The sequence below is a fragment of the Hydra vulgaris genome, chromosome 07 (assembly GCF_038396675.1).
Source record: "Hydra vulgaris chromosome 07, alternate assembly HydraT2T_AEP".
In the NCBI taxonomy this organism is placed as follows: Eukaryota; Metazoa; Cnidaria; class Hydrozoa; order Anthoathecata; family Hydridae; genus Hydra; species Hydra vulgaris.
The window spans coordinates 32,238,134-32,382,312 of record NC_088926.1 but is presented as its reverse complement, the minus strand read 5'-3'; the positions used below and the strand labels follow the sequence as shown (position 1 = coordinate 32,382,312).

The 144,179-nt window shown below is 28.5% G+C and overlaps 2 protein-coding genes and 4 long non-coding RNA genes across 11 annotated transcripts; 2 read left to right on the top strand and 4 right to left on the bottom strand.

Annotated features, from left to right (window-relative positions):
• Positions 1-48,533: 48,533 nt before the first annotated feature.
• Positions 48,534-73,933, bottom strand: LOC136082418 (uncharacterized). Its single transcript, XR_010639675.1, has 3 exons — positions 73,854-73,933; positions 49,506-49,694; positions 48,534-48,859 (listed from the first exon to the last, which is right to left on the bottom strand). It is a non-coding gene; the product is annotated as an uncharacterized LOC136082418 (long non-coding RNA).
• A 4,345-nt stretch (positions 73,934-78,278) lies between these two features.
• LOC136082416 (uncharacterized) lies at positions 78,279-83,183 on the bottom strand. Of its 2 annotated transcripts, XR_010639673.1 has the most exons (4): positions 80,742-83,183; positions 80,373-80,469; positions 79,291-79,456; positions 78,279-78,446 (listed from the first exon to the last, which is right to left on the bottom strand). It is a non-coding gene; the product is annotated as an uncharacterized LOC136082416 (long non-coding RNA). The 2 variants fall into 2 exon arrangements; XR_010639672.1 differs by lacking the exon at positions 79,291-79,456 and having other exon boundaries at positions 78,282-78,446.
• A 28-nt stretch (positions 83,184-83,211) lies between these two features.
• LOC136082415 (uncharacterized) lies at positions 83,212-86,530 on the top strand. 3 transcript variants are annotated; one of them, XR_010639671.1, is made up of 4 exons: positions 83,212-83,866; positions 84,211-84,306; positions 85,621-85,786; positions 86,333-86,530. It is a non-coding gene; the product is annotated as an uncharacterized LOC136082415 (long non-coding RNA). The 3 variants fall into 3 exon arrangements; XR_010639670.1 differs by having other exon boundaries at positions 84,159-84,306; XR_010639669.1 differs by lacking the exon at positions 83,212-83,866 and having other exon boundaries at positions 84,069-84,306.
• Positions 86,531-87,779: 1,249 nt separating this feature from the next.
• LOC136082417 (uncharacterized) lies at positions 87,780-90,319 on the bottom strand. Its single transcript, XR_010639674.1, has 3 exons — positions 89,691-90,319; positions 89,398-89,494; positions 87,780-87,976 (listed from the first exon to the last, which is right to left on the bottom strand). It is a non-coding gene; the product is annotated as an uncharacterized LOC136082417 (long non-coding RNA).
• A 3,382-nt stretch (positions 90,320-93,701) lies between these two features.
• Positions 93,702-94,265, top strand: LOC136082701 (uncharacterized). The gene has a single exon (XM_065802121.1). The coding sequence runs from the start codon at positions 93,702-93,704 to the stop codon at positions 94,263-94,265; it is 564 nt and encodes a 187-aa protein (XP_065658193.1).
• Positions 94,266-105,253: 10,988 nt separating this feature from the next.
• Positions 105,254-140,194, bottom strand: LOC100215216 (ciliary microtubule-associated protein 2). 3 transcript variants are annotated; one of them, XM_065801652.1, is made up of 12 exons: positions 140,176-140,194; positions 120,510-120,597; positions 112,044-112,128; positions 111,796-111,881; positions 111,595-111,717; positions 108,425-108,562; positions 108,039-108,182; positions 107,891-107,945; positions 107,556-107,662; positions 106,028-106,156; positions 105,487-105,605; positions 105,254-105,405 (listed from the first exon to the last, which is right to left on the bottom strand). In XM_065801652.1, coding segments are annotated over exons 1-12 (1,137 nt in total). In that variant the 5' UTR covers positions 140,178-140,194; the 3' UTR covers positions 105,254-105,344. The 3 variants fall into 3 exon arrangements, with proteins under 3 accessions (XP_065657724.1, XP_065657723.1, XP_065657722.1); XM_065801651.1 differs by lacking the exon at positions 140,176-140,194 and adding an exon at positions 127,564-127,639; XM_065801650.1 differs by lacking the exon at positions 140,176-140,194 and adding an exon at positions 126,680-126,912.
• Between the last annotated feature and the right edge of the window lie 3,985 nt (positions 140,195-144,179).

Below are 144,179 nucleotides of genomic sequence, written 5' to 3'. Positions count from 1 at the left end.
CAAGTTTGGGCAAATGATTTATTTTTTTTCTGCTTTCATATGTACCTATTAATGGGAAAATATTAAAACTACCATGGAATCTAGTGGAATCATTTAGTTTTTAAACTAAACTCATAATTAAACTAATTTAAAAAAATCAATTTATGACACATTTTTGAGATCTCAGTAATGAAAAACTAAAAACAAAATTTAAACGAGTTTTCCGATAAATAAAATAAAATAAATAAGTCTCGAAAAAAGGCGTATAAATTGTCAAAAATATTGTTAGTAGTTGCCAAACATCTTAAACATATGACTTCAAATTAAATTTTAAACTGTTTTTACCCATGTCAAACTTAAAAGAGTGACACAAAAGCTAGATTTTTTTGAACGAGTTTTCCGATAAATAAAATAAAATAATTAAATCTCAAAAAAAGGCGTATAAATTGGTAAAATCTTGAAAATTGTTCACAAAAAAGTTAATTATTGACTTTTAGTGGTATTTAGTAACATTATAATTAAATTAATTAATTTCCAGCAATACTTTTTTTATGGGGGGTTTTTTGCCGTTTTTTATGGATTTTGACTCACTGTGCGACGTTTGCATTTCTCCATTCCCAAGTGACCTTCATCCAATTTTGAAAGAATTTCTTTTTGCATACTAACTGGGATTATTATTCTATTTTGATATAAAAAGAGTCCATCAATTTTAACTATTTCATCTTTAAAATCCCAATAAGGTTGGAGATTCGCCGGACAGTATTTTTTGGAATTTGTCTATCCAGAAATGCAATCTTGCAATTGGTTTAAAAGTTCATCTTTTGCAGTTTTTTTGCTTAATTTCTTCTAAACGACTCTCTGTAGCAGGCATACTTTTTATTATTGAATTAACATACACATTAAGATCATTTTCTGCAATCTCATCTTCTTTTGTAGGATTAGATAAAGGTGCACGAGACATTGCATCTGCATAAGTAATAGATTTTCCCGTAACATGTTCTGCAGTAAATGAAAATCTCAATAACTTCATTCTTAAACGTTGAAGTCTTGGAGATAATTTAATATTGGAATTAATGGTTTGTGATCTGTTTCTAATTTAAATTTTTGCAAACCATACAAATATTTTGACATGCGTGTGCCCTCCCCCCCCCCCCCCATATTACTGCTAACATTTCCATTTCGATTGGATAATAATTTTTTTCAGTTGTTGTAAGAAATCTAGATGCGCAATCAATTGGTTTGTATATACCATTATGATTCTGGTAAACTATTACGTTAAGTCCATTTAATAAACTTCCATCTGTTCTTACTTTTACAGGTTTTTTAACATCGTAGTGTGCCAAAAGGGGTGGATTGGTTAAACTATTTTTTACCTTATTGAATGCTCTAGTATGATTTTCAGTCCAAAACTATGCTGATCTTGAACTCAAAAGATCTCGCAAGGGTTCAGCTGTTTTAGCAAGTGATGGATTGAATTTTGCTAATTTCTGGGCCATGCCAAGAAAACTACGTCAAGACGTGATATTTGTTGGTTTTGGAAAAATTTTTTATTGCCTTAACTTTTTTGGTCAATGGTTTTACTCCTTCTGCTGAAATTTGTGACCTAAAAACTCTACTTCTGTTTGATCAAATAAACATTTCTCTACATTAAGGGTAACTCCATTCTCAACAAATCTATTTAGCAATGCTACAAGGTTTTCGTTATACACCATTTCTGTATTTCCAAAAACTAAAAAATCATCCATACTTTTAACCACTCCTTTTAGACCATCAATAACTTTATCCATTTGTTTACTAAAAATTTCAGGGAGTGACGTTAATCCAAATGGACCCCTCGTTGGGCAGAATCTCCCAAAAGGTGTCGTAAATATACATTTTAACTGACTTTCAATGTTTATTGGTAACTGCCAATATCCTGAGTTAGCATCTAATTTTGCCATATATTTACATCTATTTCCAAGTTGGGCCAATGAATCGTCTACACTTGGCAGTTCATAGAATTCACGCTTGGTGTCTTTGTTTAATTGTATTAAATTAATACAGATACGAAGTAGTCCATTTGTTTTTTCACAATTACTATTGGATGACACCAGTCTGTAGGTTGATCTATTATTTTGATAACACCCATCTCTTTCATACGCTCTAGCTATAGCTTCAACGGTTCTAGTAGTGGGAGGGAACGCTACTCGTCGTGGCGCTCCAATGTGGTATGGTGTTGTATTTTCTTGTGTTGTTGCATGTACATGGTCACCTTTAATAGTTCCTAACCCTTTGAATACTGAAGGAAACTGTTCTAAAATGTTACTTTTTGATTTTAAAATCAAAGCACGCATGAATCGTTCAGGAATATCTACTTTAACTAGGTTAAACTTTTATAAAGCAGGTCTTCCTAATAAAGCAGTTTGCACATTATCACAAACATATATAGTAATTAATTCACTGTTGTGACCGTTTATAGAGAATAATTTTTGAACGTATCCAAGACAATTGAGTTGCTTATAATCAGGACCAATTAGTTGTTTAGTAGTAGTGTATAAATGTTCAATTTTAATTCAAAACTTTTATAAATGTTTAGTTCCTATAACTGTGACTTCAGCGCCTATGTAAATTTTAAATGTTATTTTTCCACATTTTACTTTTAATTGAATTTCACAAGGTCTGTTTACACAATCTGCTCGAACTCTTCCTAAAAACAACGCACCTAGATGCTGCATACTTGAGGAATTTTTACTATCGTTATGTTGATCATATAAGGTATATTTGGTTTTGCTTTTAGGCAAACTGAACTATTTGAGAAGTGATTCATAATGCTACAGTCTCTGCACTTTTTACCCCATGCTGGACATGATCCCCGAATAAAAGGATGCTTTTTTAAACAGAATTTACATACCAATGAATTAAATTCAAAATCTCTAATATTACTGTTCTGTGTCGGTGAATTAAATTTATTTGTAGTGTACAATTGTTTTCGAATACGATCTTTACTTTCACTTTTATCATTTCGCAACTCAGATAAACTATCTTGTACTTTTTCTGAAGAACGACAAATTTCAACTGCTTTATCGAGTGTCAAAGTCTTTTCAGAAAGTAATTTCTCACGTACTTTATCACAACGTATTCCATATACAATTTTATCTCTTAATAAACTGCCAAAACAATCTTCAGTATTACAAAAATTGCAATTTTTACTTAATAATTTAACTTCGGTTAAGAAATCATCAAAGCATTCACCATCTTCTTGAAAACGTTTAAAATACTTTTGCCTTTCAAAATTCTCATTAATAATACCTTTAGCAAACACTTCCATTTTCTCCAAAAAAATAGCTGGATCTATTTTTTATTTTTGGTTAGGTTTAATGGTTCGTAAATGTTTCGAGTTTCTGAAGAGAACGTATACCTTAACATAGCAGCTTGATATGCAAGTGGTTTTTTTCTAAATCCGACAACAAAACATAATCATGCCATTTCTCAATACAGGAGCAAAACGCAGCATACCTATCTACAACTAAATCTAACATTGGAGGAGAAACACCAACTTTACTACTTTCTGCCATTTTTTTATAAATAGATCCTCAAGATTAAACAAGATAATTAGAAAATACTATAAAACTTTATTTTCGCACGTTTATTTACGTACTCGTAGCGCCATGTTGTGTTCATTATATATATTCTCCTTAAGACCGGCACCGATATATAAGATAGGGCCGTATATATATATACATGTATAATAATATGACACAATCAGTATAATGTGTATCGAGCGAAAATTGTGTTTTTTTCGCTTGAAACTTAATTTTAATTTCTATTAAAAAGAATTCCATAATTTTGATTTTTAAGACTTATTGACAATTTTGTATAATTTTTTAATTTCCTTGGTTGTTTGAGGAAACTTGATTGATTTGTACTAAATTTTTATATTAAATATATATATTTCAAATATGTAGACTCTTAGCACTCCACATTTGTTATGATTTCCTCGTGACTGGCTAATTACTTTGTAATTTGGCAATCTATGACTAGAGTTAGATTCAATCTGTTTCATGCCAAGTATCTGACGTAACTATGACGTCGAAGAAGTAATTTTTAATATCTAAAGATTGTTTAAATTTTTCTAAATTTTGACGCATGATACTTATGTTTAAATGTAATATAGAAAAGGAATTAAATTTTTTAATTTTAAAATAATGAGGATCAAAATATGATGTTTTCATTAAATTTATTAAGTCAGAAAGTTAGAAAGTTCTTTAAAGTATCAAAGTTTAAAGTTTTAAACTCTTCGTTTGCAAAATAAGTTTAAGCCATTTCAAAAATAAATAATAAAAGATAAAAAAAAAGTTTAATCTAGAACTCATAAAAAAAAAAAAAGATTACTATTTACTAAAAAGTTGGCAAGTTTTCAACTGCTTTTACATTATTAGTCTAATTTCGCATACTATCAATTTATTATATAGAACTTCTGCAAAATAGCCACTTTGTCTTTGACTTTTTGCTTAAACAAATAGTTGTTTATTAGTTCTCTTAGTTGTGTCACTAAAATCCTTAATAATGTATGTATATATCAGTTCCTTTGGTTTTTTTATTATTAACGCTTTATCTTCGGAGTCATGCAACTTTAGCACATTTTTCGCTCTCGTTTAGAATCACTATTACCAGCTTTATGAGCACGTTCAATCCTAACACCATTTAAAATTCCAAGTTTCATTCTTGATATTTAAACTACTTGCAGTTTGACACAAAAAAAGCCATAATTGTTTCATTTTGTATGTGCATTATTTCTTTCATCATTGTTATAGATACATACATGTTTAGCCATTTTTATTTTGATAAAATATTTAGAAATAGATATGATAAAGGTAGTTATTTTGTAAATTTGCAAAACGCTTATATACAAGAATAACATTCCATTACGTCCGTGTTTAAATCCAGCTTTTGAATTGTGTTTAGTTTATGTATAGTATTTAACTAAGGTTTTGAAATCGAAACTGTATTTACATCTTGTGTTTTAAAGCCTCTATTGAATTTTTTAAATATTATTTACGCAATTTTATACGCACAAGTTCACTTTTTGCGCTTAAAAAAAAAGTATATACATATTTTTAACCAAATGCAAGGTATATACCTTGTTTTCGGTTATTCATAATGAATGGTGTTCTTTGAGGGTAACCTTTTTAGGAATATTTTTGTACAAAGCGTGTTTATTTTGTGTTTATTTAGTCAGATTAGTTGATAGTTTTTTTAATTTTTATAAAATTGGAGTCAGAAATTGCATAATTAGTTATCTTGCCCAGGTCACGTGATCAGACAACATATTTATGAACTTTCCATTTTAATTAATAACTTAGGGCTTTCAAAACATTTGCCATCTTTCCGTGCCTTCCCCTAATTTGTTTTTGTAACGCTTAATAAGCCATAGACTAATCGCTTTCCTTTATTTGAACTTCATGTCTTCATAAAATTGTTTAGTACTATTGTTGAAAAATAAAGTTTTCTATTTTTAGATTTCTATTTTATAGGTTTTGTAGTTCTGCAAACATAATTGGGTTTAAGTTTACTTAAGTCATTTTTGTTAACTAAGTATAAAAGAGGTCCAAATATTGATCCTTGTGGTACACCGCACTGGATTTTAAGCATTCCTTCCTTAGAACATATTGTTTTCTATTAGTGAGGTAGCTTTAAATCTTATAGTAGACCTTATTAAGTTCTCATAAGGCTTCAACTTTCTTAACAAAATGCAATAATCAAAGCTGTCAAAGCTTTTGATAAATGTACCCCCTGTTTAAAATAACCATATATATACGTAACCATAGCAAACTTATTTTTGTTAAAGCAATGAGCTGTCCCCCCTGTTAAAAACACATTATTAATGAAATCATATGAAACAGTTTAACTAAGTATACGCAAATTTTTTAGTCTCTATTATCTATAAATAGTTTCTTAGTAAAGTTTTACTAAATTATTAGTCAAAAAAAATGTAGGCAAAGTTTAAATAAAAATCAACTCAAATATAACTACTGTTTACTATAACTTTTTGTATGTTGCGATAGACTTAGAAAAATTTACTTTTTTTTTATGGAGAATAAAACCTAACTACGTTAATCATTGTTATTATTTTTAATAACTATTTAGTAATTTTTTTTAAAAAGTAATAACTCTTTTTTTCAAAAGAGGCCAATTATTTTTGTAGAGCTCTTCAAATATTTACAATTTATTAAATGCTAAAAAGTTGTAAAGAAACTTAATAGAAGATTTTAGACATCTGATTGTACTCACTTGCGCTATGGCCCAGTGACTAACTTATTTAGTCAACTAAATTACTAAAAGTAATTAAGTTTTTGATAAGAAAATTTCTTCTCTCTCTTACATCTTTATTAAAACTAAACAACAAACATCAAAGAATAAGCCTAACTTATCAACTTATCTGTCAAACACGAATCGCAGTTTACCGTAGCTCTCAAAGATTTTTTTTTATTTTTTGGAAGTTAAAGAACTTCAAAAAGACTTAGTGGTCTTCCATTTGAGCACCACAGAGAAGCATTTAACTAGGATGATTACGCTTCCTTAAGAGTGGTAAGTTTACCAACCCTTATTACTCCTATAAAGGGTTAAAAAATGAGACACTTTTGCGTGGAAAATACGGATTTAGAAATATAATTGAATAATACTATTACATTAATAAATTCCAACTATTTTGGGCGTATGTCGATATAGATTTTGACATTTTATCATATTATAGGCTTTTTGTCATTGATTTCACAAGGGATGATTATATTACAGAAAAAAGTTTAAAATTCAAACTTGATAAAGCAAAATGGGTGTGTGTGTGAAAAATGTGTCATAAAATTTCCAAAATACTAATTTTTGTTATTTATTATTTTATGTTACCTATATATCAAATTTTTCTTAGTGATTTATAATCTATGGAAATAACACTTAATAGTAAATAGGTTTTGGTTCAAACAATAATAAAATAATAAAATAAAAAATAAAAAACTAATAATAGCAATAAAAATTTAAATAAAAAACCTTCCAGTAGTGTATAACATTTTTAATGAACAATATGCTATTCATTATTCTTATCATAATATATCATATATTTCTTATTATTTTTTTATATTTTTCTTTAACAAAATGTTTTAAATAAATAATTTGTTAAATTGAAAAATAGTTTTAAATTCATAATGTAGATTCCCAGTAACCACCTAAGGTATTTAACACGTCTAAAAATTATGCTAATACGTTTAATATATTTCAGACATGTAAACACATCTATCTTGTGCTTACTAAAGTAATATAAAACAAAGCTTGTATTTTCAATGTATAAAATTCGTTAGAGGTTCTATGAAAAAAAAAACATTAAAGTTATATGATTTAAGTTTTTAGGAGGCAAACGTGGTTTTACCCTTCTAAATATTGATTCTGATGAAAGCAACAGGTCAAGGTAGAATAAACTTTTTATATTTGTTTAAGCGCCCATAAAATGCTTGATCCAAATATATAGGCTTATTCGGTTACTTTTAGTATTTCTAATAACTTATTTTTTATTGTTTTATAACTAAATTATAAAAATTATATAATAATATATTAACAAATATGAACATAAATTAATAAATTATATTATTTTATTTCAAATGTCAATTTAGGCCCTTGTAGGCGATAGTGACAAATTTACAATCAACACTATTTGTCAAGTTCTGTCTGTAATACTATAAGTATATAACTCTAATAATAGTGCTTATATTATAAAGTTAAACAGCTTTCTTGCATTTTAATTGTTAAAATTAAACTTTAGTTCAAATAAACAACTGATAGGCTTAGCTATTCCTGATTTAAAATTTTTACGTTCATCTTTTAGCATTTGTTCAAATATTATTTAAATATTTCGTTCATTTTAATAATATCAAATTTGTTTTTGCTGATACCATTGTTTTAATATATATTGCATATGTTTCGGTGATGATATTGGACGATTTTTCATTTATACTTTTTTTCATTTTCATGTTATGACTTATTTCAATTAAAAAAATTTTTGTTATATCATTCTTTGAAAATATACGCTTTGAAAAAAAAAAGTTATTTTGTAATTTAAATTTTTCTGTTTGCTCCTTCTATTTTACTGTTGATACCAAGAAAACCTTTAGAAGAATTTCAAAATTTCAATTTTTTGTAGATTTTTTATTTCTTTTTTATACAAAGTTAAAAATTCAGTTCAAGTTTAAAACAAAATCAATTAAAACTCCTAATTTGCTTAGTAAAGTTACTATTCCAAAATATATTGTAGAAGTAATACTCGTAAACTCTATGAACAAAAATAAATGTAAACAAGTAAAAAAAGAAATCTTATATTTAGAGGAGGAAAAAGATTGCAATAAGCATATAAATGCGCGCATGTACGTTTTAAAGACCAGAGAAATAGTAGTAGCTTACGAACATATAATTAAAATAAATTTCAACTTATACTAACTAAAAGGATTCTTGTAGACCAAGGGGATGTTTATTTAATTTTAATACCATTTATATCTGTATAAAATCATTTGTACAGTTAAAACTATATATTTTTTATTTATTAATGTTAGCAATATTTACAAAAACATATATATATATATATATATATATATATATATATATATATATATATATATATATATATATATATATATATATATATATATATATATATATATATATATTATACATAACAATATTTATAAAAACATATTTATTCATAGATTTTTAATATATCTTATATTGTAAACACTCTATATTTTATATTTTTTTTGTATTTTTGTAATTCATTTGTATTTTATATATTTTATTTATTTTATATTTTTAAATTCACTTTGTATTTTTATTTGTATTTAAAAAAATCAATATTGTAAATTCATTCCTTTTTTCTGCTTTTTCTTTTTACTTTGATGCTACCATTTAAATCGTATTTCACATATTCCTTTATAAAAGTTTATAAAAGGCTATTTAAAATTGTCTCAAAATTCATAAATCTGCCTCCTCTCTTTGTTTCTATGAATATTAATGTTGTCCCTTAAAAGCTTGACAGTTCTTTCAGAGCGATCAAAAAACAGCATCCGGAAAGTTTTGGTAGAATTCATTGAAAGTGTATTATTCGAAGGGAAGGAAGTTCATCCATTGGCAGTAACCTTTACTTCAACTTATCATAAGAAACACAAGCGACAAACTTTCTGTGAAAGCCAAAGCATTGAGGACCCTAATGTTAGCACTCATTTGAGCTGAATAATATTCTTTATTCACAATTTTTATCACCTAGAGCTATAGCACAATATTGTACATTTTCAAAATAAGACAAGGGTCAAGAAACCATGTGTGAACAGCAAAGAATAATCTTGATTTAAACAAGAATGAAATATTCTTGATGAAGAGAACCATGTAGTGAAACATAGATGTCCTTAAATCTTTTGATTTCTGTGGACGAAACCGTAAAGCTTAGTTCAGTTGGCTATAGAAAACTTGTGGCTCTTGCTCCTTATGATAGGCCAGAGTAAAAATGGCTGTCAATGGTTGAACCTCTTCGCTATGCCTTCAAATACTGCATGTCCAGGATTTCTACTTATAATTTCAGGATGCTGTTTATCATCTTGCGGTTGTTACTCATTGCTCTAAAAGAACTTTAGTCGTGGCAAAGTAGTAGCGCGCTAGCTTCAGATGCAAGAGATCCGTGTTTTGAAGCCAGCTTTAAGCACTTAAAGAAAAAGGTTTATTTAAAAAAAAACTGTCAAGTTTATAAATGACTGCATTGATATTGTTATAAATGAAGAAAAGAGACAGATTTGCTTTTATTCTAGAACAACTACAAAAACAAGTATAAAGGAAAAAGCAAGACCACCTAGAAAAACAATGAATAAATATTTTTTTTTTTTAATAATAATTTAATAAGAACTTTTTTTTATAAGTTTGCATGACGTTTCATTGTTTAATGCAACTTATATGTGGTACTTCTTTCAAAAATTTAATAAATTTCTGAAAACTTACCGTAATACACTTTAATTAGAAAAAATCATTTAAATTTGCAATTTTGTAGACAGATTTACATGTAATATTTCCGTAAATAAAATTACCATTTATATTTTGTTCTTCTAACTATGAAGAAACAATGGAATTAAAAATTAATTTTTTTGAGCTATAGCGCTTTCTCAAAGGTGCCCAAAATGGACTAAAAAAATGTGTTATGTGATCAAAAGTAAGATAAAACGCTATCAAGTTTTTCACTAAAACTTTCTATGAACTTGCTTATTGTTGATGTGTAACTTTGAAGCTCTGCTCTATCTGTTGTACTCCACTGTTTGTATTCAATTATTTCATCTTCATCCACTTTGTCATTCTCTTCAAATAATTCCTTATTTTAAGAGAAAGACAAAATATTATAAATTATATAACTGCAATAGACTTGCATTTATATAATTTATAATATTTTGAATTCCAGGACAACAATTACATTTATGGACCATGCATTCCCTTGACTCTCTGCTACAAACAATCTTCTCAAAAAGTTCGTGGTAATTCTTCACCAGTTTAACTGCACTAAGCATAAGCTTTAGGTTTTGGTGTATTGCACATACACAAACAGCATGGGTTCCTTTTTGACCAGCATAATTACACCATTTTGGCTTTAACTGAGCAAATTTAGAAAATCCTTTTGTGGATTGAGAGTGCTCTAGTTTGAATTCAACAAATAATTCCTTTAAATTGCGAAGAAGTAATCGCTTTGATACATGTTTATTTTTGGATACACTTACAAAATCTTTTATACCTGGCAACTAAACTGATCATTACAATAGAAGCTTTCCACCTTACCAATAATATCTAATTCAATTCTAACAATGCTTGTTTTTTCTGGAAGTGATAATATTCCTTTTTCAATTTTAAGTTTACTTGGTTTAGTTATGTTTGACTTTGATATATTAAATCCTTCAGCTTCTTTCCTTAATGACCATAAATCTGGAACCAATGTTAAAATCTAAATCTTTTCTTTTCTGTTCGCTGTTTTCAGTTTTTATTGCATTGAAAATATCAATTTAGCTAGATCTTTAGCTTTCTCCTGATGTTCAAACTTTGGGCTCCCCAGTAACATAATTTTTCAGGTCTGTTGCGTTAACATTGAGGATAACTGATAGCTTTTTTGACTAAACATAAGTAGCATGCATAAATTTTCTTTTCCCTAGAGAAATTTTAGCATGTAGTGGAACCACATGAAATTTTACTGGTGATACATCTAATTTATCAGAAAATCTTTTTCTTGTGCAGTTTCTATATCTTCATCAAAAAAATGTTTATTCCGGAAAATCATTTTCACCATTGTGGTCCTGTAAAGTAGACCAATCATCTATTTTTTTTACCACTTCTTTTCGATATGAAGGACGCATTTTAAAACCAGGTGTTGTTTCAATACCAACTGAACACATATCTTTTGCCAGGTAAATGTCTATTTCTCGCAAATCACCTATAAATATATTATAAATGAATAAAATTCGCAAAAATTAGGAAATAATAGGTAAGATAATATAAAAATGTTGGAAATAAAATAAAAAAATTAAAATTTTTTAAACTAATTGAAAGTGTACTAGATGTACTTTTTGTAAAAAGACAGCACAATAAGTCAAAAACATTTAAATTTACCTTTTACATTAGTTTTATGCTTTTTAAATGGGTTGATGCAAATTTTTTTGGGAGTTAGCAGACTGATTAAGTAAAGTTTGCTCATGATGAAAACAGATTTTAACATTAACGATTTATATTGATAGCCCAGATGTCCGTAATAATAAAATTCTACCTCTCTCTGAATAGCTTGATAAATCTTTTAATCCAATTGATTTAATGTACAGCATTTTATGACATTGATCATTTGATAAAATACCAACTGTACACAAAAAATCTTGTTCATTTTATTTTTTTTAATTGTTAATTTAGCTATAAACAAACACAAAATACACTGACATATACACATTTATTAAAAAAGGAAAAAACTTTTATCATTAGTATTTTTACATATGATATAATGTATTTTTTTTTTTTTTAACTTTGATTTCATAAATTTTTTTATAATTTAATGATTAGCTACAGAGAACAAACAACAATTGGTAAAATATCAGACTAATACTAAGTCTAAGCGTTTTAATATTGAGTGTTTCGTCTGTTTTAGTGAAAGATGGCATAATATGTCATTAATTAGAAAGCATAAGTTTATTTAAAAAAGAAATATTTATTTAAAAATTAAAGTTTCTTAAAATAATAGGTTAAAGTAATAGGTTAAAAGGTTTTCTTTTATATACTATTTGATGGCTAATGAAAATTGTCAATTAATTTTTTTTGAAAATCAGGAACATAACACTCCTCTATTTTTACAAAATATTTCAAAAAAACAACCTCTCAATTTTGTACCAAAACACTCTTTAATATATCTATTTTATTAAAAACAAAAAAAAATTCTCAAAAAATCTATGCCTCCTTTTTGCCATTGTTAAAATTTCAAAATTATCTTTAGGTGAAGTACAATCCCAATATTGATATAGTTTTAAACATTTTCATTGAAAACAAATATCATATTCTGATTCCACGTCCTAAAAACCATACTGGTGCTAATTTTCAGCTAAATCACATGTTTAGTTGAACAGCATCTTGTAAAACAAAAACTATAGTAAAATCAAAATGACAGCCGAACATAAAAAATTGCTAAAAATGGCTGATTTTAAAGTAACAATATCTCCAAAGCATATTTGATATCAGTGCTAAAATTTTGCAAGGTAGTCTATGTTATATAAGTTAGTATTTCTACAAAGTATGAAGAAAATCTGAGATGGTGGGTTACATGCCTTTCCCACTTTCTCATGGAATACCTCGATAGTAAAGGAGTTTTGTCAGTAGTTATCCCCCTTGAAAAAACCTGTTATTACCAGGAGAACAATTTGAAATTAAGTTTTGTTTTAATAATTTATTATACAGTAATTAAAAACTTTATTAGCTGAATTTAAAAAAAAAAGTTTTACATTAGGGGAAAGGAGAGTGGGCGTAACACACCCCTTCCATAAATCAATTTAAAAACCTTTTATATATGTAAAAACTAGAGTAACATAATTTTTTTTTGTGTTCTAACTTTACTTATAATAGTAATGATAAAAATATGTGTATAATATGTGTAAAAACAAAGAATTTTTGATACTAGGGTGTGTTAAGTCATCACCACCATACCCACGTCTAACTTTAACATACACCTCTCATATAGATTAATAGTCTGGTATAAAATTATAATCACTATTTGTATTAGTTTCTCTTCAGAAACACTTTTTTCAGAAAAAAGTGGTGATTTAGTGCCCTATCAGTTCCCTCTTACGCTCGGTGGTTAGATTTTAAAATAAATTTGTAGCCCACTCCTACACCAATCTTCGATACCAATATATTTGTATTTTAACAATAATTGATAAAGATGTGACATATAAATTGAATAAAATTTTGACCACATTTTTTTTAACAAATTCTTATTTCAAAAAATCTATTCTTAAGCTGCCCTAACTTTTGAACGAATGGTTCGATTTTAATAATTTTTTCACCTTTAAATGACTGTATTGATTTTCTTTCAAATGATATAACAGAATAGTATTCAAGCAGTTTAAGTTCTTTATTCACGTACCTAACAAAATGGTTTATAAAGACAATCTTGAAGTTTACTTGTTGTTGCATTTACTAAATTCAACAACTAGTAAACTTTAGGATCATCTAAGTTAAAGTTAAACTTTAGGATCATCTTGAGCTAAGTTAAATAGCCACTTGAAATTAATGTCAAATTAATTTGTTTATTTCGCTGTTTAATAACTTTTATAATTTAAAAGTTTATACATAAAAGCACAGGCAGGGCAAGTAGAAAACGTTACTTTATCTTATCGTCGAGCCCCAATCGTACGAATTTACAATAACCGTATAATATATTTATACTTTACAAACTATTGAAAATTATAATTGTAAAAATAAATAACAATTAGTTTAAGAAGCACTTCAAGAACAATATTCATGTTAAGAGTAATAATCAAGTACACAAGAAAAACTGAAAAAAAGTAAAAAAGAAAAGCAAAAAGTAAATTAATTAAAGAGCACGTATTTACAAGAGCCAGACTTTATACGTATATTATACAAAGCATTTATTGAAAAATATGAAAATAAAATATATACCAATTTGTAATGAATGAATGAATGAAATGAATGAATATGCAAATTGTAAACGGAAAAATAAAAATAAAAGAGTACTCAATTTACAAAAACTGTACTTAATTTATGTTATTATAATTAAGTAAATTATGTTATTATAATTAAGTAAATTAAGTATTTATGTATATTTTATAACCAATTGAATAAAAGTAAAATAAGTAACAACTAATTAAAATTAAAAAAAAAAAATATATTCGAGAACTCAGATTAGATTTCAACAATAGCTTTTAAGATTAGAGGAAACACCATAAATGAATTATTAAAAAAAAAAGAAAGTTGATAAATTCTGAGACATATTTTATATAATTAAATTTTAGTTTAAAAGAAGCATTTAAAATCGGATATAACTATAAAAATAATATTCTGCACGCATGTTTTTGTTGACTGTACAATTTTTTTAAATTTGCATGATTTGTATTTGCCCATGCAATATTACAATAAACCAAATAACAATGAAATAAAGAAAAATATAAACTTTATAAAGATTAATTATTTAGAAATGGTATAGCCTTATATATCATGGCAATATTTTTTGATAATTTTTTCTCAGTGCTTTTTATATGATCACTCCAACGTAAATGTTCATCTAATATTATGTTCAAAAAGTTATATGAAGTTTATCTTTTAATATTAGCGTTATTGATTATTAGATTTGGCAGTTTATTGGGAATATTTTCTGATTTATTTACTTTATGAAATAAAATAAATTTGGTTTCATCTACATTTTGAGACATTTTATTACTTATAAACCATTCATTAACTTTACCCAATTCTTCGTTTGCTGTTTAAAAATTGCTTTAATATCTCTGTGGGAATAAAAAAGATTAGAGTCATCTGCAAAAATAATACAATTTAAGAATGGCGTTGCTAAATTTAAATCATTTATATAAACTAAGAATAATAAGGGCCCTAAATTAGAGCCCTGGGGGACACCACAAGTTACAGCATATGGAATTGTTTGTTTTTTCTCATATTGAATGAATTGCTTTCTATTGGTCAAATAACATTTGAAACAAAGTAAGTTATTATTTTTTACTCCATAATATTCAAGTTTTTTTATTAGTATGTTATGGTTTACAGTATCAAAATCTTTAGACAGCTCAATGAAAAATCCTAATGTAAAGTAGTCAGTACATAATGCGCTTGTTATTTGATTGACTATTTCAACCACTGCATGTTCAGTGGAACATTTTTTTGAAACCAAACTGTTTTGAATACAACTTATTGTTTTCTGATGAATAATTAAATAGCATGTTGTACATTATTTATTGAAGCAATTTTGAGAAACACGGTAATATAGATATATAATACCGCGTTTCTCAAAACACGGTAATATATATCTATAATTAGAAATAATAAAGTCAGGTCTATAATTAGAAATAATAAAGTCTTAAAAACCGATGTGATTCGTGCAATTATAATTTTTCCGGGACAATACCTGTTTTAAAAGAAAGATTAAAGATGTGAAACAAAAAAGGTTCATATGATATATTATATGATAAAAGAGGTTTATATGATATATTATATGATAAACTATTATATGATAAAAAGATTTTACAACATTAACGTTAATTTTATCAAATCCAGCACTTTTGTTAGCTTTAAACTTTCAAAAGGCGGTTCGCAATTCAATTAATTTAAGATTAGGTTCATCCATAACTTTATCGTAATTTTTTGAATAAGACTCAAATGAAGTTGAATTCAGAGGAATTTTTAATGCCAAATTTGGACCAGAATTAATAATAAAAACTGTTTTTTTTTTCAGCAATAATTGATTTATCATAAATAATTTTTTCACCAACTGTTTTTTTTTGGCAGAGTGTTTTCCGCATAATTATTTTTGCAAATTACTTCTTTAATTTTATTCCAAGTTTTTTTGGTGTTTCCACTTGCTGTGTCTAATAGCTTAGCATAATAAAGCTTTTTAGAGTTTCTTTTTGTTTTTTCAAATATATTTTTGTAGTTTTTTATGTCATTTCGTTTTTTTAAGTTTTTTTTAAGTATTTATCATATAGTTTTTGTTTTCTTTTTGAGGATTTTAGTAAGCCATTAGACATTCATGGAGTCATAACTGCTTTTGTGTTCACAATAACTTTTTTTTCAGGGAACGCTGTTTCATATTGCTTGGAGAATTGACTTTTCAAACAAATCATAGGAGTTGTTAGCATCATTTGATTGCAATACCAGATTCTAATCAACGTTGTTTCTTAAAAGGTTTTGAAATTGTTCTACAGAGTTTTCATTGATCTGTCGCCTAAATACGGTTGTTTTAGAAGGAATGTTCTTATTTATTTTCTTATTAGTAACTTAGAATGTTGGGAAATAATCTGATAAGCAAGTTTTTATTATACCAGTGTTAAAACGGTTATAATGAAAGTTATTAGGAATCGAGAAGATTAAATTATTAAGAATTGTAAAAGACTTGTTCGTCACTCTAGTTGGCTTGTTTATTGTTGGAATTCAGTTATTTTGAAGAAGGGCGTTTATAAATATTTTTACATAATTATTTGAAGCATGTTTTTTTAGGTCAATGTTTAGATTCCCAGCCTAAAACACATGATCTCGGGTTTTATTTATAGTTGTTATGAATGATTTATAATGAGTTTTAAACTTTTTTAAATTACCTGATGGTGGTCTATATGTCACGTTTACAATTATTTTTTTTGTGTTTTTATTTTTTAATTCAATGCATACTGACTCACTCGAATGCACAATGCATAATGACGCGCTTGAAATAAATGTCAAATTAATTTCAAGTGCCTATAGGCACTTGAAATTATATTCGAAGATATATATATATATATATATATATATATATATATATAACATTACGTGCAAAAAACTTCTCTAAGATGATATCAAAAGTATTATTAAAATTTTGAAATGGTATCAAAATTTGTAGCTTTTATTATTATTTTTTTGAATGTTTCGTTTTTTACTTTTTACAAACTTTTATTCTTTCCGTTTCTTAAAATTATTAAGTTTTTGCTACATAGATTTTTTACAATACATTTTTTGCAATACTATTTTCTTACAATACTAATTTTTTGCAATTTCTTTTTTTTTCAAAAGTTTTTGCACCTTGTCTAAAAAAGATAGGGCATCATTAGAAGGTCCACCCCAGATATGGTAACAGTATTCCATACAAGGCCGGATTTGAGATTTATGAAGATAGAGAATGAAATCCGAAGTAAGAAAGTGTCGAGCTCGATAAAGAGATGTAACCTTAGCAGATGCTAATTTTGCAACTGATTTGATATATGGTTTCCAAGACAGATTGAAAGTAAGAGTTAATCCTGGAAGACAAAGAGTAGATGACTCATCGATTACATCATTGTTCATAAATGTATGAATATCTAAATTATTGCGATAACAATTAACTGAAAAAAATTGAGTTTTATCTAAATTGAAGTTCACCAGCCACTGTGAGCCCCATGCTGTAGCAGTAGTGAGATCCTTTTCAAGCTCAAATGCCCCCTCAAAGAGAATCAGAGAGAGTTGGTTTTTTATCACGACAAGAATAAATGGTAGTATCATCAGCAAACAATGCCACCTGAGATGTGAGAATATCTGGAAGATCCTTTATGTAAATTAAAAAGAGTGTAGGGCCAAGGATAGAACCTTGAGGAACCCCTGAAGTTACAGAATAAGAAGAAGAGTGCTGTCTATTGAGGACAATTTCTATGCTACGATTGGACAGGAAGAAATCAATAATCTTAAAGATGTTGCCAGTGACAGCATAAGAATAAAGCTTATGGAGAAGACCAGCATGTCAAACTTTATCAAAAACTTTTGAAATGTCAAGAGCGATAGCCTTAACCTCTCCACCTTTATCTAATGCACGATAAAAGCTATCGGTTATTACAAGAAGATCAAAATCCATATTGATGCTCAGAAAATAAGTTATTAGATTCATGATGAGAAATTAAGTGCTTGTTAATTGAGGATTCAAAAACCTCGTTTATGATAGAAAGAAGACTTATGGGACGGTATTCGGACGAATCAGACTGCTCTCAAGAATTTTTGAAGATATGGATAACAGATGCCGCTTTCCACTAGGCTGAAAAACAAGACACTAATAACCACTTGTTGAATAGTTTTGAAAGTATAGATGACAGCTCCGGAGAACACTTCTGCAAGACTATTACAGGTATGTTGTCTGGGCCACAAGCTGTAGAAGAGTCCAAGCCGCAAATCACTTTAGATACAGAAGCTGGAGTGATACGAATATCAAGTAATGGATCAACCTGTTTGTTGGTAATATCAGGTAGAACGCAGCAAGTAAAATCAAGAGATGATATTGATTATCCCTCTTGTGATATTGACATCCCTCTTGTATGGTTCAGACAAAGTCTGAACCATACAAGAGGGATGGAATTAAAGATTTGCCCTTATTATATATACTATTAAAGATTCTCCAGAAGTCACGAGAGCCTAATTTTTGAGATGAGGTACGATATTTCATGACCTGAGAATAGCTGGCTTCGGCGTATAACAAAACCTTTTTGTTAAACGCCAAAGCCAGTGCCCAAGATGAGTGTTTTTATTGAGACACCATCTCAAGCCTTTACTCAACCTTTAGCCCCAAGGCAGGGGGTGTTTTAAGTTGGAGCTGGCATCTCCTAGCCTTTGCCTAAAAAGGCATATCCTACAGGGCAGCAGGACATGAAGTAGATTGTACTGGATTACATGTTACCAGTAGCAGGATAACCTGACCTGACCTAAATATATATATATATATATATATATATATATATATATATATATATATATATATATATATATATATATATATATATATATATACATATTTATATATGTATATATATATATATATATATATAAATATATATATATATGTATATATATATATACACACATACACACACATATATTTATATATATGTTCACATACATATATATATATATATATATATATATATATATATATAAATATACATATATATATATATATATATATATATATATATATATATATATATATATATATATATATATATATATATATATATATATATATATATGTATATATTTATATATATATGAGCCACCAAAAAACAAATCATAATTAAATTTTATTTCATCGAATATACTTTTCGGGTAAAAAAATGATAATAATAAATTTTAGAAAACGACAAACAAAATAAAAAATAATAATATTGACAAAAACTTTTAAACAATTAAAAATAATATATTTAAAGTGTTATTGGTAACTTTTATTTAAAAAAGTTCTGAAAATGTTAAGAACCGCAGTACAAAAAACGGTAATTTTTACCTAATACCACGTAATTCTACTATGAATTCTACTTACTCATTAAACGATTTGGCATTGAGTCTGTTCTCTAAAATATGTTTGGGAACATTTCCAAGAATTGTTGGTAAAGTATTGCACAACTCCTCAAGTTTCCTTGGTGCTTTCTGGGCAATCTCTGTATAAAGCCATTTCCAATGATTTTTAATTCAATTTAGATCTAGGCTATTTGGTGGCCACGTTAGATGCTAAAAATTTTTGCTTTCGAACCATTCAGATACAATTTTAGCCCTGTGACATGCTGCATTGTCTTGCTGAAAAACGAACGGAACGCTTTGCTCAAGTGCATTGATTGATGGTAACAAGTTGTTATTTAAAAAATCGACTTAATAAATAGAGTTGAGTCGACCATCAAATAAAATAAATATACCGAGACCATAATATGTCATTTATTATTATCAGCACTATATTTCAACCAGCCCGCTAATTTTTTTGTTCTTTGAACGATACAATCGAGATTATATTTTTCTGAAGGCTGCCTGCGAATCATAATTCAGTTTTTTTGGTTTTCAACCTCGAAATTCATCTCACCACTGAACATTACTGTCCTCCATTTTTTGTTGGACTATTCTTTGACGCTTTGGAATAAATTCTTTTTGCTTATTTATATGTTGTTTGGTAAGTCGCGGGTTTAGAATTGCTTTTTTCTATAACATATTGATAGCTATTAGTCTCCTTCGCACAAGTGATTCCGATGCTTGACGATCATTTGAAACTTCCATTCCCTTCGTATTTCATGCGACGACACGGTTCGATTTTTCTTTGCTGCCCTGATTAAAAGGCGATCATTATTGCGTATCCTCAAACGCATTCTTCCAGAGCGATGACGTTCTATTTAAGACTTTGTGATCTTTGAATCTTTTGATGGTTGTTAGGACCAAACTATGTGATCGCTTAATAATTTTTCCAATTTCACGAGCGGTTTTACATTCCTAGTGAAAATGCACCACTTTTACACGATCTTTATAGGTAAAAGAGGTGTGGCCTTAGTGGGCACGGTACGTTTTTAAAACGTTTTTAAAACGTTTTTTAGGCGTTTTTATAAGGTTTAAACCTAATAAAAACGTCCAAAGAACGTTTTAAAAACGTACTGTGCCCACTGGGGCGGAATAGTGTCGCAAAATTTTAATTGTCGCAAACATTTATTGTCGCAAATTTGCATGTCGAAAATGTGAAAAAGGAATTTATTTACCTGTTAACATCTCAATGGATAAATAATTGCTTTTTAAATTAACAGTAAAAATATTATAATATTTATCTATTCAGTAAAAATATTGAAATTAAAAAATTGCTTCAAAAACAAACAACTGTTTTGCAATTAAATAGTTTTAAACTTTAGACCCTATTTTTGCTAATTCTCTCCGACTTCAATTCCGTTTTTCCTATTTGCGACACAATTCTGCTTTCACTATTTGCGACACTATTCTTTTTTTTGTTTTCGACGCTATTCATTAAATTCTTTTGCGACACTATTCCTTATTTTTATTTTCGACACTGTTCATTAAGTTGCTATGCGAAACTATTTCTTTTTTTTGCAACGTTAGGCCTTGTAAATATATTTGACACTATTCCGAAACTCATTTTTTGACATTATTCCTGTCACCCGTAATAGCTTTTCTGCTCACTTCAATCTTTTTCTTAATTTTCATCATTCAAAGAAATACTTTTTTTTTTTGAAATTAAATACTTTTTTTTTAATATTTTTATTTGATTTTTTGATAACGACACTGGTCATTTTTCGAAAATTTAAACAAAAAAGGCGACAATAAATTAAAAAAAGACGTTTCCGCCGCATTAAGTACAAAAAATTCTTTGAATTTTCACAATAATTTTCACATAATATTTAAACCTTATATTTATAGGCTCTATTAATTACTTTTCCAAAAAAAAAAAATATCTCTTTTTTCTCATGTGCTATTTTTAATATGTTTGAATAAAAGACTCTTTATAAAAAAATTAAGTTTATATAAAAAAATATTTTTTTTTATTTAGTGGTTCCTAACTCTTTCACAATATATATTTATATATATATATATATATATATATATATATATATATATATATATATATATATATATATATATATATATATATACATATATATATTTGTGTGTATAAATATATAAATATATAAATACATATATATATATATATATATATATATATATATATATATATATATATATATATATATATATATATATATATATAAATATATGTATATATATATATATATATATATATATATATATATATATATATATATATATATATATATATATATATATATATATATGTATATGAATTTCCTTGTTGAATACTGTTGCGCGTTGCTTAGTAAAAAGACCGTATACATGTTTACTGTAAGAACTTTAGTTGCATTAAGAGATATAGAAAAAGTTGATTTTTTTTGAATAATAAAACTTAAGCAAAACAAAAATAATTTTCTCAGAATGATACTTTCTCTTATACATATTAGATGTATTAAGAGAGAATTTGATAAGGCATGAAAAAAAAAGTTGTGCAGCTCAATTTCTAAAATTCATTATAAAACTCTCTAATGTTGCATCATCATATTTCAAGATCAGGAACTTTGTTTTAAAAAAACATCATTAGTAAGATTTTAAATTTAGATTTTTCTTAGGTCAGATTTAATTGAATAAGAATTTTTTGAATAGATTAAAATATTTTTAAAACTTATATTTCCAAAATATTTTAGTTTTAACATAAAACTAAAATATTTTAGTTTTAACATTAAAATAAAATAATTATACAAAACAATTTTAAACAAATTTTTAAATTATTTTTTATAGAGTAAGATGGGTAATTTCGACACAAATTCTTTTAATTTTAATAACTCAAGAACTAAAAATAAAATTGGAATTTTTTTTTTATTGTTAGTAATATTTTTATAAACTTTACATACTTTGATTTTTTTTTTTTTTTTTAAATAATTAGAGCAGAATAAATGGGATGGCAAAGTTACCCAAATATAATCTAATTTGGGGAAAATATGTTACCTATGTTATTTACAACATAATTTTTTTATTTTAAATTGTAAATATTAAAAATACATTTGCAATCAGTTAAATAAAAGAAATCTAACAATATTCAATAAGTGGGGGCATGACCATCGATACCGAGAGGTATTAAGCCAAGCCCCCCCCCCCCATCCTCCCTTCTCTTTAATTTTTTTATCTATTTTTTTCTTTTTATTTTAGAAATGTAGGATATTTCAAGAGATTTGGTAATGTACCTGCCCAAGCTATCCTTTTTGTATATTAAATTATTTTCCTTGTGTCCTTCGAGATATAGTTTAATTCTGCAACTGGCTTGCAACTTGGGTTGAAAGAGAGAAACTAATTACCAAAACAAGAGGAAGGGCAAAAATATAAATTATCTAAACAAAGCACATGTCTATTTAACATAAATAGGTGGCGAATTTCCCCCATTAAGTATTTTTGTAATAACTCTGGAACCGATCAAAGTTAGAAAGAAAAAAATAATGCAAAGGTTCTTTGAAAAATTTCCAATATTTTAGTCTTAAATTTTGAATCGATTAATATAATTTGATTTTTATGAGAACTTTAAATTTCCTGTTTTTTTTTATATATTTTTTTTGTCAATTATTTTTCTTATTAGGATTTTACAAAAAGAACAATTTTTTTTACATTATTTGATAAGAAAATTGATTTTCTTCTAATAGAAATTTGAATTATAAAAGAATATTTTTCCTGAGTAAAGTTATAGTTATAAAAGTAGATATACACTAATTAGTAACGAAATTTCCAAATTACTCCATTTTACTCTAATTATTTATGATATTTTACAAATTTTTTATTTGGTTATTTTTATCAAATTATAAAAAGAGGAAGTAAAAATTAAAGACTTATTATTTAAACCGAAAATTAAAAAAAAAAAAATGAGGCAAAATAAAAATCTCTTCACAGCATGTATTGAAAGTATTCTAATAAAAAGTATTTACTTAAAAATCTTAAAAAATTAATATTAAAAACATTTATCATTTTAATGACAAGGTAATGAAAAATGAAAATGACTATGTTAAACAAGTAACTTGTAAAAGTATTATTTTAAAATTAGTTATAAATATTCAATTTTTGATATAAGTTTTAAATATTTTTCCTCCTATTGGTCTCTTTGAGTTATATAACAAAGCAATAAGTAAGCCTCTCTGAAAAGTTTAAAACTTGATCGATTAGCTACTTACTATTAATATATCAAAGCAAATAATATGTAAATCTTTGATGGTTCATAGTTATTGCATCATTATTATTTGACAAGATCAACAATTCTTTATTTAATCCTGTTGATACTTAGTTAATAAAATAGTTCATATTTCTTAATAATCTTAGTTAATATAACATTTCTTAACGTATGTAAAAAAGATGATTAATTTTTTAAGGAAGATGACTGCTTGTGCCAGTTGTAATCAGAGGGTACATTCAATTTTTTGTTTTGTTTTAATCTCCTAAAGCTTTAAAAAATATAATCTGGTGTGTAGTTAAACATTTTTTTTTTGGCTTTTGAATTAAGCTTTATAACAATTAAAGATATTTAATCGAGGTTTTATAAAAATTTGAAAATAAAATTTTCCTAATATGAGGTTGTTGTTTTTAAATTGAAACAAGCTGCTTGACTGGCATTTTATTGGTTTTTGATCAACATATTTGTAAATGAAAGTGTGTTAACTTGTTTGCACAGCCGTGCCTAGGCTTCCCCACGCTCCAATTGGGGAAGGGGGAGGATGGCATCAGTTTTAGGGAGTTCATTTGGAAGTTTAGGTTTTTGAAACACTTATGGCAGATATTTTAGGCGGGGGGCCTCTGACCCACTTTTAACGACACTCCTGGTTTGTATATTCATTGTATTTATATACTGTTTATGCATTCCTTTATTATTCATTTTTCCTCAACTAAAATTGGCGCAAATAATCTAGAGGACAATTGGAAAAAGATCGTCTGTATATATGGTGGCCATCTTGAAATTTGTTTTCCAAAATATTTATTTTAATTTTATCTGGAAATATTGTTAAAGTTTTACAATATTAATAAGAGTTATAAAGAGGTTTTTTATTTTTCTGATATGTTGAAAAAATTTTTTATTTGCCATTTAATTAAGATCTTTTATATATTAGGAGTAGGAAGTTCTGTAAAATGTTGTCCAAGTACAATCGATTTGCAGTTCCCTAAGACATGTAAAATACAACTGCATAACAATACAGACTGCATGGGTAGAGAAATTAGAGGGTTTAAATTTTGAGGGTTAAATACTTCCTCATATTCTTGCTAGTAACTTTGTATATGTTGAAATTGTTTTTCCTTGCCCTTGGTACACTGCGCGACATAATGATAAAACATCCCAAAATGATTTATAAAACTCTACTATACATATATGTTTAAAAACTTAATTTTATTGTAAATAAAATCAAAGTGTTTACAACACTAAACAACATTTTAGCAAACTTATTTTTAACGGGACACGCATTTTATAAAAAAAAAATGTTTTTTCAGTGCGACAAAATTATAAGACAATTTTACAAAAAGTGTTTTATTTGCAAACGGTAGTTGTGGGCAATTAAGAATATTTATTTGATGTAAACACCACAGACAATTATTTATCTGTAAACTTTTGTGATCTGTCAAAAATTTAGTTTAGGTTTTATATTATTAAGTATAAAATAACAAATTAATTAATAATGGGTTGTGCTGCACCGTTGAGTCCAGATGAGAAAAAAGTGCTCTTTAACTTAACGAAAATGGGTCACTTCGTTATTTACCTAGAATGGCTAGAACTATTGGGCGCAGCCAAACTGTGATTAAAAACTACGTTAATAGTCTTCATAGGTATGGAATAAAAAAAAGTTCCGGACGTCCATCAACATTTAGTGACCGTGATAGGCGAAGATTCAAATTTTTTATTAACTGCACGTCAAATTGTTGCAGAAGCAGGTGTGATTGCTAATTTACGTACAGTTCAGCGAGTTATTCATAATGCTTTTCACCTTTCGCGCAAAAAACTTCAGCAAAAACTACCTTTGACAACAAATCACATAAATAATCGAATAACTTTTGCAAAGGACCACAGAACATGGAAAGAAGAGTGACAACATGTAGTATTTTCTGACGAAAAACGATTTTGTCTTGATGGGCCGGAAAGATGGAATTATTATTTTCGCAATTTGCGTAAAGAAACAGTAAAACAGCAACGACGTCAAATGGGTTGTTGTGGTGTAATGATTTGGTGTGTGATTGGGTAAATCAAAAACTCATTTTATCGACGGAAAAATGAAAGCTAAGGATTATCTTTTAATTGTTTATCTTTAAACGTGACGCCTCTGTCATTAGTGGTGAAAATTTTGTTTTTCAGCAAGATTATCCTAGCAATCATATTGCTAAGATAGTAAAGGAATATTTCAACAGCAGTAAAATTGAAACATTGAAGTGGCCAGCCAGATCTCCAGATCTGAATATTATTGAGAATGTTTGGGCACAACTGTCACATATAGTGCTATAAGGTGGTAAACAATATAATTCGCTAGCTGACTTGAAGTCATCCATCGCATCTGCATGCAATGCAATTGAAATTTCGTACATAAAAAAATGTATGATTCTTTTCCTTCTAGAATGATTGATTTGATTCAAAAAAATGGTAGAAGTACCCACTATCGATTGTTTAAAATTAAGACGTCTTTTTATATAAATGACAATTTATATGAGTTTTTTCCAAAAGTGTCTTATAATTTTGTCGCACTAAAACAAACAGTTTTTTTTTAATAAAATGCGAATTAGGTTTAGAATAAATTTTCTTAAATGTTGTTTAGTCTTGTTAACCTTTTGCTCTCATTGACTGTAAAAGTTAGTTTTTAAATAAAGGTGTAGAGTAAAGTTTCATAAATATTTTTGGGGTGTCTTATCATTATGTCGCGCGGTGTAACAGCTACATTTGTTTCGAACCAATAAGTTTTTGTCTCGTTTTTTTTGAACTTTTATGTAACCTTAAGCATAAATTTAATTTTTTTGCTTTTATAAATAGGGTAGAGTTGATGAACTTATGTTTAAAATCATCAACTTATATTTCGTACTTCAGAAAATATGAGTTAGTCAGTAGTGGTTTGACGAGAATTATAACGTTTTTTTGATTCAACACTGTTTATAAAATAACTTCATTGATAAGAATTTTTTTTTAACTTTAGTATTGCTAACTGAATACTAGGAAATTGCGATTCAAGAGTTTATCTGAAATACGTGAAAAATAAATTCAATTTGAACGTCTAATTTAAATATTTTTTGAAAGTTAACTTCGAAGGTTTTTTTTCAAAATTTGAACGACTTCTTAACGTTCACTTTGGACGTTTATTGAACGTTGTTTAAGATTAATTTTGCTAATTTCATTTAGACACTTGAAAGTACAGCGTGTAAACGTTCTGAGCACATTTCTTTTAATTTTGAAAATGCCGACAGTGTTGTGGATTTGTTATATAAAAAATATAAATATATAAAAATGATCATTAGGCTAGTCTATTTTGTTTTAACTAATAAATCTAGCTTAAAAGATTTAATGGTTTAAAAAACTTATAAATTTTGAAAAAAACTTTTTATGGTGGTTGTGTGTGTGTGTTTGTGTGTGTGTGTTTGTGTGTGTGTGTTTGTGCGTGTGTGCGTGTGTGCGTGTGTGCGTGTGTGCGTGTGTGCGTGTGTGCGTGTGTGCGTGTGTGCGTGTGTGTGTGTGTGTGTGTGTGTGTGTGTGTGTGTGTGTGTGTGTGTGTGTGTGTGTGTGTGTGTGTGTGTGTACTAACATATTAAATTAAAAGTTAAAAGTGTTTAATTACGGCTTTTATTTTTTATTTTATATCGTTGTTATTGTTATGATCAGATAAATATGTCGTTATTCTATTTAGTGTTGTTACAACTTTTAAATTATTCGACTGTCAACAGAACCGACTAATTTATTTTCTAAAGTCGACTAAATTTGACTCATATATTTTTGAAATCGACTAAGTTGACTAAAAGTCGATTTAGTCAAAAAAAGGGAATAATATTTTTTCAAAATTAGGATTAAAGTAATATGGCATTTTTTATTTTGCTTTTGTTTTTTATTTTTTTTTTTCCAAATAAATGGAACCAAATAATATGAGAGCAGGGCCACTCCAACAACGGAATAATTTGTTTCCAAGCCCCAATGGTCCGTCTTAAATACTAGCTAAATATCAAAAAGTCTATGCAATCATATTTGCAACGGAACTGCATAAACAACTTTAGATTTTAGAGCTGCACAATTTAATTTTGGCCTAGGGCCCCTAGAGTCAGTTTGGAACGGCCCTGTATGAAAGTATTTTCCAAAATCACAATCATTTAATAAAATAAAATAAATTAAAATAAATTGATGAAACCTTAATCGAAAGTTTAAATAGGTATAAATATTGCTATCACGTAATTAATTACATATAACAACATATTAAACAAAAACTAGATAACATGTAAAGTCTTTAAGAGTACATGGTATCGATATTAATTGAACAAACAAAAATTAAAGATTGAATAATTAAAATCAAAGATTGAATAATTGAATCGAATAAATAGATATAAGGACGTTAAGATTATTAATCACCTATATCGATTTTTAGTAGAAAATCTGTAGGCTTTTAAATCGACAACTTGATTTTTCAAAATTGACTATTATCAACTTTCGACTAGTCGAACTTTATCCGATTTAGTCGAAATCTGCAACAACACTAACTATTGTGTCAGTCTTTTATAATCCGCAAAGCTTCTATTGTAACAAAATGAAAAGGTTTACATATATTATTTTTATGTTACCTGAAACAGAGGCAAAAATATGTCTCATCATTTAACATTTTAAAAAGTAATTAAAAAATTATTTAGTAGAATTGCGTCACTTCTATTATTTCTAAATTTTGTCTTTCTCACGTCTTTAAGATGTCGTATGCTTAAAAGAATATTTTAGGCAGGTAATTAATAATTATCTGGTCAAAATTAGTTGTTTCAATTTAGTAAAATTAGTTGTTTTAATTTAGTAAAATTAGTTGTTTTAATTTAGTAATTATTAAAGTATTTAATTATAAAAATATCTAACATTCGTTTGCAATAATTATATTCTAATTGATTATACAGATTATTACTAAAGAAAAACTTTTATTTGCTAAGCATAAAATGCTTCACAGGTTTCATATAATTAAGCAACTTATAGAGAATTTAGTTTTTGAAGGGCGAATTTGTGATTGCGCCGTTCTAAACTATATGACTTGAAAAGACATCACATCGGTTCAGGTTAAAATAGATTCAAGCAAAGTTTCTTTTTTGTTTCGAAGACTAATAAATGCTTGGTTCGGCTGTATAAGTTTGCCTATCTATCTAACTATCAATCCTCTTACACACTCTTGATTATACTTTAAGTTAAAAAAGTAATAAAATTAATTAAAATGGAAAAAAGAATAAAGCAAATTTTTATTTACGATTAATTAATATATTCCGCAGTTTTACACTTTAAAATTTTCCATTTGTAATGCAGTTTCGCTACAATTACGTAATTACCATATTGCTTTGTAACAGCTTTTTTATAAAACCTGTAATGCATTTCAAGAATGGAAAGCAAAAGTTTCATCGAAAAGTCTATATAATAAATCTAAATACATTCGTTAATTACTTCGATAAGTCGTCGATTATGGTCGTTTTGGTATTTTAGTAATTAAGTTCTAGCAATTTTGCAAGTATTACCTGAATAAAATCTAATCTGCTTTACAACAAAATTAAAAGAATTAACATATTAATATTTTTATTAAATAAGTTATATCATTATATTGAAAATGCTATTGACATTTCTATTTGCCATGCTACTGGTAGGTTGCTTATTACACTTTTATCATTTATTAATCTTATTTCGAAATGTTTAAGTTAAATTTCAAGTAAATGTTAAACTCAACTATTATGTTAATAAACTTTGTAACAAATTAATAGTTATAAACTAATAGCTATTTATAAATAATACAAAAAAAGTTATCATAATCTTTTATACTATTTTAAAATACAACTTTATGTTTATAGTTTATTTTTATTCTTAGGTAGGAATGCTTGAAGCAATACCACTAATCTCTCAACCATGCCGCATCCGCGAACATAAAGATCCTAAGCGTGTATTAAAAGTAATACTTGAAAACTACTTTGTTTTTAATTCAACAATAGAACATATTCCTAAAACTAATCATTACCACGAAACGCATACGTTTACAAAAAAAATGCCCGTCTGTGAAACAGATTTTGGTGAAGTACCCGATCTAATTGGAAAAGTAACTATTCCCAAAAAAGTTATGGAAGTAACACTAGCAGACTCTTCGTACTCAGATAAATGCAAAAAAGTAAAAAGAGAAATTTTATATATGGAGGAAGAAAAAACTTGCGATCAACATTTAGACGTACGCTTTTACGTTTTAAAGGTTCGAGAAGTTGTAGTAGCCTACCAACATATGAAGTAAATAAATTTAGATAAATATCTACTAAAAGCTCTTTTTGTTGAGCGAAAAGATGTTTTTATAAAGTTAGTATAATATTCCTAAAAGTTTTATTTATAATAATATATTTATACTAGTAAAACTATATTTTTTTATTCAAGAATTTGAACAGTATTTATAAAAATATACATACATATTACTTTTTATAAATTTTATAATGCACTTACTTTCTGTTTTGAATATTTATGTATTTTATTTAAATTTAGAAAACAAATTTTGTAAATTTGAGGATTATTTCCATTCCTTTAAGCAATCGAATTGAATTTTACTCAATTGTGAATAGAATACCATTCAAAAATTTTTTTAAGAAAAATTTTTTTAAGTGAAATCAATTGCATAGATAAATAATTTTAATTTGGTTATGATTTAATGTAAGGCCGACGACACAGGTTTCGAAGTGAAGGAGCACAATCGTCAATTTCATGGCCAACGACACGGGTTTTGAAGTGAACGGGATAAGTGAAGGAGCACAATTGTCAATTTCAAAAAATACTCCTCAATATTCTGAATTTTTTAAGAACTTTTTTTAGAAAAAAAGGTTTCATTTATGTTCGAAAGATTTCATAACTATTTAATGTTAAGCATTATGCTGTACAATAAACAGTTTAGTTTTAAGAAAGACATTTCAATTAATCATGCTCTAGTCAAACTGGTTAATCATGTATCAAATGCATTCAGTGAGTATTTTACTGATCTGTCGAAAGCCTTTGACACAAAAAAATACTGATGAACCAACAGATACTTATAAAAAAACTATAAATACGAGTAAAAAATAAAAACTTACTTTGGATTGAATATTACCTGGCGAACAGGTCATAATGCATTGTTTATAAAAAAAAACGAAAAAGAAAACCACATTACATGTGGTGTGCCATCTTTGGTCCATTATTATTTTTATTGTATATAAATTATTTATACTTAGCATCAAATATTTTAAATGTTACATGTCTACAGACAACTCCTGTCTTTTTTATTCTAACAGCGACATTTCTCTTTAATTTATCTAACAACGACAGTTCTCTCTAATTTATCTAACAACGACAGTTCTCTCTAATTTATCTAACAACGACAGTTCTCTTTAATTTATCTAACAACTACAGTTTTCTTTAACTTATCTAATAAAGAACTATTTAAAACAAACGAGTAGTTTTAAAGTAACTCTCATTGAATGTAAAAAATATATACTTATTTTATTCTACAAATCTGGTAAAGGTGACAATGTTCAACTAAAGTAACCCAATCTTTTGATCAATAAAACATTTATTAAGAGGGGAACCAATCGTCAATATCTAGGAGTAATACTACATGAAAATTTGTCATGGAAACTACCTATAAAAATGTATTGAAATAAAATCTCAAGAAATATTTCCATATTAAATAAAACTAAACCATTTATCAGCATTGCATCCTTGAAATACACTTTTCGTTTATTTATATTTTTATCCCCGACTGCAATACTTTATGGGGTAGTACGAAATATGGTAAATTAAAAAAGCTATATAGTAAATAAAAACACATCCAGGACTTTTTGTGCGCACAGAACTTTTCATTGCGAATCTCTTTTACAGAAACTTTGTGCCTTAAGCGTTTTTAAACATAATATACACCAAGTTCTACAATTCATGGTAAAAACAAAACATGGGGGAAAATTTCCACATATGAGGTGCGCGGTGTTGGACTGATTATGAATTTAGCTTTAATATAAACTTTAGGATGACAAAGTTGTTATATGAGAATCTAGTAGGGTAATTATGAATCATTTCGCTGATATAAGTTTAAAGTATCAGTGGAATCCATATTTTATTTTTTACATCAACTTTAAAACAAGATGTACGTTAATTGTTTATGCATATAATTTGCTCCAGGGCAGCATATTTTGAAACCTTATACAGGCTCAGAATAGGCAGAAAAATGAGCAATCCGATTCGCTGATTTTGAAAGAGAGGCAAGTGCGATTTTGTTGAAAAATATAATTAAAATCAAAACAAACAGATTTTTGAAATAAATTTCAAAATAATGATATACTAAGTTTATCAATAAAAGTAATGTGGTCACATCAACACAGGAAATTTATTTTATTTTAGTACTCTTCAGAGTATTTAAAATGTATCAAAATCTATTTGTACAAGAGAATTTTCACTCGTAAAAATTTCAATAAAGTTTATCTTGGTGATGAAGATTTTATCTATTGTTAGTTTTAAGAAACGAGAAAAAAAAATGTGTTGAAGTAAATTTGAAAAAATCTACAAATATGTTTCTCTTAAAATATGCTCTTGCCCTTAAAGCATTCTCAAATACATAGTTTATATAACTATTTTGTACGAGACTAATAGTGAAGCACTTTTGCATACAAAGTTTATGTTCAGTTTACGTGACTACTGGTGAAGAACTTTATTTATAAACTGATTTACATGTTTATTATAAAGAGTTGAAAATTAGAGTTTTTTAAAAAAGAAAATTTGTACTAATTGCAAAACTAGTTTACCTGTTCCATGTCAATATATGGGCTAAAAATATTTGAAAATTTAACAAAAGAAGTGATATTTATGTTTGTCTACAGAACAGTAATTTTTGTACAGTTACATATAAACACTGACATTAAAAGCAAGAAAAAGTATTGAAGTCAAATAAGTTAACCAAATAAAAGTGGATTATGGCGTAAATAAAAGCGGATTATGGCAATTGATTGTGGCATTTTTTGTATTGTATTAATTGAAAAAAAAAAGATTTAAAAAACTAAACTAAGTGGTTATAATCAAACGTTTTAATGAAAAAAGAGTAATAAAAAAAAGAAAATAAAATTATCAAAAAAAAGAACAAAATAAGTTGTCGTGCTATGAACATTTTTGCTATTATAAAATGTGTTTTGTATGTATAAACTCTTGAAATATTTCACTTGAATTTGCATGTGTGCAATTTCTAAATGTGTTTCTCATCAAATATAATGTCCGTGTTCTATAAAGCATGCTCGATACAAAGTTTATATGCAGTTGCACCAGACTGCACTTACTGTTCAACCTAAATTTTGAGAAGGCTGATAAGGCGTTCATCAATATTTTTCTTTATATATATTATATAGGATAAAAATTGGATATTATTCTAATGGAAATAACTTGAATAATAAATTGGATAATTTAATAATCTATTAGAAAATTTAAAAAAAAAAGTGATATTTATTTTTTTACTGAACATTAAAACTTTACTGAGTATTAAAGTCAAAAAATTTAACAAAATAAAGGTGAATTATGGCATTTTTTGTAATAAAAATAACTTCATCAAAATTAGCTTTAACATTTGATGAAGCAAATTTTCAAAAAAATTATTAATATTACATCAAAATAAAACATGATGCATCTCTTGTTTATATTAATAAACAAGAGATATTCACAGAAATTTGAAAAAAGAACACTTGTATTTATTGGTTATACCAAAAATTATATAATGAAACTATTCATAAAATTTGTAAATATGGAGTACATTTTATTTAAGGTTTTTTTTTCTAATTTTTTTAGAGCAGACATATTTTCTTTTTCTTCTGGAGTATATAATGTAAAATAAATTATTAGCATTATAAATATTTAAAATTTATCAAAGTTTGCTGCTTTATTTAATATTATTTACCATCAGTTGATATTAAAGGATACACATTTTATATTAATTATAGAATACAATAACGAGTATTTTGTTCAGGTTAAAAGCTGTATATCAACAAACATGTATTGAGTTTTGAAAATGAAATAAACAACTACATGAACTTGCATGTTTGCAATCTTTCTTGTTTCTACCTTTTTACACTTAGTTTTTCATAGAGGTGTGGTAAGCTGAGAGTTATTGCTTTTGGTAATCAGTTTACTATTTTAAAACACACTTGTGTTATCAAATAAAACACATCAGGTTATAGATTTTTTCAAATAGCTTATTATGCTACAATGCTTTGTGATCTATTATTACTATACATTATCAAAGGATATCTAAATTTGCTCTTGCTTGCAATTGCTTTTAATTTAAGAGTGTTGCAAATCATCGGGACTAGCTATAACAACCAATAAGCAATATTCTCAAACTTTTTTAGTGTTGTATATAATTTATATATAGGAGTAATAAGTGTAAAGTTCTAAAAAGAAATTAGGCTTTTTTTTCAAAATACTTTTCTTGCTAAATGACTGGATAAATAGGAACTTAATTTGAAAAAAATTATACCAAGTTAATAATAGTCTATTGATATTAGTAGGTAAATTTTAAAGCTGTTTTAAAAAATCTGTCGTATGAGAATCATAGCGTAGTCAAGTTTTACCATCTGGTTTATAGTTTGTTACAATGGTTGTCTTTTTTATATCTTAAAAACATAAAAACAATTAGAAAAACAAACTAATTTTTTTAAATCTTTATTTTTAAGAAAAAAATTCTAAAATTCACGGATGTTTTGAGTTGTGAGGGTTTGCATAAGTATTTGTACTATATATTGCACAAAATTGGATCGAAAAATCATAATTTTTTTTTGCCATTATTATTTGGTTTTATATGAAATTACTCAAATTCACTTTTTTTATTCAATACGTTTTTTGACATTTGTTTTGATTTAAACATACGCGCAAAAGCCTCTCTTGTAAAATCAGCGAATCAGATTGCTCATTATTATTATTATTATTATTATTATGTATTTCGCCGATAAGAAAAGTTTACAAGTTTATGCAATACAAATATATAAATACATGGCTGGGGCAAGAAGAAGACAAGTTCTGCCTTATCACCAAGCCCCTTAAAGCCTCATATCTCTGCCTATTCTGAGTCTGTATAGGGTTTCAAAATATGCTCCAGGGCAACCCGACTTTCCCCTATATCACCTAAAACAGAGGCTAAAACATTTCACTTTATTTAATATTCTAAAAAATAATTGTAAAATCATTTACGCTATTGTATTTGTGTTTTTTCGAGAGCAACGAACCCAGTAAACACTCAACTTTTAAAAGACGTTTAAACATCTTTTAAAAGTCTTTAAAACGTCTTTTAGACGTCGTATATTAACTAAGAACATTTTGACCAGGTAATTAATAAAGTTGTTAAAACTTATTCGGTAAAATATCAAAACATTTATCTACAATAGTTAAATTTAATTTGTTCATACCTGTTATTACTGAACGTAACCTTTACTTTCTCTGTTTAAAACTCTTTAGAGGTTTCATACAACAAAAGCAACTTTAGAGAATTAAATTTCTGAGAAACAAACTTGTGGTTTTGGTGCTCTAAACTTTATGACTTTAAAAAGACAACACGTTAAGGCAGGTTGAAGCAGACTCAAGAAAAGTTTCCCCATTTGTTTCGGAGACCGATAAATGCTTGTTTCCGCCATATAAGTTTACCCAAGTTACCCCTCTTCTTTTGATTATATTTTAAGTCAAAAATAAAACAAATTAGAAGGAATAAAGGAGACATAAAATGTTTTTATTCATGGCTAGTGATATTAGTATTTTACACTTTAAAATTTTCTTTATGTAATGCATTTGTGTTGCAACTAGGCATAACGATTTTGGATTTTGTTTTGCAGCAGCTTTTTATATAAAACCTTTAATGCATTTCATAAATTGAAAGCACAAATTCGATCGAAAAGTATTGACTTCCGGTAATAAATCTAAACATGTTCGGTAATTATTTCAATATATCGTTGACTATGATCGTTATGATATTTTAGAAATTAAGATCTAGCAATTTTACAAATATTACCTGCTCAGGTAAAAATAATATTACAAAAAGATAAAGAAACTAATAATATTATTAATTAATAAATATCTCGAACTCTCTGGGGACCAGGGAAAAAAATCGAGATATTGAGAGTTCGAGATATCGAGAGGATTTTGGCTCAAACGAGTGCGCAAGGGACCGCAAATAAATTTTGAGATATCGAGTAGTCGATATATTGACAGTTAACTGTACATTGAAAATGCTTTTGACATTTCTAACTTACATGGTTACTATGGCTACTGGTAGATTGCTTCTTTTAACTTTAGCATACTTAAAATTTATTTTAAAATATTTTAATTAAATTTTAAATTAATGTAAAACTTAGCAAATTAAAATGCGATGAACATTTTAAGGCTCGGTTGTACATTATATTTAATTTCAAAGAGTATAAGCATTTTATACAAAATAAGAAACTTTCTAAATAAACATACCTTAATTCAGTTATATTATTTGCTAATTCATTGCCATATTAATTATGCAAACATTGCTTGGGGTAGCACTTATAAAAGTAAACTTAAACCTCTCTATCGGCAACAGAAACATGTAGCCCACCTTATAAATTTCAAGAACCGCTTTGCTCACGCCAAGCCTCTTTTATATGATATGAAAGCACTCAATATATATGAGTTAAATGTTTTTAATATTCTTTGTTTTATGTATAAATGCAAGACCCACCTATCATCCGTTTCTTTTCGTAACTTGTATTTACAAAGAGATAGAAATAAATATATTTTTAGGAACAATAATTTAATTCGACAACCATTTTCTCAAACTAATTTTGAAAAATTTTTTATTTCCTTTCGCGGACCATTTTTATGGAATAGTATAGTACTAAATACTTCTAAAGTTTTTTCTCAAGAATGTAATTTTGATTCTTTTAAACAAAATCTTTAAAAACTCATTTTTTTAACTGAAAATATACTAATATACTTTTAGATTTTAAAATTTTTTGAAAAGCCTTATCTATATTAGTATATGTATATATTTAATGTATATTCTTTTCTATTTATTTTTTGTTTGTTTTTTTATCCACAAGCAAATAGCGGTTTCTCAGTGACAAGGCCTGATGGTCTTTTTTGAGTATCCGCGTTCTTTATATTTATTTTTATTATTTATTTCTTAACGATATCTTGACTATTTAACTTTTATTATTGTAATAAAGTTTTGTTTATTTAAATTGTAATAAATATTGTAATAAAGAACAACAACAACAAAAAAATATAGAGACCAGAAAAATCATAGTAGCTTATACGAACATATGACTTAAACAAAATTATTACGAAGATATGACTTAAACAAATTCTAAAAAATGTCAACTAAAAGCTCTTTTGTTAACCATCGAGATATTTATATAAAGTTGATATAGCTGTCTTATAATTTGTGTCTATTAGAAAATATTAATACTAATAAAACTATACTTTTTCAGAATCCAACAGCAAAATTTTACTTAAGACCATCAAAAAGTGTTTTCCGGATATAACTTGCCGTTGCAACGTTCTATGAGAACCAAAATTTAAAAATATAAAACTTTATAACTAATCACATGACTGAAAAACTTTTTGTAAGTTATTTCAAATACATCTCAATTATTTGAAAGGTCAAAATTATTTGGAAGGTCATATATATCTCAATTATTTGAAATGTCATAATAAAAGGGTCATAATTGAGGTGGCCCTAGGTACAAAGAGGCCCCAGGTACATAAACTTCTCTGCATCTTTTTTATAAGTTTGATATTACCCATACTTTCTGTTTAAATATTTGCTTGGTATTTTTATATGATTTTTGAAAAACATATTTTGTGAGACCCATTTTTACAAAGTATTTATATTACCCAAAATGGCACCTTTTAGATTTTTTTCAAGTCCTTAGAGTAATCGAATAAAATTATATCTTTTATACTCATAACAACCAATTGTTCATTCAGAATTGAATTTATATCAACATAATTTGATACTGAATAAGTTATTTACTTGAGAGCTTCTTCACTCTTTGTGTTTACAAATAAAGTACCTCGGTTTCGGTTATTAATAATGGATCCTTCGGGTGTATCGAAGAATAGGTTTTTGTGACGCATGTTTATTTTGTTTTCCTTTAGTTTATTTATTCAGAATCTAAATTATATTAACATAATTTGCTACAGAATAAATTAATTACTTGAGAGGTAAAGCTACAGTTAACTGACCTAAAAGAATTTTTTTTTTTTGCTTATTCCGCTCTCACCAATGGATACTGTTTCGGTTATTCATAATAAATCCTTCGGGTGTAACTAAGAATAGTTTTTTGCGACGCGTGTTTATTTTGTGTTACTTCAGTAAGAGTAGTTGGTAGTTTATAAAATTTTATGAAGTTGGAGTCTCAGAAATTGCGTAACAAGTCATCATGTGCGGCCGTGGCGAAATGGTAAGAGCGCTTGCATTATAAGCAAGAGATCCAGGTTCGAAACGAGCCTTGGACATATTTTCGCGTCACGGTAAGGAAGGAGGCGTGAACTTTCTAGTTAAATGCACATCCGCGGTGCTCTGTGACAAGACCGTTAGGTCTTCTTAGGGCACCTAAATAAAAGTATTAAAAAAAAAAAAAAAATTCTTGCCCGGTCACGTGACCAGTTGAAAAATTAATGAACTTTTTATTTTTATTTAAAAATTTTTTTACTTGCAAACTCACAATTTATGCAGGTAATGAACCATAATGGTAAAATAAACAAACTGACAAAGTCAGTTTTATTGCTACATTAGTGATAGTTTTATAATAACTCAGGGTTTTCAAAACGTTCGCCGTCTTGCCCCGTCTTCTCCTATCTCTTAAACTTTTCTGTACGATATGTACTGTAACTGAATGAAACTCAGAACAATGCTTAAAAATAATCTCTGTCAAGCGTCAAAATTCAAACATAATTGTCGATATCTGCTATAGAATTATTAAACGCACATAAACCGTTTTAATTTAGTCGCATTAAACGTCTGTAAAGCGTTTAGATTAGTCTTGTTGTTTATCCTTCCCCAGCTGTTTTCTAAAATCTGCAGAAGAAAGGCTCAACGCATCAATAAGCATCATTATTTACTTCCACGGACCAAGAGTAAGAATGTTCTAAAAGAAACGAAAATACTATACGAATAGTCAGACAAAATCTAGTTAGAAAGATAGCATAGAAAAAAGCATGCATACTGCACAAAAACAGCAACTAAGAAACTCTCTTATCTATTTTCGATCACAAATTTTCAGTATTAGATTATTTTTAAGGGCGTTTTGATTGCTTTTTATTGTTTGCAACGAGAGCTAATAACTACTATTTGAAACACATCAAACAGAAATAAATATTTCATAAAAAAGTATTTTAAGAATGTTTATTAAAAATACGCGCAGTGGAGTGTTTCTTAAAAGAATAGGTTTATATTATAAATAACAGTATAATATAAATACTATGTACTCTAAATTACATAGATTTATATTCTTAAGTAATGTTAAATGTGACATGCTTAACAAAAGTATGAACATCTGAAACACCCTTCAAAGTCTTATCCTTAATTTCAGCATGAAAATACCCACTTCTACGTCAATCTATGTTATTTTATCACATTTAAAAAAAATAGACGTTTCTATGTGAAGGTTAATACCCAGACGTAGATACCAAAAATAATAGAGAATCGAAAAATTGTTTTGATAATTTAATGAATTTAGTCAAAGTAGATAATTTAGTGAAGGCGGGAGGGTGGATAATTTAGTGTGGTTGGAAAAATAGGAGATCAATGAATGGAGATTGTATTGAGCGTAAAAATGTAAGTGGAGACAACGTTTAAAGACAAACCGGTAATTGGTTTAACCGGTACGTCTCCAATTTATTGTTTCTTAGGTGGCAGGTTTTTATTACTGACACCCCACATAAAGACCAAACTGGAAGAACAACAGTAGTTACTACATTAGACTAAATATTCTTAGAAATATTCTTAGATAGTGAAAATGCTAGAAGAAGAGATATAAGTGATCAATAAAAATTGACTGGTGTATAAATAACTATATAGAATGCTAATCTATTTTAATCAACGCTTCAGTACTTATAACCATTTATTATACACCGAAAAACTTAGATATCAAACAGACGTCGTTGTTTTCGTATCAAAATTCTGCATTTTAATTTCAATTTCATTTTAATGGTATTCATTGTGGGTGGATTTAACGTTTGTGGATGTCGCTTTTTCAAGTAGTCGGTTGTTAACTGATCCGGTTACCCTCACTAGTTGCGCTCCAGTTCACAAGACTGATTTCTTTCCATCCTTGTATGTGTTTTTGTATACTCTTAGCCGTTTTTGACGGTCTCGTTTTGTCAAGGTATTAGCAAAGAAGTTTTGAAGTTAAAAAGTTAGCATATTAATGAGATCAGTTTCACAAATAACCTGTCGTTAGCTGATAAAGTAAACCTTTCGTATTGTTAGTACCTACAATTTACTATTATGTTTAGTATATATTATTTATGCTCCACTAAATCCTCTAAAAGGCTATTCCATGAAATAGATAATACGTCAAAATATTGTTAACAGGATGAGTAACTAAAAACTTATACAACTGTAAAACAATTTATAAAAATTTAGTAAACAAAATAACTTCCGTTTTGTATATATTTCTTTAATTAAAATTTTGCTCAGTTGTTTTTTATTAATTGAAATGATCATAATGAGGCTGATCAGGGATAAAACTTTGCCACCGATAGATCAAAGTATTTTGTATATTATATATTATATATGTATAAGGTTGGGTTATATGGTTATAAGCAGGGGCAGATCTAAGGGGTATCCTATGTTGCCCAGGACTCACCCATAATATTCTAAGAAATTGTAAAAAATTCCGTTTCATAATATAAACAATACTAAACTTAAATATTCAGTATACTAATATGTATATATGAGTTCTTTAAAAAAATAAATATTACTTTTATAGAAAAACATACACGGCTATAACAATCTTTCAAAGACTTGACTCTCCTCCTTCATGTTTCAAAACGCTGCTGTTAATTAGGATTCTTTTTTTAAAGTAAACGGAACCGATTGAACCCTTTTAATGAATCGTTATTGAAAAGAATTTATTTTGGTTGCCGTAATTAAGGTCAAAATGTATTTATTTTAAATAGGCCATTTTAGGCGTTATTAAGGCGTAATTAAGGCCAAATTATATATAATAGGCATATTAAGGCGTAATTATAGCCAAAATGTATTTATTTTGGTTGCCGTAATAAGGTCCTTCGTTTCAGGATTCATTTGACCCGAATTTCCGGTAGATAACAAAAAAAAGTTGCAAGAACGTTTGATCAAATGGGTTCTCTCGGTTCCGTTTATACATAAAAATGAATCTTTAATTAATCTAATAAAGTCTTTGGTATTCGAATAAACTGAAGTTTATCAAAAATTAGCTAAAAGTAATTTTTAATACAAATTTAATTTTTGTTTACAGTTATGGATTTGTTGCTATCCAATGCTATTAAGTCCAAGCATTTGCCTGATATTTACAAAGCTTAAGATTCATAATAATCTCAAAGAATCAAATTCAAAGTTTTCTGTTGTTAACAAAGATAGTATTTGTTTAAGAAGTTCTGAAATAGAAGCTTTTATTTCTATGTAAAAAGAAAATGAAGGCTATATTGTTTTAAAGTAGGAGTTTAAACACGTTTTTTTAATATTTTATTTTGTTTATAAAATAATAACTGTTGACAAATAATCTTTAGTTAAATACGGTTGTATAGTTATATTTAGTTTATATATGTTATGACTTTACTGGTAAATGGAAAATGGTAACTGTCTTTACAACTTTGCTGCCTTATCAATAAATTCATCAGATAAAACATCTTCGACTATTAACTTCTGTTGAATGTTTGAGAAAGCAACCTTTTATTCATGATACCCAATAATCTTAAACCAAGTGAAATCTAAAAGTTTTTCTTTACACTTTAGTGTTTTCATGGCATGTGTTTCATTTGAGTCTTCTGATTCTTTTACAGAATTAAATGATATAAATATTTCTGATCTTATGAAAAAAGAAACCTATAACGATTGCAGAAACAATAAATTTGCTTCTTTTCTTTGTTTAATTGCATTATCTACAGTGTTAAATAAAAAAATTCGGTCCATTTATCCTGAGTTTGGACTTGAAAAATATAAAAAGTTATTTAATGTAAGTATATATCCACGTGGTGATCATAAAACAAATAAAGAAGTTCTGAATATTTTATTTTAACACAGACTGTCGTTCTATTTCCAAAGATAAAGATATGTGGTAACCAATTCATTTTGTTCCTATTGTGAAAAAGAAGTTTTATGCTTAAAGAAGTTTGTCAAATGTGATATAAAAAGAGATCGAGTTCAGTTTTGCCAAGCGTTCTATCGCATATTTCTGTGACCATGTTAATTTAAATTTTCGACCTCTTTAAAATCTATTTTCAAAAAAAAAATCATTAGTTCAATCTCACATAAGATTTTGCATAGATGATAAAACTAAAATTATAGTTGTAAATATTGATATTACTCCTAATCCAATCCAATTAATTGTATTTCTTGTACGTTAGATCAGTCTTCAAGCCTTCCTTTTTATAATCTTTTTACTTACTATGAGCGCGCTAGACATCTATCTGCTGGCAAAGATGATTCAATGTTATTAGATCTAGTTAATAAAATATTTATTCCTAACTTGTCTTTTGCTTTTCCTGTTTCTGGTGAAAAAAAGAAACAATCATTTTTGCATAATTGGCTACTTGAATATTCCTGGTTAGCTTACTCACATATTGAAGATGGAGCATACTGTCTTCCATGTACACTGTTGGGTAACAATATTACAAGCATAAACTAATTCCAATTATAAAGACCATTATTGTTCTTGGCCGCAACAATATTGCTTTTTGAGGTCATCGGGATGACAGTAATTATCATCCAGAGATGGGAGAAACATGTAAAGACAACATTAGTATAGGTAAATTTGTAAAGCTTTTAAATTTTCGTTTTGAAGCAGGTAATGAAGTTGTTGAGCACCATATTTGTTCTGCTCCTAAAATTGTAACCTATACAGTGCGTTTCATAATTATAGCCGCACACATAATTTCTTGAGATCTATATATAATACAATAATTAAATAAATATTACTCATATTATTTTAAATATGTAGGTAAAAGAAATTAAATTATAGGTGCAATAATTATTTTTGTTTTAGTTAGTGGACGCAATAGCGCAAAATCAATTTTGCGGGCATTTCATAATTATAACCGCACTTGTGATTACTTTTATTTAAAATGTAAGTTTAAATAAAAGTAAATTTTAACTTTAAATATGTGTGTTATTAATGCTGTAATGACTTTTTTATTATATATTACTATTCCTAACCTAATTCATTTATTTATTTGCTCATTTCATCAATTGTAGCAATATGCTTCGCGGGAAAACATTAACTGAAGCTGAAAAAGCCCAAATACAAATTCTACATACAAAGGGAGAACTCAAACGTGAAATTGCTCGACTAATTGGACGTTCAGATCGCATAGTACGAAATTACTTGGCTAGTCCAGCTACTTACTGCCAAAAGGAGCATACTGGACGTCTAAAAAGACTCAGTGACCGTACCCAGCGCAAAATTATTCAACCTGTTTCGAATTCTAACAAGAGTTGTCTCGAGGTTAAACGAGAATTAGACCTGAATGTGTCAAAATGTACGATTTGGAGGACCATACAACATGCTCCACACATTGTTCGAGAAAAAATGCTACCTGTGCCACGTCTGCTGCCACGCCATAAAGAGGCGAGATTGGATTTTGGTCGGAACAATATGTCTCTTGACTGGACCAAGGTAGTGAATTTTTAAATTCGGTAGTAATAATTATATTTAAAGAATTAAGGTGTTTTTATTTTCACTTTTCTACATCAGGTCATCTTTAGTGATGAAAAAAAGTTCAATCTGAATGGACCAGATGGAACAACTCACTAGTGGAGAGACCTCCGTAAAGAGCCACATTTTTTCTCGAAATGGAATTTTGGTGGTGCTAGTCTAATGGTATGGGGGGGCTTTCTGTGTTCACTCTAAACTGCAACTGGCGTTTCCTTCGACAAAAATGAACAGTGAAGAATACCAACTGGTACTTCAGAACAATCTTCTACCTTTCATCCAACGTTTTCCACGCCGTCGTTTGACTTTTCAACAAGACAATGCAAGTGTTCATGCCAGCAAAAGCACTACAGCGTGGTTGATTGAGAAAAATATTCCACTTTTAAAGTGGCCCGCATGTTCACCCGACTTAAGTCCTATTGAGAATTTATGGGGAGTGCTTGTACGACGTGTGTATGCGAATAATCGTCAGTTTCAGATCGTGCCCGAACTAAAAATAGCGATTCTGAAAGCTTGGGATGAAATTGAAGTCCAGTTGCTTGAGAATCTGATCAGAAGCATGCCGAATCGCATTTTTGAGGTTATTAAGAACAGCAGTGGCTATATCGGTTATTAGAAAAAAAACCTGCGCCTTAGTTTTCCTTCTTCATGGTTATAGGTCGTACTGCGGTTATAATTATGAAACGCACGTAAAATCGATTTTAGGCCATAGCTGGCTGTAAGTAAAACAAAAATGATTATAGCACATGTACTTTTTCTACTCTTACTTATCCATAAGAAGTAGCATTAATACTATTTGTTTATTCGTTGTGGAAAACATGGACTAAGAGAAATGGGGGATGCGGCTATAATTATGAAACGCACTGGATCTAAAACTGCACAAAACGAACTTATTGAATGCTGTGGAAAAACAATCGAAGAAGTCCTAATTAAGAAAGTTAAAAAGTCAAGTTATTTTTCTATTTTCTGAGATGTAGCCTCTGATTGTTTTATTGTTGAACAGCTATCTCTAGATAAAAGATACATTGACTGTGATAATGTTACTTGGGAAGACTTTCTACGGTTTACTGAATGTAAATTTGGTACAACTGGTCTTAGTCTTGCGCAAAACATAATTTCTGCAAGTGATGATCCTGGTCTTGATATCCAAAATGTAGAGGTCAAGGATATGATGGTGCTGGGGTAATGTATGGTAAATTAAAAAATCATGCAATGCTCAGAGTGTTCGAAATGTTCTTCATTAAATCAAAGATTTATCATGTTTTTTTAACTTATCACCTAAACGTGTCAGCTGTCTCAATAAACTCATTTTTCCTGGTCAAACAAAATTAATTGATACATGTTGAACTAGATGGGTTCGGAAACTTAAAGGTTTGGATGTTTTTTTTGATAACTAGATATCTGTTTTTCATTCAATGAAAGAAATCATTGCCAATACCAATATTACAACTCTTACCTTCATTGCATACAATGAAGGTAAGAGTTGTAATATTGGTAATTCTTCAAAAGCTTCATGTTTTTTAAATTTTATGACAAATTTTTCTTTTATTGTATGTTTAGTTTTAACAAAACAAATAATGGACTATTTCTATCCCATCACTATTATATATCACTCTGTGGCAAACAAATTTATAGAGATAATTATCCCTCTGACACAGTTTCAGATTATTTCAGATATTCCATCACATTTCATCTTCCAGATTATTTAGTTAATTATTTATAAGATAGATTTGATGATTTTAATATGGTTGTTTACAAAGGTTTATCTTGTATTCCTGCAACTGTTGCAAAAAAATTAAAAATAAATCTTTTTGGAAGTTAGATTTTATGGAATTTTTGCATTTTTATATATCCGATATGCATTATCCTACATCAGTTTATGCTGAGTTAGATTTGTGGGATACATTTTGGAACAATCAATCTGTGATACCACCCACTATTACAGAGACTTTAAAGTCTATTGAAATGAGGGGTTTCCCAAACATTAGGGAAGGTTTTTTTATAATGGGAACAATTCCAATTACTACATGTGAATGCGAGAGGAACATTTCTGTTATACACAAACTGAAAACTTAAATGCAGAGCTACATGACAGAGTCAAGGTTGATTCTTTAGCTTTGATGTCAATTCATCAGAATTGTTAGTCCGTGGTCTTGGCTATGAAGATTTTGGCCTCGGCCTTTTCTTATTGATTTTGTTGAAATTTGCGCATAACCTTGGTCTATTTTCATAAAATGTGGTTTTATTGTCACAGCATTTTCTACTTCAAGTTTCGTTAATTTTTGGCCTTAACGTAAGGCAAAAATTGAAGTCTTTGGTCTTGAAAATGTTTGTGCTGGCCTTGGCGTTGAAACTCCTAATCTTAACCTTGACCTTAGAAGTCTTGGCTTTGGCCTTATCCTTGGCCTTATAACTCTTAGCCTTGTTCTTGTCCTTGTAACGTGTGGATTTGGCCTTGGCTTTGCTACTTTTGGCCTTGTTAATAACCCTGCTATTCATTAAGAAATAATTCCTGATGTAGAAAGAGTTTTAAATATTTTTTCTGTTTTAGGGGATCGACGCCTAGAGTTGGAATTTAACTAATATTAATTTATTAGTTTCTTTTTTGTTTATTAACTATATTCGTGTATTTTATTTTACTTAATATTTAAGTTTATCTTATATTTAGTGAAAATTAGAAAAACTAAAATAAAGTTTAAAAAAAAGCTAATACAAAAAATTTGGCATAACTGCCTATTAAGAAAAGGAAACAATCCTGAAATGGAGGGCTAACCTAAGGTAAAAATATTATTACTTTACATTAACTGCCTATCGAAAAAAGAAAAGAATCCAAAATTAGAGGGCTAACCTTAGAACACCTGACAGTTTACAGATGGAGTGCAAAGTCATATGGCTTACCTTTTCGTTGGTGCACTTCGTTAAATAAGTTAGACAAGTAAAAAATGTCTAAAGCCACGACAACCATTTTATTAATTTTGTTTTATATGGGTAATTGAGAACAATGCCAAGTAAGTAATAATAAAGTACTGATGCCGCTTTGATGACGAGTAGCCAAAATATAGTCGGCGATATATTTTAGCAACCTTCCCCCCCCCCTCCCTTCCTCCTTCGCTGGCCCAGGGAAGGGGTTTACAAAAAAATATCGCTGACTATGTTTTGGTAACTCGAAAAAAAAAACACGCAACACCCACAAAAAATCCTGCATTTGCGCCTGATAAAGGTTATAAGGGATATAAGGATCAAAGTATTTTATACATTATATTATTATATATAGGGGAGGCCAGGGCTAATTGGCTCGGTTTTTACTCTATGAGCTCTGTAGCCCAAACAGCACATTTTTTTGAAAATATTGAAGTTTAGTCTCAAAGAGTATGAATTTGGGTAACTGATAAAATTTGCATTCATTTACAAAAAGAAATTCTTGGTACCTTCCAGGATCCTCAAAAAAAAAAAAAAAAAAATTGCGTTAACTTACCCCACCACGGGGTAAGTTGGCGCAAAAATATAAAAATGATTAATAATGTATTATTAAGTGCAAAATTATTAAAAAAATTTTTACTAATAATTTTAGCAACAAATTTAAGCCAAAAATTTGGTATTTGTTTTAGCTGGTACCAAATATTAGTACGTATAACAGCCAAAACAGTATCCCGCTTTTTATCTGTGAAAAAAAAACTGAAAAAAATCTTTTTTTAATTTTTTTGTAAGAATAAGTTTTTTTAATATTGTTAAAAATTAAAAATAAAAAATTAGTTTTATAAAAATATGTATTTTTTTCTATAGTAAGTGCTATGACCCAACTTACCAATTGAAAATTTTGTCAACTTAGCCCGAAAGCCTTTTTTTCAATAAATAGTCTATATATCTCGAAAATGGGCAACTTTGAAAAAAAGTCTGACTGGATATAGTAAACCAACTATGACTGGAACTTTTATAATAATTTTTTTTTTGTACAATCAACCATTTTCTTTTAAAGTAAAAAGGAAGCGATGTTCCAAAAGTTACGTTTTTGTCCAAAAAACACATAAATTTTAATATCTCCCATGCACATGCGCGAATCCTGGCAATACTATAGTGAATGATGAAATGGTCAATAAGGAAGGTTCTCTGTCATTTTTATCAATTTCTGATGGAAGGCTCTGAAGATAAACGCAATTCGTCAACTTGCCCCTGTGGCCAACAAGCCTCGGTCTCCCCTATATAAAGTTGGGTTTCAGACTGGTCAGTTATTAGCTGACACTGTAGACCTCTTAAGTTGCTCTTCGCCTCACTAGACTCTAAGTGTTGTCTTTTTATCCGTTTTAACTATCTTTTTTTTAGAATAAGTGCATTAGAGCCTAAGTAAAATAACATGTGATGATATAATAAAACCAATAAAAACATGCCCTTAATTTACTTATATTGTATGTTGTTATTGATAAAATTAATAGCATTGTCAGAACGTTTTTTATTATAATATAAAAATATATATACAATAAGATAATATAGATATAAATAAGTTAAATCTAGCATATATCACACCTTAGTTTAGATTGGTTTAGATACTAGTTGATAAAATTTAGAATAATCAGAAAATTTTAATATCTTGATTACCAAAATATCATTTCGGTAATCAAGATATTAAAAACACCTTGATTAGTAAACATTCAAGATCTTTTTAATATCTTCTTTGTATTTAGTAGTTTAAAAGCAAAGTAGATTCTTTTTTTATCTTTTGTTATTAGAGCATATATTATGCGTCCTAAAAAATTATACGTTTTTCTAGACATTGGGCCTTCAAACTATTTTTGTCAAAACAATCAATCAAAAATTTGGCTATGAAAAAATTTATTATTAGATATTTCTAGACATCGAGGCAAGTTTTAGTTGAGCAAAGAAATTGAACTTTAAAAAAGATCATTAATTGCATGGATAAGAGACACTGAAACATCTAAATAGAGTTTGGGACTACTCATTGGGAAATGAATACTACTGACCACAAAACAAAATTGGCCAGGACCTTTATAGTGCTGTGTTTGGTTAGAAATCTACCTAGACTACCTACCTAGCCTACCTAGAATGACATAAACCACTAACGACATCATCTTCATTAAATTCTTATGTAATTTCAATAAAAATTATTAACGAAACTTTTGCGGAAGTTATAGAATGCTTGTTGGAATGTGTAAAAAAACTCTTGAACCTAGACAAAAAAAAATACAAAAGTTCATATAAAATTTAAGAACAAGGAAAAATGTTCTTTATTTAAAAAAAAAAAAAAGAAACAAAATTATGTCATACCAAAAAACTAAAGCAACAGCTAAGTTAAAAAATAATAACAAAGATACAGAATTAGATAAACTTCGATAAGATTTCCTAATAGCGTTAAAACAAACAAGTATCAATGAAAAGCAATCAAAGATTTTAAATTGTATTTTAACTTACTATTTTGTTCTTTTTATAAAGGCTCAGCGTGTTCAAATTAAAATTGCAGATTCCTACTCATATTGTTGTTTACTCATTATATATATATATATATATATATATATATATATATATATATATATATATATATATATATATATATATATATATATATATATATATATATATATATATATATATATATATATATATATATATATATATATATATACATATATATACATATATGTGGCAGTTTATTTTGACCGCCTACAATTTTTTACATGTTTAAGTTTTAAAGTCTATTATTTTAATATTTTTTTGTGATTAATGTTCTAAAAAGTAATTTTTATTAAAGAAATGGGTATTTGACAAATAAAAAGTATTCAGCAAATTGATAATAAATTTTATTATTTAAAACTTACTTCAAATATATTCAAAATCAATTTTTGGTCAAGTTCTCCATATTAGCCATTTTTGTGTGCAATTTCTGTACAGAAATTCGCTAAATACCACATCTTTTGGCAATTTCTTGTTGAGAAAGACTAGCACTTATTATATGTGCTCTTATTTTGGCAATTTTCTGTGGTAACAATCTTTTTTTTGCCCAATATCTAAAACAAAATTTCAAATTTCAGTACCACAGTTAAGAATTTGCTTAGGTTTCATAGCTTTAGAACATCATATCAAATACAATTATTTTTACTTAAAAATGATGAGGAATATTCAAGAAACAATATTTTTACTGATTTATATAAATACTTTGAAGATAAATTTAAAAAAATGAATTCAAAACTCTGGTAATAGAAAATAGAAGTCTGGTCATAGACTCAACAAGTGCACAACAAAAAGATTATTATTCAATTTTTATTTCATAAGAAAAAAATGAGATGATGATTTTAAAATGATCAAAATTAATAGGTGGCCATTATAAATTGTCATACGACTGTATATGTGTATGTATATATATTTATATATACATATACGTATATATATATATATATATATATATATATATATATATATATATATAAATATATACATATACTGTTACTATTATTACAGTAACTATATAATAAATGTAACTATATAAATAAAATTTTATTTATATTAATTCATTTTAATTATATTAATAAAATTTTAAATCTTTTATTTATATAATTAAATAAAATATATAGCAGTTTGACTTCTAAGAGCCGAGTGTCTAACGACACCCAGCTAGAGTAGAACAACCCAGATGTAAACAAGTTCATTTTTCATATTTGTTTTTAAACTCGTTGACCGATTTAGCAGCATCTACGCAGGCAAGTACTATAAGAAGAAAGCAGGGCCCTTTTTAAGGGGTGGTTCAGAGGGGCAATAGCCCCCCCTGGAATATCTCAATGGGGCGCCAAAAATTTTACGGAGACTATAAAAAGTTTTCGGAAAAATTATAAATTATATTAATATTAAAATATAATATTATGATACAAAATACTAAATATTAGGTAATTGACAATTGTACAATATTGTAAATTGTTATTTGTTTCCCAATCTGCGGAATATTATTTGGCCTCCGTCATAGATGAGTATAGCGGCGAGCACGGTCACGGTAAAATATATTATACTTATATAGTTATAATTAATATATTTATTATTGATATATAATGAATCAAAAAAAAAACCTAGCGGAGCTGCAAACAAAAAAAGAAAATTGAAAATTGAAAATAATATTTCAAAACTTGCAAAAATATTTGATTTTTTTTCAAAACAAGAAATAAAAGGTAAGTGTTTTTAGCAACTGTCGGTTATTAGTTTTATGTTTTATAACCTAGCTCTCTAGTTACATTTAATACATTTTAAAAATAGTTAATATTAATTTAGTTAAAATTACATTAATACAATAACTTCATTATACACTTTGTTGGTTTAAAAAAAAATTAAGAAAATGAAGGATTACCAATTGGTCTGCTCGAGATGATGCTTGCCATAGTTTGAAAACAAATTGGGGTGGCGTGAAAAAAGCATTACTAGATTTGAAACATGATAAACTACAAAAACCACTTGCAAGGTCAGAAGCTGAGGGACTACTTCGACAACTTAATAGACTAGAAACATCATTTATGACCGAGTTTTGGAATGATGTACTTCATACATTTAATAAAACTAGTAAACTATTACAGTCTGTTCAAATAGATTTGAGTACTGTTGTAGAGTTATATAATTCATTAGTGGCTTATGTTAAATCTGTACGAGAAATGCCTCAAACCTATGAAGACGCAGCAAAAGAAAAATTTATAGATTGTAATAAATTCCGGAATTTGAAAATAAACAAAGAAACAAACAATTTTAAAATTAATACATTTTATGTCATATGTGCCAATTTAACAGTCGAACTCAACAAAAGAAAATCTGCTTATGACAGCATAATATCTAAATACAGCTTTATTTTAAAAATATATGAACTAGACCCTTCAAAAATACGTGATGACGCAAAAAAATTGAAAACTATCTGCAAACAAGATCTAGATGAATCCTTTGAAAATGAATGTGTTCATTTTCAAAGTGTATTAAAATTACCCACCAACCCTCCTAAAACCCTATTAGATATGAGTAAATTTATAAAAGAAAAACAATTAGTTACAATTTTTCCTTATGTTGATGTAGCTTTAAGAATGTTCCTTTGTAATTTGGCCTCCAACTGTTCAACCGAAAGGTCTTTTTCTACACTTCGTAGAATAAAAAATTATTTAAGATCATCTATGTTTATTCAGAAAGACTTAATAGTCTTGCAGTTCTTAACATAGAAGCTACTCTTACAAAGAGCTTAAATTACTCAGATGTGATAAAAACATTTGCGGCAAAACAAGGAAGAAAAAAAAAATGAAGTAATGATTTTTTATATTATAATGTATTTGATAGGATGTTATATATTTTATGTTTATTTTATATTTTATTAGTATATTACCTAACGGTTCCGCCATCTAACTTTTTTTTTTTCACATAGTGCTTATTTCGTGAATGGTAACACTTAGCTCATGTCTGATTTGACAGATAATTAGTTTTATCCTTCCGCTGAACGAATATGGTTGTGTATACACTTGAACAACGCTGGGAAATATTGCGACATTACTTTGAAAATCATGGTAATGTTGCAGAATGTGTGCAAAAATTGCGTACGGATTTTGGAAGAAGAGAAGCACCGTCAGCTCCGTATGTTCGTTATCTTGTGAAAAGAGTGAAAGAAACTGGCATCCTCATCGATAAACCAAAGCGTGAAAAGCCAAAAACAGTGCGAATACCCGAGAATATTGCTGCTGTGGCAGAAAGTGTGCGTGAAGCGCCATCAACATCAATTTACCGTCGTTCTCAACAATTGAACATTTCAGAGACATCATTTAGACGAATTTTGCATAAAGACCTTGGTATGACGCCATACAAAGTCCAATTGGTTCAGGAGTTGAAGCCAACTGACCATCCAATGCGTTTTCGCTTCGATAAGTGGGCCTGCGATCTACTTACAGAAGATGCCGATTTTGCCAAAAAAATCATCTTTTCAGATGAAGCTCATTTTGATCTTTGCGGGTATGTAAACAAGCAAAATTGTCGCATTTGGGGCACAGAAAACCCGCACGCATACATTGAAAAGCCGATGCACCCAAAACGAGTCACTGTTTGGTGCGGATTTTGGTCCAGAGGCATAATTGGGCCAATTTTCTTCGAAAATGAGCAAGGGGTGGCCGTTACAGTCAATGGCGATCGTTATCGGGCCATGTTGACCGAATTTTTGTTCACAAAAATTGAAGAGGAGGATATTGGCAACATTTGGTTTCAACAGGACGGCGCTACGAGCCACACAGCTGAAACTACACTCGATGTTTTGCGCCCTGTTTTTGAAGATCGCATTATCAGCCGCAGAGCTGATGTCATTTGGCCACCTCGGAGCTGCGATTTGACACCATTGGACTATTATTTGTGGGGTGCTCTCAAAGATAAGTGTTACGCCGACAAGCCAGAGACAATTGACGCTTTAAAGGACAATATTCGTGTAGCCATTGGTGAAATTCAGCTGCACACAATCAATAATGTGCTTAAAAATTGGACCGATCGTGTAGGCTACTGCATGGCCAGCCGAGGCAGCCATTTGAATGAAATTATTTTCCATTATTAACCGGAAGGATTGTACTTTCAAATAAAAAAAGACATTTGAAAAAATATTCAGTAGTTTTTTTTATAGCATTTTCAAAAAAAAAAAGTTATTTGGCGGACCCGTTATATTATTCTGTAATTTTTACCTAGCAAGAAAAAAAACTGAAGTAATTATTTTATATATTATAATGTATTTAAAAATATGTTATATATTTTATGTTTATTTTATATTTTATTAGTATCTTACCTATATTATTCTATTATTTTTTACATTTTTAAATATATTAATAATATTTACCAGGCCACTGCATTAGCTTTTTTTTTTTATTTTATTTAAATACTAAATACAGATACCACAAATCCCTATAATTAGTATTGGTAGTATTACTTACCAACTAGTTTTAAATTTAATTATAAGCAAAGTGGTGGAGGGGCGCTAAAATTTTTGTTGCCCACGGGCGCCAAAATCTTAAATACGGCCCTGGAAGCAAGCAAAGAACTACATGTTAGCGCAACTCAATTTTAAAAAAAAGTTTTGTCTTTGACTTTTTCCTGTAGCTTCTAATTTAATTTTATGCTTTGCACTACGACAACTTACACAACCATCACATGCGAAAGAGCTCGCTTATTTAATTTTGATTCCAGTTGACAACGTTAACTTTTTATACATTTAAAAAAATTAAATTAGATCATCTCTTGATCATCGTTCAGCTAATAAGCTGAGACCAAGGTTTACTAGACATGTATTGTAGTTCATATAGCGCAATTTCGAAACAAGTTTGGTTGTACTGATCCTAACTTTTTAATTCCCATTTATCAGTAAGGGCTCCAAACTGCTCCACAGTACTCCAATATTGGGCGCACATGCGCTGAATAAAGCTTCAAAAACATACTTGGATTCCATTTTTTGAAAGTTCTTTTGAGTATCTAAGTACAGCGTTCGGATTAGTTGTTGCACTAATCTGTTCTAACTATTTGAGTTTATTATTAATTAGGTTACACAACATTCTCCTGACAAATGCAGCTTTAAAAGGAATGCGAACTGTTTGTGTCCAATATTTTCAAGAAGATGTCAAGTTCTGAGGAACTACCGTAAAACTTTAGAACTTTGCATTTATTTATGCTAAGTTTCATGAACCAAAGTCTTGATGAATAATATACATAAGATATAAATGTTCTCCTAAACATTCGCTAAGTTTATAACAAATATAAATTTTGGCAATTTGGAATCAGCAAAAAAGTTTGCAAGTATTCTTAACTAATGCTGGCATATTATTAATAAAGCTCAAAAGTAGTAGAGATCCCATAACCAAATCTTGACGTAACACCACTTCAGACATATAAACATTCAGAGAAGAAATTCACTAAAATAAAACACTGTTTTCTACAGTCAAGAAAGTTTTTTAGCAAATAGAGAATTTTGTTGCCAAAACTTGCAAATGCTCATAGACACTGGAATTAATTAACTATAGAAACTAAACTATTATTAATTAAATAAGAATATTGCAGAGCAATGAATCAATTTTAAAGGTCCTAATGACAATTTAAAGGCACGAAGACCTTAAGATGAACATTTGGTTGTAGTCCACCAAAAAGAAGGGTCCTAAATACACAAAAACAATCAAGCATAGTGGCAAAAGGGTGCAAAGGTTTGGGGTACTTTTTTGGATTTAGTGGATTTGGACGTATTTATTGAATATATGGTATTTTGGATCAGTGTTTTTTATCATGATATTCTTGATAAAAATATAGTTTCTCATGCTGATAATAATATGTCTTTTTTATAAACATTTCAACAAGACTACGAAAAAAAAAGGTTTGATATTAATCAAATTGAAGTAAAGAATTGGGCAACTTAATCACGTGATCTCAATTCAATTAAAAATATATTGCATCACGTTCTTTAAAACACAAAAATCCCTTCCTTGTAAAACGTGCTAACAATGACATTTTTCAAAACATAGTGGTTATCACTATATTTTTATATTTAAAATGTTTGTGACATTTGTCTAAATAGTTATTCCAAGATCAAGAATGATAAAAAAAAGGAGGTTTTTAAGATTGCCTTTTTACAAGATCCCACTTTTGCTGGGAGTCCGATTTTTTTATATCAAAATAAGAATACACTTTTTTTTTATTCATTAACTTGCATTAATGAAGTTTTCGAGCTTTTTATTTATTTTAATTTTGAGGAAACGAAAGTGAAAGTTCTTGTACAAAATTAATACGAATATAATGTCACCAAGGAAACTTTGTTAAATATTTAAATATAAGTTTTATTGTTAAATATAAGTCAAAGGCGCCTCAGGGAAGCAATATTTTTGAGATTAACAGCGTTAAGAATAACATTGAACCAGGGCTGATTGCGCGTACTGACTATGATTTTTATTATTATATATAGTGAAATTACCTGCAACATTAATTTAACAAAGATAATAAAAACGTTTGCAGAAGCCAAAGCACAAAGAGTTTTTTTTTCAGTATGTGAATGTATAATACAATATGTTTCTGATTTGATTGTGAAAAAAAACCTTATTATTACATTTTAATTCCTCTAAAAAACACATGTATCACACATGTATCATCATTGTGTATATTTGTTTGTTTTTTTCTTGTTTTTTTTTTGGTTTTTTTTTCTGTTATGCTGTTCGTGTTTATTAAATGCTGATGATTAAAGTTACACTGTTAATTATAAAAGTGTCAAATAAAAAATAAGTCCGGGTATGTTTCATATTATTACATGGCTTCAAACTTTGGCGGCAACGAATTTCCTGATCTCTAGAGCCACCTCTGTTTGATATTTTTGAGCATGTTTTGTGAGTGTCATTGAAATGGGAGCTCTTTTCTTTTTGCATTTAAAATAATTTTCGTGTGAAAAATTTGAAAGCTGCATCGGAAAAATTGTAATTTATTTAGCACTAGTACTTTTTAAAATGATATTTTTGAAGAAAATAAATGGCAAGATTTTCGACAGTTTTTCTAAAACCACGCTAGCTAAAGCCATTTTATTAATAAAGCAAGTTGTCCAGATTTGTCGTGGTGGTTCATAATTATCTTTTTTATATTATTTGAACCAAGACTAAAAATTTATTTTTAAAGAAGTAAAAAACGCAATAAAACAACAATGCCTAATGAAAAATATCTCACTTAAGTTAATAATTGCAATAAACTAACGATCCTAAGTTTTACTATTGAAATTAAAATCTTTACTACTGCATTATATTTAAGGTTTTGCTTTTAATGTTTCGAAACCACAAAAATCCATTAAACAATAAAATCGAAACATCTATTTGAATCGTATCGAAACTGCAAAAACATAACGAGTAAGTTATCACTAATAACAATTGCCGCTTAAAAATGATAATACAATCGCAACTACAAAGTGTAAAAAAACTTTTTATTTTTTTATTTTTAAAATTAAAGAAAAAAGAAAGAAAATAAGCAGTAAAAATAATCTCGGTCAATAACACCGGAAGGTTAAGACCTTGATTCCGCCCCGCCCCCATCCCTCTCCCCGTCATCTCACCCCCACACACACTTTTTTTTTAAAGACCTTTTTTTCTCTCCCAGAAACTTCTAGATATAGAGGGCTTTTTTTAGAAATTTACGATTGTGCCCCTCCACTTCGAAACTCGTGTCAATGGCCCTGATGATGTCAAACATCAAAGTAATAAAAAAAAAAAGTGTTGTATATTTGGATTATGCTTAAACCTTTATTTTTTAATAGTATTTTTAACTTATAATTCTTTTTCTTAAAGCTATTTACAAGGTTCTATATAAAAATATGAAGCTCTGCTCTTTCCATCTCATCATCAATGTTTTGAAGAACACATTTCACACTCTCAATACAAACTTCATACCCAACTCTTTTTCAAACTAGCGGCCCTTCTTTTTGGTGGACTACAAGCTATACGTAACAAATATAAACTCGTAAATAATCTACAATTGTTCAGCAATGAAAATACTACTCCTGATAATTTAATAATAAACTCAGAAAGATCTTTTGACGAATTCTAACGATAACTTATATTGCGTTACAACACTCAAAACTAAACAATAAAATTATATAGACATATTAATATTTATTATTAATTAAATACCTATTTAAACCACGAACCACTAAATTGCCATGAGATTTTCACTATAGAATTTGACTTATAATTATACAACCTGTAATCAGAGTATTTTTGAGAAATACACCACTTTGCGAAGACATTTCTGTTTTTTAAAGTCTATTCTCAGCTTTGATGTTTAGTTCGTTTGTGCTGCAAAAACAACATTAATTTTATTTTGATGTGGTATAGAGTGCGACAGAAATAACCCCTTCACCTCATTTAGGGGGTTGAAGAAGGAGCAGGGAGGGGATTGAAAACAACGGTGAATCAGAACATTTTATTTCTTAAATGATTTTGAAAAGATTTGAAAACTTTTTAAATTATTGAAAAATATTTTAAAAAGTATGAAACTATTCAAAATTTTTGAAACTTATGACAGCATTCTTTCACAGCAAAAATTTACTCCGAGGCCATGTGGTTTTGGTTAAACGTATTTTCACATTGAGAAAAAATTACCTTCTTTGATCGGTTGTAGAAATCAGTAGGAGCAGATTTAGTGCAGGTTCTCATGCTTTTTCCAGTGGGCACGGGATGTAAAAAGACGTCTTTTTTGAGCGATTTGGACGTCTTTTGAACGTTTTGGACAACTTTTAAACGTTCAAAAAGCGTCTTTTTTAAAAAATTTCACCAGCACGAACCTTGCATGGCAAAGAGACCAACAATTTAAAACATTATTGTTATTTAATTGTGATTTACCGCGTCATAGACTCATTTCTTTGATTCCTTCAAGATCTGATGTTAAGGTAGATTGACTAAAAAGTTCTCAACTAAAACCCAAAATAATATAAGAGAACCTAATATAATAGAAAATATAAACTATTCATTATTACAGGCAAAATAAATGAACTTAGACTCATCTGTAGCAACACCTAAACTGAAACCTTTACATAAACTTTCACTTTTACACTACTCCATAGACTTTTTTGTTTAGCTGATTTTTAACTTTCTTTTCAAGCATTTTGGTTTTCACTACTCCATAGACACCTTTTTTGTTAATTTGTTTGGCTGATTTCTAACTTTCTTTTCAAGCATTTTGGTTTTCGCTTTTTATTTCTATACGGAACGTAATAAAGGTGTAATAGTAAAACTATAATATTTAAAATTTATTTTAGAATTGTTTAAATTGATATTTATTTCGTAAAATCAATCACCACAATTCTTGTTATGATTATTGAGAAATGTGAATTGCGTTTGCTACCTTTTTGTATATCTACACTTATTAATTTGGTCCTACAATTTAAAAATATAGTAAATTAAAAAATTGTTAATGATTTTTCATTACGTAATTATACTACCTTATTAGTATTTTTGATACGTAATTTAGTTTTGCAGCTGCATTTTCTTCACGAAACCTCTAAGCATGGAATAAAGGTTTCGCTCAATATTGCATATTTTACAAAGTAACATAACTTAATAAATCAGTTTTTGTTTCGGATTTTACTAAATCTCTTTAAATTAAAATGAACTTCTAATTTTGCACAAATCAGCCGATTAGCAGCTATAAAAAAAAAAGTATAAAAACAGTTAAAATAAATAAAAAAAATAAGTTATATATAATTTATTCATTACAACTTTCATTTAAGATGCTGATGCAAATTATATTTTCCATGATGCTGGTGGGTTTCTTATTAGTTTTACATTTAACACTTTCTAATTTATTTTAAATTTAATCGAACTTAATCGAATATAAATTACACAAGTAAACACAAGACGTGTTTGAGACGTCTAAACAACGTGTTAAACTTAGACATTTAAAAAACCTAAAAGGTTTTTTAGACGCGTTAAACACGTCTTATGTTTACTGGGATGTTTATTGTAGACTTAAGATAGAAGAAAGAATATTTTATTAAAATAAAAAAGCATTAATAGTAATGAGTTTGTTTGTTAATAATATACTTTTTAAAACTGTATATTTATTTTCATTTTTAGATAACGACGTTTGAAGCGACCCCACTTAATTATCCACCATGCCCCGTTAGCGAACAAGTAGATCCTTTGAGATTCTTAAAAATATTACAGGATAAATATTACATCATATCATATCCAAATCAAGACGATGTTTCTACGAAAATTAGAATTAACAAAGCTCACAATAATTTCTTCAGACATATATTTAAAAATAGAAAACCATTTTGCAAAACTGTGTCTGTAGAAATTCCTGATCTTATTGACAAGGTTACTATTCCAAATAAGATCATGGAAGTGACGCTTGTAAACGAATCGGGTAAACTATTCTGTAAAGAAGTCAAAAAAGAAATTGTATATTTAGAGGAAGAAAAAAATTGCAGCGATCATATAAATGCACGCATGCACGTTATAAAACGCAGAGAAATTGTAGTAGCGTACGAATACATGACTTTATGAAAGAAATATCAACTTAAAGTTTTTTTTACAGCCTTTTTTTACAGTCTCTCTCCCTAAAGATTAACAAAAAAAAAAATTTGGTGCCATTAACAAAAACAATGATTGTCGGTGTTGTATACTTCAAGAACAGTTATTTTCGCTTTATTATTTTAAACACAAATCTCAATGATTTTTTCCAACAATATGTTGGCGATGATGATGAAGTTGTTCTTACCTAAAAGGTTTCATTTGTTAAGAATCTACATAACTTGTTATTTATAGAGACGTTGAAAAGAAAAAAAAAGGTTTTTTACTATTAAAGTAGCTTTTTTATTTACCAACATTTTTTTGTATCATATTTATATTTGTTTGTAAATTATTTTTCAATTTTAGTATTTATACAAACTTTTATACAGTTATTTATCAGATTTTTAAAAACATATTTATTTTACGCTATATATGTATTAATTTTTTATCTATAAACTTCAGGTGTACGTACCAATAGTAATTTGCTTTAAGTGGAAGACAAATATTGCAAAAACTTAAAAAGACTCAAGATAATTCAAGATAATAAGATATATAATATTTTTTTAATTCTGCAAAGGTCGCTTATATTTATAACATGAGATGTCTTAAAGAATGTGCATTATTAAATAACAGAACATGACAAAAGACTATGTATTTATGCCTTTAGCAAGATTTAAACTCTTAACTAAAGCCGCCGCGGCGCAGTGTTTGTAGTGGCGAATTATTTAGAGTTTAAGCTTGTTATCAAGAGATTTGAGATCCTACGCTCTTGCCTGATAACGGAGGTAACGGAGGAGGCAATATATAAGATGCTCTTCTGCGATACTCTGTAATAAGACCGCAAGGACTTCTGAGAGCACCTATATAACTAATAAACAAAAAAAAGTTTTCCCGAACTGTTCAGCTTTCCGGAAGATGCGCGACTTACTGCAGAGTATGGTCTAGAATACTTAGAAGACCACAAACTGCCTTTTTTACCCTCAGTCTAATTCACCTGAACCATATTTAGATAACAATTTTATTTTCCGACAAACTAATTATGAAATGTTGGATAAATATCTGCATTATGCAGTAAGTAACTATTTCTCATTGTTTGACATTGGTCATCTGATAAATCACATTGCACCTTAAGACTGAGGGCAGGCTTGAAATCTAATGTACTTATTTTTATGGTTTTTGTTGGATTTATTGAGTAAGCTTCATTTTACTGTAACAGTTTTTTGTTCATCTGTATTAGTATATTAATATGATTAAGAAATCGTTACAGTAAAAGAAATCTTACTCAATAAATACGAAAATTATAACTTTTTGGGCCTTAAATTTCTGATCAGTGCTACTGGATACTATTGAGCTAATACCGCTACTCTGCTTCTCTCCTTTCTCCTAGTTATTCTATGGCTTAACAGGCCTCTCATCACCAGAAATAGTTCTTTTCTTGCCACATTTCCTAAATTCAAGTTAACATTCTAGGCATACATTCTGGCATAGGTTCTGTTAGAATTTTCGAATTTAGTCTTCAATTTTGAAACAACTTTATTTGCAGTTAGTTTAAAATCTTCAATTTCAATGTCCAGAATATTTTCTGTTGATAAAAAAGTATCCACAGTTTGCTTTGTAAGATTAGGACACGTAAACCCGCCAATACTTTGAATTTGATCTATAATGTCTTCTATGATCTATAATTTATTCTATAGTTAGTCTTTTTTGCAGGATGCTTGAAAGACTAACTATTTATATATAATTTGTTTCAGCAATAACTTTTAGTCATGGCTGAAATATAAACATATAAAACCAACTGTTTTTATTTCCTGAACATTTAACAAGTGTTTTTATTTTCTTATTATTTATTCTAAAAAGTATAAAATAGTTGGTAAATACTCAGGAAACAATTAAATGTTATAAATAAAGTCATTGATATAAAATGTCAAGCATCCTGTATAACCCTAAAATGCATTTAATTTTAATTTTTTATTATTTTTTCAACTATCAGTTGAAATTTTGAAAGCAAATTAGAATCGTGCAATTTGTGCAGCTGCATTTTTCTATACTGTAATTTATCGATGTAAAGAGCAAAATAAAGTTGAAAACACTGTGGGATCATGAAGGTTTTTTTTATAGGTAACTTTAAAAGCAGAAGTTGTTTTAAAAATTTTGAGATTTTACTTGTTTTTATTTATAGTTATAAATATACAAATAAAGATATTTTTTACATGTTTTCAAAAGGTTTTTCTTTTATTAGATTCTCAATATAACAACAGTTTTAGGAAAAAATTTTCTTTTTGTATTAACACCATTTTGAAACGTTAATTAAAATGCCGCGAAATTCACATAATTTTACCTTTCTATAATTATGCTCACTGATAGCTTTACTTAACCCTTAGTTCTATAAAATAACAATCTCAATACCCTAATATTACTAATGTATATGTCTGAGAGTATAAAAAAAATAAGTTTTTAGAAAGGTAACTTAAAGTTAAAAATTAGGAAACTTTGCCACTTTTTCACCTGTCTGAGGCATAGTGCGACGCCAAGGCATGTATAAACTCAGAAAAGCTAAGTAAAAACCAAACTCAAAAGCCAAATACAAAAGCCAAATACAAAAGTCAAATACAAAAGCCAAATACAAAAGCCAAATACAAAAATCAAACACAAAAACCAAACACAAAAGCCAAACACAAAAGCTAAATAAACAAAACACAAAAGCCAAACACAAAAGCCCAACACAAAAACCAAGCACAAAAGCCAAACACAAAAATTAGGCACAAAAGCCAAACACAAAAGCCAAACACACAAGCCAAATGAACAAAGTAAAATAATTAAAAGTTTACATTTTAAAAAAAACTTTTAAAAATTATTTCTGATCAAAGTTTTTAAAAACTGCAGTTATCTAGTTATGCAGTTAAATACTTATCTGGTTAATACACTACCTAGTTTTTACTAGATAAATACATCTAGTTATGCAGGTAAATACTTATCTGGTTAGTACACTACCTAGTTTTTACTAGATAAATACATCTAGTTATGCAGGTAAATACAGTTATCAAGATAAAAGTTTAGTTATTATTTTTATTTAACAACCTGTAAAAGAATTATAGAACAATATGCTTAACAATAAAAAAGTTTGTGGTATTTTTATTATTTCAAACAAATAATAATTTATAAAATAACAAACAATACAAAATATACATAAAGTTAAATGTGACAATACATAGTATATCTAAATTTAATTATTTACTTATTTTTTTCATCAATAATAGTTTATACAATTAGTAATAATAGTTTATACAATTAGTCTGAACCCAGTGGGCATTGGACGTCCTAAGATGTCCGATAAATGTCGAAGGGGACCTTCAGACGTCCCCTCAATGTCCGAGGTAGACAAGTCACCAAGTTTAAAGAAGGAATATACATAATTTTTGCTGCACTTTGATATACTGCGGAGGAATTTTTTTTGGAATACATTCTTCTGTCAAGTTTTTAAATGTGGTTCTTAGTTCTCTGATATTCCAGAATTCAAAGGACTGGTTTAAACTTTGCCGCTATGTTATCTTCTACGTCAGCATTAGGACGTTTTATATTTATTTCTTTACCCTCTAACAAACGCTGGACGAAGGCCTTATTTTCATCTAAACTACAGATATATGCTGAAGAGTTATTATTATTGTAGTGTTTCATTGTTTTATTCAAATGGAATTCTTCATGAAGAGTAGAGCTACTTTGCTTAAAACCAAAGCGGCGGATACTTGATATTTGCGGACATACTTCCATGATAGTATATTCAAAGAACTTTGTCAAAGTAAGTATGATACTAATTCCACGAGAGTTGGAATTATTAAGAGATGGATTAGAGATTTTTTATAAGATTTGACTAATGGAACACTTATGGAGGGTAATAAGTACTCTAGAACCGCTCCATTGTTAAAGTGTGACGGTGTTTGCAATTTTTGTTAGTAATTGTGAGAGTGTTCAGAGTCGTATTAAAGTTTTGCCGAAATTCTTCTTCAGATTCTATTCTTTCTTGTTTTTTATTAATAGTGAAAACACGAGTGTTCAAAGTTGATTTGATTCTTCGGATTTTGTTCCAAAATTTTTAAGGATTAGTTTTTTGAAGGAATTCAATGTTTTTGGTTACTTTATTCATTTTTAAGTTATGAGCTGCTTTTAGACTTTGAGCTTGATACGATTCTTATATTTTATATAGAATTGTGCTTCATCTATTCACACGCATTTGCACGATTGAGTAACATGTAATGAATTCTATAGATATTTAAATAAAAGTATAAATAATAAAAACTAAATAAAACTAAAATTTACCACTTGCTACGACAAACTCAGTGCCGGTTTAAATAACGGACACTCTGGACACGTACCGGGTGGCCACGTAGTTCGAGGGGCCAGAGCATCTAGGTGAATTTTGAAGAGATGTATAATTTGAAAGAAAAATTATTATCGGCCTTTACCTGTGACTTTCTCTCATATCCCAGAGATTTATAACCTTTGCGATAACAGCGTGTACAGCGTATCCCAAACTAGACGTTTTATTTTTTTAACAACTTGAAAGAACTTCCAAGTTCGAACATAATGGTGAAAAAAAGAAATTTAAAATAATAATTTATTTATTGTTCATTCTCAGAGGATTATTATTCCGCGGATCAGACAAAAAACTAGGATCGATGAGCAGCGAAACTTTATTGAATGTATTGAGCTATTCGTAAAATTTGATCCTTTTCTCACCAAATACTTGATAACTTATGGAAACAAAGGAATGGGTTGTAACTCGTACTTATCTAAAGACATTTAACTCATATACTTAATAGCCGCCGGGGTTATGGAACTTATAGGTAATATAATCATACTTAAGTATTATGTTATAGTATAATTTTTTTATTTACTTTTGACAATTTCTTAGTGTGCGAAATCAAATTTGCAAAATATATCTCAATCATTGTTGATTCTACTCCTGATGTGTACAAAACGGAAAACCAGTTAAACGGAAAACCAGTTGAACGGAAAACCAGTTGAACGGAAAACCAGTTGAGCGGTTCTTAGTAGTGAATCCAAATCCGGATTTCGGAATTTCGGAATTCCGAAATTCCGTCATATTTTGAATTTTTAAAAATCCGGAATTCAAAAACGCAAATTCCGGATTTTTCGAATTTAGAATTTTGATTATTTAATTCTTATTTTATTTTTAAAGTTATTTAGAACTGTTTTTATAAAAATTTCAAAAAAAACTTTTGTTTTGTTTTTATATTATGTATTTCTTCCGTTTTTTTATTACTAAAAACGTTTTTCAACAACAAAGTTGTCATCCTCAGTAGTATAATACAACAGTTTTTAGTAATAAAAATTAGAATTTTTAAAACGGAATAAATACATAATATAAAAACAAAACAAAAGTTTTTTTTTGAAATTTTTAGAATTTCGAATTTAGAAGAACTTTTACTATAGATGGCAGCATTGTGTACTTTCATTGTTATAAATTCAAAAAATTTAAATTTTAGTAGGCTTAGGCTACTGCAAATTCATTAAAAAAAATTTTTTTAATGAAATATCAACATTAAGAAATTAAATTGAATGCAGAGCAGACAAAGTAAGTCATTATATTAATTTTATGTTTCAAAAATTTTGTAGACTTACATTGTTATTGTTTTAAATCCCAACCCAAGTATGGTAGATAAATCTGAAGAAACTTTTACGGACATTTCAAAAGAAAGCTCATCAAATTCAGTGTGGAAATATTTTCTACGAGGGAAAACAAATCAGGTGGCGAAATGCATGCAATGCAAGCAAGTTTTAAAGATATTAGGTGGATGTACAACTCCCATGCACACACATCTTCGTTCTAAACACAACACAGTTTTGAACAAGCGAAAGTTTGATGAATTATACTAAAATGGATTATACTAAAAAAATTAAACAATTGATGGATGATACTAAAAAAACAAATGATGGATTATACTAAAAAAATTAAACAATTGCAAATTGCTGAAATTAATCAATTAAAAAAGAATTTATGCTTTAGTCTAACATTGGACGAGTGGACGTCCTCTCGAAATAGACGTTATATGAATGTTAACGTTCATTGGTCGAAAAATATCTGAAATTCGGGTCTTTCTCGAATTAATGGTCGATTTGCGGCTGAAAATTGTGTAAAATTGTTAGAAGACAAGTAAGAATCATTTCAGTTAAATATAAGGAACGATATTTCGTGTATTGTAATTGATGGTGCTTCTATGATGCAAAAAGTGGGTAGATTATTACCCTGTGAACAAATTTTGTGTTTTGCTCATGCAATTCAGATTGCAATTGTAAATGTGATCTATAAACAAACAGAGAAAGAGGTAGATGAAGACGATTATGAGAGTGTCCTAGATCTGGACTCTGATGAAGAAGATTTAAGTGATGATGAAGGAATGCAAGTGGGGACGAGAAATGAATGTGATGTAGAAAATACTGAAAAGTTTACATTGCGAAATGTAATCATGAAAGTTCGGGTAATTGTTCGAATGTTTCGACGTTCCTATTTAAAAAATGAAGTGTTGCAAAAACATGTGAAGGAAGATCATGGAAAGGAATTGCAGCTATTGCTTGATTCGAAGACTAGATGGAGTAGCCTGATGTCCATGTTAGAACGTTTTAATCTTTTGGAAGTTCAATAAAAAAGGAAATAATTGATATCAAAGCGGATACATTTTTGAATGATTTAGAATGGAATATAATATCTACAGTTTCTAGAAATTTGAAGCCTATAAAATTAGCCGTAGACGCGTTATGCCGTGCTGATGCAAATTTACTTTCTGTGGATGCAACATTTACGTTTGTGTTAGAAAATTTTGATGAGAATGAAGAAATTGGCCGTGAAATGAAAAAAGAGTTTGAAGTTCAAATTAATCGAAGAAGAACTGTGGTATCCGATATTCTTCAATATTTGCATAATGGGGGTAAAACCAAAATTCACAAGAACATTTTGCGTCGCTTGAAAACTGAAATAACCAAAATTATCATATCTCTAATCCAAAGACTTAGTCGTGAAGTAGCATTAGAAATAGACCCGACAGTATCTGAGTCTACTAAAATGGATGACGATAAACCTATCGAATCATTGGAAACTCAGTTATCCTTGCAGGAAATTCTTCAGCAAAAGATAAAGGAATCACTCTCGGAATCACGGTCAAAAGTTCTACAAAAATCATCGATTCATTCCGAAATTCGCAGTGAAATGAAATTTTGGGATGAAGAAAAAATTTCGATCAAGGCTCAACGACAAAACATTGGTAACTTTGTGCTTTTTAAGAAGCTTTTTCAAAAATCAAAATGAAAATCGAACTTTCATTTTGCAATTTTATTTATGTAGTTCAAAAATATTTTAATATGAAATATTTCCTTATTTTGTAATTTGTTTTAATTATATTGTTTTGAACTAAATACATTTATGTTAAAAAATAATGTACTTTCTTTTCTTTATATTTTTTAAATTCTTCTATAATAATTCCGGAATTAAACTGGAATTCCGGATTTCATCTCCTGTAATTCCGAAAATCCGGAAATCAGTTTTTTACAAAAAAATGGATTCACTAGTTCCAAGACTGTTAGCTATTTCATGTACTGCAATGTTACTGAAATGCTTTCCAGTGCCAAATGCAATTCACAGCTGATTGCATAAAATTTTGTGCCAAAAGGATATTGCTATGATAAGAACATCTGTTTCTACTGCGCGAATTACAATATTCTTGTAACCAGCCCTTGCTGCATGACATGCATGTAAAATGAGGCAAGTATCGGAGAGGAAGGAATACGTCTGATGCATAAGATGCAAACGTCTTTGCCTTACCAGGCTTCAATAACCGAACAATAACAGCCCCATCAAGAGCCATCATATCAAATGAAGGCGTGGAAGGATCAATGTCAATGATTTGGGCGATTTTTTCTAAGCATAGAATCAAATCAAACTTGGCTCCAAATCGTAGAGTGCCAAACTCAGAGATTGAAGGGGGATATGACTGATTTTCATGCTCAAAAAATGTTTCCAAACTGCCGTCTCTAGTTTGGCAGCCAATGTATAATCTAGAAAATAGACACGATTGCTGATTGCCGAGTTGTAAATGGGGACAAGTTGTTGCGTTCTATTAACAAAGCAATCTTGAACAAAATTTTTGTACTGAGATTTGCCTACATCACGAATTGATATAATATTGGCTGCAGTACAGCTCACAACCCGCCTGCTATGTAATACCACAATATCTTCACTGTCAACTAGAAATGGGTTACCCATATCAACTAGTGTATCAACTAGGGCATTTACATCATGTTTGAAAGCTGTCTGAACATTTTCTTGCTGATCATGGTGTCTATATTCTGCATTGGCCTCAGGCATTCCATATTGAAATTCTACAACGAGCCAAGATACTTCCGGTCCTGGATCCAACGACGTAATGCGTGTTCGTCTTGTGTTAAACCAATAGCAACACCATCACCTTTAACTGCACCGTTGGATTGTTCATGGCTTTGATCAATAGCCATTGCTGAAAATTTTCGTTCAGTTTTTTGAATTGTAAATTTTCCCGCGTTAAATGCAGCTAAAGTTGATGGACTATTCTGCAAAAGACAAACCATATCTCGAATGTGCACAGATAACTATCGAGCATGAGTACGATCAAGTGAAAAAAAACCATAGTACCAGTTTTGCTAAGCTATCTAAGAATAGATCGAAATTTGAAGTACGCAGAGACTTACTAAACGTAAATAAGCAATAAGCAAACTGTGTATGAACCATTTGCTTTATGCTCCAGCTAGTGAAAGGCAACGGTTGAACTCCATCGTCAAGCAAACTACAATAGGACTCGTAAATTTGATACTGTAGTATATGATTTGCAGAAACAGAAATTTCATGTACATACCGACAACGTTTAACATGGGATGCAGACAAAAGAGCTTCAGCGGTGCCTGATCTTACAATTCCAGCTGCAGTAACAGCCTCGACCCAGCCGCTTCCTTTTAATAAGCTATCAAGCGCTTTAAGACTAGCCATTTCTATGTGCAGGCTACCCATCATAACTACAAATTTATCTTCTTCGTACAAATCAGGCCAGTTCCATTGAATAGTTTTAGCAATAGCATACAGTGGTTGATCAAACGTAATAACAGGAATCTGTTCAGAATGAAGATGTTGGATAGAATTCTTTATTACATCCATTAAGTGTCGGATCATGGCAACACTATTGGAAGAATCCTGAAATAGTGGCGACAATAAAACTATTGATAAATTTATATCTGAATCGATATTGTTATTGGCATAATATGCCGACCATGAAAGCCATTCCACTAATTGCAAATTGTCATTTGATCCATCAGCATCATGAACCTGTCTAACAGTTTCAAGCTACAAATGTTCTTTATTGATTTCTTGTTCCCACACAGCACCACTATCTGTAAATGGACCACTGCTGATAGGTATAGCTGGTTGATCATTTTAAAGCCTAACTGGGGTAACATCTGAGTATGATTCCGCTAGAGCTTTTATTTTCTTACTACCATGCGAGTTAAGAAGCAACAAAACATTGCGTGAAACTCCAGTACTGAAATTATCAGGTTGCTAAGCTAATGAATTAGCTGTGCCATGGAATGCTCTATGAGCTATTATTGCTGTGGGTTTTGGTCAATATTATCAACAGCTGCAACAGTAAACAGTTGTTTTTTCAGTTTCAGAAGACACACAATTTGATCACTGTTATACTGATCACACACTTCATTTCCTAGTTCAGTTTTTAGTGCAAGTACTCAATCATATGATACACTTAAACCAAGATGAAATAGCTCAACAGTAAGTGATCGTCTTCTTTTAGTTCCATGCACAAGCAAACTAACATACGGAGGCAATGAAGTTTCTTGTGATTGAATTCGTCTACTTTTAACAACAGAAGAGTTAGGTTTCTCTGATCGCTTATACTTTACGCTATTAAAAGTAAGAGACTCCAACTGCACTTACTATAAGCTGGCTTATAGCAAGTGCAGTTGGAGTGTTAATTGGCTTGGTTTGTATGTCAATGCTTGGACCTTCTAGTATCATATTACCGAGTGCAAAGAGGTTTTTTGATACTGACCTTTCCTGACACCCTGGCTGAAATGTACCTGTAAAAGGCTCACCGGTGTCAAATATAGTTTAGCGTATAATCTGCGCAGCCCTTGACAAACACTGCATCACGATCACAGTCATATTAACAGGCTTTAAGAAGTGCTGGACCAATGTTACAATTAAAAATAATTAAAACATCTCGACCTTCCTGTTGTGCATGAATGTTAGGAAAACGGGCTTGTAGTCTTTCTTTCAAACGTGTGCTATGCATACGCTGAGTTGGTGTATCTAGCCTATTTTCAGTTAGTTGGGACAAGCGATCAGCATATAGTCTAGCTAGATCAGCTAGTTTGAAGATGGGTGTGGTACCATTCTCTAACCTTGTTTCTTCAATGCAAGCGATCAACTAAGCAAAAACAATAGCACGTACACAGTCAACTTCATCTTCTACTTGCTGCGCTTCAGCACGCATGCGTTTATAAATAGCACGTTTTTTTGTTGTATAGGTCATTGAGACACTTAGTGTAATACTTAGCCTCTTGAACAATCAAATCTGCGTCGCTCAACTTGGTCAATAATGTAGAATCACCCAAGGCAATAGCATACTCGTGGAATTTAATATCCAGATCCGCGGTACAGACACTGTGCAATGAGTCCTTTGACTCACTGGTATCACAAATAAAACAAACCGGTTGTGTGTAAACCAAATTTTATTTTCTCATATCACTTGGCCTAAATGAACTGTGCTCAATATTAAGTGCTTGGGCTTCATTTAATAAGGATTCACCCTCTGCAGCTAGGGATGTGCAACGAAGACGTTTAGCTGCTCGATTGAGTTCAGTGGAATAGTAAAACATTCTGCAGGGTTTATACCACTTAGCTTTGTTCTCAATCAAAGTACTTTCAAAACCACTGCCATCATCTAATTGCTGAATATAAAATCCAGGCGGTATCAAATCTGGCAGCACAAATTGTGGTAAGATTTCGCCAAGTGATTTGTAACTTGTCAAACAATCCGAACGCTTAGAATTAACAGGGCACTTGTTTGCTGAGGTACTTTGGCAGAAAATACACTTTACCCAGTCAATCGGATTAGGGCTGTTGAAAACTTCATTCTCCGTAGAAATGTGCAACAATATATCGCTTGGCCATAATATATATGTATAGAGGCCTAGAAATAATATATATATATATATATATATATATATATATATATATATATATATATATATATATATATATATATATATATATATATATATATATATATATATATATATATATATATATATATATATATATATATATATATATATATATATATATATATATATATATGAGTGTGTGTGTGTGTGTATATATTATATATGCACACACACAATAAATATTTATATATTATCTTCCATACCCAAGTTTACATATATATTTCAATTATTTTGATAAATTAAGCGTTTGTTAATCCATATTCTTTAGTATCTAATTAATTATAGATCTTATTCATGTTTGTTTTGCTTGTGGCTTATATTTCCCTGATTCAATGTATATAATCCAACGTTAATCAATACACATTAGATTAACGTTGCGTTATGAACATTCGGTCAAAGTTGATCCATATATATTGGGTCGACATTGATCCCTATACATTAGGTCAACGTTGGATTTATATCGGAAAAACAACCAACTTTTGCTATGTTTTTACATACGTTGGACAATATAACTTTACTAACTACTTTAATTCACGTTGTTATTAATCCGTCGTCACTGGTTTTTATTAATATAAATAGGATAAAACTAATATTAAATCAACGTTGTATTTGCATCGGAGAAAATAGCCGACGTTTGCGATGTATTTACAAACATTGGCCCAACGTAAGTGTGCTAGCTGGGACAACTCTTTAAAGTGACAACAACAAGAAAATGTATCAAAAATCTATCTAGATATTTTCTTAACCATGTCTAAACATCTTGATCAAAATATATTTGTAAAGGACCAAAAAATCCAACATTAATTGAATGGACACAATTCGTGCAGTGTGCGGGAAACAAAACATTACCATACAATTTTGTGTGTGTGTTTCAAAATTGTGTGCCAAAATTGTGTGCCAAGCTTTAATAGTCAATATGGTTGTTTAAGATAAAATTTATTTTTTAATTTTGCCTTATTTGATTGGTACACAAAATGTTCAAGCTATTTTAGCAACATTTTACGAGTCATTCGTCCTTTTTCCTGGCTAAATGCTTTACTTTTTAATCATATTACATTAACTAGTTTCAGAGTTATCTTTTAGAAAAAATAAAGATTCACACAAATGTTTCTAATACATTCATAAAACACATTACATTTAACCATGTTTAACATTAATGTCTTTATTTGTTTTTGCTATTTAGTAGTGTGATCATTTATTGTAGCCATTTTTTTTTCAAGCAGTATTTAACCGTGATTTATGATGATGATGTTGAAAAATTTATTTTAAGTTTACCTCGCTAAACCAATTTTTTTATTTTGTTGTTTTGTACGGTTTTTTGGGTCAAGGTTTTTGACCCTGATATTCAAGATTTGAGTAAATTTTTTAAAGTATAAAAAAGGTTTAATACTCTAATTGCATATATTATTCTATTGCATTATATATTATTCTATTGTATTATATATTATTCTATTGTATTATATATTATTCTATTGTTAATATCAAACGTTTTATTGCAAATTTCTGATGTATATAGTTTATATGTACAAGTACAAAAAAACACTTCGTATAAAGAAACAACGTTATACCTTCTTCTATTATAGAAGAATTATAGAAAAAATTTATGGGTATAGGATTAAAGACACAGAAACTTGATCTTAAAGTTGGTAATGTGTCCACAACATCATATTGTACAAAATGTACAATGCACAACTTACATATTATGTAAGTTGTGCATTTTGTGGACACATTAACAATGAAATAATATAACTTAAGATCAAGTTTTTATGTCTGTAATCATGTAACCATTAATTTTTTTACTTCTTTTACTTCACTTTTTTAGGTGATACATTTTAAATATTTTTGTTTGACTCACATCCATTTGGGAGGTGTGGAGGGAGGGGAGATCTCTAATAAATACCGGCTGCTTTTTTTAAAAATAATTAAAAATTCCTCAAAACTAAAATTCTCCAGACTAAAATGTGTCAAATACCCGACTAACCGACTATACTCCTCAAAAACTAGCCAACTATATTTCTTAAAAAAAAAAAAAATTTTAAATTTGCTTTCATTGCAGGAGGAGGGAGTATAAACCACCAACACACACCGTAGAATTGCCCCTGAGTACAGACGAATCAGGGAGTTCCTTTAAGGATTGTATTTTACCTTAATATGTTGTTGTAATTGAATAGGTTGTTTTTTTTTGTAGTTAAGCAGCGTCATGAATTTATTTGGTAAAAAAGGAAAACAACTTAAAGTAATTGACTAATTAAAAAAATTTAATTTGTTTTTACTAGTTGGCTTTGTAGTTAATCTTAAAATTAATCAAGGTTAAAACTAAAAATTTAATTTGTTTTTACTAATTGGCTTTGTAGTTAATCTTAAAATTATTCAAGGTTAAAACTAAAAATTTAATTTGTTTTTACTAGTTGGCTTTGTAGTTAATCTTAAAATTAATCAAGGTTAAAACTAAAAATTTAATTTGTTTTTACTAGTTGGCTTAAAAACTAAAAATTTGTAAGAATAATAAAAATAAAAGATTTTGAAATAAAAGTTTATTTATAAACTAAATAAATTTAATAAACAAATGGAAACTTGTGTATTTTCAGCCTGCCTAAGTAATATTTTAGGTTGAATAATTTGTTTACATTGAATGGAGAACCGACCTAGTAACATCTGCTATATAATCAACAAAAACTTGAAAAAAAAGTTTTAATATATTTTTCATACATAGCACGGTAAAATAGTTTAAAGTTAGTGCTTATTATGATTAGAAAAAAAATTGAATTACTTAATAAAATTTATTACAGCAACATTTGTAATAATATATTACTATAAAAAAAATAATAATTATAAAAATAAATAAAAAGATTTGTTTACATTGCGACTTTATTAATTTACCTGGCGTCAAATTGTTTCCAATATTTTCTGCGTTTATTTCACGCGCAAGCCATAGTTTTCTTTCTAATTGGCGAATAAAGCAGCAATTTAACAGACAAATATTCTAAAAACATTTTTTATATGGTATTAGCATGAACAATAGTTTTAAAACGTAATAACTTATTAGCTTATTCTATTAATTTAATAAACACTTTATATTAACCTAAAAAATATGTTTAATACGATATTAGAATGGGGAGTAGTTTTAATAAAATTTATTAGTTATTAAAATTTATACACTGCGCGACATAATGACCCCCCAAAAATGTTTATAAAACCCTACTTTATATTTAAAAACGAATTTTTATTGTAAATGAAAGCAAAGGGTTTACAACACTTAACAACATTTTAACCAATTTTCAAAAATGTAACTTAATAATAATTTACCTCGTATTATATACAGTGGGTAATTAATAATTATTAATATATATAAATATAAATTTATTTTAAACGTAACTCGCATTTTATAATAATAAAAAAACGTTTTTTCAGTGCGCAAAAATGATAAGACAAGTTTACAAAAAAAGTTTTATTTACAAACCGCTTGTGGGCAATTACGAACATTTATTTGATGTAAACACCACAGACGATTATTTAACTGTAAATCTTTGTAAACTATCAGAAATTTAATTTAGGTTGTTTTTATCAAGTATAAAATAACAAGTATGAAATAGCAATTTATTACCAAGTATAAAATAACAATTAATAATGGGTCGCGCTGCACCGTTGAGTCCAGATGAGAAAAAAATGCTCTCTAACTTATCGAAAATGGGTCACTCCGTTAGTTACATGGCAAGAGCCATTGGACACAGCCGACTGTGAATTAAAAACTACATTAATAGTCCTCATATGTATGAAATAAAAAATGTCACAGACGTCCGTCAACATTAAGTAATTGTAAACGGCGAAGGTTGTTGAAACAAGCTTCTAAATTCTTTTTTTGTTTCTTTTTTTGTTTTTTTATTTGCCCCAAGAAGTCCAAACGGTCTTGTCACAGAGCACTGCGGAAGTGCATTTAACCAGGAAGTTCACGCCTCCTAATTACTCCTTCCTTACCGCGACGCGAAAATTTATCTAGAGCTCGTTTCGAACCTCGATCTCCTGCTTATGAAGCAAGCGCTCTAACCACTGCGCCACGACCGCACAAATTGCTGCGGAAGAAGGTGCAATTGCTAATTTCATACAGTTCAGCGAGTTATTCATAATGCTTTTGACCTTTCGCGCAAAAATCTTCAGCGAAAACCATCTTTGACAACAAAACACACAAACAATCGAATTACTTTTGCAAAGGACCACGTAGTTAAATTAAGTATTATAAAATAAGCTAAGTAAGGGTATTGAGATCTCTATAGAAATGGGTAAAATAAAAATTTTACACATTTTGACTTTTGATTAAAAGGGGAGGAGCGGTACATGGGTAATATTATTGAAGTTCATGTGTTTCACATAATTTTAGGAAAGAAAAAAATTTATCACACGCCTTAACCTAATTTTACTCTACACTTGTGTATACTTATAAATGCATTAAAAAGTGTTTTTACAGCTTGAACATCCCCACAAAGGTGAATAATTCCTGGTTTAACAATTCCACAACATATTAAACACATCTTTTCATTTTTATTTTTATTTAACTCAGAAGTAATAATTTTTTTATCTTTTGATATTTCTAAAACATCTGAAGTTCTTCTGATAACTTGAGGGTTTATCTAAACAAAAATATATTTCTTAATTCAGAATAATTTAAATTTTATGGTTTAGAGAAAAACTGATTTTAAATGACCTTGTAAGTTATAAGACTACTTAAATCCATTATTCTATTTATATAAAACTATACAAACTAGTAATATAAATAGTATATCACATCATTTAGATTTTAAATGCTAAAATAAGCTGCCTAAATAACTTTTATTTCAAATTTATGGAGGTTCATAGAAACAAAGTTCTTTCTTTTTACAAAATTAATAAAAAACAAAACAAATTTAAGTAATTTAACGCTTAGTCATAAATATAACTGTTTAATAACTAACCTGAGAAATTTCGTTTAGCTACTTAGTATTTTGAGGTATTTTGTATCATTTTTTTTCTAAGCAATATAGGTTTTTTATAAAAATTGCTACTTTAGAATGGTTAAACTCTGATCATAGCTATCTAAAACTTTTTATTTTTTCTTCAATAACTTTGGTTATTTTATGATCTGTCTGGACGCTACGTGTAATTTTTTCTTGGAAATGAAGTGGACATTACAAAAACTTATTAATTAGTTTAAGGTTGATGTCTTGAGTAAGAAAAACTTTACGTGCCTTTCTGAAAGTGCTTAAAGAGTCAAATTTGGGTCCTTATTTGGTACTGATGACGTCACGCAAATATTTTTTTTTATCAAAGTAATAAATACAGATTTACGTTAAATGTTAGATACCCTCTAAAGAAAACCTTATAATAAACAACAACATCTTGAGAAAAACTTACGAGCAATTCTAAAAGTGCTTACAGGGTCAAGTTTAGGTCCTTATTTAGTACTGATGACGTCACGCTGATGAATTTTTTTATCAAGCTAAAAAATAGTCAAACGTTAGATAACCTCTTGAGAAAAGCTTACAATAAATAACAACATCTTGAGAAAAACTTACGACCAATTCTAAAAGTGCTTAAAGGGTCAAATTTGGGCCCTTACTTGGTACTGATGACGTCACCCTAATCGTTTTTTTTTTAAATATATATTTACGTTAAACGAAAGGTAAATTCTTCTTAAAAAAACATTTCGTGAACAGATTTTTAAGAGGGAAAATATTACAAGAGGCAAAGTTCTTGATTGATGACTTCATTTACATGAAGGGTAAATACATTTTCGATTTTTTTGCATGCGTGTGTGTTTGTGTGCGTATATATATATATATATATATATATATATATATATATATATAAATATACATGGACATATACAGTATATGTATATATACATGGACATATACAGTATATGTATATATACATATACATATACAGGGGCGCACAGTGTGTGGGGGATCCGGGTCAGTTCCCCAGGCAGCACGTTTATGGGGTATCATTAGTGGACAAAAAAATACTAGAAGTGTTTTATTATTCTTATTATTTTTATTTTAGTGATGCTAAGGTAGAGGCATTAAGTAAATTTTTAATGATTTACCCCGGGCATCATAAAGTCTTTATGAGCCCTGTATATATATATATATATATATATATATATATATATATATATATATATATATACATATATATATATATATATATATATATATATATATATATATATATATATATATATAAATATATATATATATATATATGTATATATATATATATATATATATATATATATATATATATATATATATATATATATATATATATATATATATATATATATATATATATATATATAATATATATATATATATATACAGTATCGGACAAAACGAGTGCAACCAAATAATGCTAATTTAGTTTCTTTATATAAAAGTGCTGCATTTTTTCAATTTAGAGAAATAACTATGTAACTGTTTAGAGACAAAGTTCTTCAAGTTTTATTCATCACAAAGTTCATTATTTGTATACGAAAATTAATAAATTAATCAAAAGTACTAAAAAAAGTTGATTTCCTTCTGGACAAAACAAGTTCAACTCGACAAAATGTTGACCAAGCTGTATTTCGCTATCAATACTTCGTGGCGAATCCTTTGTTGTCGATCACAGTCTTGCATCTTCAAGGCATAGATTCAATCATGTGATCAATGAAACTTTGTGGAATCGCTGCTTAGCCCTTTTGGATTTGTTCAAACAATTGATCCTTCCCAGTCGGCAAATTTAATTGTAAATGCGCATTAGAAACTCGTTTAAATACGTATCGATGTGGTATGTATGTTAGCCATTTTATCGTATCGAACACGCATTAAAAATACGCATTAGATGCCTATAAGAACAGGTATACAATACGACGCCTACTGAGTATCAAACTCGCATTTGAAACTCTTGTAAACACGTATAAAATACGATAACCAGAGAATATTCAATACGATATTTTCCTGGTATTACATGCGCATTTAAAACTTTCCAGAATACGCATTATTTACGAGTATTTGTTAGCCATTTTATCGTGTCAAACACGCATTAAAAATAGACATCAGATGCGTATAAAGACAGGTATACAATACGACGCCTACTGAGTATCAAACTCGCATTTAAACACGTATAAAACACGATAACCAGAGAATATTCAATACAATTTTATTAACTAATATGAATTCATAACATAATGATAATGACTAGCAGTAAGCAACCCGTAATACGGGTTATGAGTTATTAAATCATTAATACCAATAAAAACACATTAATAACTTGATATATTATCTAAAAAATTAAATACAAATTTATCTATAAATATTTTAACTTTGACTCCGTATCAGCAATGTCATTGCTTATAGGTAACGATATAAAGACCGCATTAACATCAGTTGAGTTCTTTTTAAAATCTGTCACAACTCAGGTACCAGAAAAGGAAAGTCAAGTAAAGCCTGCAAATACCTAAAAAAAGACATGAAAAAAAAAAATTACAATTTTTAATTACAAAAGTACTATTTGCATTTTATTGTTAGTAGAATTAAGATAATAATAACAGAAAATATATGAACCTGTCATTTCGAAAAGGGCACAAGTCCATTTACTAAAACTTTTCAAAATCAACAAAAATATGATTTTTATTAAAATAATATCTAGGTTGCTAAAGAAATTAAACATAGAAGTAGATAAATAAAGAACGTATATAACTTATGTATTTTTTATTTTTTATAAAAAAAACATAATCATACAGAAATTTTTAATTCAAACTTATAAACTAACTGCTAAAAGTTTTGGACTTATGTCCTTTTTGAAATGACAGGTTCATATATTCTGTCTACAGAATAATTAAAAAAGATTATAAAAAGGCTAGACAACACAATGTATACATTGTTACTATAGTAACACTGGCAAATAACACCACAACTTAATAAGATATTTTATTAACTTAAATACTTGGACTAAAAAGATTTTATTTATTACAATATTTGAACAATCAAGGGACAATTATAGTTAAACAATTTGAGCAACTATATCATAAAATAGTAAGCAACTCGTAAAATATTTCTTATAAATGGTCATTATCATTTGTGGTATTAAGAAATACGTAAGAGCTCAGTAATTACATAAGTTTTTTTAAATCTCCCACTCATCTAAGAGAGAGAGAGAGAGAGAGAGAGAGAGAGAGAGAGAGAGAGAGAGAGAGAGAGAGAAAGTGTTTCCAAAGCAGCATGTTAACAAATGTAAAAAGCACGGAATAAATAGTAGTAACTGGTTTTATTATGTTACCAGTAAACAAAATTATTTTTACCTTGATTAAAAGCTAATTTCGAGCATTTCTTAATTAAGCTCCAGCTTCTCTCTAACTGTTGACTAATGATTAATAGAGTAAATTTCACATCATACTAAATTTGCAAAATTAAAACCATGTTTCAACAGTTAGCTAACTAATCAAAAGATGACAAAGGGAAGACTAACTAAAAAAAATGAAAAAAAGAACATAATTATGATAGAAATTATTAAAAAAAAAATTATTTAGATTTAAAAGTGTTAATTGTTACTATAAAAAGTTAAACTCATACTTTACTTTGTTCTGAAGCGTCTAAAGTAAAATCAAATTAACAGACATTAACACTGCTTGACAGTGAATTCTGTCAAGTAAGAGTTCTGCACGCCGAGTTACATTTCTTACATTTCAACAACGATTAATTTCAACCTGCCTAGATCTATTTTTTTCATTTGACAGCTATTTTCAAGTTGCCTTATAGCATTTTACATTAATAACTTTGTTGAGCCTAATACTATCTATTTCAATTTCACTGTTTCACATCATTAAACATAATACTAGTAATCTTACTATTGTTACATTTGAATAAATGAACATAAAAGAATCTTACAAATTGTGATCTTTTCTAATCAAAGACTTTATTTAAACTTAAGATTTATTGAAATCCATATCTTTTTATATGTTTATATACATAAGTCGTTTATCAAAAATATTAAACAATATTTATTTACATCAATTATTTTTAATTTAACAAAGAATCTACAATGCACAAAATTATTTTTACCTTAATGAACACAAATAATAATAATGCACAAACTTGTATAAAATATTGAAGCAATTTAAGTCAGTATATTTTACTCTAAAGTAATTATATATATATATATATATATATATATATATATATATATATATATATATATATATATATATATATATATATATATATATAAATATACTGAAATATAGGCAGATTTAAGTTTATAAACTTTCGTGTCAACAAATTACAGTCAGTTTTCCATGTTAAATACACAAAATATATATCTAATATAATATATATCAAATATAAAATAAATCCAATATAAAATAAAACAAAATAGTAAACTTACTCAAACCAGTATCATTTACACCGTGTGAAGTAACTAAAAAACACTTTAGTTCTTTTCAATCACTCTAAAAAATAACTTTCAGCTCTTTCCAATAGCACTAAAAAATAAAACAAAACTTGCTTAGCTGAGTTGCCTAGTTTATAAGAATTTGAAAACAAATAAGTAAAAAACCAAGAACAAACAAACATTTATTTTTTAGAACTACTATATTTAAACAAATTAAATAAAACAAAGAAGAACGCCAATTCTCCTTAAAAGCTAAAAAAAATTTTCAGCTCAAATTTGCTTGCAGACTTTGCTTGTAAAATAAAATGTGAATAAGAAACACATTTAGAAAAGCCTAGAAAAAATTCATAAAAATTTACATACATTTGTTCTTTTATATCGCATAAATCCATCATATGATAAATCTGAAATGAAAAAATGTAACTGATAAGTAAATACAAAGAAAAACATCAAATATGAATCGAAAATCAATATATCTGATAGAGATAAGATGTCATGATAAGAGAGTAGTAGTTTTTAAATATTGTTATTTCATGTTAGCTTTTAGAAAACAAATCATGTTGGTACTTCATGGTTCTAAAAATTCAAATTGAGATATAAACAAAACGTATATATGGCAAAATGATTTTTCTTGAGTGGCTTTTAGTGAATGATTAAAAGCAGTGAGTTTCAATAATAAAACCACTTATAATTTTTAACAATAGACACCAACATAAAGGTAAGCCAAATGTAACAACATTAGTAACATGAATAACAACATTACGCAAAATCTTGCTCAACACGTTTGCCAAGTCGGACACTTTGAAAACATGGAATCAACATAATATAAACATATATAATAACTATAAAACACAATACATTTATTTAACTTTATATAACATATATAAACACCTCATATAATATTTATATACACAATAGATACATTTTATACTATTTTAATGACACATTTATAAAACAGTTACATAACACATATTACCACATACATATATTTATCAAAAACTTTTTAACTTTGAACATAATATAAACATATATGCAAACAATAAACATATATAACTTGAATTGCGCGAACAAAAAATTTAAAAATAACATGAAAAAATCTAAAAAGATTCATATATATATTCATATATAAAAACATATATCTCGTAATAAAATATCAAATTATAATTATATTTAATTTAAATCAAATACTTATTGAATAAAGAGCAAAAAACAGATAGAAGAACTGCAATCCTTATAACAAAATTTAACGTTTAGCAACAATGAAATGTCAGTGTTGGCTCGAAATATTAATTTATTTTTCAAAATTTTTTAAAACAGTACAAAAAAAAGGTAATAGCATAACAGAAATGTTAAGAAAATAATAATCAACATAATAAAATAAGCAAGGTACGAAATTATAGGATTTATAATATATTTGAATTATATTAATTTAGGACTTCATAAAACTAAATAAATTTAAAAGTAGTAATAAATATTTTTATGATAAAGTTTTAGTAACTTTTTAGTACAAAAAAGTACTGTAACTATATTGGAGATATGCGATACTGCTTTAGCAGAACGATATCTCTTCATACAACTTTTCATGTATTCCTGACTATTCTTTTTCATTCCAGACAAACTTTTTGCTGAATTTCTCAAGAGAAAACTTTTTAATTTAAATTTTGCTTTCACAATTTCAGTTTAAGCATGCGCTTTAAAGCAAAAGTTTTCGTTTTTCCGTTATATGTTGATATTTGATCAAAATCGGGTACGATATCGTATCCGATTTTGATCAAATATTAAATAATACGTATTTTTGATAAATAAGTAGTATTGAACTCAAATTCAAAACTTAAAACTAAATGCGTATTTTTCTGGTATCAACGGCAGTATGTTATACGTGATCAATACTCCTAGTATTTACAATACTCCCAGTCGGCATATCTAGTATTGTAAATACTCGGAGTATTGATCACGTATAATATACCGCAGTTGACACCAGAAAAATACGCATTTAGTTTTAAGTTTCGAATTCGAGTTCAATACCACTTATTTATAAAAAATACGTATTATTTAATATTTGATCAAAATCGGATTCAATATCGTACCCGATTTTGATCAAATATCAACATTACGGAAAAATTTTCGATATTTGCTTTAAAGCGCATGCTTAAACTGAAACTGTGAAAGCAAAATTTAAATTAAAAAGTTTTCTCTTGAGAAATTTAGTAAAAAGTTTGTCTGGAATGAAAAGGAATAGTCAGGAATACATGAAAAGTTGTATGAAGAGATATCGTTCTGCTAAAGCAGTATCGCATATCTCCAATACAGTTACAGTACTTTCTTGCAGTACTAAAAAAGTTACTAAAACTTTATCATAAAAATATTTATTACTACTTTTAAATTTATTTAGTTTTATGAAGTCCTAAATTAATATAATTCAAGCCCTAAAATAATATAATTCAAATATACGTTAAATCCTATCATTTCATACCTTGCTTATTTTATTATGTTGATTATTATTTTGTTAACATTTCTGTTATGCTATTACCTTTTTTTGTACTGTTTTAAAAAATTTAGAAAAATAAATTAAAATTTCCAGCCAACACTGACATTTTGTTGTTGCTTAACGTTAAATTTTGTTATAAGGATTGCAGTTCTTCTCTCTGTTTTTTGCTCTTTATTCAATAAGTATTTGATTTAAATTAAATATGATTATAATTTGATATTTTATTACGAGGTATATGTTTTTATATATCAATATATATATGAATCTTTTTAGATTTTTTCATGTTATTTTTAAATTTTTTGTTCGCACAATTCAAGTTATATATGTTTATAGTTTGCATATATGTTAATATTATGTTCAAAGTTAAAAATTTTACATATGTATGAGGTAATATGTGTTATGTAATCATTTTATAAATGTGTCATTAAAATAGTATAAAATGTATCTATTGTGTATATAAATATTATATGAGGTGTTTATATATGTTATATAAAGTTAAATAAATGTATTGTGTTTTATAGTTATTATATATGTTTATATTATGTTGTTTCCATGTTTTCAAAGTGTGTGACTTGACAAACGTGTTGAGCAAGATTTTGCGTAAAGTTGTTATTTATGTTACTAATGTTGTTACATTTGGCTTACCTTTATGTTGGTGTCTATTGTTAAAAATTATAAGTGGTTTTATTATTGAAACTCACTGCTTTTAATCATTCACTAAAAGCCACTCAAGAAAAATCATTTTGCCGTATATACATTTTGTTTGTATCTCAATTTGAATTTTTAGAACCATGACGTACCAACATGATTTGTTTTCTAAAAGCTAAAATGAAATAACAATATTTAACCACTACTACTCTCTTATCATGACATCTTATCTCTATCAGATATATTGATTTTTGATTCATATATGATGTTTATCTTTGTATTTACTTATCCATTACATTTTTTTATTTCAGATTTATCATATGATGGATTTATGCGATATAAAAGACCAAATGTATGTAAATTTTTATGAATTTTTGAAAAACATCTGCTAATAATTAGTCCAGTCAAAGTTCAAACTTCAACGTTGCATATGTAATTTTTAAGTAGTTTCTAGGCTTTTCTAAATGTGTTTCTTATTCACATGGTTTTAAAAGCAAGGTCTGCAAGCAAATTTGAGCTGAAAATTTTCTTTAGCTTTTAATGAGAATTGGCGGTTTTTTTTGTTTAATTTAATTTGTTTAAATGTAGTAGTTCTAACAAATAAATGTTTGTTTGTTCTTGGTTTTTTACTTATCTGTTTTCAGATTCTTATAAACTAGGCAACTCAGCTACGCAAGTTTTGTTCTATTTTTTAAGGCTATTGGAAAGAGCTGAAAGTTATTTTTTAGAGCGATTGAAAAGAACTGAAGTGTTTTTTAGTTACTTCACATGGTGTAACTGATACTGGTTTGAGTAAGTTTACTATTTTGTTTTATTTTATATTGGATTTATTTTATATTTGATATATATTATATTAGATAGTAAACGACCGGGGCTATAGCTGGGGCCAGGTAACACATAGCCGCAACCAGGGATGAGTTTATGATAAGTGCTGCATTAATATTGATAGATCCTATAAAAATGTTATTTTTAATTGAAACTTATGATATGAGTTATAATTAAAAACAATACTTTTATAGGATCTATCAATATAAATGCAACCCCGGTCATAAACCCGGCCAGGGCTGCATCAAAATTGATAGATCCTATAAAATATTGTTTTTAAATAAAATTCATATCATAAATTTTAATTAAAGATAACATTTTTATAGGATCTATCAATATTAATGCAGCCCTGATCATAAACCTGGCCCTGGTCATGGCTATGTGTTATCAAACCTAGCCCCAGCCATAGCCCCGGTCGTTTACTAATATTAGATATATATTTTATGTATTTAACATGGAAAACTGACTGTAATTTGTTGACACGAAAGTTTATAAACTTAAATCTGCCTATATTTCAGTATATATATATATATATATATATATATATATATATATATATATATATATATATATATATATATATATATATATATATATATATATAAAATTACTTTAGAGTAAAATATACTGACTGACATTGCTTCAATTTTTTATACAAGATTGTGCATTTATTGTTTTTGTTCATTAAGGTAAAAATAATTTTGTGCATTGTAGATTCTTTGTTAAATTAAAAATAATTGATGTAAATAAATATTGTTTAATATTTTTGATAAACGACTTATGTATGTAAACATATAAAAAGATATGGATTTCAATAAATCTTAAGTTTAAATATAGTCTTTGATTAGAAAAGATCACAATTTGTAAGATTCTTTACGTTCATTTATTCAATTGTAACAATAGTAAGATTACTGGTAATATGTTTAATGATAACAGTGAAATTGAAATAGATAGTATTAGGCTCAACGAAGTTATTAATGTAAATGCTAATAGGCAACTTGAAAATAGTTGTCAAATGAAAAAAATAGATCTAGGCAGGATGAAATTAATCATTGTTGAAATGTAAGAAATGCAACTCGGCGTGCAGAAAACTTACTTGACAGAATTCAGTGTCAAGCAGTGTTATGTCTGTTAATTTGATTTTACTTTAGACACTTTAGAACAAAGCAAAGTATGAGTTTAACTATTTATAGTAACAATTAACACTTTTAAATCTAAATAATTTTTTTTTTTTTTATTATTTCTATCATGATTATGTTCTTTTTTCATTTTTTTTTTTAGTTTGTCTTCCCTTTGTCATCTTTTGATTAGTTAGCTAACTGTTGAAACATGGTTTTAATTTTGTAAATTTAGTATGATGTGAAATTTACTCTATTAATGATTAGTCAACAGTTAGAGAGAAGCTGGAGCCTAATTAAGAAATGCTGGAAATTAGCTTTTAATCAAGGTAAAAATAATTTTGTTCACTGGTAACATAATAAAACCAGTTAATACTATTTATTCCGTGCTTTTTTACATTTGTTAACATGCTGCTTTGGAAACACTTTCTTTCTCTCCCTCTCTCTTAGATGAGAGGGAGATTTAATAAAACTTATGTAATTACTGAGCTCTTACGTATTTCTTAATACCACAAATGATAATGACCATTTCTTAGAAATATTTTACGAGTTGCTTGCTATTTTATGATATAGTTGCTCAAATTGTTTAACTATAATTGTCCCTTGATTGTTCAAATATTGTAATAAATAAAATCTTTTTAGCCCAAGTATTTAAGTTAATAAAATATCTTATTAAGTTGTGGTGTTATTTGCCAGCGTTACTATAGTAACAATGTATACATTGTGTTGTCTAGCCTTTTTATAATCTTTTTTAATTATTCTGTAGACAGAATATATATTTTCTATTATTATTATCCTAATTCTACTAACAATAAAATGCAAATAGTACTTTCGTAATTAGAAATTGTAATTTTTTTTTTCGTGTCTTTTTTTAGGTATTTGTAGGCTTTACTTGACTTTCCTTTTCTGGTACTTGTGTTGTGACAGATTTTAAAAAGAACTCAACTGATGTTAATGCGGTCTTTATGTCGTTACCTATAAGCAATGACGTTGCTGATACGGAGTCAAAGTTAAAATATATATTGATAAATTTGTATTTAATATTTTAGATAATATATCAAGTTATTAATGTGTTTTTATTGTTATTAATGATTTAATAACTCATAACCCGTATTACGGTTGCTTACTGCTAGTCATTATCATTATGTTATAAATTAATATTAGTTAATAAAATTGTATTGAATATTCTCTGGTTGTCGTGTTTTAGACGTGTTTAATTGCGAGTTTGATACTCAGAAGGCGTCGTCTTGTATACCTGTCTTTATACGCATCTGATGCCTATTTTTAATGCGCGTTTGACACGATAAAATGGCTAACATATATTCGTAAATAATGCGTATTCTGGAAAGTTTCAAATGCGCATGTAATACCAGGAAAATATCGTATTAAATATTCTCTGGTTATCGTGTTTTATACGTGTTTACAAGAGTTTCAAATGCAAGTTTGATACTCAGTAGGCGTCGTATTGTATACCTGTATTAATACGCATCTAATGCGTATTTCTAATGCGTATTCGACACGATAAAATGGCTAACATGCATACCACATCGATACGTATTTAAACGAGTTTCTAATACGCATTTACAACTAAATTTGCCGACTGGGCTAGATATGCCGACTGGGTTATTAAGAACACCTTCACAATAAATTTTGCGGTTGACGATCTCCCATAGGTTCTCGATAGGGTTTAAATCCGGATATTGCGGCGGCCAATCCATCACCGATAGGTGGTTGTCTTGAAACCACTGCTTGACTACTTTTGCAGTGTGTTTCGCCATTTCTGCACATTCCCAGTCGGCAAATTTAGTTGTAAATGCGCATTAGAAACTCGTTTAAATACGTATCGATGTGGCATGTATGTTAGCCATTTTATCGTGTCGAATACGCATTAGAAATACGCATTAGATGCGTATAAAGACAGGTATACAATACGACGCCTACTGAGTATCAAACTCGCATTTGTAACTCTTGTAAACACGTATAAAACACGATAACCAGAGAATATTCAATACGATATTTTCCTGGTATTACATGCGCATTTAAAACTTTCCAGAATACGCATTATTTACGAATATTTGTTAGCCATTTTATCGTGTCAAACGCGCATTAAAAATAGCTATCAGATGCGTATAAAGACAGGTATACAATACGACGCCTACTGAGTATCAAACTCGCATTTAAACACGTATAAAACACGATAACCAGATAATATTCAATACAATTTTATTAACTAATATGAATTCATAACATAATGATAATGACTAGCAGAAAGCAACCCGTAATACGGGTTATGAGTTATTAAATCATTAATAACAATAAAAACACATTAATAACTTGATATATTATCTAAAAAATTAAATACAAATTTATCTGTAAATGTTTTAACTTTGACTCCCCATCAGCAACATCATTGCTTATAGTCAAAGACGAAGACCGCAATTAACATCAGTTGAGTTCTTTTTAAAGTCTGTCACAACACAGGTACCAGAAACGGAAAGTCAAGTAAAGCCTGCAAATACCTAAAAAATGAAATTAAAAAAAAAAATTACAAAAGTACTATTTGCATTTTATTGTTAGTAGAATTAGGATAATAATAACAGAAAATATATACTCTGTGTCTACAGAATAACTAAAAAAGATTATAAAAAGGCTAGACAACACAATGTAGTAACGCTGGGAAATAACACCACAACTTAATAAAATATTTTATTAACTTAAATACTTGGAATGAAAAGATTTTATTTATTACAATATTTGAACAATCGAGGGACAATTATAGTTAAACAATTTAAACAATTATACCATAAAATAGCAAGCAAATCATAAAATATTTCTCAGAAATGATCTATTTTTTTCATTTGACTACTATTTTCAAGTTGCCTATAAGCATTTACATTATAACTTCGTTGAGCCTAATACTATCTATTTCAATTTAACTATTTACATTAAACATATTACCAGTAATCTTATATTGCTGCAACTGAATAAATGAACGTAAAAGAATCTTACAAATTGTGATCTTTTCTAATCAAAGTCTTTATTTAAACTTAAGATTTATTGAAATCCATATCTTTTTATGTTTACATACATTAGTGGTTTATCAAAAATATTAATTAACATTTATTTACATCAATTATTTTTAATTAAAAAAGAATTTAGACTACAATGCACAAAATTATTTTTACCTTAATGCATAAAAATAATAAATGCACAATCTTGTATAAAAAAATGAAGCAATGTCAATCAGTATATTTTACTCTAAATTAAATATTTAAATGACGAATGGGGCAAGATGACGACCTACAGTTATCTCTTTTATATCTCTGTTATATTTAGTTTTGCTTAACTTACAGTTAAGCAAAACTAAATATAACAGTTGATTTTAGCTGAAAGGGAAGTAGATTAATTTTACTAGATTTATCAATGGTTTCTTTTTGAATATTATTTTTGTGACGAAAGCTAAGAATTAAAAAAGTTTTTCCGGCATTGAGAAAAAAACTTTTTATCCTCGTTTGACTTGATTTATTACATTGCTACATCACCAACTAAAGGTAAGTTTTAATTTTTGGGACAGACTAAGATACAGGCGTTTTTTGAAACAGTCGTCATCTTGCCCCATGTTCCCCTATATATCTATTCGCATACCTTTAAAAAGTGGTATTACACTTTACACAATGAAATATGGAAATACATCATTTTTTTCAACTACTTTCAAAAGGAATTTATTTATTTTTTCTAGTCTGTTATTTTTTCTAAGAAAAAATATTTATAAAGATACAGAGAAATATAAAATATAATGAAATATAGGCAGATTTATGTTTATAAACTTTTGTGTCAACAAATTACAGTCAGTTTTCCATGTTAAATACATAAAATATATATCTAATATAACATATATCAAATAAATCCAATATAAATTAAAACAAAATAGTAAACTTACTCAAATCAGTATCAGTTATACCGTGTGAAGTAACTAAAAAACACTTTAATTCTTTTCAATTGCTCTAAAAAATAACTTTCAGCTCTTTCCAATTGCACTAAAAAGAAAAAAAAAACTTACTCAGATAAGTTGCCAAGTTCTTGAGAATCTGAAAACAAATAAGTAAAAAAACAAAGAACAAACAAACATTTATTTGTTAAAACTACTATATTTAAACAAATTAAATTTAAAAGTGTAACGCCAATTCTCCTTAAAGGCTAAAAAAAATTTTCAGCTCAAATTTGCTTGCATACCTTACTTGTAAAACCATGTGAATAAGAAACACATTTAGAAAAGCCAAGAAACTACTTAAAGATGACATATGCAACATTGAAGTTTGAACGTTCACTGGACTAATTATTAGCAAATGTTTTTAAAAAATTCATAAAAATTTACATATATTCGTTCTTTTATATTGCATAAATCCATCATATGATAAATCTGAAATTAAAAAATGTAATGGATAAGTAAATACAAAGAAAAACATCATATATGAATCACAAATCAATATATCAGATAGAGATAAGATGTCATGATAAGAGAGTAGTAGTTGTTAAATATTGTTATTTCATGTTAGCTTTTAGAAAAAACAATTCATGTTGGTACGTCATGGTTCTAAAAATTCAAATTAAGATATAAACAAAATGTATATATGGCAAAATGATTTTTCTTGAGTGACTTTTACTGAACGATTAAAAGCAGTGAGTTTCAATAATAAAACCACTTGTAATTTTTAACAATAGACACCAACATAAAGGTAAGCCAAATGTAACAACATTAGTAACATAAATAACAACTTTATGCAAAATCTTGCTCAACACGTTTGCCAAGTCACACACTTAGAAAACATGGTCCATAAATATTATAAGAAGTGTTTATATATGTTATATATAAACACTTCTTATAATATTTATATATATATATATATATATATATATATATAATATATATATATATATATATATATATATATATATATATATATATATATATATATATATATATATATATATATATATATATATTCATATATAAAGACATATATCTCGTAATAAAATATCAAATTATAATCATATTTAATTTAAATCAAATACTTATTGAATAAAGAACAAAAAACAGATAAAAGAACTGCAATCCTAATAACAAAATTTAACGCTTAGCAACAATTAAAATGTCAGTGCTGGCTCGAAATTTTAACTTATTTTTCTAAATTTTCTAAAACAGAACAAAAAAAGGTAATAGCATAACAGAAATGTCAATAAAATAGTAATCAACGGAATAAAATAAGCAAGGTATGAAATGATAGGATTTAACGTATATTTGAATTATATTAATTTAGGACTTCATAAAACTAAATTAATAAATTTAAAAGTAGTAATAAATATTTTTATTATAAAGTTTTAGTAACTCTTTTAGTGCAAAAAAGTACTGTAACTGTACTGGAGATAATTTACTAAATTTCTTAAGAAACCTTTTTAATTTAAATTTTATTTTTGCTATATCAGTTTAAGCATGCGCTTTAAAAGCAAAGAATCTTGTTTTTCCCTTATTTGTTAATATTTGATCAAAATCGGGTTCAATATCATTCCGATTTTGATCAAATAATATAAATACGTATTTTTGATAAATAAGTGGTATTGAACTCGATATTTGATCAAAATCGGGTTCAATATCATTCCGATTTTGATCAAATAATATAAATACGTATTTTTGATAAATAAGTGGTATTGAACTCGAATTCGAAACTTAAAACTAAACGCGTATTTTTCTGGTATCAACGGCGGTATGTTATACGTGACCAATTCTCCGAGTATTTACAATACTAGATATGCCGACTGGGTTCCAGTCAATATGAGATGTAGCAAACAGGAGTATTTTCTTCTTGTTTTTTATTGAAATCAGCGGTTTCTTTGCAGGGCGTCGAGAAAACAATCCGGCTTCAACGGCACGTCGTCTGATTGTTCGGTCCGATACAGGCAGCTCTAATTGCTTTTGTATCTCGACTGATGATATCCAGGGATCCTTCTTGACGGATCTGACAATTATAGAATCCTCTCTAGAAGTGGTGGAACGCGGCCTTCCACCTTTGTTATCTGCTGCCTACTTTCCCGTAGAACGATATTTGAAAAACATAGTCTTGATACGGTCCATTTTTTCACGCGATATTTATCACAAATACTTTTTTGTGACATTCCACTTACGTAATTGCCAATAATTTTCTTTCTTAGTTCCAATCCAAGACCGTCGGGAGCCATTTTTGCACTTGAAGTCATAAAAATAATAAAAATAAATAATCACGCTTCTCAAGGCTTACCGTGTTACATTTACCTTGTGATGATACAATAATGTTCTGTGGAACACAACGTCTTGGTTAGATGTGGACTGTATTGATGTAATGAAATACTTGTTGTATTTCACTTCTTGTATTGATGTTCTTCGATAAAACACTTTGATAAAACTCACTTCGATAAACTGTCTTGATAATACTGACTGATTGACTTCCATATACTGTCTGAATTACATGTCGATTTACATGTCTCTTATATAATAAAATGAACCTGTGTGAACTTGTTCTGGAAGATTCTAGATGCTTCTTTTCGATGCTTCTGTAAGCTTCTGAATGCGTCTGGATGCTTCTGAATGTTTCTGGATACTTCTTGATGCTACTGGATGCTTCCAGATGCTTCTTCTGGAAACTTCTGGAAGCTTCTGCATGCTTCTGGAAACTTCTAGAAACTTCTTGATACTTCCTTTAATTATTAAAAAACTTCCGTGACGTTGACACGGACCAGACTTAATAAAATGAAACAAACCAAAAAAGTTGCACTTGTTTTGTCCGCTGCAAAATGGCACTTGTCAACGAAATTCTGCCTGTGTGCTATCACCTGTCAGCTGATTGCTCATGTTATGATGCAGACTCCTGAACTGTTTGCTGTGGTAGTATAGTTCGTTTCGTTGCTCAAACAGAATATTATTCGACTGATTCCGATGCAATTTCAGGATTTTTTGAAACTGATATCTATTATGATATATATATAGATATATATATATATATATATATTATATATATATATATATATATATATATATATATATATATATATATATATATATATATATATATATATATATAATAGATATCAGTTTCAAAAAATCCTGAAATAGCATCGGAATCAGTCGAATAATATTCTGTTAGAGTGTCGTCCCAATCATTTGTGTTTTCACAAGACGAACAGTTGCTCAAATCCGTACAACTCAATCAGTGCGATCGACAAAGACAAACCCGTGTTTCACATTTTGACTTTTTGCATGCACAGGAAATTAACTGCAAAACATCTTCTGGAGCAAGTGGAATGATAATCCATTCAACCTCAAGTTGATCAGTTCCTTTAGATGTACTATAACCTTTTATTAGGCCTGTAAATCGAGCAGAACGAGCCAAGCTTGCCAGGGCTCGGCTTGGCTCGTTTACATATTAAGAGTGTTCTGGCTCGGCTCGAGCTCGTTTCGAACATGAGATACTTTGTTCGAGCACGGCTCGTTAAGGATTAGTATTGTTTATATATATATATATATATATATATATATATATATATATATATATATATATATATATATATATATATATATATATATATATTTAACAGGTGATGCGGAAGCTATCGTACTAATCCTAATTTCATTATTTGAGCATAATAATTAGTTTTCGTGGTTGTATGCGTAGGCATAAACGTTCTATAAAATATAAACTTTATTATTTGAAACACAATTATTTAAAATGAGGTTAAATGCAGCTGAACGAGAATCTTTTCGAAAGCGACTAAAAATGTTTTTTTTAAATAAACCTAATATAAAATTAAAAAATCGTAAATCATTTTGAAAAGGAAGGATTTGCTCGAAGTACAATATATGATAACCTAAAAAGACTTGAAACTGTTCAATCGTTTTCTGATAGAAAGCACCCTGGTCGTCCGACATCCTGGACTAGAGAAAAGAAAGCCGAATTAACAAGATTTGTCAACAATCGAAAAGGGGTCAGTCAGAGAAAAATAGGTATTAAATTCGGTGTAAATCAATCGACAATTGGTCGTCAGTTAAAAAAAATGAATATTAAATATAGAAAACGTGAAAAGACTCCAAAATACACTATAGAACAACAAATAAAGGCAAAGAAAAGAAGCAGGAAACTAGTTAACCATTTTTATAACACAAAATTGTTTCTAGTCATCGATGACAAAAAATCCTTTTTTTTTGCAGGGGACAACATGCCTGGAATTTCTGGATACTACACAAAGAACAAAAAGACATGCCCAGAAAGTGTTTGTTTAATAGGAAAAGAGAAATTTCCAAAAAAATTATTAATGTGGATACCCATATCTGACCGTGGTATGTCCGAGCCATTGTTTCGCACTTCCAAGGCTGTAGCGATCAATTCATCAATCTATATTAATGAATGTTTAGAAAAACGACTTCTTCCATTTATTCAAAAGTATTATGGAGACTTTAACTATTTATTTTGGCCAGATTTAGCAAGTTCTCATTATTCTAAAGATTCTTTAAATTGGATGGACCAATATGTCTATTACGTTGATAAAGAATCTAATCCCCCAAATGTGCCTCAAGCACAACCAATTAAAAATTTTTGGGGACATTTGGCACAGAAGGTTTACGAGGGAGATTGGCAAGCTTCAACAGAGCAAGTTTTGATTGATCGCATTAAACTAAAACTTCAAGAAATTTATTTAAACTTTTTAAAGTCGCATATAAAAGGCGTCAGAGCAAAATTGAGATCAATTGCAGATGGTGGTGTTTTTTTATATAAAAAATAATATTTTTTATTAAAAGACAAATGCTTTATTTTAAAAAAATATAATAGTAGTTTGTTTTTTTATTTATAAATAAGTTATTGACGTTTTCATTTTGTCCGATAACTTCCGCATCACCCGTTATTCGAGCTTTAAACGAGCCTATATGAACGAACCTATGATGTTCAAGCTCGGCTCGTTTAATAAACGAGCCTAATTTTTGTTAACCATTCTCTCGTTTACTATTCGAGCCGAACATGAACGAGCTCTTGTCAAGCCGATTACCGAGCCTTTCACGAACACGAGCCAGGATTTACAGCCCTACCTTTTATTCCTTCTTGGCATTTCTGATCACGATTTATAGTTTGTTCACTGCATTGGTTTTAACGTATCGCTCGTTCTCCTTACGGAGAAATTTCCATCCCTGTCAAAAAGATAATAAATTATAAAGATTAAAGCTATTTTTAAAACTAAAGCTTGTTGAAATCCAAATAAAATATTTTGGAGTACAAGCTTACATAAACTGTTGATAAATACTTGGATGAGTTTTAGGAGTTTGCATCATTTCGGTCCAATAGTTAAAAAGCGAGATATTAGTTATTAGTAAAGGTGGTAAATTGAATTTTTGAAGAAAAATAAAGCCATTTGTAATTGAAAATGATGAGCTGTATCATCTGGGTAAATCTGGCGATAAGGTAAGCAATTTATATAGTTATAACTTTTTATACTAGCGTGATTTGAGATAAATTTATAAATGTGTGTTGCAAAGTTACCTCTTTACCCTGTGAGAAGGTTTTCAAAGAAATCTTTTAAGTTTCTTGAATAGTAGCTTTTTTTATATTGCCTTTTTTACATATTGATTGATAAATCTTTAATGTATATAAAAAATGATAAACAAGCTGATTATAATCAGACATCTATTAACAAGCGATTTATGAAGTCTAAAAAAAGGATTTGTTGGCATGCTATGGAACTGTTAGCTCTCATGCTAAATAAATGTTTTTTCGCTATTACAATCAGGAGCAATTTTAAGAATAGTATTATGGTAATGGTGGGGATGCCCATATGGCGGTGCTCTGTGATACAACCATTAGAAAGCAAATAAACATAAAAACAATAAACTTTTATGTTCATTTGGTATAACTAAGCAATGTATTTAGCTAGTTAAATACACGTTCAATACATGTACTTGTACAAATACATGTTCTAAAAGTATGTACACTGTATGTAACATAATTTTATAAACTTTTTAATAACTATTTTAATATTTATAAAATTATCTTATATACAGTGTACTTACCTTTAAGTTACTTATATTTATATCATGTTTCTAATTTTTCAACTCTTTTTTAATTTAGTAATTCTAGTTTAATTTGGTCTATTTCAAAATCAATATTATAATGAAAATATTTTCAATTTTTTTATAGAGGAAGGTTATTTGGTGTAACTAAGAGCAACAACTTATAAATAAGTCTGTGTATGATGCTAATAATATTTCTAATGAGGCTAATGCATTATCTGGCTACATAGGCATCGATTCAACAACAGAACATATTAAAAATAGATTTTTTTGGTTTTGAATGGTAAAAGACATTACCATCTATATTTCAGAATGTGATAACTGTCAAATAGCAAAAAGTAACTTCAAGTAAAACCATTATTACAAATGCATGTCAATTTCAAAAGGTAACATGAAACAGGTTGGGATTGATTTGACTCAACTGTCAGAAGTGAATGGTTATAAATATCTGATTGTACTAATAGACTATTTTAGTAAATGGGTAGAGGCTCAACCTCTTTTTGATAAAATTGCAAAGTCTGTGGCATTATTTTTGTATAAACAGATATGTAGGCAAGCTGTTTTGAAATACAGATTAGCGATCAAGGCCGTGAATTTGTAAATGAGCTATCCAATGAACTTAACTGAGACTCGTCAATGTATGACGAGTACATGTCATCCACAAGTAAATCAGTGGAACGTCAAAATCAATCAATAAAACGCACATTGGTAAAGGCGCTAGAAGATGCTGCTCTTGAATGACCGTTTATCACTGATGGTGTTTTGTTTTCAGTGCGAATAAGGAAACACAAATCCACTGGATTTTCACCCTTTGCATTTCTTTATCAAAGAGAACCTATTATCCCGATAGATCAGAACCAGATTGAATATAATGATAACGCTACTTTGACAGACAATGATTCAAATAACAAAAATTCAATTTTGGAAACTTTCAATAAAGTGAATAAAACGAAGAAGTGCATTTTTGATGAAGCTTACGAAAACATCCAAAAGTCACAAATAAAGCAAAAACGTGACTTTGACAAAAGAGTCAATCCAAATAATAGTAATGCTATTGGAGCAAAAGTCTTATTGCGAAATCATAAATGTGATGACAGAAAAAGTGGAAAACGTGTAAAGACATGGATAAAAGCCATGGATAGGGCCATACACGGTAACTAATATATCAAGTACAAATAAATGCAATTTAAAGAATGAAAAAGACGTAGTATTGAAAAAAATATATAACCTTACAAGTTTGTCATTATATAAAGAGATAACCCTAAATAATAACAGCATTCAACTAGAAATGATTAATAAATTATCAAACGATAATAAATTATCAAACGAATGTTAAAACTGAACTAGTTATCAAAGACGTCAAATTAAGCAACACATACGGTAATACTCAACATGAAAGCAGTGTAAATGTTTCAAATGAAAGAATAGTAATATGTGAAACTTTTGATATGAGAAAATCAATTGCAGAAAAGTTTGGAATTGTTAGAACACACAATGTCGCCGTAGGAAACATCAACCTCACTCTTTGTCTTAGAGTAATCTAAAGAATTAAAGGAGATGAAAACTGCTTTTTTAGAGCAGTTTCATTAATCATAAATGTAAATGAAGATGTAAATGAAGAACATAAGCCAATTAGAAACAAAGTTGTTAACCATATGTGCAACAAAACACAGGATAAAATATTTGGATATTTAAACATCCCAATTCAAACGCATATTTGTAAAACTAAAATGCTTTAAGATGCGACATGGGCAGCTGATGCTGACATATGTGGATGTGCTTCATTTATGGAGGTAGATATCCAAGTATAGAAAAAATATGGAGCGAAAACAAAATGGATGACCTACCCATGCAGGTTACGGCTTAATAAGTTAAGTGATTATTCCATATTTCTAGACAATTCAACTGGAATCCACTTTGATGCTGTGATTAACAGTTGAAAATCTAGTGCATTTACTTTTTTTTTTATTGACAAATTTTAAATATTGACGTTTAATTTCAATAATTGCATTTTTTTTTTTCACTCCATATTTACTGTATATATATATATATATATATATATATATATATATATATATATATATATATATATATATATATATATATATATATATATATATTACAACTTGTTTCTCCGCGCAGTGGCCTTGTTCGTCAAGGTTCGTGTTTCGGAGTTATAGAGTTGGGAGAGGGTAATCACCACAAGTAGCCTCCTTATCTGTTGTGGCCTTCTTGGCCTTGGGGAGGTGAATTACCCAATAAAGCTCACTTTATTTAAGGTGACAATTCATAAAAAAAAAAATCTTCACTTCAAAAAATCTAGTATGCTTTGTCAATTTTTACTGAACTAAAACTAACTTGACATCAATATTAAGAATAGTATTTAAGAAAAGATTGCATAAACGTGTATTTTTGATAAACCATTACTACTTCAAACAAATATATATTTAACCCGCAAACTTTATATTTTTGAATAGCTATTATAGCTTACTTGAAATTCAGAAATCTTTTGCTCAACAACAAGCCTATATACATTTCGTCACCTGAGTTAGTTTGTTCAAAAGACCAATTCACAGATTGTTGGTAAAATGCCGTTAAATTTTAGGAAGGTATAACTGCTCTCGTATTTTATTTAAATTTAGTTTAGGTATTTCAATGTATTATCTTTACTTCAAAATTATTATTACTATGATGCTTAAAATTTATTTATTTAAAATTAAAAAGATATTCGCATATCTTGTTTGGACATTGAACAAAACTTTGTCTATTTCATAAGAAAAATACTTAAGCATTTTGGTAAAAACTCATTTATTCTTTAATAGTAAAAAGTGTTCAGTTTTTACAGTCCTAATTTTTGGCAATTACATTAATTTAGTAGGTTTTTGTTTTCTTGTTTTTCGAACAAAGCCAATTCTAACAAATTTAAAGTCTTCATTGAAAGATGTTAAAAAATTGACTTTTATTATACTATTTTGAAATTGTTTTATTTTTGTGTAAGGAATTTTTGAATAAAGAAAGATTGCTCATAGTCTCGAAAATCTGTGGAAACCACCTGCAGTGTTTTAAACTACTTGACTTTGTAGACATTATTTAATACTGTTGTTAGACCAACTGAACTGTATATTTATCAATTTTTTTAATATAACGCCCTATAACGCTGTGTATTGCATCTTCATTTAAGTTACCGTGTCCTGGCTAAAAAAAATTATTTTTCTATAATTTCAATGTTGCTGCTGTCTTCTGACTTTGAAAACTTAAGTAATGCTAAATTCATTATTAAAATTTCATTTTGTGGAACGCAACTATCCAACTAAGGAATGATTTTATGAATATAAGGAAAGTCTTTTATTTTTATATAACCATAAAATTTCCATATATTTTACATAATATAAATACATATTTTTAAATATTTTCACAACTTTAATTAAATAAACAATTAAACTCTCAAAATAATTTTTGTTCATAAATTTATTAGGCATGTAAAATCTAAAGATGTTTGTTAGCCTACTATAGTTATGTTCCATTGCTTTAGCATAACATAATTTATTGTATACATTTTTTCGCATATGGGGTAACTTTGAATAAGATTCAAAGTAACCCCACTATATAAAAAGTCAAAAACACAAAACAACTTAAAAAATTCCTTTGTCATACATATATTATATATAATATTATTATAAATAAAAGTTAAAATATCATTTGTATAAACAGTAAGTCACACATACATACACATTGTTTCTATATGTGAACACACACAGATATGTAAACATTTATATATGTGTGTGTGTATAAACATAAACACATACACATATAACTTATATAGACACACCCACATATGTTTATATAATAGTTATATAAACATATGTGTGTGTCTGCATCGTAGATAGACACATTTATATACACACGCGCGCACACACACACACACACACACACACACACACACACACACACACACACACACACACATATATATATATATATATATTTGTCTATGTGTGTCTGTGTATTTAAATACTTTTTTTGCAAAACACTAATAAATTTTAAATCTTGTATGAAAAATATGTCATATAATATGTGTATGTACATTCAATATTGTGTTGAATTAAGTTTGTTGAAAGTACTGTTATTTATCTTTAAATTTGTTTTTGTTTAGCATTGAGTGCCAGTTTTCAAATTTATTGGTAACAATAAACATTATAAGATGAAAGCATTGGATGTTCATTGGGTGCAAGTTACCACCTTGTTTAGTAAAGTTTAAAAACTTAATCCGAAAACACATGGAAAATCCATAGCATACAAATATACAAAAATGTGCTTCGAGTCAAATTGTTTCTGGACCAGAAGCGGACCACCTAATGTACAATACAATTAAAGTCAGGACAGTTTAATTCTATTCACTTTTTTAACTGGTTTGTTATTGTTTTTTGTCAAATGGTAGGAGTTAAAGTTCCTATCAGTTATAATCTAAGCAATCTTTACAATGAAAAGGTACTTGAATTTACTAAAGATAATAGTATCTTGTTGCAAAGAAAACAGTATCTTTAATCAATAACTCTACCCGCTTATTGCAACCTCTTGATGTTACATTGTATGGACCTCTTTAATAGTATTAGAGGAAAATACTTGATCAATCGAAAACCTCTTGATCCAAAAAAAGCACTGACAATTACAAAAATTAAATCTCCTTTGTTCTTTCTTTACTTATAAACATATTTTTTCAGATCAAAAGGTAATCAGCAACTTAGTAGCTTAGTGGTTTTGAAATAAATATAGGATTTACCCATTAGATATAAGTATAATCTTCAATTATTTGCCAGATGGTAGTTTTAATTTTAGTAAGGCAAGCAGTAATTAATGTTCTTAACAATTGTTTTATGTTGATGTCAAGTAAAAAGCAGGCTCAAGGGGAAAAAAAATTACTTTTGCCCTTTTTAAAAGTATTTTTTTTGAGGATTTTTTGGCAAAATGTAATGATGTTCCACTTGCATTGTTTGTTAGTAAAACTAATGTAAATAAGATTTTTTTATGCTAGTCCACTTAAAACTTACCCATTAAAACAAAATAAAATACGAAATGGGTGTTTGTTATGAAGTAATATTATTTTATTTAGCAAAGATAAATTAATGTGAAACTAGACTGTTGTTTTTATTAAATATTAAAATAAAACAATGCATTTTTGAATAGGTTTTGCTTTTACAAAAAAACGCATTCAAAGTTACCCCATTTGTGGGGTAACTTTGAATGACTATTAATTGAATGAAAATTATTGAAATTGAAATGAAAATTAATATTATACAAAATCCTTTTATTTGAATATTATTTTGAATTTGAATTATGTAAGAGTCAATTTTAGCCCCTATATTCATTTTGTTAAATTTCAAATATTGTCAATAGTAAAGGAAGAGCAAGTAAAAATATCTCAAAAACGTTTACGTAATCCCGGTTTACGGTAATGATTATTTTAAAGCTAACGATCGATTAGCGTTACTTGTAAATAGTTGTATAAGTATAAAATCGTATTTGTGTATAATATAAAGACATAGTTGTAAATATCAAGAGAATTAATTTGTAAATAAATTATGTTGTATTCCATAAAGACACATGTGGCGTTTTACGCTTAATTTATGAAGTTCTTTTTAATGTGAAACAACTAGCTGTTTCAGCGAAAATGTCGACTAAAGTTAATTCCCGAGTATAGTAGAAACGATCAACAATTAGTTGCAGAATGGCTTAAAATAGTTGAACTGGTATGCAAACTAATTGGCGTAACCAATCTAGCAAGTCTTGTTCCCTTCCGTCTCACAAATGGTGCATTTGCAGTAAATCAACAGTTAGCAGAAACTGGTAAAGAAGATTTTGACCGCTGTTGATGCATTTACAGCTTAAGAACAGTTTATTACGGGAACGTTAAAGCATGGAGAGACAGTTGATGTTTATTTGGTGCAAAGCAATTGGATGTGTTTTTGTTTCTGGGTTCCCTAAGGATTTGACGGATGCTGAGATCAAGGTCACTTATAGACAATCTTACTACTACACAAATACTTGAGCGTGCAAGAGCACTCATGATTGAAAAACAAAACGATGAAACGAACCAAAATTTTGCTGCCAATTATTTTGCAGGAGATAGTCATCTACGAAAAAATAGTAATCAAAACAAGTCAGGTCAAAGATGGGAGACATGCATTGTTTTGTGTTACTCGTGTCAAGACTACGCCCACATATCAAAAATGTGGTCAAAAAACAAACCGAGGGAGAAGATCTTTGCGCCAGCTCTCTACCTAAACAATCAGTAATGGCGTTACCTACTATGCGCTTGGACATTAGCGGTGTTCTTCGGAATGTGCTCGTTGGCTCAGGATGTACCTGCTGCATCATTTATAAAAAATGTGCGACAAAAATTACGAAGAACGAAGTTAGCTTGGTAGATGTAAATGGACAACAACAACAGTGCGAAGGCGTTAGCCAAACTTGAGTTTTCACGCCAAATGGAAATGAAGTTTTTGTAGAAGTGCGTGTAGCTGACTTCAAACCACTTGTTTATTGTTTCTTGATGGGTATGAATTGAACAGTAGCTTTTGGTGGAGTATCAATATCTGCAACTCGTTATGGTTGTTTAATAGGATAAAAAGAATCATTTTTACTAGAACTAAGAAGTGATATGCCAAAAAGTGTCAGTAATATGAATATAACAGATCGGGATTTCACAGCTTTGTTTGAGAAATAAAATCGAGAATGGATAATTGCGTGGAAATGGAATAATAATTCTTAACCTGAAACTCTAGTGAATAAGACTGCTGAATACAATATCCCTGTTGGCATAAAACTTGATTACAAAAAAGAAATTGAAGGGTGGATAGAGAAAAAAATGGCTGTAAAAGTACGATTTAAAGAAACACAGTTCAATAAAGGGTTTTAACTTCAATAATAGGTTTCTCTCATGGCAGTGGTGCAGCGAAATAAAGGAAAAGTACGACCAGTATTAGACTTCATTGAGCTGAACACGATTATTCATGCATTCTCACTGCAAACACAGATGCGTGTGCTAACAAATTTCAAGACTGGAGACGGTTTAGAGAAAATATTTTATCTTCAGCTTACGTGCAACTAAAATTTGATGTGAAACTCTAGACTTACTAAACTGTTGTGTCCGCGAACAAAGATTTCGTTTAACATGTTTCGGATTCGGACTAAACGTTGCACCAGTCATAATGAAAGCGGTGTTGGTCAAAGTGCTCAAGACGAAACAATGTGGAAAGAAAAGTCATCATTCATTGTTGACATTTTTGTGAATAAAGACATAATACCTGTTTGCTGCGTACTTGATCATTTGAAAATCTATGAGCTACATTGTATGCCGGTGGTCCGCGTATCCGAAGGAGCAAGAGTTCTTGGTTTACAGGTTGGAATGGAAAATATAAAGTTGTGCTGGAAAATTGATTTTGGTGAAAATCCAAATTCACTAACAATACGTAACATTTTTTTTGTGCGGAAAAATGATAAGGAATCTTCCTGTTGATGGTTGGTTGCGTGTAGCTTCGTTGTATGTTTAAAGAACAGTATACGCCCTGATAAAAAAATGGGATGGAAAAATAAAATGCAATAATCAATTAAAAAACTGAATGATATGATTAAAAGAACTCGTAATGACAATGCTGCAAAGGGAACTTGTAGTATTTATAGTAACGAGGCAACAATTTGGGTAGTAGTTGTCGATGTTGATAGCAATATATTCTAAGACACTTGTTGATTAGGAAAAGATGACACAACACATATAACCATGTCCGAACTTGATGCAGTAATTAAAGGACTAAATATGGGTCTTACTGGAAAATGGAAATTATGCATATCTGTTCTGATTTGTAAGCGGTATTCAGTTGGGTGACCAACCCACTCACTTGAAAATCTAGATTGATGACAAAAGCTTCAAACGAAATGCTGATAAGAAGAAGACTCCAGAGTATTGCAAATATAGTAGATGAATACCAACTCAAAGTAGATATTAAGCTTGTCGCTTTGGAGTTTAAATTAACCGATGCTCTTACTAAAGCCTCGGCCAATTGTTCATAGATCTATAGGACTTTATGGCGCGAAGAAAACATAGTAATTTGTTTGTAAAATTGACCCGTCAGTAAGCAAGGAAGAAGTAAAGAAAGTGTTTGAGATACCCTGTCAATCAATTGATTCAAGTCCAATTAAAGAGCCGAAAGGGGAAATAGAAGTAAAAAGAACGTGGCATTGACTTAGCATGAGTATAACTCATTGTGAGGGGCAGCACTATCTTACTCCAATCAACACGGTATGTAAAATGGCGCTATTTTAAAGATCAAACCAGTGCATGTGTTATTCAAGAATTAAAACCGGATGAAATACTGACTAACAATGGTACTGCATTTCGAAGCATATTGTTTCTGCAGTTTGTAAATAAATGGAACGTTAAACTTTGATTTAGGTGCGTTTATGTACCTTCTGGAAATGGAATTGCAGAACGATGTCAACGAACTGTCAAAAGAACGGCGAATAGAGTTCCGTGCAACATACTGGAGGCATTTTATTGGTATAATGTTAGTCCAAAAGATAGTTTTAAATCTTCTACTGCACCTGCAAATGATTTATATCAATTCGATATTAGAGTAAGAGGAATTCACAACAATAAAAACGCACATGATCCTTATAAGAAGATAACCAAAAAAATCAAACTTGGCGGAAACATATGGGTCATCAATGCGACTCTCAATACAAGACTGGAATTACAGGGATAATCTCGGAGCAAACGTTAGAAGTGGACATAATGTGTCGACATGTACGAGACCCAAGACAAGTGAGAGTTGACAACGACTTGAATAAAGTGTAAAGTGTAAATATGATTCATCATTATTTTAAAGCTTATGATCAATTAGCTTTATTTGTAAATAGTTGTATAAATATAAATATAATGTATAAAGTCGTATTTGTAAATAATATTAAGACTTTATTGTAAATATCAAGAGAATAAGTTTGTATATAAATTATGTTGATTTGCATTAAGATACATGGCGTTTTACGCTTAACTTATAAAGTTCTTTTGATGTGAAACAACACAAGCAGAGTAAATAATTCCTAATTTCCCAGTTTAATAAAAGAAAGTTGTTTAGTCATTACAAGTCTTTGTTGGTCAAAAAGTGATTAAATAATAATTTTGGAAAAATTTCACTAACTGTTTCTAAACTATCTAGCGCAAAAAATATGGAAGACAAGGTACATTGTTAAAATTTCAACAAAATACCTTGTCTATCTTGTTGACATGTTTATTTTGTTTTTTAGATCAAATATATGATGGCTTATTAAAATAGACATAAGTGCAAACATAGTCTTCATTTTGTTATATCTGTGTTTGCTATACACTTATCCGATCAGGACAAAAAGTGAGCTTATACTATGTGCCACATTTGTGAGGAGAAAAATCAAGATTAAACAAAAGGAAAAAGAAAGAATAATTTTCATATCAATAACAAATTTTATTTATACAACCAATATCTTTATTGGTTGTATAAATATAATTTATACAACCAATAAAGAATAAAATATAATTTATACAATAAAAATATTTATAAAGAATACAAAGTAATGATATGAGTTACAAAATAATACATTTTCTGAATAATTTAAAAAAATATATAAAGGTTTATATATATATATATATATATATATATATATATATATATATATATATATATATATATATATATATATATATATATATATATATATATATATATATATATATATATATATATATATATATATATTTATATATATTTATTTATTTAGAAACTAAGAATCCTTTTGTTAGTCTTTGATAATGTGTTCTTGGAGCGAATTCTTTCCCTAAAAATATTTTTGAGAACTTCGATATTTTTGATCGTCGAAAATGTTTTAAAAAAAATGTTCAAATAATAAATTTCTTACATCAGAAAAATATCGCGTGAAGCATCCCATCTTTTAGTATTTGATATGAAAACACTTCGGTTGCCGTTGCTGTTTTTACTATGTCTACAAACTTCATACCTGCCTGGTCCAACCGTACCCTAATAAACATTATGGTGCTATTATTTAAAAAAACAAAAAGTTGATTCAATATACTTATGCTAAATGGACGCGATCATCTGATTGCAATCTAATTGTGAAAACCAACTAAATAATCTAATATAAGCAACTTTACAATTTTTGGCTTTGTTTTGTTTTAGTAAATTTGTTTTAAGTTTCCATTAGAAGCTTTAAGTTTAATACCTTGCATTACCCAATTTAATGTAATAATATTACTTTAGGCTAATCTACAAAAAAGGTAAACTATGTATTAGAACAAATTCAAAAATGGTTGAAGCAGTTTTGCTAAAGTTTAAGTCACTCAGTATATTCTAATTTAAATAAAAACCGTTTACACTTAAATTTTTATGATTTTTTATGAAAAAACGTGTTCATTAAAATATTGCTTTACAAAAAAACTTACGTAACTTCCTAAGAAAAGACTTTCAGCATTCTTATCGACCCTTGACGCTGATGATCCAAACGCAGGTCGGCTACAATAAACAAGCTGTCTTACATCACGAGGATCGTAACTACCTGGACCGGGTTCATTCTATACGAAATATTAAAAATTGTGTTAACAATACAAAAAAGAGCTTTATAATAGTAAATTTTGGCGGACGTTTCTTAGACTTTTTTCGCTTCTTGTTTCTATTGTTTTTTTAAATACATTATTTATATTTCGTTATTCTTTTATTATTAATTTCATAACTTATAGATATTTTTTATAAGATTATAGTGCATGATAGCATGAATATCCATGGGACCATAAAAATAATTTGAGTAATCCAAACATTTGATAACTTTTAATAATTTTTTTTTAATAATTTAAATTTTGCAGATTACTAAAAGCAATTGCTTTTAGTTATCTGCAAAATTAGTTAGTTATCTGTTGTTCTGTAAAATTAGTTAGTTATCTGTTGTTCTGTAAAATTAGTTAGTTATCTGTTGTTCTGCAAAATTAGTTAGTTATCTGTTTTTCTGTAAAATTAGTTAGTTATCTGTTGTTCTGCAAAATAAGTTAGTTATCTGTTGTTCTGCAAAATTATTTATCTATTGTTCAGCAAAATTAGTTATCTGCGTTAATTAGTGAGAGATAAATAAAGTATATCGTAATAAAAATGTTATATTGACACTATGTATAAGTACGTTTAACAACGTTTCTGTAAATTGAAATTGAGAGTTAAAATCATTGAGGGCAAAAAACATCATGGGTAGTTTTTTGCTAATCTTTCATAATCAAATTTATATTAAGATAAAATTAAAGAGAGAGCTGTCTTTTTCCTAGGCTCTTCCGGTTATTTTAGGTGTACAAGATTTACTTTCTAAAAATACTGTCTTAAAAGACAGTATATTGAGAAAGTTGACAGTTTATTTTTGAATTTTTTTAAATAAAAGTTTATACCAGTAATAAAAAAATAATTTATTTAGTAACTTCCACTATGATTTCATATTCATTTTTTCCTTTAAAGTTCAAACTTAATATAATTAACACAATTTTATACAATAAATGTAAAAGGGAACAGATAAAATGTTTAACTAAACAGAGGTTTGAGTAATTAAGTAATTTTCAGAGGAAAGTATCAGTAGAGGTTTAACAAGAATTCAAAAACAGTGCAAGTTACTAAAACTTCAAATTATCATGAATGCTCTGTTTTTATATTAAATGTAAACACATTGACTGAATGGTACAAAAACTTCAACATGAAGAAAATGAGTTTTGGGTTTGGCAAATATTCATGATTTTTAAGTCGTTACTAAGAGGGTGAGTTGGGTTTCAACTATAATGGTATTCAAAATCTGACAACATATTTCTTTAAATTATATTACTTTCAATTAAGAATAAAACTGTGACAAAGTAAATAGATAATAAATTGAAAATATATGAAATGTAAAATATAATACATAACTGTAAAAATAATATGTTAAAAAATGCATATAAAAATAATTACAGCATTTCGAGGCCATTGGGAAAGAGTTTTGCAGTAGATGCGCTCTGTTGGTACAGTTGGCATTCGTTGGACTTTTGAAAACTTGCCATGCGTTTTTTTGTGATCATCTATAAAGATAAAAAAGTTTCAGTAAACATACAAGCTAGAAAATGTATTAATCAGTATATGGTATTAATTCCAAAGATTTTTAAATCAATGAGAGTTCAAAAGTACTAGAACAACATATCATAGGAACTTTGAATCATCAAAAAAAAAAAAATTTAATTAGCTATTTGCATCAGAATTTTAAATCACTGGAAACTTTAGAACTGTACTATTATTTTCTTAATTCTAACCAGGATCAAGAAAACTTTTGCATTTATACATCCCAGGCTCCATTTGGTTATTAATCTGAAAAGAAAATTGTAAAAATGTAAAAAAGATTATAATAACATGATTTTAGAAGAGAACTTTAAACCATGTAATGATTAGTATTTTACTTACATGAGCAGAAAAGCGTCCAACAGAGATTAAAGCATTTCGATCTCCAGTAAATAGGTCATAAGGACCACGCTTACTGACTAAGCGTTCCCTCAATTCATCTGTAAAACTTTTGTAGTTGTATTGTCCAGGACATAAACCAGACCCCTAAAAAAATTTGAAACATGACATTATAACTGTACAAAGTTGAAAAATGCTATATATATCTATATACACATATGTTCAGTTCCAAATTTCTAATAGAACCTATTGGCTCACTTGCTTTTTATTATACTATAGTAAAGAAATTTCATAAATAAAATTTTAATGTATCTTTATGTTAAGAAATTTCAAGTTATGGTTAAATCTGGTCATGACTAAATTGCTTTTAAATGAAAATTCAACTAAACTATTTCAGTAGCACAGCGCTTTCCAGATGAAGCAGAATCAAGTATACCAATTATACCAGGTGATTTTTTTTCTTTTTCTTCCATAGCAGCATGAGGAATTCCACCTATACCATATGTTCCTGGTCCTGGAACTGTGTTCTAAAATGAATAAATATTTGTTTAACATTTTTTTGATTCATACACAATTGCTTGTATAAAGCTTGGATTAGAAAAATAAATATAATCATAAAAAGACATAAAAAATACTTTTTAAATATGTATGCATATACAGCCCTCGGAATTAGGAAAAATAAAACCTCGAACTGTTAGAGGTCGGCCTTAGATCAGCAAAAAAAATTTGACAATTTGAGGTCGGCAATTTTTTTGAATCAGACTGTAATTTTTATAATTCCTACATTTTTATAACAAAAAGGAAACTAATGAATAAATGATCCTAGCTGAGTAAATGATCCTAGCTGTAATGGGTATACATACTTGTAGTTTATTTACTCTGAGAGGTCAGAATTTTCACTTTTAGCTTGTACATTAAAAAAGATTTTCAGACAGTGAAAGTGTGGTTTTCAGTGTATCATTGAAAATGAATTAGTTAATTCGATCCAGGTAAGGTTTCAAATATCCAGCACTATAATAAATAAGCATACTTAGATTCCAGATAATTTACTGAAATTTTGGATTCTAGGTATGCAAAAAAAGTGCTGTGTAGACTCCTACTTTTTCTTTATCAAAGAAATAAAAAGTAGTTTTATTACCAGCAGTAATTGGCATTTACAGTGTTTGTAGTTTCATGATATTGTTATTTTTCTTACTCATTGTCAACTGGTTAGTCAAATATTTTATGCTATTCCATTTTAGAAACCAAAAAAATTTTAATTTGGTCAGTTTGAATACCATATTTTACTCCCTTTTAAAGTCTTTAAATAAACAAAACTAAATCTTTTATATCTGTACTAAAAAAAATCAAATTGCAAAACCCTTTGTTTTGGTAATTTATAGAGATTTACCATTTCAATGAAAAGATACATTTGTGTATTAGTAAAAAATTTAACAGTTTTTGCAAATAAAATTTCCAAAGTATATGATTTTATAACTTTATAATGAAAAGATACATTTGTGTATTAGTAAAAAATTTAACAGTTTTTGCAAATAAAACTTCCAAAGTATATGATTTTATAACTTTATAATGAAGAGATACATTTGTGTATTAGTAAAAAATTTAACAGTTTTTGCAAATAAAACTTCCAAAGTATATGATTTTATAACTTTATAATGAAGAGATACATTTGTGTATTAGTAAAAAATTTAACAGTTTTTGCAAATAAAACTTCCAAAGTATATGATTTTATAACTTTATAATGAAGAGATACATTTGTGTATTAGTAAAAAATTTAACAGTTTTTGCAAATAAAACTTCCAAAGTGATTTTATAACTTTTATTTTTGCTATTAAAACCATTTTGCATTTTATAAAATGATTTTTTCACTAAAACTTAGAAAGGTATTTTAATTAAAATAGCATCAAGTCAACACCTTTATTATTCGACATTATAATCAACACCTTTTTATGAAGTAATGATGAGTTACCTCAAAATAAAAAATAAAGGCTTTTATTGAGTGTTTATATGAAGTAATGATGAATTACCTTAAAACCAACACCTTTATTGTGCATTTATATGAATAAAAAATTACCTCAAAACCAACATCTTTTTTGGTATTTATAAGTAGTAATGATGAATTACCTCAAAACCAACAATTAAGTTTAGACACAACATCTTTATTGGGTATTTATGAATAAATGCAGAAAAAGCTACACATAAAACGCCACTGATGGTATACTCAAATAGCCATTATAGCTTTATAAAATATTATGTAATAATAATTATTATTATATGTAAAATAATAATGAATATATTATAAATATAATTAACAATAATTACTGCTTTTATATAATATTATGTTATAGTATTGTATCAAATGATATAATTTTTTTTTAAGTTTTTTAATAGAAAAGTTTCAAAATGTTTACATGAAACACTAAAATGCTAAAATATTTGACTCCAGTTAGAATATATCTTTTAAAAAAAGATTCAACTTTGCGTTTAATAAGAAAACAACCTATACTTTGCTTTATTCTCCAAATAATTAAATCATACACTTTGCTTGTCATATGAGGCCACTAAAGTTAAGGAGACTACTTATTATTCTTTTATTAAATTATTATTATAACTCTCATTCATCCCTTTAAATCTGGAACATGATGCTTTATGAATAAAGCTGGTGTGTGAATAAACAAAATAAGTATAGTTCAACCATGGATGTGGTAACCATAGATACTTTTCTTTCCTCCCAAAGTAATTTATTAGATTTAAAAAACTTAATACTTCTAGCTGCTAATTTTTTTTTTTTTAAATACAAGAGCAAATTCATTAAAACACTGAATATGGTTTAGTGCTTTTGGATATGAAATGTTGAGTGCCATGAATTTTATTAAAAAAAAATTATTGAAATTTTCTGTTATAAAGATATGCATGTATGATGCAATGTTATTTAAAATTTTAACATACAAATTAACTAAAAAAAACTTAATACATAAATAAAATAAATTTCTGTTAACCAATCATTTACACTGTTTTAAATCTTCATTAAATTATAAAGAAAAGCTTACACAATTACTGAAAGAAAACTAAATCAACATAAAAAAAGCATAATTTTTAAAGTATCCTTCACACTTTAAGTATTTAACGGTATAATATTAACCTTTATTTCATGGTATAATATCAATCTTAATAATATCAAATGTAAAATCTAACATCTAATCTAACAACTAAAATTTAAAACTATTATAATGCCATATTCACTTTTTTTTAGTAAATAAAACATTAAAAAATGCTATTAAGAGGTTATAAAAAACATATTTATGACATTTTTAACAATAGTAGTTTTAAACTTTGTTTGGAAGTTAATTATGAGACTTTGTCTTCTTTATTTTTTATGAGGTACTATTTTCCACATCTTGCGATAACCTAGTAAATGAAATTTTGCCACATTTTACAATGATTAAAAAGAAGCTAATTTTTGAATACAAACACTGTTAGTATGAAGAATGTTAGTAAAGCTGATGAGAGAAAAGATTAAAAGTAGATACTAATAAACATAAATAAAACAAATAAATACCTTTTCTGAAATGTCAAATCTTTTTGCAGCTGTTTGACAAACACCTTTAATACTTCGTGGTTTATTTGATAGATCATAAAAAGAATCATGAACGTTGTATGTGCCTGGACCTAACTGTTTTTTCTAAAATAGCATTTTTTCTACAAAATTGTGAAATAAATAAAATAAATACTTAAAGAAATTATTGATGAAAAAACTAACTAGCATTTGTTTTTTATCCCACTCATTACAAAATAAAAAATGCGGAATCATTGCTTCTTGAGCCAATTTATAACCTATTTCCCATCCTAACATTTAAGAAAAAAACATTTAAAACTTCACATTTTATTAATTATAAAGTACTTTACCATGTGTCCTATTTTATTATTGGTTCAAACATTAAATTGTTGCTTTATGATTAAAAAAGTTTATGAAAATAAAACATCAAAACAGACTCAACATTCTAAAACCTGGGCCAGAACTTCTCTCTTGGATACTTTTTTCACTAAATCCACCATAATCCAAATTGTATGTTCCAGGACCAAGTTTACGATTCTAAATAAAGGTTGCATTTTTAAATTTAAAATTAATATATTACCATTATATAGAGTTAAAAATGTTACTATTAAACTAATTCTTTAACTTAACAAAAAGTTTTATTATTTTTCTAAAAGTTAATTCACCTCCTCAAAACTATGAAAGCCACTACAATCGAGCTACAATGTGGGTACAACCCTCTATTAACTCTATAACTCTGAGACACAAATCTTGAAGAACAAGGCTGCTGCTTGGAGAAACAAGCGTGGTACAACCATGAACATGGTGGAAATAGAACTTAGAATATCTCACTTATGAGACAAGCGCTCTACCACTACACCACTACTGCATTGCCTCTGTATGGAATATTGTTATCATATTTAGGCTGATTCTTCTAATGATGACTCTCTCTTCTAGATAAGGCCTCGTAGAGGAAGAACATAAAAAATTGTAAAAAAGAACATTGTAAAAAACATATTGTAAATCTAGTTGGACCTGCTCTAGCTGCGAACTATGAGCCTCTGTTCCATCCGGTTGCATCAAATACTATCAGGGTTGCTGTTCAAACAAGTCATTATGTTCCATAAACCAAACCTCAATCTAATATGATTTATCATTTGACAAAATCACATCCTTTTACTGTATCTGTCCTTCCATGCTCTAAAAATTTTATTCATCTAGTTTTATCATGCATCAATGCTTTTAAACTCTCTCTCACTTTTTTATGTTTTTCTGACTCATATAGTTTACAGTTTTTCATGCCTGTTGTCAACAATAAGTAAATCACATTTAAAAAAAAAGGATGACTTTCAATATTCCAACTTTTTACTAGTACTACTACTAGTACATTGTTTTAACTATATAAAGCAATAAGAAGCTGTGTAAATGACTTAACATTGCACTTGGCCTAAAATCTGTTGCTTTAAAGTCCAATTCAGTTTACAAAAAATTAATAAAAATCATGCAAATAAAACATGCGCTTTTGCAACAAAAAAAAACAAACATGTTTTTTGAAAGGAATAAAACTCATGTTTTTTCTAACCATTAAAAAATAACGCATCATTTAAAAATTGTTCCTTTGAACACAATTTTACTAGTTAAACAGTTGATAGTTCATATACATAGTAATATCTAGCCAATTACACTGACTTTAACTGCTATAATCCATCAGAATCTATATTTTCTTTGTAAATGATTTTCTGTCGTGTTTTGTAATAAGACTATTATATCATCTTGAAGCATACTATTATACATTAGGGTGTGTAGATTTTTATTTTTTTTCAATTTCAAAAACGGCAAGGTTACTTTTGGTGAAAAATTTCATGAAGATTCCGAATCTGCAAAAAAAAAATTTTTAAATGTCTTGTTGGGTGGGTCAGTGTTATTTTGAAGAGAAAAATGACTAAAATGCGACTAATTAATAGAACAAAACAATAATCTAAAAAAAATATTTTTCTCAACTTTTTGATTAATTCAATAATTGTTATGTTGAATTTTAAGAAAATTGATTATTTGGTTTAAAAATTCATAAAAATAAACAGAGAAAATAGAGAAAGGAGTTTTTGTGAAGGGTATTTTTACAAAAATCAGGCACTTTTTTCATATTTTAGACAAAGAATGTTACAGTAAAGTGTGTTGTTTTTTTCCTGGTTTTATCAAATTTAAAAAATAAGGGAAATTTTTGTGGGAAATTTTATAGGGAATCTGAAGAAATAAAAATAAAATATGTCTTGTTGGGGGGAACGCTTAGTTTTCAACAAAAAAATGACTAAAATATGAATAATTAAAGAGAAAAAATTATAAATAAATAAAAAAAAATTTTTTTTGATTATTTGATAAACTCAATATAAGCTATGTTGAACTTTATGAAAATATCATACTTTGTTAAAAAGTCATAAAAATAAACACATAATGGGGGCTTTTGTGAAGGTTGCTTTTAGAAAAATTAGTAGAATTTTTCATATTTTAGACAGTGAATGTTATTGTAGGGTGCGCTGTCTTTTCTAAAACTAATAATAAGTCAAACACTTTTGTTATAACAAACAGTATATTATATACTAATACATTTTATAGTATATATTATATAATACTGATATCTTTATTAAAATTTATATATAATTAACAATTAATAGTTTATAAAGTTTACTTAACGTTATATTTAGCATTGCTTGTGCTCATAAAACCCCTACTGATTTTTTGTGCTCTTATATATCCTACTCACTTCTCATGAGAATATGTTTTGGCACAAGCCTTTGTAACCTATATTAAACATTAAAAACAACTTAGTCATTAAAAAATTTTAAATAAGTTATTATATTCTTGTAATTGTATAAAAAAGAGAGCTGCTTATCGCAATGTTTGATGGATTGGGAATGGCATGGCCAATCTGGAACAACCATAGACTTGTGAAAATATTTTCTGACTTCATGGTTTGTGAGGCTTGTGGTAAGTAGTGGTTCATATATTGAATCTTTCCACTCAATTAGATTGATCAATTTATCAGCATCAGTATTAAGCATTCCTTCCTCTCTATAGGGTTGCCAGACATCCCGGTTTTCCGGGATTGTCCCGGTTTTGAGATCATTGTCCCGTGTCCCGAAAGAGGTCTTCGGAACGCTCAATTGTCCCGGTTTTTTTGCATTGCAATATTGCAAAAAAAATTAAAATTATTTATCACACTTTTTCGAATTATCGAAATCGAATTAGCTTTGCCTTTCTTGTTCGATGGGTTTTAATATAAAAATTTTCCTGTTGGGTAGTTTGTTATTGTTATAAATGACAGATGGTTAAGTTTTGTTTTTGTTTAATTTAATCTGTGGCCGTCGTGGGGAAATTACTTTTTTATTTACAATATTTAAAGCTATTAAAAAACTCACATATTTAAAAATATGTGAGTTTATTTTTTTATATAGTTACCAAATGCCAAAAAGAAAGTGTAAATTTCTACAAAAATATACAGAGCAATTTCCTTTCATTAAAAAAGGCAAATTTGACACAGAAGCGTTTTGCAAGCATTGTAATTCGAATTTTATTATCAGTCATGGTGGTTTGTCTGATATTAAAGATCATATCAATAGCCAGAAACACAAATCTGCAGTTGCATCTTCAAGCATGTGTAAAAAACCTTTGACAACATTTTTTGTAAAACGTGATAGTACCGATGAAAACAAGGTAATCGCTAACGAATTATGTTTTGCATATCATGTTGTAAAACATCACCAGTCTTTTAATTCAACGGATTGTGTTAACAAATTAATACCCAAGCTATTTAGTGATTCAAAATTAGCTGCAAAGTATTCAGCTGGTAGAACTAAAATAACAAAATTAATTACAAAAGTTCTTGCCCCACATACATTAGAAATAATTTTGAATGAATTATCAATGTGTTCATTTTATAGTATTAGTACGGATGCCAGTAACCACAAAGCGGAAAAAATGTTCCCACTAGTTGTTCAATATTTTAATAAAAATGGAATTAATGTGAAGCTTTTAAAATTGGAGAATTTAAATGGTGAAACTTCAGAAATTATTTCAAATTTTTGTATCCAAATTTTGAAGGATCACAAAGTGGATTTAAAAAAATGTGTAGCATTTTGTGGAGACAATGCTAATGTCAATTTTGGTGGTGTAGCAAGATTAGGAAGAAACAATGTTTTCACAAAATTAAAGGACCAATTAGGTACCGATATTGAAGGTATAGGTTGTCCTGCACATATTTTAAACAATACTATGCAAATATCTACTGGTCAATTATCTTGTGATATTGACTCAATCGTTTATAAAATATTCAACTATTTTTCAATATATACCGGTAGAACTGAACGTTTAAAAGAATTTTGTGAATTCGTTAAATTGGAATACCAAGCAGTGCTTTCTTATTCAAAAACAAGATGGCTTTCGCTTTTGCCAGCAATAGAAAGAATTTTAAAGATATTTGAAGCCTTAAAATCGTTTTTTTTATCAGAACCCGAAGAGAAACCACCAAAATCACTACTGGAATTTTTTAACAATTCTCTGAGTGAGGCATATCTTTGGTTTGTACATAGCCAAGCTAGCTCAGTTCATAATCAAATTTTAAAAATTGAGAGATGTTGTATGTCAGTTATTGAAATTTTAGATGTTTTAGAAGTAACTGTACAAATTGTAGAAAAAAAAAGTGATTCAAAATTTTTACCGGCAAGTGTTAGAACAATTTTAAGAAAAAATGAAGAATCTGGTTTATCGAGTATGGTGGAAATTAAGCAGTTTCATAATGACACAATTCAATTTTATGAAACATTTGTTACTTATTTAACCAAATGGATCACGCCATTAAAAAAGTATTCGGTGTTTTCATGGATGAATTTAAAAGAAAATCCAGAATGGGAGAAAGTATTAGAAACTTTTAACTACCTAAAAGAAAAAAATATAATTTTAAATGATACGTTCCTATTCAGCCAAATTCAAACCGTTTCAACCATAATGTCAGAAGAAAAAAATAGAGAAGGAAATGAATGGGCGCAGAAATTAACCTCCGAAAAATGGAGTTTTATTTTGTCCAAAATGGAAACTGAATTTGCAGAACAATATATCGATATTTTTAAAATATGTGAATATTTATTTTGTATTCCTGGCCATAATGTGAATGTGGAGCGCATATTTTCCCTAATGGAAATTCAATGGTCGGATGAAAGAAATCGGTTACTACCGGAGACAGTAGAAGCAATATTAAAATGCGTCGTTAATTTTACATTTAATTGTTACGAAATGCATGAATACATATTAAAAAATACAAATTTGTTAAAGGAGGCAAGATCAAGCCGTAAATATGATTAGGAGTATTTTAATAATGTATTTCCACGCTTTTGTATTAAAAATACTTAGTTCCTTTATTTTTGTGTTATTAATTTTAAGTTTTTTTAATTTTATTGACGTTTTTTAATTAATATTATATTATATAATAATAAAAACTTAATAAATAATTTATATATTAAGTTTTTTTGTTACAATGAATTTTTTATGTTTTTGAATAAATTTTTATTTTCTTAAAAAAATTTTTATTGTCCAGGTTTGTCTTGGTGAAAATCTGGCAACCCTACCTCTCTAGCACCCTTTGCACTCCTAACTTTCATTCCTCTTTGGAACAAAAAAAGAGTCTGAATAATTCATTCACTAAATACAAACCATGCAGATATCTTCACAGTTTTCATTCTATTGCAACAACCTCTTTTTTTTTTCAGATAATTTAGTTGTTTCAATTGGAATAAAATATGCAGAGGTCCATCTAACCAGGAATATTTTACCTTTTTTTGAAACCAGCAAGGAAAATGCACACCAACTATAAATTCAATAATTAAATGTAAATTTCTGAGCATTTTTTCTGTTAGAAAATGAATTGAAACCCACAATCTACAAAAACGGTTGGCTGTAGTGACCCATCTGGAATGAGAAACAGGACCTATTTCAAGATTTATTAAATTTTCAAGTAACACTCAAGATCTTATTGTTGTTACAGTTATGTATTTGCAAGCCTGATCAGCCGAGATCACTTAGTATTTTGTCTCACAAAACAAGAAGTGGTTCACCTAAAGTTACTTTTTCAAAGTTTTTGTTTGCATGTTTGCATTAGAGGGATCTAGGCATATTTTATTCAAATTGAATTCCTTTTGAAAAAACATATTTCCATGAGAAGCGAGTAGGATATATAAGAGCACAAGAAACCAGTAGGGGTTTTATGAGCATAAGCAATGCTTAATATAACTTAGTTGGACTCAAACTTTAAATAAAATTTATAAACTATTAATTGTTAATTATATCTAAATTTTAATAAAGATATCATTATTATATAATATTTATTATAAAAAGTATTAGTGTATAATATACTGTTTGTTTTATCGAAAGTGTTTGACTTATTATTAGTTTCAGAAAAGACAGCACACAGAGGCGTAGGAAGAATTTTTTTGGTGTTCGAGATAGGTAACTTCAAGACATGGAGCAAACTCCAAACATTTATATGTTTATACTTACGTCAAATAATGAGGGTTTGCAAAAAATTGCGATGATTAGAGGCTGGGAACAAAAAAGCCCCAAAATTTTCGTCCCTCCTGCCCCAAACGTGAGAGCAACAAGTTGATGAAGTATTTTTTGTACTATTCTTAACTAGACTTATATTCATCGATAAATTTTAAGTTTCATAGTATTATCTATAAGCGTTTATAAGTCTAGTTAAGAATAGTACAAAAAATACTTTATCAACTTGTTGCTCTCAGGTTTGGGGCAGGGGGGCAAAAATTTTGGGGCTTTTTTGTTCCCAGCCTACAATCATCGCAATTTTTCGCAAACCCTCATTATTTGACATAAGTATAAACATATAAATGTTTGGAGTTTGCTCCATGTCTGGAAGTTACCTATCTCGAACACCAAAAAATTCTTTCTACGCCTCTGACAGCATACCCTACGATAACATTCACTGTCTAAAATATAAAAATTCTACTGATTTTTCTAAAAGCAACCTTCACAAAAGCTCCCATTATGTGTTTATTTTAATGACTTTTTATCAAAATATGATATTTTCATAAAGTTCAACATAGCTTATATTGAGTTTATCAAATAATCAAAAAAAAAAAATTTTTTATATATTTATAATTTTTTCTCTTTCATTCATATTTTAGTCATTTTTTCTCTTTCATTCATATTTTAGTCATTTTTTCGTTGAAAACTAAGCATTCCCCCCAACAAGACATATTTTATTTTTATTTATTTCTTCAGATTCAGATTCCCTATAAAATTCCCCACAAAAATGAACTCCCCTTACTTTTAAAGTTTAATAAAAACAAGAAAAAAACAACACACTTTACTGTAACATTCTTTGTCTAAAATATGAAAAAAGTGCCTAATTTTTGTAAAAATACCCTTCACAAAAACTCATTTTCTCTGTTTATTTTTATGACTTTTTGAACCAAATGATCAACTTTCTTAAAATTCAACATAACAATTATTGAGTTAATCAAAAAGTTGAAAAAAATATATTTTTTTAATTATCGTTTTGTCCTTTACCTCTGAGTGGGTTAGCATTGTTTTGAATGGAAAAATGACATTTTAGTCATTTTTCCATTCAAAACAATGCTATCCCACTCAGCAAGACATTTTTAAAATTTTTTGCAGATTCGGAATCTCCATGAAATTTTTCACCAAAAGTAACCTTTCCATTTTTGAAATTGAAAAAAAAATTAAAAATCGACACACCCTAATTATATATATATATGTGTATATATATATATATATATATATATGTATATATATATATATATATATATATATACATATATATATATACAACCCGTAGATGTAGTCCGAAAGTTTTTTCCATATTTTGTTGACAAAAAGTAAAAATTAAAATGCAAGAACGGAATTATTTTTTTTTATTAATTGATAGACTGGCTGCCCCAACCAAACCCTCAGTCGATGTAGCAACACTCCCTTGCGGGTCAGGCTAAAAGATAGTAGATGTAGCAGCACTCCCTTGCAGGTCAGGCTATTTGTCAGTCGATGTAGCAGCACTCCCTTGCGAGTCAGGCTATAAGATAGTCGATGTAGCAACACTCCGCGCATGATTTACAGTAAAGAAAAATAAAAATAAAAACATTTTATTAAAAAAATTAAAAATAAAAATATTTTATTAAAAAAAATAAAAATAAAAACATTGTTTATATTGTTAAAAACATTTAGAATGTTTTTAAAACATTCTGGTCAATTAAATTTGAGTTTTTGTGGTTTTTTTTAAAAATGATTTATTTGTAATTAAATTAATGGTTTTTACTTTCGTCCAACTCGCAAATGTTAGACGAAAGTCAAAAGTAATTAAAAGTGACGTATGTGTTGGCGTAAGAATCACTTTTTTCTTTCCGCTCTTCCCAAAGACAACAAACTATAGATCTATATATATATATATATATATATATATATATATATATATATATATATATATATATATATATAGATATATATATATATATGTAACAACAGCAACAACAACAAGATATTTATTTTTCCTAAATTTACAATCATAAAATTATAATAATATAATAATAATAATAATAATAGTAATAACAAAAATTAATAATAATAATAGTAAAAGTAATAACAATATTAATAATAATAATAACAATAATAATAATAATAATAACAATAACATTAAAAACTAAATAAATAAACAAGTTATTAAATAAAAATAAATTTCTTTTTTTTATATTTATTTTTTTTTTTCTCCAGGCTTTTTTATTCTGGAACTGAAGGTTACTTTTCGTTAAGTATCTTTTAGAAATATCTTAGTTTTCTTTAATCTAGCATAAAAATCTTTTAAACACCTGATTTAAATAAATAACTAATAAATTGAAATCTTAATCAGAATTTTGTCTTACCAGCGGTGACATTGATTTTTTGTCATAACTAACTTGTGTGAATGTACCAGGTAATTTTCTTGTTGGGTGAATACCAGCAACTTCAAACCTATAAGTATAATATAAGGGTTCCTGATGAACCTACTGATGTTGAAACAATTTTTAGAAGGAAAAAATTAGACAAGAGTTTTTACTAATTTATTATTGCTCTTGTTATTTACCTCCTCGAGGCCGAGAAGGCCACTACAGATGAGGAGGTTATTTAATAGTGGTTAAATATATATATACATATATATATATATACATACATATATATATATATATATATATATGTATATATATATATATATATATATATATATATATATATATATATATATATATATATACGTATAATATATATATATATATATATGTATATATATAAAAAAAACCAAACCGTCAGTCGATGTAGCAACACTCCCTTGCAGGTCAGGCTATAAGATAGTTGATGTAGCAACACTCCGCGCATGATTTACAGTAAAAAAAAATAAAAATAAAAACATTTTATTAAAAAAATTAAAAATAAAAACATTTTATTAAAAAAAATAAAAATAAAAACATTGTTTATATTGTTAAAAACATTCAGAATGTTTTTAAAACATTCTGGTCAATTAAATTTGCGTTTTTGTGGTTTTTTTAAAAAACTATTTATTTGTAATTAAATTAATGGTTTTTACTTTCGTCCAACATGCAAATGTTGAACGAAAGTCAAAAGTAATTAAAAGTGACGTATGTGTTGGCGTAAGAATCACTTTTTTCTTTCCGCTCTTCCCAAAGACAACAAACTATAGATCTATATACATTATTTATTATTACTTTTTTTTTCATTTTGCATATTTCCCTTTCCAAGATCAAAAAGGCTGCTATAGTAGAGGATACTCTTTTTTTTTTATTATTATTACAATCTTCTCTCAACCCTGTGACTAAAAAATATAAATCTTGATGAACAAGATCACTAACCAAAGAAACAAGTTGTTTGGACAAGATATGTGATAAGGGCTAGCAATACTTAATAATATTCATTAAAGGTTCTGAACTCTTACAGCTTTGCATTCACTTACTATTCTTATTTATTTTACTAACAACTTTACTCTTTTTATATAAAAAAAGTATACATAGTACAAGTATATAAAAAAAGTATGCAGTGTACAAGTATATAAAAAAGTATACATAGTACAAGGATATAAAAAAGTATACATAGTACAGCATACTGTGTACACAATTTTCTTATAATTTGAAATTAAACATTTCAATTTTATAACTATAATTTCCTATGTAATACGCCTATTTGCATATATACTTGTGCTTATTATGCTAATTTAGCTTAGTAGTGATATGATGAACCTATTAAAGCAAATTCAATGAATAGTATAAACAAATCATAGTAATTTAAATAATCAGTATTGATAAATAACATCAAGATACAAGATACAATCTAAATATAACTATGGATATTTATTTTAAAAAAATACATTTAAACATGACATTAAACATGCTGCTTTTTTGATTTTGTGGCTTTTAAGACAGTTCAAGAAGTCCTTAGAATCTTATCACAGAGCACTGCAAAAAAGTATTACATATTTAAAAAATATCATTGCAGCAAATAAAGCCAGAGCTGGCATCGAATCACATGCCTGATGATTCTTAAGCATCAGCTCTAACCACTGCACCACAGCTGCTAAAGAATGTGTCTTGGTTCTTTTATATGAGTATGCTTAACTTTGATGTTAAACTAAAAAATATTGCTCCTACAATTAATTAAACAAGTTTAGAAGGTTTTTGGACTCCTTTGCCCTGGGACTATGATGACGCTCTACGGATTTAATTGACAGTTGTAAACCATTTGACTATTTTAAGAAGCATTTATAAAAATTTTTAGCTGCTGGTAGATATGGTACTAAAGTCTAAACTATTTGATAGCCATAATACTGATTTGTAAAATTTTACTACCTTATTATCCAAACAAGTGGCTCACTAATTTGGGCCTAGGTAAAAAAGAGTTAATTTTAAGATTGATTGCTTCTGCAAGTCTATTTCATATTACTGATTTTGGACATTTCATCCAAAAATGTGTTTAGATGTTAGAGTGGTAAATCATCAGTGCGTTGGGTAAAATCTTTTTGCCTATCAAAAAATATGCAGGTTATAAAATTTGTTAGGTAGTAGTTATTAAACTAAGTAGGAAATGTATTTATAACTTTTTCACTTGCCTTTCAAATTTTTTTGTAATCAGTTAACAATTTAATTTTGTTTTTATGTATAAGCCCTCCACCAGACAATGCTGCAGTACTTATCTGCATGTCTGGAATTCCCTTAGACCAATCCTATATTTAATACTTTTAAATCAAGTATTAAAAATATCTAGATATTTTTACATTTCTTTTGAATTTCAAGACTTTGTTTTTTAGTAGAAACAATGTTAATTTTATCAGAGCTGTGTTCTTTACAATTTTTATTCACTATTTTTGTTCACTATGTTGCTTGTTTTTTTGTTGTTTTTCTTCTTTTTTATTTTTAATTGTTTTTAGTTAGTTTTTTTGTGATTTTCTTTTAACATCTTTGACTTCACAAAATCTGAAATATTAAGTTGATATGAGCTAACTTACTTTATAAACAAACAATCTAATTGGTTAAAAATTTCTTTCTAGAACAGGTACAGTTTATGTGAGCACCTTCTTTACAATCAGGTGGGCAGCATTGTAAATTGTGGGCAGCAGTTATAAATCAAACAAACTAAGTGAACTAATTCGTCAGTCATTAAGTCTTAAAATTAAAACTTTTTTATTACTTTGCTCACACTTTATAAGAACCAGGCAAGCATTGCCTGAAAAGTTAAAGAGTGAAAAATCAGTTGACGGAAGACTTAAAAAAATGTTGTATGTGACAGAAAAACATGATGACGTAAAAAAATTCTGACGCTAAAATTTATTAGCTATATCCTTGGTACACTACTAATTGGTTTGCAACTATATAATAATGATAATAATAATAACAATAATAATAATAGTTGAGATAACCAAAAACATGAAAATTTTAAATCAACCATTTATTAAAAATACTTTAGATTGCTACCAAGTGTAAAAAATAGTTTCAAAAAAGTATTTAAAATACAAAAGCTAATACTTGGGAAAAAAGCTTTTTTAAAACCATTAAGCTTTAACTTGACAAATTTAGATTGTTTTTATATATTAGCTTATATAAGCTTTAGTAAAAAACTGCAATTAAAATAATTTATTTTAGCATTTATCCTGCTCCTTGAAAAACAGAGGCTCTTAAAGTCTAATATTTAAAAATAATAAACTCTTTTATAAGTGTTTATTAATAAAAAATTTACCTATACATTTAAATTAAAACTGGATATAAATAGACATGGTCTACTTAAATTAAACGGCCTGATTTGTTGCATTTTCTGCAAAAAATTAGGAGGCCAGTTTTTTTATGGCTCCTGTATAATAACTTAATTTTCGCTATGGTGTTTGCACTATAAATGTTTTGTTCTTATTTTATTAAAATGGTTTTAATAATAGTTAGATTTTGAGTTTGTAATTTTGTATTTATTATAATTGAAATTAAAAGAAGAAATATCTTTTTACTAGGAATATTTCTTTTGTCTTTGTCTTTTTTGGAGTTCTTTCACTTGATCTTAATGAATATGTAAGTTCTTTTTGCAAATTACTATAAAAAATATTATAAAAAATACAAGATCTATATTTGATTTTGACTTTTGGTGTTTTTCACTAGTAAAATTGACACTGCTATAACAAATCTTTAAAATTTGTTCTCCAAATTCTTAATTGAAAAAGAATGACTGCAATGTTTGATTAGAATAGGAGAAATAACATATAAAATACTAAAAAGATGACAAAAAAAATTAGAGAGAGGTTGAATTGAATATATAGGTTCTCTGTATAAAATAATGTGTATTGATCATAAATTTAACATTAAAATCTTTTTGTTAGTTTTTTAACAATATTACTTTCTTTTGTGTATATATCTATGCTATTTTCAGAAAGCTGACACTAGTATTTATGAAGACAACTAAGCAATATCTTGCATAATATTTTTTAAGGATTTTTAAATTTTAAATAAATATTTTCTGGGAAAATCTGCCAAAATTTTTTTACTAATGCATATTTCTAAAAGACTTACAAAAAGTCTGCCACTGGTCATTTAACTATACTTACTAAAACCTAGCTCCAAAGGATCAATTTGTAAATTAGAAGTAAGAACAACTGTAAAGCTTTCTCCAAGCAAATCACTCATAAGAGATACAACTACTTGTAGTGCTGTAATTAGAGCACAAGAAGTTTGTTAGGTTAATGTAAAGAATTTATCAAATTTCCTTTTGATCAAATTTTAGTAAAATTTACAATTTCTCTAAAAAGTATGGGTTCGTTATCACCTTTCAAAGCAGCATTGCTGAGTTTGATTGGATGAATTGAGTTTCTGCTTTGAATTAAGTATAATAAATAACTTGTAAAACAATAATAAAAATTGTGCTGCAACATTTCTTTCAGGAAAATAACTCTATATTGCAGCTGCAGCTGTTTCGTCAAATATTGCCAATGTAAAATTGACAACTTGATTGTTGTTTCCAAGATATGTGACTTGATAGGTAATTTTTTTTGCTTTTTCTTGCCTGTTTAATAACTGATCTTTTAATAAACTTGAAGAAATATATTTTCTGCAATGTAACCAGCAGTAACTTCAACATTATTTTGCGTCTAACAAGTTGTTTGTTACATTTTTTATAAAACGGAGTATATCAAATAATAAGTTTGTTTTAAACACTCCTATTCTAAACTGGATGATAAAGAAATAGTTTTCTATTTCTATTACATGCTTTATAAAACTATGAAAATGCATTAACATTGGTAGAATGGTTATCGGTAACAACAACTCTTATTTTAAATTCAGTTTAGCGCATTCGTCGATTTGTTTTTTCAAACATGAACCTGTTATGTAAACTTTAGGTGAGGATTTCTAAACATAAGAATAAATTTTTGAACCTCTACAATCATAAAAACAAAAAAAACTTCTTTATAAAGATTCAATGATTTTTCTATTATATTATAGTTTTTTAATTTGTAATTTTTACCACTGTGAAACCATTTAGGTAAAGAAATATGATGGCATTTATTAGACAATGAAAAATTAAGAATTTTATTAACAGCTATTATTTCTAAAACAGTTGCTATGCCTGATGTTTCTTGACCTACTGTAAATAAATGGCCTGATTTGTTGCATTTTAATTGCTGCATGTTTCAAACATGCAGCATAATAGAGTATTTACATTGCAAAATATTGTTTTGCAGTGTAAATATTCTAAAGAAAAATCCATGTTTCATACCTCATAATTGCAATTATAATAAATACAAAATTACAAACCTTTAAAAATATTTCCAATGGAGAGTTGTGGGTAGTTTTAGCAACATGCAAAGTTATTTTTAGTAGCATGTTGGTATGTGTTGATATAGCTATCTGAAAGCCTATTTCAGTATTCTGTGTTGTTAGAATAAAATGAAGCAGGCAATCAGTTAGCAAAAAAATTCAGCAACACATAAAATAATTACTCATAGAAAATCTAAATATTATTTAACCAGTTTAATAAAACAGGAATAAAATATTCATAGTTCAAACACGACTCTTAACCATAACAAGAACTTAAGCTTTTATATATAAACCGTAAAAAAACAGGCCTCTTAATTTTTTATGAAAAATGCAACAAATCAGGCCATGTAATTTAAGTAGGCTATGAAATAGATCAAAATCATTTAGAAACCCAGTGTTTTATAAACAAAGAAAAATTGAAATGAATATACTTTAAATCAGTGCAAATATTGTTCTATCAATGATTGAATCATTATGTTATTTTCAATAATGCATGAATTAAGATCAAAAAAAATTTTAATAGATATTTATTAAAATAGCAAACACTAGGTAAATAAAAGTGTTTCAAGAATCAAATTCAGTAAAAGCTAAATAACGTACAAATTAGTTTGACTTGTCAAAACTTGTATTCTTTTAAGCTTTTAATGAACTTATCAAAAAAATTTAAAATAATATCTTCGATAGATTATATTTTCTGATATTATTTAAATTTTTTTCTAATGTTTTTCTTAAATTAAAATAAGAAACAGAAGTTGAACCTTGGTTTTTGAATTCCAAATGGGGCACCAGTAAATTTTTTTTCTTCCATCGGTTTGTACTTATTTAAACGTACTGATTATTGTATTAATAAAATGTTTTAGCACTTCATATTTATTTTTAAATTACTGCTTCACATTAATTTCATAAATTTTCTCTTTTTTTAATTAAAAAATCCATTTTTATGAGCATTTTAGTTGCTATGGATATCGACTTGAGTGCGCAACTTTGCAGTCATTATAAAATATCTCATAACAATGATCGCTTATTTTCAGCGAAGAGACAGCGAAGAGACTATCTCTTTGCTGAAAATAAGCGATAAATAGCTACTATATTATAGTAGCTATTTATCTCTTTGTTTTCAGCAAGGGCTGTCAAGTATAATAAGAATGTCATTTGGATTACAGGAATGTAACCAGAGGCGATTCTACAAGGGGTATGGCGGTGTCATGTACTTAAAATATACTTAAAAGAGACTGAACTCCACTAAATATATTTTTTATATTATTTTAATTTTAATTCCATGCTAACTAACCCAAAGCAGCGTACGATATTGACCAACATTTTTCGCGAACCGATGGACTATTCTTGCGCTGAGTTGAGTGTGTAACGAAATTACCCATGTGTTGTGTAGAAGTACTACTCAAGTGTTTGAGTACCAAAGTACTACTCAAAAATTGAGTAGCAGAGGTCATACATATATATACACACATAAATACATACATTTTGTACGTATAAATTTTCCTCTTTTTTTTTTTTTAATATAAAGTTTTACACTTACAAATACCGGAATTTGTATACTTTTAATAAATTATAATAGAGAATATAATCACCACATCAATAAGATTAAAAATAAAATAACAAAAGAGAAAGTTTAAATAAAAACTTGGTATCTGATAGAAGGTCTAATGATCTTGTCGCCAGAACCATAAGACGCTATAATAAAATATAACTTAAGCTATTAATAAATAAAAACAAATAAAAAGACAAAATACAAAAACAAAAGAGCGTGTTTATATAATTTTCTTATTTTTAAAAGTATTTCAAAATATTGTCATTAAAAAGAATGAATTCTTTTAATTTCTTTTTAAAGACTGGGAAGGTAATTGATAAATCAAAATTAGGTAAAATGATTTTGTTCCAGAGATTAGGTGCACGATAAGCAGAACTTATTGAATTTTGTTCGACACAAGGGTTCATAGAGTGAATTATCACTTCGTAGTGTATACTAATTTTTTATTTTTAAGGTAATAAAATCATTAAAAATGTGTAATGACGGATTAATTTTACATTGAAACATAAAACATAATATTTTATATACATTCACTTCATAAATATTAAGTACTTTTATATTAATTAATAAAAACCTAGAATGCGTAAATCGATTTTCAAAACAAATTGCGTGTTTCTGACGATGATAAAGAGTAAAGATTTTTGGCATGGTTGTTGGTAAAAAACGTTTTTTAGATGTAGGGTGAAACAGAATCTATTTTGTTTTGTCAAAGTTTAAGGTTAATTTGTTACATTTAAACCACTCAGATACGCATTTAAGTTCTTTATTCATATCAGAAAACAGCTAATTAATATTACTGTTTGAAAAGAACAAATCTGTATCATCAGCAAACATAATACTCCGAAGATTAGATGCTTTACTTAAATCATTAATATAAATTAAAAACATAAGAAGACCTAGAATAGAGCCTTGTGGAACACCACAGGTTATTTCAATATAGTCACTTTGAAGGCCATCATTAGAGGTAACAAGTTGCTTTCTATTTGATAAGTAAATATGAAACCATTTTAGCATATTGTTATTAATTCCATAGTATTCGAGCTTTATAAGCAATAGTTGTATAGTATTATCTCTCAGCGTTCAAAAATTATGACAATGTAAAACTTGTAACCCCCTCAAATTGAGGGGTGCTTTTTTTTTTTTTTTTTCTTTATATATATATTCGTCATTATTAATATAAGTTTGTACAACATTTTACCGTGAAATATATGACTGGAGCAAGTAGAAGACAATAGTCTTATCATCTTGCCCCATTTTTGTCGTTGACAAAATAAAACAAAATATAAACCAAATACAAATATAATAAAATATTTATAATACATATAATTTTTTTTTTACTTCTTTTACAATGAACATCATTAAATAACCAAGCAAGTAATATAATAGAATTTCAAGAAAAAGTGAAGATTTAAATTGAAAAGGGAAAAATTTTAAAAATAAGAAAAAATTTAAAAAATAAGAGATTGTTTCATTAATGTTGAGGTCTAGTAGCTGTTCCTTTACAACGCATTTAAAATGTTGGAATGAGTTTATCGTTTTTATTTTGTTTATTAGAAATGTGTTCCACAATTGGGGTCCTCTGCTGGATATTGAGAATTTAGATTGTCTTAAAGAGGTTTTCGGAAAATAGTAGTTCTTGATAGAGTATTTTGTTTGATATTTGTGATAAATAAGGAGAAAAAAGTTATGGAAGACTTCAGGGACCAGATCATTTTTGAGTTTAAACATGAACTGAAGAATGCAATAGATATTTTGTTCGTAGATATTAAAAACTCTCAGTTCCTTCATTAAATGTTTAAAATTAGCATTTCTATTTGCGTTGGTTAATATACGGCATGCTTGTTTCTGTTTTTTATATATTAAATCTAGTTTTGATTGGTAGGTACTAGCCCAGGCAATATTGCAGTAGTTAATATAGCTATGTATATATGCAAAATAAAAACTTTTAAGGCATGCATTATTTAAAATATATCTGGTTTGATGCATAATTCCAATGTTTTTAGATATTTTGTTTTTTAATATATTAATGTGGTCTTTCCAGCTAATATGTTCATCTATGAATACCCCGAGAAATTTAACTGAGAACGCTCGATTTAGTCTAACTTTGTCTAATAGAATATGTGGAAGTTTTAAAGGTAGTTTGTCTGAATTGTATGGTTTTGTGAAAAAGATATAATTACTTTTCTCAATGTTGACAGGAAGTTTGTTTGCTTTAAACCAATCGCTCAACTCTTCAAGTTCCTGATTTACTGTATTAAAAAGTGTAGTAATGTTAGAGTGGGTATAGAAAGCTTGAGTGTCATCTGCGAAAAGAATGAAGTTCAATATACTGGAAGATAAAATACTGTCATTTATATAGATTAGGAAAAGCAGAGGTCCTAGAATAGACCCCTAGGGAACACCACATGTGACGATTTCAAGGGGAGTGTATGTTTTATTGTAAAATAAGGCTTGTTTACGGTTTTTTAGATAGCAACTGAACCATTTTAAATTTTTATTTTTTATACCATAATTACAAACTTTATATAGAAGGATCTCGTGGTTCACTGTATCGAAAGTCTTTGAAAGGTCGATCAATACTCCAAGGGTGTGTTTGTTTTTGTCGAAGCCACTTAAAATTTCGTTAACTAATTTTATTACAGCATGTTCAGTTGAGTGGCCTTTTTTAAATCCGTATTAGTTTTTGTAGAGGATGTTATGATTTTGAAGGTATGTAAAGAGTCTATTATACATTATGCGCTCCAATATTTTTGAGAAGCATGGGAGTATGGAGATGGTTCTGTAGTTAGATAAAGTCGAGTCATCTCCGCTTTTAAATACTGGAACAACGCGTGCTAATTTTAGGCGGTCAGGAAAAACTCCATTTTTTAATGAGAGATTAAAGATATACATTAGGGGATACTCAATAACGTCATAAACGTTTTTAACGACTTTAGAGTCAATGTCATCGAGACCAGAACTTTTTCTTGACTGTATGGTTTCAAAAGCATTTCAAAGCTCATCAGGAGATAAGTCATACTCATCCATTGTAAAGTCTACTTTTTTTAAGTGTGATTTAAATAGTTTTTTACTTTGAGTTATTTTATTTGCTAACGTCTTTCCAATGTTTATAAAAAAATTGTTAAAGCTTTCAGCAATTTCTTTTTTATCAATGATAAATATGTTTTTATCATTAGTATTTAAACGTTTAGGTAGTGTATTACCAAGTAATACACTGGAGTCAATCTTTTTTTTTCCTAATATTTCTTTTATAACATCCCATGTTTTTTTGTTATTTCCGATATTGTTTTGCAATATATTAGAATAATAATTTTTTTTTTGCTTGTTTTTTTATTTTTTCAAAAAGGTTTTTATAATTTTTGTATTTGTTTTTATTTTCGTAAGTGTTTTTTTTTAAGTATTTTTCATGCAGTCTTTGTTTTTTTTGGAAGATTTAGTAAGACCTTTGGAAATCCATGGAGTTTGTAAGCTTTTAAGTTTAATTATTTTTTCTTGCTTTGGAAACGCTTTTTCATACGCATCACTGAACTCTAAGTTAAAATATTCATAAGCGTTATTTGCGTCTTCGTAGTTGATGAGTTGATCCTAATCTACCAGTGATAGATAGTTACGAAAGGTTTCAATGGTATTTTTATCTATCTTTCTTTTTGTAACGCTTATTAATTTGTTTGATTCCTTGATTGATTTTTCTTTGTATATTGAATTTGATGTGAAAAAATTGGGAAATGATCACTTATATCAGTTCTTATGATTCCGCTTTGAGTGTGATTTTTCGAGAAGTTATTAGTAAAAATATTGTCAATGAGAGTTTCAGTTTGACGAGTTATGCGAGTTGGTTTATTAATTAATGGTAAAATATTGTGCTGATAGAGGAGATTTAGAAAGTGTTCGACTTTATTATCATTTTTTAGGTTTAAAAGGTTTATATTAAAATCCCCCATTAAATATATTTGTTTATTTCTAACGCTTACTAAAAACTGTTCTAAATAGTTTTCAAACGTTGTTATATTTCCGATAGGTGGTCGATACATTGCGGTTAAATAAACACTTTTTTTGTTATGAATCAGTAGCTCTATAGTTAACGACTCACATTCCGCATTACAATTACTAAGATTTTCTGATTTTTGAAAATAAATTGAATTATGAATTAAAAAACATATTCCGCCTCCTCTGCCACCAACTCGGGTTTGATGAATTGATTTGTATCCTAGTAATTGGAGATTCGAGGTAACAGAATCTTCAATTTGACACCAAGTTTCTAAAAGACATATTACCTTGAATTCATGGTTTATGCTTTGTAACATAGCTTTAAGATTTTCAAAGTTTTTTTTAAGACTTCTAATGTTGAGGGTAATGTCGAAAATAATGGTTGCGTTGAGTTAAAATAACAAGATACTTCCTCAACATTAAAGTAACAAGAGTCAATTTCATTTTCATTCAAAAGATTTATATCAGGATCTTTATTTTTATTCAAAACAGTGAATTATTTTTATCAAAAAACTTAAAAGTTTTTGTTTTATTTGTTTTGTCAGCCATTTGTATTATAAAAAATAAAAATGTATTTTTGAAAACGAAAATTAACATTTTTACTTACTTAGATCTGTCTTGGTAAAATCACTTTTGAATTTAATAATTTTGTCGTACCTTACAGCGACGTTCTCTCCGTTTTCTCTCCTTAGCTTCGCCTCTGAAAATAGCTTCTTTCTTATAACTGAAGTCTCTCGAGAGTAATCTTCGTTTATATAAATGTTCAGAACTTTGAGTCGGTGGGCTTCTTTCAGGATTTTTGTTTTGTCTTTAAATCTTAGTAATTTTAGAATTATAGTTCTTGTTTTTCCGTCTTTTTTATACCCTGTGCGATGGGCTCGTTTGATCTCTACTTCATTCACTTCCAAAGTTTTAGAAAATAATTTTATCTTCGGTCTCATCCCAGGTTTCGTTAACACTTTCCGTAATCCCTTCAATTCTAAGATTATTTCGTCTTGAGCGATCTTCTAGTATTCTATTTTTCTCATTAATATTTTGTATTGGGCTTTCTTTCTCTAAGTTGTTACTTACCGTTTTGACTTTCTGTTCAATTAAATGTTCATGAAAGTTTAGACTTTCCTTTAACTCATTTAATTCTTTTTCTAGTTTGTTTATTTTGTTTGCATTATCAGCAGATTTGTTTTCAATCAATCCCAATCGATCGTTTATTATTTTCAAATTAGAACTCAGAGTGTCAACAAAGTTTTTTTCTTGTTGTTTTAGTATTTTTTCAATTTCTTTTTTGTATTCATTGAACATTTGAGTCAGCATTTTCTTTATTTCTGATACTGTTGCAGCCATATTTTTTATAATACAATTCACAAGGAACGAAATATATCATAGAATATACAGATTTTAAGACACGTGCTTAACTAAGACGCCATCTTTAACCCGCCATCTTTAGAAAAACAGAAAACTGAAAAACTGGGTTTAAACTTAAATGAAAGAAAACTGGTTTAAATGAAAGAAAACTGGGTTTAAACTTAAATGGTCATAATTTTTGAACACTTAAATATTTTACAATGAAATTTAAAATTTATCGATGAATATAAGTCTAGTTGAAAAAAGTACAAAAAATTTTTCATCAACTTGTTGCTCTCACGTTTGAGGCAGGGGGATTAAAATTTTGGGGCTTTTTTGTTCCCAAGCCCCAATCATCGCAAGTTTTTGCAAAGCATCCTTATTTGACATAAGTATAAACATATTAATGTTTGGAGTTTGCTCCATGTCTGGAAGTTATCTATCTCAAAGACCGAAAACGAATTTTTTTTGTTATTGTAATTATTAATCGCGTGTTATCAGTTTGTTATTTACTACTTTTGCATACTTACCTGAGGATCTTAATTCTTTAGCTTTTGCAAAGAGTATTTTTCTTTTTTTAATCGTTCTTTCGCTATAGTCGTCATTGAGATATATCCATTCATTCCAAAGCTTTAGTCGTTTATAATGATGTAATATTTCTTCTTTGTCTTTATAGTTTAGGAACTTTATAACTATTGTTCATTGTTTTTTTTGTTCAGATTCTTTTTTTTTTCCAGTTCTGTGGGCTCTTTCTATTTGAATGACGTGTTTTATATTTAATTTTTCTTTAATAAAATACTTTACTTTCGACTCGCTTTCTTCCCATGATTCGTTTTCTTTTTCTTCAAAACCTTCGAAACTCAAGTTGTTTCTCCTACTACGATCTTCTAATTCAGCAATTTTGTCGATAAAAAGTTCGCTTGAATTTTTTTTTCATTTTCTTTGATGTGATTTTTTAGATTTTCATTAAGTTCGCTTGTTTCCTTTATGGTTTTTTCATAATATTTGTTTTGAAAGTTCATCCCGTTGTTTACTAAAGCAATTTAATTTTTTAATAATATGTTTTCGTTTTTTAATTGCTCTATTTTTCCTTCAAGTTTGTCAATTTTCTCTCCAAAGATTTTTAATAAAGTATTTTCATGGGCTTCTAATAGTTCTTTCAGGGCCCGATCTAGAACAGCACGGACTATAAGCACAGTAAAATTTGGGGGCCCCTGTGTTGAAAAATTGTGTGAACGAATAAATGTGCCGTCATTTATTGAACCCTGAGGGATTTAGAATTTAGACAGTTAAAACTTACATGTATCCAAATTAGTATATTTTTTCTTTGATTTTTTATACATAGATTCATTCAAAATCCCTTCAAAATCCAGACTTTTTGTCACTTCGCTTTCGATAGATATTAATGCTAATCCAGATAGTCTTTCACTAGACATTGAAGATCGTAACCTGTTCCTAATCCTTTTTAGAGTTAAAAATGATCTTTTGCCAGAACAATTTGACACGGGAATGGATAAAAAAATCCTTGGAGCAGTTTCCACGTTTGGAAATGTGTGCGAAATGTCACTGTCCTTTATTAATTGTAGCCTTTCATTAGGGTTGTTGATGTTGGGTACAAAATTTGTAAAATGCAAAAACTCGTCTTTGAAGTCGTCGTCTACATCTTTTTCATACAACTCCCGAAACTTTTTTGAAGCTTTAACCTCTGGTGTTTGAAGTTGAGCTTCTTCAGATTGACTTTTATCGAAAGTTTTGGACTTAGGTATCCGCCTCTTGCGAGATGCAGTATATGATATTTCTACTTTATACACTTCTTGCGCCTCTATTTCAAACTTCTCAAATTTTTCTCTCGCATTCTGAACAAATTCTATAAGTGAATCATACAATGGGACAATGGTTGATAGGTTACAAGAGTATGACTGCAGTGTTTTATTGACCTTATTGATCCTTTGAAGCAATGTGTGCCAGATTATTGTTAATAATACATTTTCAAAAGATTTGATTTTCTTTAGCAAACAGTTTGCTTCAAATCTTGTATTGTCTTTTTCCGTTTCATTATGAACCATTTGCGTCAAAATTAAAGTGATGGCATCGTAGTCTTTCCTTAACGCTCGAACCGCATCTGCATTACCTGACCACCTGGTTCCAGAAAACGATTTTAAAGTTAGTTTTCCTTTTACGTTTTTAATGTTGGAAGTGAATAGTTCCCAACTACGTGGAGAAGCTGAGAAGAATGTGTACAATGCTTGCACAAATTTAAAATAAGCAGTTGCAGCTCTACACGACTCCACTGCATTCACTCCCACCAAATTAAGAGAGTGAGCAACACAGGGAACAAATTCTGCTAGAGGATATGCAGCTTTTAATCTTGCTTGCAACCCAGAGTATCTTCCAGTCATGTTACTTGCATTGTCATAGGATTGTCCACGACAATATTGGAGATCTATTCCAAGTTTTTGAAATATTTTGGTTACTACTTCATATAAATGTTTTGCACCGTGATTGTGGATAGGAACAAAAGTCAGAAATCGTTCTACTGGAACAGACTGCAAATTCACATATCTCACCACCAAACACAGCTGGTCAATGTGTGTTATGTCTGGTGTAGAATCTATGATGATTCCGAAGTACTTTGCCTCCTGAATTTCTTTAACAATATGTTGTTGGACTTTAGAAGACATTAATTTTAAGATTCCTACTACAGTCTGAGAGGACAGATAGTTAACATGGCCCTTTCCTTTATTTCCATGTTCACCAATGTGGCCTGCTAAGAAAGGATCAAACTTGCTAATTAACTCTAATAAACCTAAAAAATTGCCATTTTGTTCAGAATCAAAGGTTTCATTATCGCCAAAAATACCCAAACCTCGTTGTGCAAAAACTTTAATACTTCAACAACACGCATTATAACATCTCTCCAGTATGCACGCTCATTTTGATTTTGTTGTGCCATTTGGCTGTCAACACGCCCAGCGGTTTTGGAAAGTTGAGACAGTTGGCACACACTAGTACGATGCAAAAGTGACGTTTCATGACTTGCTAGTCTTGATGTGACATTCTTCCAGTCTCTGAATCCAGTGGTGCAAAGACCTTGATCGATGTTTCCAAAAAGCTTGCAGAGAGCAAAATACTGATTTTGAACTTGAAGAATATATGAGCCATTCCCGTTAAATCTTTTCACCATTATTTTTTAGGCGGAAAAAGTTGTTCTTTGAACACATTCTAACTTTTTTTTCAATTTGTCGTCCCGAATCAGATATAAATTCTACATTTTGCTTTAGTGGATTAAGAACAAAATATTCTTGAATTGTTGAACTCATAGGAGGCCACAGAGCAGGATCATCCAAGTTATCAGGCTTATCTTGCAATGTTACTGGTGAATATTCAATATTCATTGAACAGGGATCTCCAAAGGCAATTACTTCTTCTAAAGCAATTTCTTTATCAACTGTAATTTCTTCAACAGGAGGATTTTCTTCATGAAACTGAGCAATTTCTTCATGAAAAGCAATTTCTTCATGAGGAGCAATTTCTTCATCAGGAGCACTACAAACAACAAATTTATCCAATGACATGCATTTTGGTTTTTCGTGGACAAATTTTTCTTCTTTTCTTATATGTTTAGAGGATCCAGACGGATATTTTCTCGGAAACATTTCCAATAGCTCAATATAGAATATATAGGGATTAAAATAGTAATATTTATATTCACTCTCTGGTTGAACGAAAAAAGCAAAAGGCTAGCAAAAGGTCATCGGATTACCGGAAATACAGCTTACAATTATTGGCTTTTAGGATTACCGTAATCCTAAAAGCCAATAAGCGTCGGAAGAGAAGTTATAATATGTTTACTGAATGTACAGATTTTACCGCTTAAATCGAAACAAATCATCTTGAAAGCGTTTCAGTTCTTTTTTACACATAAAAAATTATTTATAGAAAGAGGTTAAAGAAAAAATTAAATCACAACTTAAAATTTAAATCTTAAACTTAAAATATCATAAAAATTCAAGACAAGAAAAATAAACTTAATGTATAAGTGTAAATCAACAAATCATCTTCATAATCTTCATTTTTACTGTTTTCTAGCTCATCTATGAAGTTCTGAATTTCTGATTCAGCTAAATGGCGACCTTTATAAGTCATAACTGTTATACTTTTTTAAGTAAACATTTGGCCAAAAGCTCTTGATAAAATGAGTTAATTGTTTTTTCGGACTGTTGTGGACCATATGTTCATAATTTTAATTCCGAAATGCAACAGAACATAAGGTTTTTGAGAATTTTGAGTAAAACATAGAGGTATATTTAAAAACATTTTAGTTCTTTTTTACCTAAATATTTTTAAATGAAATAAATATTTTTAAATTCTGCTGTTACGTCAGAAAAGTTCTGATGGGCTAAAAAAGTATTAAAAGCTGAAAATTAGGGGCCCCGTAAATATTGGGGGCCCTAGGCCATGGCCTTACGTGCCTTATGGAAGATCAGGTTCGGAGTTCTTTCCTTTGCGTGATTGTTAAACTTTTAGTCATTTTTTTTTAAAGAAAAAGAGCGTCTTATCTCGACAAAAGCTTCGCGCAAAATAAAAAAAAATAAAAAAAATGAACTTTTTATAAAAACGTCCAGGATTGAGGGTTTTTTTTAAGCTTATGCATTTTTACAAAAAATCAATACACAGCCGGCACATCTCAGAGAAAAGTTACGCTTGGCTTCTGTTGGTATACAAGGGAAAGTGCACCAAGTCCAAAAACGTCATTTTGATATAATGAGCAAATAAGTTTTTATGTAATAGTTGAAATAAAAAATCTTAATTACTCGTTAATAATTGATTTATTAAACTTGTGTAGTATATCAAATGATAGAGAATTTAAAGTACTAAATAGTGGTATAAATATCTCCACACTGCCAAAAATGGACTTAGTGCATTTCCCTTGTATACCGACGACTATTTTCCATAAACACCAGTTAAAATATTATTGGTTCCACCGTTACAGACACGTAGTTTTATATAATAATTAATTTCCGTAAGAAATGTGAAACCACTGATAAAATCATGCGGCATTTGACTTTAAAACTTCAAAAAGCACGTGTTAAACTCGAGTAAACTGTCCATAATGTACAAGTGTTTTTGGCTAACGCCTGGATTGTGAATAACAGGTGTCTATTATACAGGATTTAACTCCGAAAAACTAGGTGTGCCGTTTGGGTAGTATCTAAGCACTTGCTATTTGCTTTTAAATTTACAGTTACAACCCCATTTAGTGATTGACGCCCAGGTATCATCAACCATAGCAGGTATATTACAGACTCATTATGAATGACACAAGGTCTGGAAATTAGACCTACTAAAAAAGCGTCTATTTCTGGTCTGGAATGCAGCTATTCCCAGTGAAAAAGCGTACATGGAAATACGCGTAGCTTTTCCATATGAAACCCATGTGAAAATTATTACTTTGTCCCACGTGGGTTTCATATGGTAAATCCTACATAGGGTAGAGGCGGAAAACACGGTATATAGGATATAGGTGGAAAATACAACATGTTATAGATCTTAAATTTTGCATATTTTTAATCCAAAAGGAATAAAAGTAGTTAATACCGAATATATAGAAGTGTAAATGCTTTACCGATATTTTAAAAACTACTATAACTTAAATAATTAAAAAAGAACTATATAAGTTTTCAGATAGACACATTTATTTGATATTCGCTACTTTATTCCATTTTTTATTAAATATATGTGGCATTTAAGATCAATAACCTGTGTAGTGTTTTCCTACTAAAGCCAATGCGGAATTTAACTTGAAAGATTATATAACGAAATTCTCTAATCAAAAAACGTGTTGCAAAATAAATTTGTTTTTAAATAAAAACTCTCTCATAGCCTAGCTAAAACAAGGAGAGCGACCTTAGTATGGATATATCATACAGTTATCAAATAACTTAAGTTAACTTAATAACTAGTTATTGTCATACTTCAAAACTATATAATGTATCCATACTATATTAATTTATAGTTGTATCTATACTATCTATACTATACTCAGTCTTCTCCTTTTGAAAATTAATGCCAGCGCACAAAAAAGCGCTGGCGGGATGGTCAATTATAAGTTAGCCTGTCCGATTTAAAAAATTTCTTTTTCCTGCTATTTAAATTAAAAAACTAGTAAATCAAAAAAAAATTCTTTTTTCAAATCCATGCTTTATGCAAGCAGAATTCTATTGGGCCTAGAAATTCTTTTTTTGTTATCTTTTGTAGAAGGAAAAATTACTGTTACGTTTTTAAATTTTTTTTTATTAATTCAGTGTTCTTATGGGGAAATACAAATTAAATTTTTGTTAACTTAATTAACTTTTTTTGATCAAATTTTTCCATTTCCTTGTATTGTCATCGAAAATGATTAGGTGTGCAAAATTTGAGCAAAATTGGTTGAGAAAAAAGATTTTAAATTTTGTGGCACACAAACATATATATATAGAAAGTAACCTTATATAAAGCATGGAAAAAGTAGCGCGTTTTAAATTTTTGTTTTTTAACTTAATAACTTAAGACTTAAAAAACGATAGGTTTTGAATCGCTGCGCTTTAATGTCTTCGAAACTGCAAATAATTTGCAAATCAATGATTTTTGTGACGTAATACGCAATTCATATCAAATAAATAAAATGTATGGGGAAATACAAATTAAATTTTTGTTAACTTAATTAACTTTTTTTGGTCAAATTTTTCCATTTCCTTGTATTGTCATCGAAAATGATTAAGTGTGCAAAATTTGAGCAAAATTGGTTGAGAAAAAAGCTTTCAAAAATTGATTTCAAATTTTGTGGCACACAAACATATATATATAGAAAGTAACCTTATATAAAGCATGGAAAAATAGCGAAAAAAATGTTTTGAATAAATACTAGATTAATTTAAAAAAAAACTGGTAAAAGAAGGCCTTATTTAATAAAAGTTGGACAAACGAACAAAAAAGTTTTGCTGCGATTGAAAACAAAATACTTTTTTTTTTTGGCAAGCGCTTTTTTTATGCGCTCGCCAAAGTTTTTGCGGGCGTGTGGGCGAGCGCAAAATGACTTAAGCGCGAAAGCGCTGGTTAAACGGAGAAGACAGTATACTATACAAATATAAAAATATATACAATAATATTATTGAAGTATACACTTTAACTTGCATGACTAGCATGGAGAGGGGGGGGGGGGGAGAGTCTCTCTCTTTATGCTAAAATACGTAAATAATTCATTAATTTTTCAAATATCTATTTTTTTTATTTATAAATGAGAACAAGGCTATTTCAAAATACAATAATGCTAAAATTATGTCTTAGTAATCAGGCTATTGAAGTAACAAAGTATTATAAGAAAAATTTTAAACTTACATTGAATAATGATGCTATGCTTTTTGATAATTTTTATTATCCAGAGGTATCAAAACTATTAAGATATATTTAGAATATTTTGAATAAAAATGCTCTGTTGTTAATTATTTTAATTATCAAGAGATAATATGGATAAATTATTAGAAAAAAGAGCATTGTTTTTCAAAGCCTTATTTCTTGGTAAATAGTATTGTTGCTTGCAAATTATTAACATATTTTATAATTGTTTTGGTAGATCTTTTATTTTGTATTTATATATAAAATCTCATTGTTGTAGTCTCATGTAATCTCATGTTATTGCTAAGAGCAGGTACCACGTGATATGACGTACTTGTAATATTTTCATTAACGTGAAGTAAAATTAGAAGTAAAATTAATTGATTTCGTTAACGTGAATAAAAACTAAAATTAGGAATTATATGAAGAACGAAAGCTGAAATAGAATTGAATATAAGCATAAAAAAACGAAAATAGGAATGGAAATAGGAATTATTACCGAACAAAAATTATTGAATGATAAAAAAACTTTGATACAATAATAATTTACTTATTTTTTGACAATTAATTTACAAATTTTACATACTTGCTTTAAAATTGACGCACTTGTTTGACCATAACGATGAAATTCGGAATAATTATAGAATGTATCATTGGACCACAAAGCTGGTCACGTGCTTGTCATTACGTTAAGTATAAATTCAATGCGTTCAATCCTTTGTTATAAAATAAAATAAACATCTAATGATTCTTAAGAGTTACAAATTAATCACTAACAGAATAATGAGTTTATCAAGGTTGTTGGCTAGTAGGAAACGTGACAGTCCCGTATGGAAATTCTTCTTTTACGATGAAAAAACTGACAAATCCATGCGTCTAATACAGGACTTAAATAATGAGGGCGCGTGTGGCGCAACTCTAGCTGGAAAAAATTCCAGTAACTTGGTAGCGCATATTCAGAGAATACATAAAGACACACACAAATGTTACACGGATGAAAAGAAAAAACGAAATGCAGAGAAAATATTTTTGATACGTAAAATTGATGAAATCAATTTTACATACTCCCAAAATAGTGGAAAGACAAAAACCAAGACAATAGTGTATGAACATTATAGTGCAACTATCTTAGAAACAAGAGAAGTTGTATCATGAAATAGAAAATTAAGTGTGGCAATTAAGAAACTTATTGACAAGTGTGGGAAGTCTGTGATTACTGACTGCACCTCGAGATGAAACAGTGCATATCCGATGATTGATCGGTTGTTGAAAATAAAGACATCGGTGAATGAAGTTATTACAGAAATTGGTACATATTATTTTATTATTTATGTTATTAGTATATATGAATTATTTTCGGAAATCTACAAGATTGCGTCATACCTTATTTAAAATAAAAAAACGAAAATGGTAATAAGTTGTAAGGGGTCGTCCATAAAGTACGTACGCCAAAAATTTTGAAATTTGACCCCCCTACCCCCTGTTGCCATGCGTACTTTTATGTCCCTGCCCCCCCCCCCCCTTAAAAGTACGTACGTTTCTCAAATACCCCCCCCCCTCAAATATCCCCCCCCCTCAAATAATTCCCACCCCCCATCCCTCTTTTATTTTTTTTTTCCTAATAAAAAAGTTTAATTAAAATTAAACTTTATACTACCCCAAAGCTCTTTGTTTGCGCATTTTAAAAACGTCTTTAAGTATATATGCAAATAATAATTTAAATAAATTTAAAATTCCACAAAGATAATTGCGTATTTGGGCGAGAGGTTAATGCGGCGACAATAGTCATCGGAGATACAGGTTCGATTCCTGGTGAAATCCATGTAAAAATTTTTTTTGTTTTAATAACGAATCAAATGTAAATAAACTATACTTAAGGTGGACGTTTTTTTCAGGCACCCCTCTTTAGTAAGTAAAAAACGAGTCTAAGGTGAGATCAGTAATATTGAAAACAAAGGGTAAAACCCAGTGGGAGAGGGCAACAGCAAATTTTGTGCCCTTTTGCTAATTAAAGAAGCTTTTTATTTTAGCAAAACCTAGCGGTCAAAATTGGCCGATTTTGAGACGCCATTGACTCATTTTTTTTGGGGGTGACTCCGTCGCATCAATTACGGCCCTCAGGTCTTACTCAGGGCCAGTATATAAGGGGTGGCATGTGTGCATGGGCCCCCTCAGGATTTTTTGATGTTCCAGATAGAAGACTTTCACACATCGTGCAAACTTAAGTTTGTTAATATGCCAAATGAGGTGGCCTTGCAAAAAATTTGGATGGCGGAGGCCTGGGAACAATAAGCCCTAAAGCGTTTGCCTCCCCCCTTCCCTGCCCAAACGTGAGGGAAATATGTAGCAAAATTTTTTACTTTAACATCTAAAACTAAATTTAAATTTATCGACAGATTTTAATTTTTGTAGAAAAATATTGTAAATTACAAAAAAGTTATGACCATGCAAAATTTACATCCCTTTTATTTTGGGGGTCGGGAGGGTAAGCATTTTAAGGCTTTTTATTCACAGGCCTCCGCCATCCCGATATTTTGCAAGGCCTCCTCATTTGGCATAGGTATAAACAAACTTAAGTTAGGAGTTTGCACGATGTGTGAAAGTGTCCTATCTGGAACATCAAAAAATTCTGAGGGCGCCCATACATGTGTGTGCATAGAGGAAAACTATACCCTCTACTCGATATACCATACATCTTTTTATGTCGGCAAACTAGAATCTTTAGTCAGAATGTAACTTTTCTATTGATTAGCTGGTTAATTGTGATAAATTAGAAAATCGAAGTACGTACTTTTAAATTGAACCCTAGTCCCCCCTCCCATTCGCTTTCGTACGCTTTTTGAAGACCTCCCCCCTCCCCCGTATGAGCGTACGTACTTTATGGACCACCCCTAAGAAGTTCATTAGCCATTAAAAAATAAGACAGGGTATACAGTCTTTAAATTAGGTTTACTAATAACATGGAAAGACTATATCCTGCCTTTTAAATCACATCACAACAGCATGAAAAAAAGAGACATACAACAATGACAATTATTAGTTATTACAATTTTTACTAGTAAACTCTAATTTCAGGTGGTTTACTTAAACTTCGGAATTGACACATTCAAAGCAAGTGAATGGGTTCGTCTTCAAAACATTTCTTCGCTTTTGGAGCCCTTTGCAGTACAAACAGATATACTTCAGACCAATACCCAGTCTCTTTCACAAGTTCTACCATCTTTACTCAATTTGGAATGCTATCTACAAGAATATCCTACCAACAAGTCTTTGACAGCGAATTTTCCTGGAGATCTACGTCAACGGTTTTAATCGATTCTGCAGCCGGACTCAGATACGTTTAATCCTCTTCCGTCTGCTGCATGTTTGTTAGATCCAACAGTTGCTGTCTTTATCTTCACATCGAAAATGGGCACCTTGTTCCATGCAGCCAAGATGTATATAATAAGTGTTTGTGGAGTAGAGCCAGAATTACAAGCTGCTGCTGAGTCAAATGGATCTGAATGTGAATCTGCTGCCTTAAAACGCTTTAAATTCTTGTCAAATAAAATCTTTTCAAAAGAAGGAAAAATTTATAACCAAGACAATCTCACTGTTGCAAGTCAGCTGTCAAGGTATTTGGTAGACATAAGCGGTGTTGAAGCGATGCCAAATAACGGCCTGCCCTTTTGGAAACAAAATATAAGCAAGTATAGCAAGATTGCGATTTTGGCTGAAGATTTACTGTCCGCCCCAGCATCACAGGCGTTTGTAGAAAGGATTTTTTTCACTTTGTGGAATTTTAACTGTTGGTCGCCGCGATCGAATGAAAAAATCATTAGAGTTGAGAATTTTTATGAAACTGAACAAACACTTGTAATTATAATTCAACCCGATATTTTCTTCCATTTTCGAAAAAAAATCTTATTATAACTCAATTGAATCATTGAATATTTTATGACTTTTTGTAAGCTTATTTAGATTGTTTAATACTTATAGTTAAAAAATTGTTTAAATATTTTTCTTGA

What these genes read in the sequence shown, in the direction of transcription:
- LOC136082701 (XM_065802121.1), top strand. Translation starts at nt 93,702, where the DNA reads ATGCCTGGAATTTCTGGATACTACACAAAGAACAAAAAGACATGCCCA.
- LOC100215216 (XM_065801650.1), bottom strand. Translation starts at nt 126,729, where the DNA reads ATGGAAGAAAAAAAATTTACTGGTGCCCCATTTGGAATTCAAAAACCA. An exon ending in GGGATAAAAAACAAATGCTA is followed by an intron (nt 111,718 to 111,795) that starts GTTAGTTTTTTC and finishes ATGCTATTTTAG; the next exon opens with AAAAAACAGTTAGGTCCAGG. An exon ending in CCCAATGGCCTCGAAATGCT is followed by an intron (nt 106,157 to 107,555) that starts GTAATTATTTTT and finishes TATTTCGTATAG; the next exon opens with AATGAACCCGGTCCAGGTAG.